Source organism: Alligator mississippiensis, chromosome 4, assembly GCF_030867095.1.
Source record: "Alligator mississippiensis isolate rAllMis1 chromosome 4, rAllMis1, whole genome shotgun sequence".
NCBI classification, from domain to species: Eukaryota; Metazoa; Chordata; order Crocodylia; family Alligatoridae; genus Alligator; species Alligator mississippiensis.
This window is the reverse complement of record NC_081827.1, coordinates 156926984-157071162: the sequence shown is the minus strand read 5'-3', so window position 1 is coordinate 157071162 and position 144179 is coordinate 156926984. Positions and strand designations below refer to the sequence as shown.

At 48.7% G+C, this 144179-nt stretch overlaps 1 protein-coding gene across 1 annotated transcript; it reads right to left on the bottom strand.

Moving 5' to 3' along the window:
• Nucleotides 1-24219: 24219 nt before the first annotated feature.
• Nucleotides 24220-133459, bottom strand: MRC2 (mannose receptor C type 2). Its single transcript, XM_006259206.4, has 30 exons — nt 132788-133459; nt 84732-85139; nt 81396-81569; nt 80318-80482; nt 74589-74702; nt 72864-73007; nt 67175-67363; nt 64410-64564; nt 63747-63854; nt 54743-54858; nt 53919-54067; nt 52925-53142; nt 50898-51040; nt 49350-49452; nt 48564-48702; nt 46010-46045; nt 44748-44908; nt 43934-44001; nt 40812-40912; nt 39803-39948; nt 38865-38979; nt 38471-38634; nt 36867-36975; nt 35602-35840; nt 34976-35144; nt 33427-33576; nt 32765-32884; nt 31537-31716; nt 28738-28764; nt 24220-27578 (listed from the first exon to the last, which is right to left on the bottom strand). The coding sequence occupies exons 1-30, from the start codon at nt 132885-132887 to the stop codon at nt 27358-27360; spliced, it is 4431 nt and encodes a 1476-aa protein (XP_006259268.2). The 5' UTR covers nt 132888-133459; the 3' UTR covers nt 24220-27357.
• Nucleotides 133460-144179: the final 10720 nt, after the last annotated feature.

The window sequence follows — 144179 nt, the reverse complement described above, 5'->3', positions numbered from 1 at the left end:
CCCTTTGGTAAAATTCCTTGACTGCTCTGCCACCATACACAGTTATACTCTTATAAGTTTAAAAAACAATTACATTTCAGTTTGCTAAATTCATTGAATGTGTTTCCTGTCTATGAAGAAAGGTATGTTAAAAAATCTTTTCCCTCCACTTTACAGATTATGACTCTGGGAACAGTGGATAAAAGAATGCTTACCAGATTGTCTCATGGATTTGGAATTCAGCAAAATAGTTCTTTATTGAATACCCTCTACCATGTGTTTTAAAACCTTTATTTTCGCTTGCGTTACACCAAACTAAAATTTGTGTGTACATCACACAGTCTCTTTCAATGGTCCTACTGGAATCTTTTGAAGTGGAAACGCTGATTGATAATCACTTTAAAACAACACAGGTTAAAGTATCTAGTAGTGAAGTAAACATGGTGTTTCTACTAATTATATCCCAAGACTGCTTGGCCTAACTGGAAACAGATGGCTAGTTTGTTCTCTGTTTTAAACTGACCTTCCATAACCTTTAAAATCAGAAGCTACAGAAAGCCATGTGGTTCCTTTATTGTGCAGCTCAGTGCCACATATATTATCATCTCGTGGTTTAGAGGCTTCTCCTCATTAGAGCTTGGGTTTATGCAGCAAAGTTAAACAATTGTACATACAGATTGCAGTGGGATATTCTATGGTGCATTTGTAAATTTATTTACTAGTTAGTGGATAATTTATGTAATGTACATAATGATAAACCTATTAATGTGTCACCTCCAACTTGAATGGGACAAACTTTCAGTAAAAATTTGTCATTATCCATTAACATTCTCATTCTTTAGCCATTGCTTTACTTTAAATAAATGGTTTCTTTCAGGGGGGGATGGAAAATGAAGGAATGAGAAATCCACTTACTTGGATCCTGATTTGAACCACAGGAGAAAACTGATTTACTGAGAATGTATCTTTAGATCAGTGATTCTCAACCAGGATGCCATGGAACCCTGGGATGCTGTGAGATCTTTTTAAGGATGTTGCACGATCCCATGCAATATTAGTACTGTTAGGTGTGCAAACACCTATACATGATTCACAAGATAAAACCAGAGATTTCAAATAAGAATCCATACTGTCAAAGTCATTCTGACCTGGTGTGGTCTTTCTGAGTTTTTTTTCAATAGAGGAAGTACTCTATTATTTTTCCATAGTCAAAAAATTAGTAGAAGTGACAAGCTGGTATTTTCTGTGTAGTACCTTGAATCTTACAAGGTTGAAAACCATGGCCTTAGGTAAAGTGACAAAAAGAAACTAGAAAACCTACCTCCCCATCTGGACTATTGCAATTTGTTGGTATTACATGTCCTTTAGTAGCATTTCTTGAATAGTGGAAGATGAATGGGATGGAGTCTGAGGTTGCAAACAAACATCATCTTTGTGCCACCATAAAAAATGTTATGGTGGTACAATGCCCAAGCAAACAGATGCCCATGTCGAAAATTATGGCCATGAAAATAGCTGGTAAAAAATTGTGTAGCTTTTTGCAGCATAAGTCTGTTTCACAGAATCATAGAAAATTAAGAAAACAACAGGATGCAGTTCAACAAGGAGAAATGCAAAGTGCTGCACCTAGGGAGGAAAAATGTCCAGCACACCTACAGCCTAGGGAATGACCTGCTGGGTGGCACAGAGGTGGAAAGGGATCTTGGAGGCCTAGTGGACTCCAAGATGAACATGAGTCGGCAGTGTGACGAAGCCATCAAAAAAGCCAATGGCACTTTATCGTGCATCAGCAGATGCATGACGAATAGGTCCAAGGAGGTGATACTTCCCCTCTATCGGGCGCTGGTCAGACCGCAGTTGGAGTACTGCATGCAATTCTGGACGCCACACTTCAAGAAGGATGAGGATAACCTGGAGAGGGTCCAGAGAAGGGCCACTCGTATGGTTAAGGGCCTGCAGACCAAGCCCTACGAGGAGAGACTAGAGAAACTGGACCTTTTCAGCCTCCGCAAGAGAAGGTTGAGAGGCGACCTTGTGGCTGCCTTTAAGTTCATCATGGGGGCACAGAAGGGAATTGGTGAGTATTTATTCACCAAGGCGCCCCTGGGGGTTACAAGAAATAATGGCCACAAGCTAGCAGAGAGCAGATTTAGATTGGACATTAGGAAGAACTTCTTCACAGTTCGAGTGGCCAAGGTCTGGAACGGGCTCCCAAGGGAGGTGGTGCTCTCCCCTACCCTGGGGGTCTTCAAGAGGAGGTTAGATGAGTATCTAGCTGGGGTCATCTAGACCCAGCATTCTTTCCTGCTTATGCAGGGGGTCGGACTCGATGATCTATTGAGGTCCCTTCCGACCCTAACATCTATGAATCTATGAATCTATAAGGTTGGAAGGGACCTCAGGAGGTCATCAACCCTCTGCTCAAAGCAAATCCCAGCCAAGGCTTTGTCTAGCTAGGTCTTAAAAACTGCCAAGGATGGAGATTCCACAATTTCTCTGGGTAACCTGTTCCAGTGCTTTACTATCCTTCTCATGAGAAAGTTTTCCTAATATCTAACCTCAACTTCCCTTGCTGCAACTTGAGACCTAGTTCTGTCTAAAGAAGATCAGTGCAGGGGCTTGGGGGAAACTGCACCTCAAGCTGCGGACACGCAAAACTCATGACATGGGTGACACAGTGTATGTTAAGGTGCAGCAGGGTGAAAGCTGCAGGGATGGTAGCCCCTGCTGCAGCCACGAAGCCTGCCAGCTGCCAAAGAGATTGGCGCAGGGGTTCTGAGGCCCTGCACCTCTAGCTGCTGACAGACAAAATTCATGAAATGGGTGCTTGTGCAACTGACTGTCTCTGTTTGGGGCAGTTGATTGTCTGTATTGATTCTTTCCTCTCAGTCTGTGGTTTTGTAGGTGTTAATTGTTCCTAATTATTGTGTAAATATTGCAACTGTGTATTGAGCTGGTCCCTGAGTGAATCATGATTGATTGGTAACTGGTAACACAGTAGCTTAGCAGCTGCTACCAGGCCTGCAGTAGTTCCCCCCCACAACAGACACAGTTGCACAAGCACCCATGTCACGAGTTTTACCTGTCAGCAGCTAGAGGTGCAGGGCCCCAGAAGCCCTGCACCTATCTCTTTGACAGCTGGCAGGCTTCGTGGCCTCCGCAGGGGCTACCACCCTTGCAGTTTTCAGCCCGCTGTGCCTTAACACACACAGGGTCATCTGTGTCACGAGTTTTGCCTGTCAGCAGCTTGAGGTGCAGTTCCCCCCAAACCCCTACACCAATCTTCTTGAAACTTGGCAGACTTTGTGGCCTCACCAGGGGCTACCATCCCTGCAGTTTTCAGCCCCATGTGTTGTAACACACAGACGTGACATGAGTTTTGCTTTCAAGAATTTCAGGTGCAGTTTCTCCCAAACCCCTGCACCTATCACCTTGTAACTTGGCAGGCTTTGTGGCCTCAGCAGCGGCCACCATCCCTGCCATTTTCTCCCTCCTGTGTTGTAACGCATAGATATGACACGAGTTTTCTTTCACGAATTTGGGGTGCAGTTTCCCCCGAACCCCTGCATGAATCTTCTTGAAACCTGGTAGGCGTCATGCTCTCAGCAGGGGCTATCATCCTTGCAAATTTCATGCAAATCAGACAAAAAACAACAAAGTTATAGATATTTCATTGATTCCCCATTATACCCTATGGCCAGATCTCCGAAGCGGCTCCAAAGTGCTTCAGAAGCTCCCAGCCACTTCAGAAAGCCTAACGAAGCCAGGGCTTCAATCTGGACATTCTGCTTCAGATGCCGAAGCATCCGAAGCTTCTCTGGATCCGAAGCATGGTCTGAAGCCTCGCACAGCCCTAATTCATACTAATTCATCCCAGTATGTCATTAGTTTGCTTTGCAACTAAGGGCACACTGTTGGCTCATAATCAGCTTATTATCCACTGTAACCCTTGGGTCCTTTTCTACAGAACTGCTGCTCAGCCAGTTAGTTCTCAGCCTGTACTGGTGCATAGGATTATTCCATCCTAAGTGGAGAACTCTGCATTAGTCCGTATTGAACCTCATGAGATTTCTTTTGGTTCAATCTTCCTATTTGTCTAGGTCTCTCTGAATCCTAGCCCTATTCTCCAGCATATATATTACTCCCCCCAGCTTGGTGTCATCTGAAGTTTGCTGAGGGTGCACTCCATCCCCACTTCCAGGTCATTGTGTTAAACATCATCAGGTTTAGATCCACTCACTTTACAAGCCTGTCCAGGTCAGTCTGTATCCTCAATCTGTCTTCCAGTGTGACTGCACTTCCCCATAACTTGTTGTCATCCATGAACTTTGCCAGTATGCTTTCCACACCCATGTCCAAATCATTGATGAAAATGTTGAAAAGCACTGATCTGAGTACTGAGCCTTGAGGGACACCACTGGTCACCTTTCACCATGTCGACTCAGTTCCATCTATTAACACTAACTGGGTCTGACCTTGGAACCAGTTTCCTAGCCACTGGACCATTTAGTTGTTGTGGCCTCAACTTGCCAATTTTACCATGAGGACATTGTGGGAAACCAAGTCAAAGGCCTTTTTGAAATCCAAGTATATGACGTCAACCTCATCTCCCTTATCCAGATAAGTTATGTGCTCATAGGAGGAGATGAGGTTGGTCAGGCATGACCTGCCCACAACAAAACCATGTTGGCTGTCATTTAGAATACTGCCTTCTGTTAGCCTATCAGTGATGGATTCTTTGATAATTTTTTCCAGGATTTTTCCATGTATTTTGCCATACTTGTAGTCTTCTTGCACATTTGGATGGTTTGTTCCTGTGCCCTCAGTAAGGTTTCTTTAAAATACAACCAGCTCTCCTGGTCTTCTTTCCCCCTCAGACTGGCCTCCCAGGGAATCCTGGCCATCAGTTCCCTCAGTGAGTCAAAATCTGCTTTTCTGAAGTCTAAGGTACTTACTCTGCTGCTCTCCTTCCTTCCTTTCCTCAAGATCCTGAAACCAGTCTTCTTGTGGTTGCTGCTGCCCAAATTCCCATCCACTACTATGTTCTCCACCAATTCTTCCTTGTTTGTGAGTAGCAGATGAAAAAGAGCACAGCTCCTAGTTGGCCTCTCCAACACTTGCACCAGGAAGTTGTCCCTAACACTCTCCAAAAACTTCCTGGATTTCCTGTGCACTGCTGTAATGCTCTCCCAGCAGATGTCAGGGCATGGGCAACTGGTGCCTCCTGAGTTGGGGGGGGGGGGCACCAGATTGCCGATGGAGGAGTGGGGGGTTCCCCAGCAGCCAATCGCCGACTGGGGAAGGGGGGTCCCCAGTGGCCAATCACCGAGCCAGCAGTGAAACCAGAAGTGCACTTCTGATTTTGCCGCTGGTGCTTCCAGAGGGTGCACGGCTGATCTCAAGAGGTCCACATGCACCTCGTGCACCCCTACGTGTCACCAATGTATCAGGGTGATTGAAATCCCCCATGAGAACCAGGACCTGTGATGGGGAAACTTGTGCTAGCTGTTCGAAGGAAGCCTCATCCACTTCATTCTCTTGGTCTGTAGCAGATCCCCACCACCACATCACCCGTATTACTTTCCCCTTGCTTGCTTTATGGCAGGAGAGCACAGGCAGCCAAGAGCTCTGGTCTCCTTGGGCAGGTGCTCCTGAGGCTTCAGAGGCCCAATCCTGTGTGCCTACAGCAGCGGTTTTCAAACTGTGGGATGCACCCCCCTGGGGAGGGCATGAAGGAATGTTGGACTGGGGGAACAGTGCAGGGGGACATGGACAACGAGCTTGCAAGAAGCTGGTGCCACTGCAGCCTTGAGGAGAGAAGTGGGGCAGGGAGCCCCAGGCAGGTTCTGCCAGTGGGCTGCTGCACCTCTGGGATCCTAGTATGGCTGGTGCACAGCCTAGAGCTACAGCAGGGCCAAGGCAGGAGGTGCTGAAGCTGTGGTGAGTGGAGCCCACCCCACCAAGCCAAACTGAGCCACAGCGGCTGCTAGGATGGGAGACACCCTATGCCTGGTTGTGCTGCTCCTCGGGGGGGGGGGGGAATGAAGGGGGGAGCACAAACGAAATTGTAATTTGAAGCGGGGGCTCAGCTCAAAATGTTTGAAAACCACTGCCCTATAGGGTATTGCTTCAGCTTGCATATCACACTACTTTACCCAAACTGAAGGCACATGTCTGCAGGCACTCTCAGGGTTTCAAGGGCACAGTCTGATATCATGAAGCAGAGACCACCCATGAGACTTCCCCACTCCATGGTAACTAACATGTGCCCTGAGAATTCTTCTTGCAGGTACCTGCTCCAGCTTGTGACAATGCAACATTACATGTAGTCCTTGGGAATCCCCTGCAAGGGATTCCTGGGGTGTGCTTTCAAGCTGCTGTGCCCTGGGTCAGGGTGCAGCACCTGGGGCATTGTCCCACAGGGTCAGGTCACTGAAGCCCTGGGAGTGGCAGAGACCCAACCCAGTAGGACAATGACAACTTAGGTTTTTGCTGATCAGTCGGATCAATTGTGCGGGGACACAACCTGGCAGAGTTGGTAACACAACAAAAAATGTCTGTTTTTATCCTGAAGGACTGAAAGTTTCAGACAATTAGATACTATATACTCTTCTTCATACATAGACTCTTTTCTGCACATGGGGAAGAGGCAGAGCCAAGGTGACCAGTGGGACATACATTACTTTTTCCTTCTGTCCCAACCCTACAGAGCTTAACAAAAAAAGAAAACATGATGTATTCTGTTCTTCATGAAGCCCCTCCCACATCTGTGGATCTTGTGGGACACCATTAATTGGACTGGGATCCAGTAAAACTGCACTGCTAGGAACTGGGAGGTAGGGCCAGAGTTAGAACAGAGGCACATTTCTTGAGGATGGCACCTGTTTGGGAGCAGACCCACAGCTGATTTCCTAAGTGAACTGCCCACTCCTCAGAATGAGAAGGGAGGAACTCCACCAGGGAACATTCATGAAAGATGTCCTCCTGTAGACTTATTGCAGGTTTTATTGCAAGAGGGGATAATCTAGGCCTAAGGAATTTCCTGACAACCCTAAAACCATCACCAGAAAAAGAGGGCCAAGCCCATCCCCTGGTCTGTACAGTTCTTCAATGAGCTGTTTTCATTCTTAATCCATTTGGGCATTTTGCCTCTGTCCCCTGTTTCTGGACAAACCAGTATTTTTTCTGGAAATCAAATAAACCAGTAATTACATTAAAATAAAACCTTTTTCTTAAAAATATAAACAACTGTTAAGGTAAAAAATTAATAAAAAGGCCCAATTCTCTGGGTTCTTATGCATCTGACTAATCCCATTAATGAGCTTCTCTTTATGAGAATAAAATTATCCTTATGAAAAAGTTAGCAGGAATCAGGGGTACTGGGCAGTTTCCATAGCTGGTGTAAACTGGCAAAGTTTCATAGGAGTCATATACACTGGGCGTGTTTACACATGCATTTAAGCACGCCTAAATTTAATGTACATTATCTTAATGCACATTAAGTGGGTTTAGGCAGGCACCTACATGTGTATGCATTAAAGCACATTAACACAGTGTGTGGACTGACTTGGGACTAAAGTTAGTCTGAAGTCAGTCCACATATACAGTGTTTATGCACTTTAATGTGTCTACATGTGCGTTAATGCACTTTAACTATTCATGCCTAAATTTAATACCTGCATTTGCAGGTATCAAACTAGGTGTGAATAGCCTAAATTCACCATTTGTAATGTGTATTAAGGGCATGCATGTGTAGATGTACACCTTTAATACACATTAACTTAGGCTAATGAGCATTAAAGCATCACGTGCAGACGTGCCCACACAAGTACTGAGTCATGCACACTTACTCCACTTCACTTCTCTCTGCTTAGAATGTGGTTTCCCCAGTTTAACCAAATTCAGAATCTGAATAAATATGCTGCAATGCAATCCCCTTATACCTTGTCTGATCTATCAGATGGGCTATTGCTGACAGGGGGTGCATATGAATTAGTGCTGAATGTAGTTTGCCTTTTCTTATACTTCTATTAAACCCCTTTTAGGACCTTCAGATGCACCTGCTGACACCCACTAATAATAATGGGTAACTTTATAGACAAGACTTTAGAAGCTCCAGTACTGGATCTTCTAGTGAAAAACCACAAGGCCCAACACTTAAATATAAACTCAAAATACATTAGATGATATAATATGACATCACCCTTACTAGTTAACTTGATAATGAAATCAAATGCTTTTAACTGCATAAGTGAAAACATAATAGTTAGACCATGATCTATGTAATGTTGTCTGACTGATAATTAGTTCAACTGATGAATAATGGGTGTGTCTACATATGCATTTATGCTGGCTTAAGTTTACTGTGCAGTCATTTACTGCACAGTATGTGGGAATAGGCCAGCACCTACACGTGCAGGCATTAAAGCGCATTAAGGCTGTGTGTGGTCTGACTTGGGACTAAAGTTAGTCCCAAGTCAGTCCACGTGCACTGTGTTACTGTGAAGTATGGCATCTACACATGTGTCAAGTCAGCATAAGTCACCATATTTACTGTGCAATACAGGTGTGCATGTGTAAACGTGCACCTGTACTGTGCAATAATTTTGGTTACTGCACAGTAAATGCGCATGTGAAGACAAGGCCACTAAGTATAATTGTCATTAACTACGAGCAATATTACTTTTTAAGCATCTATCATATCCACAGAGCCTGCAAACATTAGTGCCTTCTGAGTCAGACTCATAGCTAGGTTCTAGGAACTGAGATCGGAGATCTTGTGGTTATGTGTTCTGTATGAAGCAGTTCTTTTCAGAGTCATGGTTTTTCACCACTGGATAAAATAAAAACAGATGCCAACTACAGATTTTTTAGCAATGTACAGGACTTAGAACCCATATGCTGTATTGCATTTAAAATACTGTAGAACCAAGTTATCAGTATATTCCTGACAAAAAACAGGAAATATTTTTTTAATGGCCATGGTTTATAACATTCTTTTCACAAGGAAAATTGGTTTTCAGCAGTCAGGCAGCTTGAGACAAACACTTCGTATTGTGCACCCGGAGACTGACTGGATCTAAACATTTTTGTGATGAAATATCTTATTTACATTGTAAGAAGAGGGAAAGGCCTTTTTTCTGATTGTTAAGTTTGGTTATGGTTGTGACATGATATTTTCACTTGGAAGTGTGCATAAAGCAGACTAGTAACACTGCCAAGTGCTGAAAAAAAATCTCTTCTCTTTGGTGTGCTGCTGTTGCAAAAGAAGTGACCTGACCCTTCTCTCTTGGGGCACTGACTTTGCCATAGCATGTTTTAGGGACAAAAATGTAAATAAGTCTTTTTTGTTTAAACTCAGATTGCATTGAAGTGTCACTGTTTTATAACTCCCTCCAAAACTCATCTTTCCCTCCTTCCCCATACACATCCTCATGCCACAGCTAACCATTACCATAGCAGATCTCTTCAAAGGCATTTTGCTCCCAGAGTATCACTGGGGACTCTTCACTCACTGGAGGATAAATCTGCAGCTTTCTCTCTGTCTGCAGGGGAGATTAGATGCCACAGAGACCTTGGGATAGAATGTGAGTCACAGAAACCCTCGCTGTCTCTTTGTTCTATGCATATGTTTCTGGTGTATCACTCTATTCTTGATATAGTTGACAAATTTCAAACATGTCTGCATCTACCTGTTGGATAAAGCTGGAAACAGAAAATTTAGTAGTATAAACCTCTGTCTACTTAGGTTCTAGCCTATCGTAGAGAAGGAGTGCAGGAAGGGACCTCTAGAGGTCATTTAGTCCAACCCCCTGCCTGAGGCAGGATCATCCCTATCCAAGCCATCCCACATTGCCAAGTCTCGCAGTAGAGGATGATTGTCTTCCACGATTGTTTTATCTGAGATGCCTGAAGATGGCTGATGAGGCCTATCCAGGATAGATAGACTGTACTGCAGCTTGGACCTGTGTTTCTGTGTGGGGTGAATGGTGCTGGATTCTTGATTTGGACCATGATATGCTGTTTCTGCCACTCCTTTTTTGCCATCTCCTGTTGTTGTCATGAGGTTTCAAAGTACTTTGTGGTACATGTCCTCCATTTGGGGCGGTCCTGGATGATGGTGTCCCACAAGTTGACGTTTATGTTTTATTTTTTTAAGTTGGCCTTGAGGATGTCCCTGAAGTATTTTCTCTACCCTGCTCTTGAGCACATGCCTTGGCTGAGCTGGGAGAATAACATTTGCTTCAGGAGTCCGGAGTCGAGAGTCGGACATTTGGATGACATGGCCAGCCCAACGAAGTTATTGTTCGATGATCATCACCTCAAGACTCATGGTGTTTGCTTGCAGAGGGATGCTAACATTGGTGCATCTGTTTTCCCACTGGATTCAGAGGAACTTCCACAGGCGGATACCTGGCAGTTGGTACTTCTCCAACAGTTGGGGTTGGTACTTCTCCAACAACTTTAGATGTTTTCTGTACGTTATTCACATCTCAGCTCTGGAGAGGAAGGTGAGGATAAACTATGAGCTTGGTTTTGAAGCTGATGTTGTGATCTTTGAATGCCCATTTCTTCAGGCGTCCAAAGGCTGCACTTGCACATTTGAGGCGATGTTGGATTTCTTTGTAAATGTCAGCCTTCTGCGAGAGATGTCTTCTGAAGTATAGGAAATACTCAGTGTTCTCCACAGTCTCATTGTGGATCTGAATTACTGAAGCTGGGAACTGTTCATTAGGAGCTTGTTGGTGGAGGACCTTGTTTTCTGAATGTTAAGTATCAGTTCCATTTTCTTGTATGCCTTGGTAAAGACCTTGATGATTGCCTGAAGGTCTGCTTCTGAGTGAGCATCATCAGCATACTGAAGCTCAATGATTAAGGTCAGAGTCATCTTAGTTTTGGCTTAGAGTCATCTGAGGTTAAATAGCTTATGATCCATTTGGTAGTTTAGCTCCACTCCAGCTGAAAGCTTGGTGATCAGATATAGCATTGCTACAAGGAATATTGATCCCAATGGATGTGGTTATCCAGTCAGGAAGAAATATAGAATACTGTATTAAACAGGCTATGTTTAGACAGGCTCTGCTCACCCATGTGGGGTGAGCAGAACGGATTCTGAAGAGGGCTGCTCAGTCACAATTACAGCTGCCGAATCACACTCCTGTCTCAACCAAGAGCTAGATGACCTTCTTGTAACTGCTGCCCTTGTGCCAGTTCATGACTAGGAGGTTCCAGACCTCACAATCCTGCTCCCGTTGCCATTAGCTGGTCATCAAAAGGCTTGAGAAATGTGGTGGAAAAGCTGTTTTCATGGAAGATGTCTGTGTGTGACTTTTATCATGGAGAAGCTGCTGCACAAGGGCTTCCACATGGCCCTTGTTGTTGTTAATTGAACAGGACCTTGATTCACTGGCAAGGAGACCAAGGCAACTGGAGATCATGTTCTGCTGCAGCCTTCATCTGCCTTTGCAGTCATTGAGATTCTAACCTCTTCTTCCACCTGCTTCACTGTTGAGGACTTGTAAACCCATGGCTGAGGGCTGGGCAGGCCTATTGTAGTGACTTGTACTTGCCATGCCACAGCACCATCAAAGACTATACATGGCTTTTCAGCAGAGAAGCCATTGTCATCTGCTGTCCTCACCACTTCCTGGGGGTGCTGCTGCTGCTTGGTCCATGACTGCTTATTAGTCAGAGTTACAACTGCGTATTTCATGGCTAGTCTTCCCTGAAGGTCGTTATAGTATCCACCACCTGTGGATGCACTGGGTAGCAGTACAGCTCCGCCCCAAGACTGTCAAATAAACTTTTCAGGATAAGCACCTACCTGACCTGGACTTACTGGCATTGCTGCCCTCATCCTTTTGTATGAGAGTTCAGTGGTTAAAACTCCCACCCAGGATGGGGGACCTGGATTATATGTCTTCCTCAGCCTTAAGAGCTTGAACACCCTCAGCTTTCACTTTCCAGGAGAGTGCCCTAATTACTGGGCTATAGAATATTCTTGTGATGGAGCAGCCTCCACACTTCCTGTTAAATCTAGGCAACAATACAGAAAGAGATACAAGATTCATGAAGCCACACAATAAGCAAAGTGGAGCTTGCCTTTTTTTAAAATAAAACTTGAGCTCCTGGGTAAACTAAACACTTAAAAAAAATTATTATTGATTTTTAATCACAGTACTTCTGAAAATTTTAGTGTTTAGAATTCAGAGGTGGCGGAGAAGTCTATTTGCTGCTAATTTTGGAGTGTCCTAGTTATCAGCCTCAGAGATGTCACCCGCCTTTCTGTCTTATGTCAGTAAGGAATTTAAAGATTACTGTAATGAGGGTATTCAGTATCCTCCAGATCAGCCTTGGCTGGATCAGACTTCATGGTGGCATCTAGCTATTTCCTTAAAGCAGCTCCACCTGGTTCAAGTTTAAAAAATGAGGATACTTACTTCCATCAGGGGAAAAGAGACTTGGGCTACCACAAGAAGCTCAGTAGGTTTCCATTAAAACAACAACACACACTTTTTTTCATTCCAGACTTTATTGTTTAAAATCAGCAGTGCAATTGTTACTGATCTCCCTCCCCAGTATAAGCCACCCACCTGAAATCAGGTCAGGTCACCCAGAAAGCTTTTTGAATTCTAGAGAGATGATGACTCAAATGTCCTTTCCCTCTCTGTAATGTAGCGTCTCACAGAATGATTTTTGCTGCTGTTTGCCATTAAACATCATGGCCTGTTCTGACCTTCCTGCCAACTCATCAACTTCTCTTTCACCTCTCAAAAGAAGTGCATTGAAAAAGAAGCAGCTGCTCCTTTTTCAAACACCCTTCACTTTTCTTCTCTCCAGTTTCTACTCTGTTTCTTAGCAAAGAGAAGAAGAAACAAAAAACCTTCACTTGAACCAAAACTTCATCTGAACCCAACCTTCATTGGTTGTTTGTACACATGACAAAAAAATAGCTAATTTTTGTGGTTTAATTGCACCATGCTGTACACGTGCAGGTGTTTTTTACAATTTAAATGAGTTTGTTAGATTGCAAACTGAACCATATCCGCATGTAGTTTAGTTTGCAATGTAGCTGTTTGTAACGTTGCAGCCTTTTGACAGCTTACTCCTACCCCACTGCGGGAGCAGTAGGCTGAAGGCAGAAGCAGCAAGAGGCCCAATCATTTTTATTTTTTCACGGAGCCTGCCCACATCTCCTGCATTGGAGTGGGGGAGGCAGCTGCCAGCGGGCCTCACGGCCCCTGAGCTGTGGGGGGCCCCAGTCTTTCCCTCTGCTGCAGTGACATCCCCTGGGCCACCCAAGCGGGCTGCTAGCAGGCCAGATGCTGCCCCTGCTCATGCTTGGGGAAGAGTTGGATTGGGCTGGGTGCTACTTTTGAACTGGGGCAGCACCTGCCCATTAACTGCTTGCCTGATCATCCCCAGGGCGTGCTGCTACTCCCATTAGGGGACAGCATGTTGCTCCCTGAACACTTCCAACCTCTGCTGGTGCTGCAAAGCACACTTCTGGGTGTTCTCAGAAGTCAGTTTTGCATCTCTAAATCATTGGGAAATGAGGCTCAATGGTCACAGGATTGTCTAGAACAGGAGTGCTCTATCTCTGTCCCTTGGGCCAAATGTAGTTCACAGAACCATAGGTATCCAGCCCATGGGGCTTCCCATGGATCAGGAAATTTGCTGGCAGGGGGGCAGTAGCAATAACAAGAGTTACCCTCCCCTACTGCCAAATTCCCAAACCACAAGCTCCATGTAGCAGGTTGTGGCCAGGTCACATCCCCTTCCTTTCCCCCTCCCCCTGTAGCTGGATGAAGCCAGGTCATGCCCATCACCCTAGGCTGGATGGGGCTGGTTTATGGCTAGTTCAAGCCCCCTTCTCCCGCCGCCCTCCCCCTGCAGAGTCAGGTCAAACCCCCTTCCCACCATGGGGCTGGTTTGGGTCTGGGCCATGCCGCCTTCCCTTCTGCATGGGGCTGGCCACATCCTCTTCCTCCCTTCCCTGCAGGGTCCGATTGAAGCTGGGATGCTCCCTGCCCCCTGCTACATGGCTGGATGGGGCCCTGCCATGACTGCCCCATGCTAGATTGGGACCAACAGCCAGATCCAGCCTGCAGACAGCCTGGGTGGATACTGCCCATCTGGCCCACCAGCCAAAAAGGTTGAGCACCACTGGTCTAGAAAAAGGAAACTTGCCCTTCAGTAGATCAGCAAACAAGTCAATGTATGTTTCAGGTACAAACTTCTCACATGAGCAATGCTACATGCAGTTGACCCTAGTATGTTGCATGGAGCAAGCCTTGTCTTACCATGGTGCAGCAAATACAGGCATGTAAAACACAGTGCTACAGTATAGTTAAAACCTCAGCATCCCTACTTTTCCCCTTGCTTCCAAGGTTGGAAGAAAATGTTTAAATATTAGCCTGGGTCATGGGTGATGAGAAATGAGGATACAAAGTCCACTGCATGCTACCCCATCCTGCAAACCTAATGAGAACCCTCACTAGGACCTATGGCTTGGCTCTGAGTAGGGAGATAGTCACCCTGCTAGATATTTCCCCCTCCCTAATAGGAACAAGGTAGCACCAACTGGTCATATCTACACAAGATGTTTGCTGCGTAGTTGACTAATTAGCTGCACAGCAAACACTACATAGCTACATGTGCATCCCTATTAGGCTGGAGTAAATTAATTTACTTTTTAGCAGGTTAGTACTTGTAAACATAGGTAAAAAACTCCACAGCAGCACATGTGTAGCCACTGACCCAGCTGGCTGGGGCACAAGGGTGATTCAGCGTGGGGGCGGTCTGCTAGGTAGCCCTGCACTGAAACACCCTTGTGCCCCAGCCAACCACTCCGCAGCACGCTGAGCTGAGGAGAGCAGCCCTGGGCTGGCAGGCTGACTCCCCAGATCTCTTGCCACCTGGGACTATTCCGACCAGGCTCAATGCGCTGCACATGCATAAGATCCAGAGTTTATTCATGCACATTAATTGCATGTGTAGATACACCCGCTGAGTTTTCAGTGACTTACTTTCACTGGTTTCTTTGTCATACTATGGCCAAGCATTAGGCTTGTGCAAAGTGGATAGTATTCACTTCGGATTCGGCCAATTCAGGGGACACTGATTCGATTCGGTGATCCGAATCACTGTCCTGATTCGATTTGGCCAAATCTGATTCAGAGATTCGACAGCAGCCGAATCTCTGAATCAGCCAGGCCAGGCCCATCCCCTGCCCCTCTCCCAGCCCAGGAATGGCCGCCCGCCCACTCCAGCTCCCAGCACTTGGGGAAAAAAAAGCCCCGGCTCAGCAGGTGCTGCCGGGTGGGGGGCGATCCCCACTGCATGGAGGGCTCTGCACGAGCCCCCGAAACCTCCCCCCAGCTCCCCCAGCCCCCTCATGAGCCAGCTCTGGCTCTTTAAGAAAAAAAACCCTAAAGAAACCCCAGGATTCACTGCTGCTGCCGGTGGGGACGATTCCCACTGCTCTGTACCATGTGGGGGTTCTGCAGGAGTCCACAAAGCCCAGAGGCTGCACCAGGAGCCGTGAGTCCTGGAGTTTCCTCCGCTTTTTTTTCTTAAAGGGCCAGAGCAGGTGGGGCAGCTGTGGGTGGGCCAGGGGACTGGTGGGGGGGGGCAAGGGGGCTCATGCAGCCACGGGGAGCTGGGGGAGTGGGCAGGGGTTGGGAGGCTGAGGGAGCAGGGGGGGGATCGGGGGCTGGCAAGGGTCCCCCCCCCATGGTCCCCTCCCCCAGCCTCCCTCCCCCGCCCCTAGTACTTACCAGCTCGGATGGCTGCAGCTCCCTGATGCAGCCACCAGGGACTGTCTGAATCATCAAAGCTCTCTGAATCTTTGCCGAAGATTCGGAGAGCTTTGAATTGATTCAGACCTTTAAACTGGTCCAGAATTCAATTCAGATTTGGAGATTCAGCCACCGAATTGGGCCGAATCTCCTCCAAATCGAATCACCACCCGAAGCTTCACACAGCCCTACCAAGCATCTACTTCACTGTTATTCTATTTTTGGCATGGTCAGAACGTTATGATACATGGAGTAAGCCACACTTTTGGTTTTGAAATCTTCTGGGTGACAGAAGCAGAGACTTTGATCAGCCACTATAGAAAAAGGGAAGAGAGGGTACCTTACATATCCACTGCTCAGAGCAGCCAGTTGATGGGGTACATGAATCATGATCACCCAGGTTTCCTTGGAGAGAGAAAGGCACCACTGCAAAAGGGGATTTAAAAGCAGTGGGTAAAAAATTAAAGCACACTCCACCAAAACCCTCTTACTAATGACTGGGATTTAAAGAAAGAATAGAGCATTAACCTTTCAGTGATCACAGGTAGGGTTTCACAAATTGCAGTGTGAATGGACATTTATGTTGGTTATATGCAACTGCTTACTGGCACTGGAAAACAGATCAGCACAAAAGTTCACACTTGCTGAACTAAAACAATAGCTCATGTGAGAAGACAGTAAAAAATGTCTGCTCCTTACATCCTTGCCTCTGACTAATGAAGGGAGAAGCTTTTACACAGAGAATCTCTGAGTCTTCCCCTGCCCTTACCCTCTCAACTCAGTGACCAAATGGGTTTGAACTGTTCTATTGTTACTAGTGTATCATTTTATGCAATTAACAGAAAGCACCAAATAAGGGTTGTTTGAAGCTGCAGATGCCTTAATTGGCTGAGCTGTTCCTTTTATTTCACCAGTGGGGGACTCCAACAGCAGCTTTGCAAGAGTTGCTATAACACGGTGCCTGAGGATCCAGAAAGCAGATGCTTATCAGTAACTGAAGTTCTTTGAAGTGTGTTGTTGCTTTGGCTCCAGGGAAGAGGGGAAGCAAGGCAGAATGCAAATGCATGTATAGGAAAGGTATCTCAAAGAACTTCCATTAATAGCAAGTATTTTCATTTTCTCTTTCTAGTAATTGTCCCCACACATACAGTCTTGCTTGTGGGTGTGTCTCATGCCCTGCATTTCCAGTGGTGAGTTTTTTGCCTCAGGTCTATCCATAGAATACAGTCTAGCCCTGTTATTCTTCATATCCTTGTACCAAGGGAATAAAGGACAGTGCTCACTTCCTGCTCCTGTTTCCACCATGCAGCAGAGTCCTGTGTTGCTTTCACTTGAAAAACGTCAATTTAAACATTCTGTTTATAGTCAAATAATCCTATTCTGAAAGTATCACCTTAAGCACCAAGCTCTTGATCTCACAAATGTAATGTTGGGAGATCATTTTACTTGGGTGGTTCTGGAGATCATGAAAGTGTAGTGACAACAGGCATGTGCAGTAGTCTATGCTCTACTGCCACAAACTGCATATGTAGAGATCTGGATCCTTCCTGCTACTGATACAGACTTTGTGCAGCCCACTGTCATGAGAAGAACCTCTGAAAAGGACAGGGAAAAGGGGTAGAGGTGGTCAGTGAGCAAAACTGGACATAATATCTATCTGTCACAGATCTAGGAACCCAACAGTCCAAAGTGATACTGGTCTACATGTGCTAGAATTGAGCCAACCAATAGGAACTTAGTATACTGTTATACCCTGTGTTTAGGAGCAGCTGATCTGTGCGCTGAGGTGTACAATGTGACCTGATGCTTCTGCTATGACATCTTTGCCATGTACTTGGCTGCTATGTTGGCTGCATTCAGTCACCCTCTTCTAAGGAGAATGAATATGTTCTGATGCCTCCTCTGGGGAAATGTTCAAAGTGTATATGTCATGGATACATCCAAATGCAAGATTAATTTTGGGATACTGTGTGTTTGTGTGTGTGTGTTATACATAGCATTTTCCAAATTGGCTGTGGAGTTTGATTTCTATTTACAATCAAAGTTAAGCTGTTTTATCATTTTCATGTTCGTATGTACCAAGGTTTTGGGCATGATGTATTTTTATACTTCATAATATGATTTGAAATAGGCAGTGACATGATTGCTAAATGAAGTGTCAGGAACGTCCCAAACCAGACAATAGTTATGCACATATCAGAGAGAAACCAAAGTTGAAAATATACATGTGGAGTATCAATCAGCCAGGAAGGTGGCCATGTGTACTTGAACAGACTTGTCAACCCCAAACAATGTCTGGTTGCATTACACAGGGAAAAGCTCTTAACAAGAAGAATCCATTCTCAAAAGACAGACAGCTAGAAGGAATCTCATACTGAGATTGATATTTTTCACTCCTTAAATAAAATGAGACAATAATTCTTATTCTTCTTTTGTATAGTGTCATATATCAACTTCCAAATTTATAAGCCGCTGTCAGGTATTATTGCTCAATGTGCGGATTCCATCTAGTCCATCTGGGCATTTGTAAAGATTGCAGCTTTTAATTAAGTGTTGTTGTACACCACATTCACGCTGTTTTGAAGAGTCCATATCCAGATCTCAGTCAGTTCAGCTTGACTTATGCTTCTCTGCCAAGGTTGTGCCCAGTGAGGGACTCATTACGTGCTGGTATAAAATGCTGTAAGAATAGGCCTGACCTTTCCCAGAGGTTGGCCCACTCCATTGCTGCCCATAGGTTTGGCTCAGCATCCCAATTACTTCTAGGAACTTATGGGCTTAGTTGAGAAACTATGATTAGACAATAGTTGAGGAAATATGATTAGAAGTTTATCTGTCTGATATGTCTGGAAGGAATCATATGTAAGGATGTAAATGTTTGTGTCTTCCTGAACTTTAATAGTGAATCAGGAATGACACCTGAAATGACAGATAGAGGACTGTCTGAAGGAAGGAAACAATCTGTATAATAGGCTTCCAGAAGCTTGATTAGACAAATAAGGTATTCGAGTGATGGGCAAGGATTTTTTGTAGGTGATAACCTTTGTTGGAAGACTTGTAGATATGGAAGAGACAGAACAGCTTTTGGATGCCACATCTGAGATACAGCACAGCTAAATAACAGATAGAAAAAACACTGTACAAAACCCCACATGAAAATAAAAACAGCGACATTATCAGGTAACTAGCAGACAAAAGAAATTCAATAGAAAGGATAACCTGGTAAGTAGAAGAGAAAGGCTATTCATGAGAGTCATTTTTACCTGTTGAGGGCAGCAAGATTAGTGCAGATCAGGTAGATTATATTCAATGTCTGTTAAATTCCTGGAAGGGGTTTAAAGCTGCCATCCATATGGCCTGTGCCAAATCCATTGGCTATGCCACCTGTTGACACTAAGACTGGTTCAATGCGAGTGACATTAAGATCCAACCCCCCTTGACTGGAAGAGAAGCTTATTCTGCTTGGTAAGATGATACCTCATCTCAGCAGAAGGAGATGTATCAGCTCCTCAAAATCAAAAATCAGTGGTGACAAGATAAAGCCAAAGAGATCTAACTCTATGCTGACAAACATGATATGCATAGGTTTTTTCGGGCAACAGAGGCCATCTATGGCCTAGCATACCATGGTCCTACTTTCCTGAGATCATAGGATGGTTCAATGCGCCTCAAAGACAATGAATCTATCCAAGCTAGATGGAAAGAGCATTTTGAGGCACTTCTGAACTGTGAGTCTACTGTGGCAGACACCACCGCCGACTCCATCACTCAACTCCCTGAAAAGGAATCCTTCACCAGCCCTCCTATCCTAGATGTCTGGCATGCCATCAAGGAAACCAAGAACAACAAGGCCACTGGACCAGGTGGCATCCATGCTGAAATCTACAAGGTTTGTGGCAAGGAACTGGCACTGAGACTTCAAAAATTTACTCTACACATTTGGAACAACGAAGAGAGCCCTGGAAACCTGAGGAGTGAGGACTATCTTCAATAAAAGAGGTAAGTCTGTGTGTGAGAACTATCGAGATATCACTCTCCTTTCCACAGCAGGGAAAGTCCTTGCCCATATCCTCCTGAGTGAACCGTTTCCTACCTCTTGCTGAGGAAGCCCTGCCAGAATCTTAGTATAGTTTCAGACCATCCCATAGGGCAACCGACATGATCGTTGTGGCTCACCAAGTCCAAGAAAAGCACTGGGAATGATACCAGGATTTATAGATAGCCTTCACTGACCACACTATAGCCTTTGATTCCAACAATTACAAAGCCTTTTGGAAAGTACTGGCCAGATTTGGATGTCTAGAAAAGTACATGAAGGCCCCAAGGCTTCTGCATAACTAGAAGACTCTGATTTTTCTACCTAGAGGATGAAAGACATCTGTCATCTGAACTGGGGTCAAGCAGGAATGTGTCATTGCCCCAACTCTGTTCTCCATTTTTCTGACAGTCATCTTGGTTCTCATTAAGGACCACCTTCCTTCTGGAATTGACATTGAATACCGAATGGATGGAGAGCTCTTCAATCTGGACATTTTCAGTCAAAGACCAAAATATTCAAAACAACTATCTCTGACCTTCAGTATGCCAGTGACTGCATCATCCTTATACACACAAAGGGAAATCTCCAGACTGCTGGAACTTTTTGGAGAAGCCTACTGAGACCAAAGATATCAAGATTAATGCGTTCTATCAGCCTGCCCCAGGCCATGAGTGTGACCCCCCCTCCTCCCTGACCTCATCGAGGGAAAGACACTGGAGGTAGTCAAGCACTTCCCCTACCTTGGTAGCCACCTCTCTCAGAGAGTGAACATTGATGAGGAGTTCCAGCACAGGATCTGGCACGCAAATGCCTCTTTTGAGAAATTGTTTCAGCGTATCTTTATTCATTGTGATCTCTAGGAAGATCCAAGATCCAAGTATACAATGCAATCATCATTCCCACTCTCCTCTACAGATGTGAAACATGGGTGACTTACTGTTGTCATCTCAAGAGACTAGACAGGTATCACTGATGATGCCTCCAGAAAAATCCTCCACAGCAAATGAGAAGATCACTGCGCAAATGCCAGCATCCTTGCTAAAGCCAATGTTACAAGCACCGAGTTGATGATCTTCAAGCACCAACTTCACTGGACCAGACAGTGTGCGCCTGACTCTTGACTCCTCAAATAAGTGCTCTTCTCCCATCTTAGTAGTGGCCTGAGATCTTGTGGCAGTCAAAGGAAATGCTATAAGGACACACTGAAGGCATACTTTAAGAAAACAGGTGCCAACGTCAAGACTTGGGAGGAGCTGGCTGCTGACTGATTCCAATGGCACCACAACGTCAACCAAGTGGCTGCCTATTTCAAGGTAAAGCATGTCGCCCTCAAAGCAGAGAATAAAGCAGTGGAAGAAAGGAGAGAAATCCTGGCCTTCTGCCTACCCTCCCCTGTGGAAAGACCTGCACCTTCTGTAGACAGATTTGTGGCTTAAGGATTGGACGCTTAGGTTACCTCAAGACCAATCAATGAACTGTAGCAGAGATCATCTTCCAATTGAAGGATTGCTGCTGCCACCACTGAGTGTCCAGTAAGCTAATGATTTTTTTTTATTTCCAAGCCCATTTTTTGAAGGTGTTTTGTAAATTTAAGTGATGCCTTTTAAGGAGACCATTTGTCTAGGGGCATCTGGGCATAGGGAGTACATCTAGGATCCTAGTTAGGGAAAGATGGGATTATCTGATTGGCTATCCAAGGACATTTTTGAATGAAGCTGCTGGATACAGGTGCTATCTCAGCAGTTGTTTTTAGGTAGGGAAGCAGGGTGACCTATTTATTTCTTGCTTTTGTTTTTCCAATTTCATAGTAATTTTACTTGTATATCTATCTTGTTTCTATAATAATTTGTATTGCTATTTTTATCTACCTTACTGGTTGTCCATGGTAAAGGTGATATTTTTCAGAGCAATTGATAGTTACAGATACTACAGTGTTTTGTAAACTCAAGGGGAACACTCCACGTATTGGCAAAGTGCCTCTGCTGGAGTGGCAATGTATGGCTGAAGGCTGAAAAGACTGAGATTTGCTGGGGTAAGGAGTTATCCAAAGAGCAGAATCTAGTCTGGTCACTGCAGACATGAAGCATAACAGTGGAGAGAAGCTTGAAGCTGAGAAACACCCCAATATAGCATGTATTGTCACAATGTGTACCTCTTTGCATATGTTCTTGAAAGCCTGTTATTGGAGTGCCCGTTGTACTGAGGTTGCACTAGGAGAGGATATATATCTGGATTCTTCTGTCCTCACTATTGATAGTAACAGTTCATAATGATCTAGGGATAAGTGAAAATGCCCTCTAGCAGATATCTCTACGGTTGATGGATGCCCTGAGCTTTGTGGGAGTTGCAACTCTCACAATGAAGTTGGCTAAACTAGCATCTCAGATACCTTGTAGACTATTGTCCCAAGTTGATGTCACTTATTGGCTGCATTATACAGCTCCATTCTCTGGGTCAGTAACTATATTGTGTAGGCACTGGAGGAGAGATCTGAGCAGGCAGTGAGGCAAAGTCCAAGGGCAGCAGCCTGCCCATGAAGCAAGGGAAACAAACTCAACATTTTTCTAGGTTTGGCCAAAGCATTTTCCACAAATTAGCCTAGAAAATGAGATTATTGCAATTATTCTTGAGGCTTAATAAAACCCTTATGAGTGCTCTGTCCATAGCCAGATGGTTGAGAGAAACTGAAGAGAAGAAAGTGCACTTGCCCTTTACTTCTTCAACCCAGAGACACAGGGCTAGAGTGTGCTTTGTGGGTACTGTAGGGGGGCAAAGTCTCCAGTCAAAGCACAAGATGTGAGACAAGCCCATCAGAGAAAATGTGTATAGGGACAAGTATATGAACAACTGCTCTGAGCTCCCTGGATTAAAATCCTTGATCTGCCCATCACAGCCATATACTACTTTCTCTAGGATAACAATTAGAGAGGTATGAACATGGTCTCTCCACAGATAATTGGTCAAATTGTGTCTAAAATTTATTTTGCTCTGGCTGCTGATGCTGACCATGTGCACAGTTATTTGGGATTTAGCTGATTCCTAATATTAGACATCATCCCCTGCTTTTTATGTAGAGCCTCTGTAACAGGACCACTTCACAGTGAACCATGGTTTGGAATATGGGTAGTATCAATACTCCCTCACATACCACATGGTCCCAAATAAGTCACGCACCTTGTTTTGGGAAGACAGAAAAAAGAAGAAAAAAGGTTTATCCCGTCATGGCTGAATCTTGACCACAGAGAATCCTAACCACATGGGTGAATCCTGACCATTACTGCTCAAGCAAAAATTAATTTTAACCCTCTCACAACCACTGCCAAACTAGCAGCAGCTTTTGACTGCTCAGCCAGAAGCTACGGCCAATTTGCCAGCAGCTGTGCAAAAGTTAAAGCTAACTGCAATGCTGAAGACTACACTCTGCCCCACCATTCTTTGAGTGGGAGAGAAGGACAGCCCCAGCAGGCATTACAACATCCCTATGCAACCATTATAGCATCCCTATGCTTCAATTCTGGTGTTGAAATCAGGTGCTCTACTTAAGACACACCTCAATTTTGGAAGGGTGAGTTCTGGGGAAAACGTGGTTATGATATGCAAGGAAATATGGCATTTTATCAGTTACTGCATGTATGACAGCAATGTATCCATCCCTGGACAAAATGAAAGGAGCCTGATCCTGTAAACAAGTTACTCATGGTGTACAAGATTGCATCCGAAGGTGGGAAGGCTGCAGTTTAGGCCAATACTTGTAAGTGCATAACTGTATATACATACCTTACTTAAATCTCATGGACTTAAATATGTGAGCACATTCTTACATGTAAGCGATGTTTCTGTTCTGTACTGGGTAAGGTAGTTTTCCTGAATCAGAGACAGAGAACCAAGTTACAAAATTGGCAAAGTAAACATCTTGGGCTCAACTGGTCAAATCCATCTCTCCTGAATTCCAACCTCTGACTCTTCTAACCCTTATGGAGGAAGATTGGGATTTACTGTTTTTTTCAAGGGAAACTGCTCAGTAAGTTAGCACCAAATGTTATGTATCTCCTTACAATGGTAGGGCTAGAACTCAAGGTATAGCTAGTTCTTCTCCTCCTTTTCTTGTTTTGCTTCTTTTTTTTTTTGGTTTTGCAGTGACTGAGATTTAAAAGAGAATGACAACAGCCACCATATTCTTGGAACATAGCAAAAACTAGTGGGCGAGTCCCTTATCTGTCTGCATAGCAGCAGTTACTAGACAAACACAACTCCATCATCAGTAGGGCAGACTTTAGGAGAAATGGTAGGACATACCCATGCTGAGAGGCAGGTTAAACTTCAGCTCAAACTCGACATGCCCTTTAGGAATTCAAAGAAAGAAAACCTGGTGTTCGCCAAATGAAATAAGGAAAAAACTGGTAAGGAAGGATATTTTATTTCCAAGCTTCTAGAAGGATCTTACAAATGAGTAAAAAAATTGCAAAACTTTTATATATATATATCTATATATAGCAATATATATAGATATATAGATATATATATGTATGTATGTTTGTGTGTGTGTGTATATATATATATATATATATATATATATATATATATATATACACACACACACACACACACACACACACACACACATATTATACACACACACACACACACATACACACCGGGTCCTTTTAAGCATTTCTTCACATTATTCTAATGGTGATAGGAAATATTACTTAACTATACATGCATTTTTCCTGTAATCCTGATCACTGTTACCAGAAGATTTTCATACAACATTTCCCTAGACTGCGGTTTTGTTTGTTATTTTAGCTTGAAAGAAGAAAAAAAGAATGAGATTGCTCAGAACCACAAAAGGGCGTTAAAGAGTGTGAGGATTGCTGTGAGTGAGGGACTAAAAGCCATGCATAAGCCAGACAGAACTATGCAGCCTTCCCCACACCACCCTGTCACTGCGCTTCATTTCTAGGTTATGTGTCTTTCCTCTTCCGAGCCTGGGCTCCCCCACAGTTTGACTGGCTTACAGCCACAATCCTAGCCTTTAGTCTCCCTGCTAGGCCAGCCCTGTTCCCCACATACCACATCTTTACCAGGGCACCTCAATCCTGAATGCTTTGCTAGTCCAGCCTTAGGCCCTCACTCAATTCTTTTGACGAACCCCTGTCCTGAGCTGCTACACGCTTATTATTTGAGGCCTCTTACACAGCCACCAGCTCTGCAAGCATATACCAATCCTGTCTTTCTCACCTATTCCTGAACCTCCTAGCTAAGACACTTCAGTCTTGACCTGCAATACCAACTTTCTTCTCTTTTCTCGCCCCCATCCACCTCCATACAGCTGTGCCAGCGCCCTTCTGTCCCAACCAACCCTTCTTGGACTCTGCATCTGGAGATTCCAGCAGCAGAAGCTGCCAATGCTGCCTAACTGTGTGTGTGATGTAGACAAATGCCTAGTGGGGATTGGGATGAGCTCAGCAACTTCATTTTCATCCTCATCAGGATTTTTCACCCAGATCTTCAGAGCTGAAAGGCTAATGCATTTGTCTACTGAGCCACGCAGGCCCCCTGAGTCTGTGTCTGTAAAGACAAACAGCTCCAAACTATAAAGACCCTCAGGAAATAAATGCAGACAGAGCCAAGGCAAAGAAATGGACCCAGGGCAGCACTATTGTCTCTGAAGTGCCCCTTGCTATGGAATGTTGTGGTGGCTTTTAGACAAAGTCAGAAATCAACAAAACCAATCCCCCTCCCACCTCCCCCACCACATTTTTCAAACACTTAATTTCCAGCTTAAGTGAACTCAACAGATATAAAAATTCACATAGGTGCCATAAAAATTAGAACAACAACAATTAGCTATTTTCCATTGTCTTTAGAACAAAAATTCAAGCCTTTGGAGGCAGAGGGCTAAAAATAAGTGTCTCTTGCAGGGGAGAGGTGGGAGGTCTGCTGTCCTGCTTCTGTGGTCTCGCAGGCCTCCTCTGTGTCCCATTCCTATCAGAGAAAACCCCTGAAGGGCTGAAGGTCTCTCCCTGTCTCCAGTCATCCAGGATCCTGACCCCAGCAGAAGTTGGTTGCTGAAGCCAGATGGTGGAGTGGAAAGGCTGAGCTCCATTCCCAGCTTCTGCCCCAGGAAACCCAGGCTTCTTATTGCACAGCTCAAAAGCAAGGAAGAAGGCTCAGGCATTGCCTTCCTCCTTCACAGCTATACTTTACACATGAAACAGGCACCACAAACACCCCAGCCATCTGTGTGAAAGAAGGTATATAATTCAGCACGCGTTTGATACAGTATAGCGAGAAGCTACCATTCCCTTAAAAAACAAAACTAAACAAATCTGAAACCACCCTCCGTGCTCATATCCTCATTATCACAGACCAAGGGAGGTGACCAGCTGCAAACAGCAAACAAAGTAATGATCCAGCTTGTTCCCCAACCCCAGGCACATGATCATTCTGAAAGTCAGCAGAGTTTAACAGCAGAAGGGCGGGTACGGAAAAGACGGTGCTGGTGGGAGAAACCCTCCACTGAGCATCTTGCTAGTTGGGCACCGGAAGAGGGAACGCAGAAAGCAACTTTTGTGAAGCCTTTTGGGTCTCCCCTGCATCTGAGCATCTATCCTGTCAGAAGTGTGCTGTTGGAAGAGGGTGGCCACTACTTGGATCTGGGGAAGAGGTGCAGTGGGCTGGAGTTGGGCAGCAGAGTCTGCCTGGCACACTCTGGCATAAATGCAATGGTACTATGAAGTGAAACAGAGTCTGAAGGAAGGGCTGGGTGAGAAGCCAGCCCCTTGCAGCAGGCTCTCTGGAATTGGCCCCTATGCTAGAAGAGGAGGGACCACTCACACCTTCACACCTGGGGGACAGCAGAGCCCCTGCTAGGGGTATTTTACCTTCTGATCACCAGAAAGATCTCACTGACTGCTGGAGGAGGTGGTAGGATACCAACTCTAATGCTGTGGTCAGGGCAGGGGAAGGCCTTGTGCGGTGATGGCTTTGATAATGGGGAAGATTCCCCAGGCACAGATATTTGCACGGAGGCCTTGCACTTAGACACGTGTGTGATGGAGAGGGGTTGGGTTTAGAGACATTTCACTCTGGGGAGACTTCTTTTTGGCAACCAGCCCATTTTCTCCTTCAGGGGAACCAGTCCAGGGGGCTGTCTCCAGGCCCTAAATGGCCAGGCTTGTTTGCACCTGAGGGAAACACATTTGGGTTCCTGAAAAGGTCACCAAAAAGCCTGGGGGAAGGCTCTGCTCTTACTTAAAGGCCTCGTCACCTCCTCACTTATGCAGGTGACCTCCTTGTGGATGCAGAAAATCCCTCCTGCCTGAAGGGCAGATGGGGGTATGTGGTGTCTTCCTGGGAATAGGAAGCTGCATTGGGTTTCCTGTGAAAAAAGGCCCTAGTTCCACCCCCAGCCTCCAGTCCCTCTTCCCAGCCCCTGCAGCAGTGCTTCTGCTGTTGCCCTTTGCTGACCCTGCATATCTGATTTTGTTTGGGGGTGGTGTGTATAGTGCTTTCAGCCCCTCCCCCCATCCCCCATTAGTCTTGCTGTTCATTCATCTCCATGTCTGACACCAGGATGTTCTTCTCAGCGGATTCGTTGGGGTTGGAGGTAGTGCGGCTGTAGCGGGCACTCTCGAAGGCCCCCCGCTCTGAGCTCCGCCGGCGCTTGTATAGGTAGATTGTGATGGCTATCAACACGCACAGTGCAAGCGTCGAGAGGATGACCACGGCAATGGCAGTCGTATTCTCTGAGAGAGCTGGGTAGAGGGAGGGAAGCCTGTGAAATCCACCCTGCCTCTCCGTAGCCTGTGGTGCCATCTCCATCGAGAGGAAAGGAGACTGAGCCACAGAGCAGAGAAATGTGCCACAAGGTTACTGGGCACAGAACCTGCACATCCCCACTCCCAGTTCCACGTGTCAGCTGCTAGAAGCTTGACCAGGCAGGTGGATGAAGCTCTCACTCCTCAGAGAGGTCACTATGATAGACAGCTCCCTCTAGCCCACAGGTGAGCTCAGTCCCCAGGCAGGGGAAGCTCACCGGAAAGCCAGGATATGGCCCACCAGGGAATGTCTATCTGGCCTGGTTGCCACTCATCATGTGCAAGAGAGATCCCATCATGACCGCAATGCCCACCATGTCCAGGAGGAAGGGAGCAGAGCAGCCAGACCACATAACCTTCCTCCATACTGCTCAGATGGGGGTCCCTGGGCTTGAGAATTTACAGAGGGAACATTAAATGAGAGAGAGTCCAAAGAAGAACCACCCGTATGATCAGTCTTAAAAGGCAAGCCATACGAGGAAAGGCTGAGGGATCTGGGACTCTTCAGCCTGGGGAAAAGAAGGCTGAGAGGGGACCTGGTAGCAGCTTACCGTTACACTAGGGGAGTACATCAAGGGCTCAGTGAGCAACCGTTCACCAGGGCACCCAAGGGGAAAACTAGGAGTAATGGCCACAAACTCCTGGAAGATGAATTCAGGCCCAACACTAGGGAAAACTTCTTCATAGTCAGGTTGTCCAGACTGAAATAAACTCCCTCCAGAGGTGATGCAATCACCTACCCTGAAAATCTTCCAAGGGGAGACCAGACAGTCTCCTTGCCTGGGTCACCTAACCCCCAGTTGTCTTTCCTGCTTGGTGCATCGGGCTGGACCCGATGATCTTCCAAGGTCCCTTCTGACCTTGCAATCTATGAATCTATGAATAAATCAAATGGCTGGAGAAGGCTCAAGCCATCCTACTATCGATGGTTACTCTTGATGGCATGAATGGCAATTCAGCTGTGTGGGCCCCACCAGCTCTTGCAACAAACCCTTTCAGCACTGGCTCTTGGTCCTGAACAACCCCTGAGAGCAGGGGCTGAAGTGGAACATGACCATGTGCCTATGCTGATCAGTGATTCCTCTGCATCACTCACCTGATCGAGAGAAGCTGCTCTCCTCAACTGCAATGGGAACAAAGAAAGAGACAGATGAGTAGCCAGCCCTGGCACCCTTCATTCCAGCCGCATTCATGCCAGTAGAGAATGGCACCTGCAGGGCCCGCCCTGCACCAACTGAGACCTTGGTGCCCACTGACACTGCCTTGCATGCACAGTGGCCTGAGCACCCACTGTGTCCCCACCTCTATATGTACCAGGGACTGGTGTTCCCTAAAACATCTCCAGTCCCCCAAACCTATCAAGTGCCATGCAGGGGCATGGAAACCAGTGCCACTCGCAAAGGGCATGGTGGAAGAAACTGCATGAAGAGAAGCAGTGACTACCTCAGACCTGTCCTGGGCTCTGCTACCTTCCAGTGATGTCTCTGCCAGGCAGCAAGTTAGCCTCCAGGACCTCCCTGGCTTGGGGGTGATACTACTGCAGGAGGAGATGCTTTCACCTGAAGCCCCACACATTAAAGGCCCTGTGGCCTGACATTGATTATGCCCAGTGAGAAGTGGGCAGGTCCTTCACTGTTCCAGTGAGTGAAACAAACAGCCACTGTCAGATGCTAAGCAGCAGGATTACAGGAACACCCTTGTGGACAGTACCAATTAGCTCATCCCTTGCTGATTAGCCTACTTGCAGTGCCAGGCAAATGTGACCTCTGTCTCCTATGGCCAGTGCTCAAGGCCACTGTTATGGAACTTGGGCGTGCAAATATGGGCAGAAGTACATGTACAGTAAAGCAGGAGGAAGCAGCAGGTGCACAGGTCCTTGCCTGACTCCCTGCCTTGCCAAAAGGTGGTGCAACCACTGGACTCATGCATCTTATACTTCATGTGACTCTCAAGAGCCTGTAGATAGGGACACTCACAGAGAGCTCTATCTTATGAGCCACTTGCTGGAGACATTCAGCCCTCCTAGGGTCTCAGAGCCAAGCTCACAGGAGTCCTGTGTGTTAGAGTTAATGTGGCCATGTTTACTCCAAAGGCTGCCCAGTCTAAAGGGATGGTGTAACAGGCATCGCTTCCGAGCCAAGTCGCGGCCCGCTCACCTGTTCCTGCGGCAACCGCCCGCCTTCTCGCCTGCCATGTCTTGATGTTAATTAATTAATTAGCAGGAGGCTGCCCATTATAATGCCCCGATGCTGGGGGGGGGGCGCTCTGCAGCTCCAACCTCCCCGAATACCGCAGCCCAAGCCTCGCAGATGTAAGTGCTGTCATCTCTCTTCTGCCCCCTTTCAGAGACTCACTATGCTGCCCCCTTTTTGGGGCTCCCTATGCCCACACTTGGGCTCAATCGCCCCTCTCTGGGGCTGGGGTCTATGCCCCTATAAACTACGCCCTCACTGGCGTCTGGCTGTGCCCCACTTGGGCTTACAAAATGGCCCCCGTCCTGGGAGCTCGCCCCGCCCACGCTGGGGCTTCAGAAATGCCCCTCCCTAGGGCTGGGTCTATACACCCCGTATGCTGCGCCCTCCTGGGCGCCGGGGTCCCCGCACACTGCTGCAGGTCCCTATAAGTCCTATGCCCCCACTTGGGCTCAATCGCCCCTCTCTGGGGCTGGGGTCTATGTACCCCGCACGCAATCCAGGGTCTCGGTCCCCCGTCTGCAACCCACCGGTTGCGCCCGCGACCCACTGGCCGCGCTCCTCACCACCAGTCGCTCACGCACTGACGTGCGAGCTGCGCCTTCCCTGGCGCTATTCAAATAATGCGCCCTCTTGGCGCTAGGGCACCCCACACTCTCTGGGGTCCCTGTGATTGAGGCCTCCTCCAACCCCTACAGCCTCACCCAAGCCTCCGGGTGTAATAACAGAGCCAAACAAACACAAGCCTCCTGGCTGTAACACAAACATAAAGCCCCCTGGCTAAACCTTTAGTGCCCAATCCTCTCAGGGCTATCATGAGCTGTACTTGCCCCTCAGACTTCTCCCCATAGCTTGGCTGAGTGAGCTCCTGCCTCTCCGGCTGCTGGCGGAGAACTGCCATCCTGGCCTCAGCCCTGGGCTTTTATAAGGGCCAAGCCCTGCCCCCTTCTGGCCAGCTGACTCCCATTAGTTGCCCCAGCAACCTGCAGCTGTCCCCCTTATGTTCGGCCAGTTTTCACTCCTTAGGAGCCAGGCACTGACGTGCCCTGTGACAGATGGACACAAACTATTTACCAACAGGTAAACTAGGGTGTGAGCTTACAGCGTATCTGCTGTAACTGCCCATGGGCATGAGACATAGCTCATCTTTCTTGCACTGAGGGACAAGCTACCTCACCCTGGTCATGGGATATAATAGTTGATGCATTAAGTGTTCTTCATGGCATCTTGTGTGCTCATATCCAAACACAAGCACCACAGGGCTCTCATTGAAGGCATATGGAGTAGGAGCAGGAGTTGGATCTAGCCAGGCTTTTCCCCAAATGCAGCCTCTGAGGCTGTCTCAGTCTTAGCCCACAGGAACCCCTGCTGTCAGAGGCCCAGGCTCTTCACACACTGCTCCATTCACCCCATCATTCACTGTGACCTGCAGCAACTCCTGCTGTGTCAGTCCTACTCTTTTCCCAAGCAAGGTATGACCACTTTGCTGGGCTGCACTTTGAGGACTAATGACAAGGAGCTAAAAGAAGCTCCTTGTGAAGTGCCCTAAGCTGAAGGTGCCCAGGGGAGAAGACTATTTATTAGTCCTCAACAGAGACTTTGCCCCACAGGCATATACTTTGCACTGGCAAGGAGTCACTCAGTGTCAAGTAACACCAGAGAAACTGAATCAAGAAAGTCAACAGGCTTCTCAGGCTTCTTACCTCGGGGGATTTTACAAATGACCCCCATGGTGACATTTGTGCAGGACCCGAGGCGCCACACCCCATTATTGCTTTGGATCCAGTAGCAGCTGTTTTGGCTCAGCATGTTTGGTCCTGTGTCGTGGTGGCCCCAGTTCGAGTAGTTGACGACCGTGTTGTCATGCCAAACCAAGGTACCCCCTGGAAGAAGAGCGGAGGTGAGCAGGTGACTATGCTGTACCACAAGGGTGCTGCAAGGAGCACTCAATGTTGCCTAGCTGCAATCAGTGGTAATGATGGGTTTTCAGGACACCTACAGGGAACTGAATGAGGTAGGCCGCTGCTGCACTCACTTCCAGCTTATACTACAGCTCCTGCCATACAACGGCCTATTCTGATCCCATGTGGTGTCCACAGAGTCTAGAAGGCTAGTATGATGATGTGATTGGCTTGGCCACAGCACACAGCAGGACTGGTAATATCCAGAGGCCACACCTCCGTCTCACAGGCTGGAACTGTAAAGTGCACCACAGAAATGTGGGCCATGTTTGGCCACAGAAAGCACTTGAACCAACCCTGGCAGGTGGTGCTGAATCCAAACAGCACATCCAGAATGATCCTGGCAGACAGGCTGGCTCAACACGATTCAGGCACACAGAAGAGACAGTTTCAGACTGAATTCTCTGAGAAGCCCAGCAGGGGCTGTAAATCCCCATCTGCCCTTGGCTTCTTTTACTCTTTTCTTTGCCTCCTCAGTTACATTGTATGTATAAATACAACGTACAATACAATCATTTTCACATTTACCCCGCCTCCCACATGCATAAAGTTCAACAGGTCCCTATGTGTAGAAGGTGCAAGGCAGCTGTGTGTACAAGACTGTGCTTGAATATAAAGGCACCAGTCTGTGCACCCCTGCCTGACTTTGACAGGTACACGATTCCTTGGTTTGCTGTGGAATGTACTGATGACAATGGCAGCATCACTAATCTCAACCCTAGCAATTCCCCTCTGTGTGCCACCAGCCCTTCTGCACCAGAGGGTCAATACCATGAATCTCATTTATGCAGTCAGGGAAACGGACTGCTGGAGAAACAAGGTCTGTGGAAGACCTGGAGATGGAACCAGGGCTCTGAAGCCAGGCTGCCTCTGTCAGTGCCCGTGATTTGCAGAAGCACAGCTCCAGCATCTCTCATGGTTAAAGATCTTTAGCAGAATGCTGTCTTCCTTTGCAATAGGTCTATTTTACCTTTGGGGTTAAAGGTCATCCCCAACCAGGCGCCTTTGGACTGGCTTTCATAGGCCTGGAGATGCTCCCAAACAAAGACGTTTTCCGTCTCATCGTGGATGGACAGCACCGTGCCACCAGCTGTGGAGGGAAAGATGCATCAAGCAGAAAGCCTGCAGAATTAATGGAAGGGGGACAATACCTTTCAGTTCCAGTAAGGGGTCTGCTTGCTTTCCTCAGACCTACCAAGGCCAAGGTCCAGGACCAGTCCCAGTCCCAGGCTAGCTAATCAGCACTCTGAGGCATATCATCAGGAGCATGAACTGCCCTAATCCCATGGAGATTAATAGATCTATGACAACTGACACCCTCTGTCCTTGAGAAAGGAAATTACTAACTGGATTAGGCTAATTAAATGCTGATAAAGCAGGACAAAGCTGCCCCAAAACAATCTGTAAGTCTTGCAAGTAAACTCTCAGGATGGAGATGCACTAGAGGACTGTGCTAGGAAATAAGGAGGGGATGCCCACTGGTTGGGACTCCTACTCTCCTGCTTGTGATTACTGAACCTAAAAGAGGCTGTCCAGGGCCCTTGGTTCCTAGGGATTTCAGAGGTTCTGGCCATCTCACGTTCCCAGGGTTGCTGCATTGTGCATCTCCCTACTCTAACATTTTGCTCATACCTTTCTGGCATCTCTTCATGGCATCCTTATGGCCCAGAGAGACTTCCATGTGGAAGGTGTAGCAATGATCCCTGAAGGGAAGCCAGGAGGAATCCTCGACTGATTTGGGGCAGCTCCCACTGAAGCTCCACTTGTGCATCCGAGGGGGCCCTGCAAAGGAGGGGAACACCAGGCAACTTTAGGATATGGCAAGATAATGAGATGGAAGTGGGGAAGACAGACCAGAGCACTGCAGGGGAATACTCCTGTACAGTGGAGGCTTTTACAGAGGCTATAGCTGGCCAAGACACATGCTATGGCATAGATATGCCCTGCATTGCACATGTGGGCATGTGGACGGGAAAGGCAAAAGCTGACTTTTGCCCCTCTGACAAGGAGGTCAGATGAGATCCTATGGCAAGGGCAAGCAAAGTCCAGCATGCAGGCCATGTTGGGCCTGCGGCGGACTCCATTTTCCAGTAGCCCCTGCCTACCTTGCTGCAGCCAGTTTCCATGGAGACTTCATGAGTGGCAGCACTGTGAAAGCATGGGGCCAGGGTTTCCATGGACACTGGCCCAAGCAGCACTGGCAGGGTGTGCAGCTGGGCAGGGAGCTGCTCTGGGGCTAGAGTCGGGGCCCTGGCCCCAGAGCACCTCCCTGCCTGGCTGTGCACCCTGCCAGCACTGCTCAGGCTGGTGTCCATGGAAACCTTGGCCCAGTGCTGTCACAGCTGCTCCACTCCTGGGGTCTCCATGGAAACCGGCTGCAACAAGGCAGGCAGGGGCTGTTGGGAAATGGAGTTTGGCTGCCAGCCAGATCCGCCATTTTGCCCACCCCTGTCCTATGACTTCCTCCTTGTAAATGCCTCAGACAACCAACCACCTTGAATCTGAGGACTGGACCCCAGTGCCCCTGACAGAGCTCTCAAAATGAGAATTGTGTCCCACATCGGGAAAATTGGTCCTGTATCTTTACCAGCCATGCACAATGAACCTCCATTTACTCTAACAGGGGTTCTCAGCTGGTGGTCCTCAGCTACACTGCATGGGTTGCAAGAACAGATCTGGGGTGGAGGAGAGATTAGCTGACCCCCTAATATTCCCAAGGCACCAGCCAGCTAGCACCATGCTGAAAAGACACACTGCTGTGCATGTGCTAATTAGCTGTCTCTCAGCTGATCAAATTGGCCTGCCTGCAGTGGCACTCTGAAGCAGCTGCACCACACTACCATAACTTCCAGAGATACATAGTGGACCTCAGATCTATAGAGTGGCCTGGGTTTTGGTTTCCTAGAGTTGGTTGCCTTATCAGTGAGAGCTGGAAAAGCTCCTCTGCCCCCCACTGAAGGTTTGCAGACCAGCTGTTACAGCAAGCCTTCTCCAGGAGGCACACTTGTCACCTTACTGGTATGGGTCATAGCTTGGAGCCACAACACAACCCTTGAGAACATGCACTGGAACACTTACACTCTGCAGCTGCTCAGCTGAGAAGCCCTGGGGCACCTGACATGCCTTTCCCCAGGCTCTGCCTGTCTCTCCAGCATTTGCAAGATGCTGGAAATGCACTCACCTGTATTGATCTTGCAAACAGCCCCTTGCAATTTGGTGTCACAGCTGGCTGTCCGCCAGGTCCCATCCACATCCATGTAGGAGCAGCCTGTGACCTGCTGGGGCTCACCATCCTGCCAGTTGACATAGTAAAGACTCTCCTCTGTGAACCATGAATAGCTCCGGCCTCCCTGGGAACCAGTGACAAAGGGGAAGGCTCAGAGGCTGCTCAGACCCACAACACTTGTCACCCCCTGTGCTTGTCTGTGGGATGGCCCCTGTGACCCTACCTCTGGGATTGCCAAATGGGGGTATGCTTACCCCCAGGGGTACTTGGGAAGGCCCTAGAGGGGTATGCGTGGGTAAGTGGGGATGGAGTGCTGCCACCCACCACCCCGCACTGCCGCCTCCCAGTAGGGCCAGGAGGTGGGGGGCGAGAGCAGCGGAGTCCCTCTGCAGTCTGCACAGGCGCCGGCCAGTCGGCTGGATGCAGGGGGAGGGGGGAGAATCTTGCGTGTGGCGGCTGCTGCCTCCACCCAGCACCTCACACTGCTGCTGCTCTGTGTCCAGCTGTGCACACCCCCCTCCTCCCACCGTCCAGTTGCCAGGGGTACACTTATTTTAAAAGGTTGAAAACCCCTGTCCTACCTCATCATTGGCCAGGCCAATCCAGAGAGGGGCCTGCAAGCTGCTGATTGCTTGAGTGAGGTAGGCCTGTGTGTAGGGGTCCAGCACGCTGGCTAGGGTGGTGTTGTGGGTCTCGCACAGCAGCAGGGCCTCATGCCACTTCAGAGGTTTCTGCAGGATGCGGTAGGTGCTGTTGAGATAAGAGAGCGTGGAGTTGGGGGAAGGGGGATACGTCGTCCGGGAGGAGCTCAGGGTTGGGTCTGTGGATGGAAAGAAGCAAGGTTAGATCGCTGTCACAAGTCTCCCCTCACACCAGAATAACACTGCTCTACCCTTCTGCATGGCCTTCTCTCTGGGCACAAGCACCCATGAGCAGGCATGAATATGACCATGTGTACAGAAACCCAGGTGGAGTCAATGCTCCCACTCCGCACACACATCTCACTGGGCCCAATACTGCTGGACTGGCAGGAAAGCACCCATGTGCCAGTAGGCAGTGTCCTGCCGCAGGGGATGAAACTGCCATTGGATGCCCTATGAGCATCAAGAGCTGGGCACAGTGTTCATGTGAGCATGGGGGATCCCCAGCCTACTAGCAGAACAGAACTGGTGTAATGGTTTGGATGCTATCTATGCACAGCACAGGGCAAGAAGTGACTCATGGGCTCAGCTTCTCAGTCCCTGGGCAATGGGGCTGGGAGACCTGCAACTGCAGTCTCTGGGGACAGAGTGTATTATACAGTGCTTACAGCGCAGGGAGTAGGTGGGGAGGGACTGCCCAAGAGCAGGTTACTGAGATACAAGTGAGACTTTTCCAGGGGAGCTGTTCAGCACTCTGAGATGGGGTTTAGTTGAGCCTGGCCTAGCATTAGAAATGGGCCCACATGCATGCGTACATATGAATACACACAGGCATGAGCACAGATGTGGACACTGGGACCCCTCCCGGATGGCATCTTGACAATACACTCTCATTCTCTGCTTCCCAGGGGGAACCTGCAGCTGGATTTGGACTGTCAGCACCAGAAACATACGTGATGTTTGCAGGGCAACCAGACTAAGTGGGGACCCTATAGAGACCAGAGATGGCTGAACAGTGAGGGCTGACTTGGAGCACAGCCTCCTGCCTGGCTCATTGTTGGCTGCAGCTGGGCTTTGCTCCAGCCAGCACTAATCTCAGCGGAAGATGGCTACACCAGGTCACAGCTCATTTCTGACCTCAGCACTGTCCTTGTCTTCTCTTGGCAGGTGCCCTCCCTGCCAACCCAATGCCATCTGCTCCATACCTATGCTTCGCTGGCAGATAAACCCATGCTTCTCCTCCAGGCAGTTCCTGTCGTCCCAGCGGCCGGTGAAGTGGGGAGGGGCGCCGTGCCAAACCACAGCACAGTTAGTCTGCAAAACAGCACCCAGCAGGGTCAGGGCTACCTCTGTGAGCCCTGCTCTGTTCACTGGAGGAGGGCAGCCAGCTGGTTGAGCTGGCTCAGAGAGTGCAGCATACTGTTGTATGGTGTGAGCCAGCTCTTGTGCCCACTGGCCTGGACAGGCTTTCCAGAGGCATCTTTTCCAGACACATCTATCACACCCTGTACAGCAGATGGAGCCACTCTGGCTCTGACATTTCCCAATGCAAACAGGGGCAACCAGCCCTAGAGGTGTTTGGCAATTCTTGGGGTCTGAGGAGGAGTGGGGCAGAGGTCTTGATTATTGGGAGTGGAGGCACTCAGAACAGGTTCGTTATATAAGTATTTGTACCTCACTGATTGGAGCTGAAAGGAAGGACAGCAACGCCATGCTCTGCCACGGGGGGAGAGCTGGCTTTGCCACCTAGCTGGGGATCCTCCACCTTCCAAGGATTAATTCCTCTAGTGGCACCAGCTCTGTGGCACCTGCTCTCAGCCCCAGTGCATGGGGCATGACTGGAACAAAGCAAAGCTCTAGCGCTTTGGCTCTCACACGCCTGTTTTGCATCCTGCCAGATCACTTCCAGGAGCAGCACCCCTGGAAACTGCTTTACGCTGAGCTGGAGGCCAAACTAGGATGCTGTCAGTTGTGGGATGGTGGAGGGCAGGTTGGCATAAAGGCCATAAGCCTGACTCCTCCTCAGGTGTGCCAAGCGCTGTTGGGAGCCCCTTCAAGACTGCTCTTTTCTGAACCACCCCTCTCTGTCCTGGTTCAATCTCACTGCCTGGGGACAGCATGTGGGTAGCATGAGAGGAGGCAAAAGTGGAAGAGGCCCTGGGGACAAAGGCCCATTCCTACTGCCAGTGCAGATGCCTAAACTGTATGTTCTGCTGTTCTTCTTTTAAACAAGGGTCTTTCTTATACTGCATGGGTTGTAAGAACAGATCTGGAGTGAAGAGATTAGCTGACACCCTAATATTCCCAAAGCACCAGCCAGCACCATGCTGAAAAGACACACTGCTAGGCATGTGCTAATTAGCTGTCTCTCAGCTGATTTAATTATCCTGTGGAATAGGGTTCCCAACCCCTCTCCTAACAGACTTTTTCACTGCCAGACCACCCTTTCTTAGGTCCCAGTGCTCTTGCGATTCCCCTGAAGTTGGCTCCTTTCCCCACCAGGGCTCATATTCCCCAAGCACCTGCAGATGGTCCCTTCCCCTGTCAGCTACGATTTAGCCAAGTAGCACTGGGGGATGGGGGGCAATGATCCTATTGGTGGGTACCAAGGAGTGGCAGATAACACTGAAGTATGCTTCAGTGCTTAAGCAGATCATTGACTCCTGCAGATTAGAGGGCTTTTGCGGGGAGCAGATTATTCCACTGCAGCTGGTGCTGGGCACTGATAAAGATGGGGTACTAGGCCGGATGGAACCTTGGCCTGATCTAGGCTGAAATGACAGGTCAAGAGGCCATGGGAGTCACTCACTGGTTTCTCACTGGATGTGGAGCTGCCGTATCCAGAGGGCTCCCCAGGGGCCCAGTTGATATATCTGAGCGGCTCGGATTCCACCCACTGGAACTCCTTCTTGGCATCATGGAGGCCAATCCAAAGGTCAAAGGTTATGTTTGGAAGCCGGGACGTTATAAAAGCTGGAAAATGAAAGTATGGAGGTGAGAGAGAAAACCAGCTATTCCAAGGAGGCATGAGTCCCTGCACTTGGCCCCATGGCTTAACCGAACAGCTACTGCACCCAGGACATGCTCTGCTCTCAGGGCCAAAGCATTCTAGGACCAGCTTCCTCCCAGGCAGCAGTTTTGATCCTGCAGTTTTTTTGAAACTGCAGAGCCCTGGCAGCAGCAGAAAAACCCCCTGGCCCTACCTTGCTCGAGGTAGTTGGAGATAGTGGCCAGCACAGCGCCTTGGCTCTCACACGCCTGTTTTGCATCCTGCCAGGTCACCTTCTCTGCCTTGTCGTGGCCATTGAAGCTGAAACACTGGGCAAGGCCAAGGGCAGATGAGTAATGTGTCCCAGAGAGCAATGCACTCAGCAGCTGGCTCTTCCCTCCCCTCCCCTCCTCTCTGCCCCTGGTAAAAAGTCTTAGTATTTAACTCTATTCTCATATACTTCTTACATCTTTATCCCCATCCACAGACACTTCACTCCCAGCTGTGCATCTACACCCCCAACCAAGCACCCTGTATCCCTGTATCCAACCAAGCACCCTGTATCCCCTACCTAGCCACATCCTCACCCCACCTCCCACCCCATGCAACTCCCTGCTTCACCACACAAGTATCCTCCCACACCCTCCCTCAATTCTTTACATACAATTTCTCTCCGTCAACTCCCCCCAGCCCAGCCTTCCCCACCTCCACAGCCTCAGAAAGCATCCTAGATGTTCCCATGGGATCGGACATGGCAGGCAGATCTTGGAACAATCACACGTTCCCACATGCAAACACTGATCCCACATGCGGACACTGATCACTACATTATCCACACTCACACCCACGCTGGACCCCACCTCTCATCTGTTCATGCACGCACACCGTAACGCCCCAGCTCTGCATACACACTCACCCTCCCTGCGTGCCTCTCCTCCCACCTCCAGTGCAGCATTTCCTTTCTAATCCATCCCACAGCTAGGTAGTGCAGACAGCAGCTGCAGCATTGCTGCCCCCAAGGGGCCACAACCCACGCCTGCAGGCTCATGGCCTTGCAAAATGCCTCTCTGCAAATGTAAATACTTGAACATAAACAAGCACACACAAGTGCGACCAGAATCCGATGCTGGGTCTGTAGGCCTCCTGTTGTACCTTGCTGAAGAATGGGATCCAGCCTCTAGCGCAGCCACCAGGAACAGGAGTGGGCAATGGTGGGAGGGTGGGCTTCATGGCAGTGGAGGTACTTCGTTTGCAGATGTATGGCAGAGCAGTCAGACACTTCTGGTCTCCCCAGTCCTCTGCAGAGGAAAGGAATGCATAGGCCTGTTCTACTGCAATCTTGCACCCCAACTGGTAGAGGCAGCACTATGGAAATGAGCATGATGATGACAAAGTGCCAGCTCCCTCAAGCACTGAGCCATCATCTTGGCACATCTGGAACAGGCATGCTCAGGCAAGGCGAGCGCATGGAGGATGGCTGTACCAGATAGTGTGCATCCTCTATCCCTCATAAGTTACACAGGACCTGGCTAGTGCAGAGCAGTGACTTCCAGTCAATAAGCTGTTGGGCAAATGACTTAGGCCAAAGCTTCAACAGTCGTCATTAGCTTTGGGTGTCCCTGCTGAGCGACTCCAAGCCTGACACATGGACCTACTGAAGCTCTCTCTGGCTGCAGCCACAGGCGTCAGGCACCTCTGAAAATCAGGACCAAGGTGTCTCCTGTTGGGCTCCTCAAAATCACATAACACTCACAAAAGTGTTGGTTGCCCCATCTCTGGCCTCAGTCCTCCTGCCAGTAAGTGGAGGTAATGGTACTAAGCCAACTTGTGGGGGCTTGGGGGTAGGACAAGAAATGTTGTTGAATGTGGTTACATATTGTTAGGAGGGCTGTTTCTTTGTCTTGTATCTGCACTGTTGCTAAGGGGATGGCATCACTGGCAGGAACACCTGAGCCAGCTTTAACCTCGGCTATACATGGCTGCTGGAAGCCCTGGGGATGTACCGGAGTAGCTAGCCCACAGTGCAGTCCATGTGGCTGTCTTCCCTGTTGAGGGAGAGCCATATCAAAACAGGCACAGGTATGATTCCCCATCTGGCTGTCAAACAAACAGTTTCCAGACAGTGAAGAAACACCCATACATCCATATGCAAACCTCTCACCTCTGCTGGCCGTCATATACACACACTTCTTGTCCTTGCTGATTGGCCGGGGTTTGCCTGGTGCCCATGAGATGAAATTTAGTAGGGAGCCATCAGACCACCTGTGAAAGGCAATGGTAGGCAACATCATCCTTGCTCTGGGTGCAAAGGGGAAACAGGATCTTGTAACTCCGCAGACCAGGCATGTGGGCTCTGACGCTCTTAAGACATGTCTACAGGGAGTTATTCTGCACCAGCTGTTCCCATTCCACTCCATGTGTGAACCTACTTATTCTGGAGTAAGAGTGCCGTACTTTGAATTAGCCAAGTTCCTGTTGGCCAAAGACACGTAACAGGAGAGGGGAACCTTGAGACATAAGCCAGGAGCAAACCATACTGTGACAGCTGGGCAGAGATGAGCAGGCTAGGCATGAACTCCAGGCATTTACACCTGTGATAGGTTTAGCCAAGGCTAAACCTGCAGCTTTTGGAGCAGGCATAACTGCTTTTAGGGGCTTTCTGATATGGACAGCTTAGCTTGCCATGGCCTAAGTGCCTGGGAAGTCCAAAGTCAGTCAGGCATGGTGCTGGCCACATCACTCCCTTGTGCCATTGGCTATGGACACTAGCCTGCCTTCTCCATGCTAATTCAGTGGGCCATCAGGCTCAGATGGGCCTTTTTGGCATTTTGATTTCAGGATGAAAGGGTGTGTGCTGTGGAGTGAATTAGCAACAGCTAATCCATGTAAGAATTCACACGCTACCTTGCTCCAGATTAACTTCTACCATGTGCAGACAAGCCCTCTGAGAAGGCATCCAATTAGCTGGGACACCAAATGCTTGGGAATACCATGATCTCACGCAGTGGCTGCTCTTGCACGAACTCTACCTGCTTCACAAACTGGCTGGTGCCTACTACTGCTGCTGTCCCTCATGTGGCCTGGACTGTGTCTAATCCAGAGGGACGGTGGGTGAGGGTTACAGAAACCGAGACACCAGCAGGATTGAATAGCTGAGAAGTAATTTTGCACATGCTATTTATCTATGCATGCTATTAATGTGATATAAGCTTCCTGCGCAGTAAAATACTGCACAGTAAGCCTTCCCCGGGAGCATGTCTACATGTGCACCCTGTTGGGAGTAAATCTACTCCCAATGGGAGTAGCCTGATACAGGGCTGCTCCTGCCCTGCTCTGCCCCACTGCAGCAGCCAGGGGGAACTCCAGGTTCCCCTGGGGTGCTAGCCTGGGGGTTGGCATGAGGAATGAGGGCCAGTCCCCATGCGCATGGGGCCAAGAGAGCCCTTCCAGCTGCAGCTGCAGCTGTCTCCCAACCCTGTCCACATCAGGAGGTCTCCTGATGTGCATGGGGCAGGGAGACTGCTGCTGCTACAGCTGGCAGAACTCTCCTGGCCCTATGCACATCAGGACACACAACTGCCAGCAAACCCCATACCCAGTGGGGCTTCCCTGCCCAGCACGGGTTGGCTGGAACCTGTCCTGCTCCCGGGACAGCTGCCAGGAGCAGGACAGGTCCCAGTCAGCCCCCTGGTGGGCAGAGAATCCCTGGCCAGACAGGGGCTTGCTGGCAGCTGCGCTAGGAGTAGGACAGGTCCCAGCCAGCCCCTTGTTGGGTGGGGAATCCCTGCCCAGTGCTGGCAGCTGCCCCGTAAGTGGGACAGCTGCCAGTGATTCCCTGGCTTAGCAGGGAAGCCTAGAGTTTCTCAGTCCTGGCACTGATTGACTCCCAGCTCCTGGGGGGACCCAGGAGCTAAGCAGTGTCAGGACTGGAGATAGAGAACTCTCTCATCCTCTGTGGCCACCTGCTGGTGTGGCTGACTGGGAGTAAATTTGCTCCCAGTCAGCATCTACACAAGTGCTACTGTGCAGTTAATCTAGTACCTGTATTTACAGGGATTAGGTAAATGTGCAATAGACTAATTTACTGTGCAGTAAATGCCATACACGTGTAGACAGTGATGCTTTACTGTGTAGTAGATTAGTCTACTGTGCAGTAAAGTGTCTTGTGTAGATGTGCCCAGGGGCAATTGTAAGGGCACTTTGCCAGCACTGGAAATGGGCCCAGGAACAGCCCTGACATACATGTGTGTCACCACTGCTCCCTGCTAGATGCACTGCCAGGCAGGCTCCAGCACATCACTGGAACCTCAGCCCTGCCAGGCACCCTCAGTACAGGACCTAAGGCCAAGGAGCCCAGAAAGTAGTGTCAGAGGGGATGCATCTGAGAAGTGAACAAAACAGGAATGAAGGGAAGAGGAGGGGGTGGGAAAGGGGCTTCTGCCCAACACTGAACACCATACATATGGGAAATTCAGGCAAGATTAATATCCTATAAAGATTGTGCTTCCCTCTACTCCTACCTGCAGCTCCCCTATGTGACTCCGGTTCCTCCTAGTGGTGTCTGGGCCACAAGATGTCAATGAACCTGATGCAGCACTGGCTAGCAGAGCTGGGACATTCAACTTGGGTAGCAGAGGCTCCAGCTTCAAGACCCCGAGGCTTTGATTCAATCCTTTAGGCTTTTCAGGATGAAAGCCAGTTAAAAGGTGATGAAGCTGGTGCTGTCTGCATGAGATTATGGGTGGAAGATGGGAACCCAATGTACCAAAGGTAAACATGGTGCTAACCCAGCTGGCAGAGGGCAGGCAATGGCTGTAGAGAGAGCATGCATGCTGAATGCAACCAGAGAAGGGGTCTGGCTGTTGGGTTGCTGCTTAGGATGAGTGGAGCTGGACTTCTTATTTGGCTATTAGCCCTCTGAACTCGATATGCTGCATCTCCTTCTCCCTTCACTGCCGGAAAGATGGGGATGCAATGCATGAGGGCAGGTTGAGGATGGAAACGTGTAGGCAGTAAGAAGGCAGACAAGATCCCTTGCCAGCCCTCCGCCAGCCGCAGGTAGCTCTCACTGCAGTGGGTAGGGGAGCCTGGGTTCCCAACCTGGTGTCCTCACCATGATGAGAGTTCCACACAGGGTTTCAAGGGGTTCCAGGTTTTACCTGTGCTAAGACACGATCCTCTCTGGACATGGAGGGAGGAAGGAAGGTGAGGGAGAGTAGAAGGATGTGTGTGTGCATGTTGTGGGGGGATGTGTTGAAGTCAGTCCCCTCTCCACAGACTTACTTGAATCGCCCATTATTTTCATACGTGTGTAGCCCAATCCACCAGTGTTGTTCCTGGCCTCTGGAGAACTGGCAAACATGACACAGGTTAGAGTCACAGGTAGAGAGAGGCACAAGGAGACCAAATGCATTGTGGACACATGCAGGTACAGCCATCCCCATGGGGCTGGCTGAGTCTGGCTGGCAGCCACACTGCCTCCTGTAGCTCCTCCATGACTTCTAAAGGCTAGGAGCCTGGAGAAAGAGCAGAATAGCAGCAGGATGGGTTGTGCACAGCTCCCCTTTTCCTGAAGGGGAGAAGTGACTTCTTCAAGATGGGAAAAGGCTCAGCACTCGCCTGCTTTGCAGCACCTTGGGAGGAGCCTAAGATGTGCCGATAGCAGCACTGGCATCTTCATGCATCAGTCAGTACAAAGTACCCCAGGATGAAGGCCAAGCCAGGAGGCAAGGCTCTACTCCCAGCTATATGGGGGTAAATCCAGCCTAATTCCACTGCCACCAGCCAAGATGCTCCCAGCTTCTGCCACTGTGCCTGAGGGCCCAGGTCATAAAACATGCAGCTGTGTGATAAAGCCAAATCAGGGATGCCAAGGATACGCAGGAGAAAACTGGACAGGAAAAACCCATGAGAGTACATGCTGGTGCTCAACAGGGCCTGTGTCCCTGCTCCAGCCTCACAAACAGAGGAAGCATTACCCTAATAATCAGAGTACACCAAAATGAGAGCACGTGTTCTCCTCAGTGGGGCAGATCTGCCTCTTACTGAATGAATGTGCAGTTGGAAGACAGGCTTGTGATGGCCCACACACTCCTACCTTCTTCAGATTCTGGCCCAAAAAATCCAGCTCTGCTCGGTTGTGAACAGACACCAGCTCTGCTTGGAACCAGGTGCAGATACGCTGGGCCTGCACCCAGCTTGAGTGATGCTCAAAGAATTTGTATTCTTCATCCTGGTATTTAATCCACTCTTTGCTCCCTGCAAACAAGAAGCACAAAACAGGTGAACCTGGTGAACCCAGAATGGCTGGATGGCCTTGATAGTAGGGAAGAGAACCTGCTTTGCATTTGCCCCTCACAGTTCTGCAGATGTCCCTCAGCCCTGACCCACAAGCACCCTCCTGTACCAGTGCCTCCTAGCTCACCCAGGACCCCATAATCCTGACCAGTGGCTGGCCCTGCCGTAAGCCTAGCCCTTCCCTACAGTTCTGCCAAACCCTGTAATCCTTATCTGCTGCACCTTGTGCTGTTCTAGCCTTGCCAATTTTCCTTACCTGACCTACAGATCAGCTTTTGCTGGTCTAGACATGCCCCAGGTACAGCACTGCCAAGGCTCAGTCCTGCCTTGTAGCGTGCCTTGAGATACCAGTCTTGTCTCATTCCTCCTAGCTCTGCTAATTCAGCTCTCTTCCCACTGCCATTGCAGTCCTGGCATTTTCTGAAGCAGTGCTGTAAGTAAGCCATACTGCCTGTAAGTGCTGACAAATGCTCATGCTGGGAGTAGGCTCAGAGCAAGCTCACTGTGTTTGGGAGGCCAGCACTCGCATGGAAGCTGCTAGCACACTGCCCTTTCTTCTCAGACACTCAGTAATGAATGAGTCATAAGGGGTACCTATACATGTGCTTTGACATGTTCTGATTAGAACCTGTGGGAGCAGAATCAATTAATTGAGCCTGCTGGAGTGTTCTTTAGTTATGAGATTTAGTTAAAGTGCCTCCACTACCATTTTGAAATGTGGGATGCTGAATACATGAGACACTACAGGCATTTCAATGCAGGTGTTTTAAGAGCTGCTCTAATTAACCCCCTCCCCACACCCTCTCCCCCTGGATTACATGTAAAAACACCCAAGGTGCCTGGGTAGCTCCCCCACAAGGATCAACACACATCTGTAGCTGACATGTATTTGCTAACCTCATCCTACTTTTGGCTCTCTGTCTTTTTTTAATGCTCTGCCTGGCTGCTGACAATCAGCAGACAGCAGAGCTCTCCTTGTAAAGGCTGAGAAGAACCTAAAGGTGGATGAGCTTGGCTGCTTAGCCCTGTCTGTAAATTGCTGGAGGCAAATTGGTAACACACCCTGCGTGGTGATCTCTGGTTCCTTCACGTCAGCACCTGTTCAAACACAGAAGAGAAGGGAGTGAGTGAGAGGGAGCATAAATCCCTGGGCTGGCTCAGCTTCTGGCCTAAAGACTCCAAGGCTCAGAATCTTGCAGGGTGGGAAATTCTCCCTTCCAGTTCAGAGCTGAGAGAATCACTTCCAACTGGGTTTCAATTAAATCAGAGACCTCCTGAACCTGGCATCCTTCGCTGATGGCAGTTTTCTCTGGCTCTTACAGCTCATCTGCCTTCCAGAGCCTGTTGACATGGGCTAGCTCTGCTCCTCAGTGCGGGGTGGGCCAACCTGCTCTACAGCAGCGTCAGTACTTGGAGAGGTGTCTGCAGTGATGGGTAGGGGAACATTTTTATTTCCCTACAGAAATGTGGTTCTAGGGAAAGGTGTTGACTGAAAGCCCAGAGGAGTAAAGCTCTCCACAGCTCTACAGGATAAGTCTTGCCTGGACAGCTGCAGCAGCAGCAAGTGCTGCCCTACCAGTGTGCCTCTACCTTGCCCTGCAGTGAGGCTGATTAGGATTAAAAACACTGGCATCCAGGGCCAACCTTTTACAAGAGCTCTGCACACTGGTGGGGTGGCACCCATGGGACAAAGCTCTGGGTGCTCCTTTTCTCAGTTTCAGTCTCTCCAGCCACCTTTAGAAAAGGCAATTCTGTTCCTGTTACTGCCCAAAGTGCCTTCAGAAGCCCCCAGATTCTGCTGAAGAACAGAATATGAGAGAGAGAGAGAGAGAGATGCATCCTGGAAGACTGAAGAGATGAAACTACATCGAGAGACTCCCTTTTGCTCTCCAAGGACTTGAGGATGTATATAAATAAACCACTCTCGAGATCCACTCTCATGGCTTATAATGGTAACAGAAACCTTCCATAAAAATACAGCTTAAGAGACTGAAGAAGAAGGGGCTGTGGGTGTGTGTAGAGCTCTGCTAATCAACCCATGTGCTGATGCATTCCAACATGGACAAAGGCTCCAGGAATTATACCTTTGACATATCTCCCACAACTTTTAATCATTTTATCCCCGTAGCAAGGCCAGGCTCCAGCCCTTTGGGGGGTCAAGTCCCTGGTAAGTTTTGGGCTCCAGCTGCTTTTGTAGGAACAATCTCAAAAAGCCTCCAACCTAAATTTCCTCTGCCACAGCTTGAGGCCATTATTCTTGGTCCTGTCTCCTACAGCCATGGAGAAAAGCCCATCTCCATCCACAGCCATGGAGAAAAGCCCATCTCCATCCTCTTTAAAATTGTCCTTCAGATATTTGAAGACTTTTATCAAATCAAATGAAAGTAATTTGTGAGAGCTTGGCTTTGCAAACATGATGCTTCCTCGGTGCAGGTGTGGGGGGTCTGGATTTGAGTGCAATGTATGCGTCAAAAAAAATCAGCCTTTACTTTGTAGCCATATGCTGTTAGTCTAGGAAGGATGCAATATGTGCTTTATGTGAACTGAGGATAAAGGCTTGGTAAAGTTGCATTGCATTTTTTACTTTAAACTGTTGAGGAGCAACCAGCACCTCCAGATTTTAAAGGTGCCTAAAGGATTTGATCCAAAATTCTTTGATGAATTTGAAATTTTCAGCTGCTAAAGACAAATAGATACAGGATTTTCTATTCCTACTCCAAACCCTTGTGTGGGGTCACAATGATTTAAACAGTTACAGTAAGGCACAGCCAGTATTTTAATAAAGGGCTCTCTGTCTGTCTAAACACGTCTCCAGGCCATGCATAGTCAAACAGAGACCAGAAGGAGATAGCTATTTATTTTTCCGTTCAAACAAAACCGCTTTATCATAAAAATAAGCCAAATCGTTTGGCAAACAGACTTTAGTAGATTTGCTGGAATGTTTATACTCCACTCCAGAGGCCTCTGTAAGTATGTTGATACCCTGTTGAGTGTTTGGGGTGCATAATGTGAAGGGTCTGTACCTGTATCTATGTACACATGTAGTGCTTTGAGGCAAGCATTGTGGTGGGCAGGGCTTTCTTCCCCAGAAATTTCTTCACACACCAATTGGGTTCTACTCTGTCCTGGGACAGTTCTTCTTTGTTCACACTGCTACAGGATCTGTACTCCCTCCAGTCATGCACTAAGGGACATGATTCATGTGTCACACATGGGTCATTTCTCAGTGCACTGTCTGTGCAAGGGAAGGTACTGGCAGATGTTTTTTTACCCTGCCTCAGTCTGATGCATTCCAAAGGCAAAACCTTTTCTCCTCAGATATCTGCAAGCCTGGATCAGCCCTGGAAGGGATGACTTAATAAAGACCCAGACGTAGCTCCATGTCTGCTAGAGAATGCAGCCAGAGCTTGCTGGCAGAAGCCAAACAAGGAGCCCTGAGGAGCCTGGTTGCTGTGTTTTGAAGATGCCACCTGATGGGGTGCTGCGAGGCTGAAAGAGACACTGTCTGAAAAGTACACTGAGACCCACTGATGAGATGCTGTATTCTCACCATTAGTTCTCACCACTTCTGATTTACCCACCCTGTCCTCCCTGCAGGGGTTCTTCCCCTTCTTACCTTTGGGTACTTTGCAGATCCAATCTAGCTGTGACTCACACTGCAAAGGCATCCACTGCAAGGATGCCAGGTCCAGCACCACACAGTTACGGATGTCATCATCATCATGGTTACTGCGATCGAAGTTGTGGTAATAAAACTGATGGCCAAGTAAGACAGGGAGAATTAGAGTCTGCTGCTCCATGGGAGCTAGTGGTGTCCATGCAGGTTCTTAGGGTGTTTATACATGTGCTCTGGGATGGGGGGAGGAGGGGGGGTTTTAATTAGAGCAGTTCTGAGAGCCACTCTCATTAAACCACCTGGAGCATCTTGTGTACCCCTGCACTTTAAAATGATGGCAGGGGTGCTTTAACTAAAGCTCATCACACAAGCTTTAGTTAGAGTGTCCCCATCACCATTTTTCAGGGTGGAGACACTGATGCATGAAGTGCTGGAGGCTGCTGGAGTGTGGTAATTACCATGCTCCAGCAGACTTGATTTGTGCTGCCCCCCAGGTGTCCAGGCCACATTCCACATGGATAAGAATCACCTTCTGCCTTCCTAAAACTCCCCCTGCAATTTCAAAGGTTCCTGTTAAGCCCCCCCAAAACTGACCAGTGGTGTGGAACTACTGATGTTTCCCTGACTGGGCTGGATTCATTCACTGGTCTGGGGTGAAGTGGCTCCTGTCTATCTATCCATAATGAGATGTCACATGAGTCTCATTGCAGCATGTGACAGCTCCATGTGCTTAGGAGATCATAGCTGATCTAGCATCCATTGCTGCACATAGCGCAGAGCACTCACCCCAAGGCCATCACTCCATCGCCAGCTCCTGTCACCGGTGGGGTCCCGCCGATTCAAGCCAATCCAGAACCAGTGCTGCTCATGGATTTCTGGTTCTGATTCACTGGGGAAAGCACATGCCATGATAAGAAGGGGAAAAGGGAACAGAGCCTACCTAACTAGCAGCTAAGCCCTGCTAGATCTGTGTTTGTATAAATGCCAAATTTAAAGTACATTAATTAACAATTTTATTTATGCTTGAACCAAGGATCCTGAAGGCAAGAATGCAGGACTACTTTATTGGTTTGCGAATTAAATTGTCTCAGATGTTTTGCAATAACAACGTTGGTCACTGCCCATCTGCCATAGATGGGGGCCCACACAAATGTCCATTCCTAGCCACTAATTAGCCCCCTTTTCACCATACAGACCTAGGCAGTTTTATTCCAGGACTACCTGTGAAGAAAACATACATTTACACACTTACACTTTTTGCTTTCATGCACGCATGCCTTGGTAACATGCAGGCCCATGCACATACCCAGCCAACATGTTGGTACACTGGCAAACATATATCTGTGTGCACACAAGTATAGGAAATATAGAGAATAAGGAATGCCAGATGGGATGGGACCAATGGCCCTGCAAATACAGAACCGTGACTGGTCAACAGCAGAAGAAGGTATGAGGACACTTTGAGGGTATGTCTCTACCACATCCCTGCTGCTTCCAGGACACATGTACCACCCAGCCACCTTGCTGCACCAAGCCCATGGACTTCTGCAGTCACCTCTGAAATGGTCTCCACAGTGATTGACAGCAGCTGCAGGGATGCCTGTGGAGCAGCCTGACTGCTGCATTTCTGGCTTTGGTATGTGCTCAGAAGCATGTGCCCAGGCAAGGGCAGGGGTGCCAAAAAGGGAGCTCTACAGCAGCTCATTAGAAAGGTAGTTTCATTTTCCTATATTTACGTATACATATGCAGCCACCAAGCGACACTCTGAACTTACCCACACACAGACAAGTGGACATATTCGACATTTATAGGCGTGAGGGGGGTTGCTTTAATTAGTCCAGCTCTGAGAGCCATACTAATTAACAGCACCCAGAGTATCACATATATCAATGTCCCCACGCGTAAAAGTGGCAGTGGGGTGATTTGAACAAAAGCTCATCAAATGAGCTTTAGTTTAAAGTGCCTCGCTGCCATTTTTCAGTGCGAGGATGCTGATACACGTCATGTGGGAGTCTGCTGGAGAGCGGTAATTACCACGCTCCAGCAGATTCTATTAATTAAGTCAGCTCTGATGCACTGTAATTACAGCCTCCTTATACACGTATAGGAGCCCATTTTGTCCATACTAAGGTGCATGTAAAGAGACATACATCCTCATGCCCACACACACACACACACACGAGGTGCTGCAAATTCATGCACATGCAATCACAGACACCCAATGCACATGGTCCAAGCCTACACATGCACTCACACACACACACACACACACACACATCAGGGTATAGATGCATGCACACACATACACACACTTCTTGCAACCTAGTCCTCACCCAAAAATCTTGTTGAGTGTGTTGGCTATGAAATGTTCTTCCTCATAGCTGCCCAAGCTGAGCAACTGTGCCCCAAGCTCACGGCAAAACAGCTGAGCCATGATCCAGGTCTTTTTGTCTTGTAGCTTGTCAAAGTGGAACACCTGGAGAGAGAAAGAAGGTGGAGAGGGCTTGCTGCTCTGTTCTACTCCTAATCCTGGGGTGGAGGCAAATACACACAAAGAGGTGCTAAGTCCTTTCCTAGCTTCTCTGAGGAGTTTGGCTTCAGGCATGGGCCAATGCCAGGGATTTTACAGTAACTTTGGAGTCTCAGCAACATGTGCACCCTCTGTAGACCAGAGACCTGAATTTCCATGCAGCACCATATCCCTGAAGCTGCCCCCACTGCTTTTTAAGCTGCCTCAAGTATCTATGGTACCTTGCAAGGAGGAGGAATTGCCTTGCATGTACTAGGAGTCAGCAGAATTCAGCCCAGTTCAGGGCTCTGGCAACAGGCTGGGATGAGAGGGCATAAGAACACAACCCACCCCTACTAGGCTCTGCCCAAGCCTAGATTTGTTCCCCTTCCTCAGTCTGTGGACTCCCCCTTTGCCTTTGATCCACACTGCACCTTTAAGCAACCTGCTCTCCTGGCACTTCTGCAGACATCCCTAAAAAGTTGAATTCTACCCCAAGCTCTGCTCCAAGGAGAGGTTCTGACTGCATTGCTGACAGCTGAAGGTGTCCTGTGAGGTGTCTCCCCCAAAGTGCTGTCTGGTGAGCTACCCCCAGTGTGAATGTGGCCTGAAGCCACTGAGAAGCCCCCCACCCCAGCAGGAATCCTGAGAAAACATCCCCCTTTGGAAGTTGCCCCCGCCACCCCACACCACAGCAGACGTCTGTCCCCTCACCAGTAGTAACAAGGGGTGAGACTGTCCATGGGCAGGGCATTCTTCAGGGGCATGACTACCCCTTTCACATGCAGCGGGTGCAAAGGTCTACAGTGGCTGAGCATCACACCCTCTTTTCACAGGGGCAAAGACACCAAGTGCAGGGCCAGGAAGAAACAGGCTCTGGGTGTCAGCAGTATCCTGAGCTACTAGGAGCATTCCTAGCCTGAAGCAATTCAGGTCATATGGAAACATGCCAAGTTGCAGCAGAATCACACTACATCTATGAGGGTGCAACCAAGGGGCACAGGAGAGACCCAGGGACTGGAAATGTCCCAAGAACTAACAATGCCTTGTCTGTCACTCCAAATACTTTTTGCTGTAAATACTCTCCTGTCCAGCTGTAATACCTCACAGACTGCCACATCGAGTCTTGGATATGGGGCGCAGGCCTGAAGACCTAACCCTGAGTCCACAGGGACCCTTCCTTCCATCCCCCATAATGACAACAGAGACACACATATGGAGATGCAAGTATTCCCTGCCTTTACACCTCTCCTGCAATCAGTACTCTATAGACCCAGGCTGTGGCAGGTGGGACATTTCCCCACTACCTGCTCAGGATCCAGCTACCTTCCTGGAGGAGTCCAGCATCTACAGCAGCACTGGGTTGCCCAAGGCAACCCTCCCTGACCCTCTAACCAGAGAGGAGAGCAGGGCAGGGGATGGGAGGATGCTCATTTTGTAACTGTTTTGAGTGGTGGGAGTTCCATTGCCGGTCTTGTCCACAAGAACCTCTAAGAGCCTTCCCCAGACTGCCATGACTCTGTATCCCTGCCTGTCCAATGCAGAACAGGGGCTCAAAGGCATAGCTCGCCTTGAGCACCTGGGGAGGATGCGCATGTGTGTGACACACTAACCAGGTGGGGTTGCCTGCCCTGTCTTCTTCCATATAACAAAGCCCCCTGATACAAAGTAACTTGTATTCTTTACTGCTTCTTACAATTGCTACTTCTGCTGCTTTGGGTGGCACTCTTGCGTCCTCTACAAACAGCTTGGCTTTCCTGATAGCCCTAAAGAGCCTTTCTGTGTTGGCGACTGACAGCTAGGAGGTGAGGCAGGGCTATGGACACCTTGCTGCCTTCCTCTCTTACCTACCTTGTAGCAGTGTCGGAGTTTGGGGTCTGAACTCCATCCCTGAGGGCAAGAACCAGTGAGGCTGGGTGTGGGGTATGGGGCCGGTAAATCGGGGTTCACTGGGGTGCCCAAGTTCTGCCTGCAGATATACTTGGCCTTGAACGTGCTGCAGTTCTTTACCTCCCACAGCCCCACGGAGCTCCCGGTGGCCAAGGCAACGCAACCGCCTTTGTCATAACCTATAATTTTTTACAGAAGTGGGGAAAAGACATCAGGATTAAGCCATGACAGAAGGACATGATCATCTCCTATCATCAGCCAGGGTCAGATCAATCTCCAGGCCCCTTGCGATCACAACTGATCCCCGAGAGCCCAGAGGGTGTGGGCCTGAATGCAGACAGGACAGAGCCCTTGTCTGAGCATGGAAGGATCTATTGCTGCCCTTGGTTCTCTGGAGGCCCAGGAGGGGAGGCAAGGGCACCAATGCTCTTCTTTGGGGAGGTAAAATGGAACCCCTTCTCCCACCATGAAGCCAGTGAAAGATAGTTCCCTGAAAAGGTCGGTCCACTGTCCAGTGCTCGCTAGCTCCAGAGCTGGGCAACTGTGGAAGATTCCCTCACAGACAAAGAGACTGGACTGTGAGGATGTTCTTTAGTTCTGCTCCAAACCTGGCTCTTAGTTACCCCCATGTGCTGCCATAGTTAGCTCCCCAGATAATTGGGGTCCACACCCATGCAGATGTGGAGCCACCTCAGAGAGAGAGAGAAAGGCAGGCTACCATTATTAGTCTGTTGCCATTATTAGTCTGTTGCACATCTCCCCATTAGTTCCTGGCCATAATACTGTCCCTCTCTCTGCCTTCTGGACAGTGGCAGGCAGCTTAGGCCTGTAGGAGGCAGGAGCACCACTAGTGTGTGGGGGGGTGGAATGTAGTGGGACCCTGGGGTAGGAACTATTGCCTTCTGGGCCTGCTGTACACCCTACCAACCCAGCCAGTTAGCATTTGTGTCCTTACCGGGCTGGTCGCGGTTCCAGTGGGTGTACATGACCTCATCACCACTCAGCCAGCGGAAAGAGCCTGTCTCATTGATGTCCTGCAGCGCTGTCCAGAAATACTCATTTTCCCAGACATAGATGAGGCTGCTGACATATGCCTGCTCAAACCTAACATGGGAGAACACAAGTTATCCTTACTGTTCAATATCCTCCAGGTATGTTACGGCTCAAGCTACAGGAACTCTGACTTTAAGCCCTGGGAGCTCCCAGACCAACCCCGAGTGTCAATTGAGATGGCAGCTGTCACACAAGGTGGATGTCTTAGGGCATGGACAAACAAATGACTGTGTTTATTTGCAAATTAATTTGGGTTAAAAAGAGGTGGGAGCAGCTGACACACTTGACCAATCCATGTGTCTGCTATTACCCTGTGGTAAGTGAAATCTAAACTGGGGCAATTTAGTCCTCAGTGAAACAGGGCTAAGTTACTATATGATTTGACTTCTTCCTCCCCATGGGGTAAGAATGGACACAATGGACAGTTACTGCAGAGCAGCTTTTCTTCTGCTGCAATCTGTTGGTTTGTCCACATCCTTATATACTTCCTGCTATGTCCCCCAACAGCCTTCAATCATGGGTAGAAAGTGTGTTTGTTAGTCTATTCCCTGCATAGCATACAGCAGGGAACTGATTTTTCCCAAGGGTCACTCTCTGTGAACAAGGAGTCCCAGCTCCCTGTCCTTTGCTCAGACAGACAAATGCCAGTAATGGAGCACTCAGAATCTCCCCTTGACTGAACCCAAACTGCTGTGCTAATAAAGCTGATCCCTGGGGCACACACACCTGTTGGTGATGGTGACCAGAGTGGCCCCATAGTCAGAGCACATCTTCCGAGCCTCGCTGTATGTTACGTGGTCTTCTCCCAACCAATAGCAGGATGGGCTGTGCCATTTCCAGCCCTGGGTGGCACAAGGTAGTAATAATAGTTACACATTCTTGAAGGTACCTCCAACTACAGTTTCACCCACACAGATATGCTTCCCTTGGGCCTTTTGCACACAAGCATAAGCGACCAGTTAGACAGACACTTGGTTGGGGTGATTTAGCCAGGGATGATTCTGCCTTGAGCAGGGGTCTGAGTAGATGACCTCATGAGGTCCCTTCTAGTTCTACTTTCCTATGAATCTATGACTCATGGAATGCACTGCTACAAAAATGTTAACAAAACCCAGAACTAAGCAAGATCCACAAAAAACAAACAATCAAAAAAACCCCATCCGCTGGACATTTACATAAATCAGCACTAGCCCTTCAGTTTCACCAGGCAGGATAATGGAACATAAACCTTCCTGCTTCAGGACACAAGAGTCTATTGGCTGCCTAGCCTTAGGAAGAAGTTTCCATCAGAGACACGTCAGGGTGTACCAGATGTGTTATCTCCAGGACAGGTAGGGAAGCATTAGTGCCATTGGACAAGGCATGATGAGATGTCACCTGGTATAGGACTGCACTATTCTGGGCATCCATGCTGAAGACAGATGAATCTGAACTGGAATAGTACCAGCACAAGAAACTCTCTCACAAGAAGAGACCAAGAGAGCTTGGCTTCCTTTGCAAAGGAAAGGCAAGGCTGAGAGGAGATTTGACTGCATCAGAGAGGTAAGCTACTTAAGCTAAAAGGGTATGGGTGACCCAAGAACAAATAGGTCATGAATAAATTTAGGATGGGAACAAGAAGGTCTCTAACCACCAGAGGAGTGGACAACAGTTTGCCCATAGGAGCAGTGAGAACATAAAGTGCAGCTGGTCTTTAGATGGAGCTGGATTAGGCACCATAAAGGAGTCTATGACATGGGACCTGTTATATCAGGGACCCAGGAAATCCTTGTAATCCTATGAAAGACGGCACAAGGGATTTTCTTTCTGGAGCATCTGTTAGTGACCACTGTCAGACAAGGCACCAGAGAGGACTTCTCAGGTCTGATCCAGAGTCACAATCCCTATACCAGTTTACTGGCACTCCTTAGCACATTGGTATTGTTTCTCAGCTTGGGGCCAGCACTGAAGAGCCCACTTCCTCTTGTACTTGGGGTACTCGGCTAAGTCCTGATTCTAAGGGTAGAGCGCCATCTCTGGGATTGTCAGTACCACTTCCTGCCACACCCTGAATTTATCTTGGGAAGTCTCCCATCCACAGGCTAACCTGGCTTGACCCTGTTTAGTTAGTGAGATCTAATGAGATTGCAGCCCTGGAGGATAGGGCTGCAGAAAAAACATCAGGCCAGCTTCAAAGCAGCAGAAAGTTCTCTCTGCTGCCAATGTCCAGCCCCTGATCAGAGGCTCAGAGAGGGGAATACAATCCTCCCCTTATGCAGAAAGGCCAAACGAATAGCAAGTCCCACCGCAGTCCATTTTAATAGCCCTGGTTTGTTGATGTTGGAGGCTTTCTGTAGCTGGAGACACAATAGGGTCCATTCTCTGCCAAAGCAGTACGAACAGGGCGGGCTGACAGGGGGCAGGAGGGGCTGCGCAGAGAGCTCCAGAGACTCGCAGCAAAGGCAGCAGCCACAGCTGCATGGAGGCTACAGGGGGGGCGGCTTGATAGTGGCAGAGAAAGGGAGGAAGAGTGAAAGCAAATGCTCATAACAAAAGCAGTAAAGAGTAAGTTTTCCTAGCAAAGCCTGATAGCAGAGAGGAATAAGGCACTGAGGGCTCAGCTGGAGGGGTTGCCAGGGCTCAGGTGTGAGCTATCCTATCATTGACTGCTCCCCAAGAAAATGCCAAGATGTAGATGTACATAACAGCTATGTCCAGGCTGAAATGCTCATCCACACCGTTCCTTCTCCTGATTTCAGCACCTGGATCCCTTCCTTATGGCTGCTCAGAGTCCCAGCACAACAGTGCTGTCATACTGCAACTCCGACTGTCGCTGGAAGGGACCATTCGTATCAGCCAGATAAATCCGTACCACAAGAGCAAAACAGTAACTCACTGCCCATGATGGGAGGAAGGAGCCAGCTTGCAGGGCACAGCCACTGGAGGGCTACACATTCACACGGCACAAGGTGGGAGAACTGTGCATGCACCAGGCAAATACCAACCAGCCAGTTCTCGCTACCAAAGGTGCAACTGTGTTTAAATACTCTCAGTGGCATGTTTCTCATTCACCACAATGATTTCATCTGTCTCCTCAATCCCATCTGAAGCACGAACAACTTATCACTCAAATTTTCTACTGAGGGAGGGAGAGAGTCCCCCACTCCCCTCCCCCCCCCAACTCACAGGGGGAATCAGCATCACAGCCAGGACACACATTTCCTGACACCCAATGCTTTGCTTAGACCCTCACTTGCCCTTTGAAACTGCTGGGAAAAATTGTCTCTTGCTGTAACACCTGCACCTGTGACAAACCATGAGAGAGACAATGTCTCCAAGCTAGCCCCTTCACTCCTCTCTTGCTGGACTTCTAACTGCTGCCTGGCACAGAGGCAAAATCCAGAGCCAAATATCCTCTGTAACATCCAGAAGATTATGCAGCATCCACAGGCAGGACAATATTTCTTCCACGCCTACAAAATGCAAGATGCCAGACAGGCAAACAGAGTGGGTCTTACCCTGGATGGCCAGTATTTTGAAGAACTTCCATCCACAAGAAGTGGGGATGCTAAGAATGCTCCAGGAGGGCCTGGATGTTTTAGGGATGAGTGCCAGATATCCAAATCTGATGTCAGATATCCAAATCTGATGTGGGGGCAGAGAAGGAACCAGGCAAATGAAGTCTGGAGAGGGTCGCAAGAGACTAGCATGTTTTACATCTCAAGGAACCCAACACATGTTGTGTGCCTGGCTGACAATGTGGAAAGATGCATCCCTTGCCCCAAAAAGGGTGAAAAACAGAGATAAGACCAAAAGAAGGAAGATTAACAATGAGCTGGTACCACTGGCCTGGCACAGGGGATGGGGATTAGGTGCCTTCTCCCATCAAGTGTGCAGCCTGGGATGACCTGCTGGGTTATGGGGATGTTAATCATCACCATTGTTTCACTCCACTAAAATTGGAGATAGGATATAGGCCAGTGGGAAGAGGTGGCTGAAGCAACACCCCTCATTTCTGGAGGAATGAAACCTGGTAATTGAACCCAGCTATGTTGGGCAAGGTCCTCAGAAGAGAAACAATTTGGGAGCAACAGAAACTCTGCACAGGAGAAGGCCTAATGCTAGGGATCAGGGGTCTGCAGCTCAGGACTTGATGGGCCCTGGAGAATCCCAGGGCTGTCACATCAGAGTAGGCCATGGGTCAGGGAAGCGGTGTACCACATGAAGTGGGTGGCAGTCCCTACTAGCAATGAGTGCTGTATAGACCTCATGTTCAAGTGCCATGCTTCTTACCAAACGACTGTCCCTTCCCAGAAGGGATTTGGTGTGGGACTTCATGCCATGATCCTCCAGCCCCCCACTTCCAGCAAGACATAGCAAACCCCTTCCTAGTACTTGTGGTCCCGTCCTGAGTCTCTGTGCCTTGGTATCCCACACTATCTCAGTACCTCCAGGTATCCCTTTCTGGGTGTTTCCATTCCCCATCTTAGATGCCATACCTCTAGCCCCCTGCTCCCTTATGTGGCTGCCCTCTGCCCTGCACACAGTCCTGATCCTTCACTATTCTCCTCCCCTGCTCTTAGGACTGCTACTGCCTACTCCTCTAGTTGATGTAGTGTCTAAGGACCAGATCTACTGCTTTACTAGAAGACTTTACCAAAATAAATCAGCAAGGAGGGGGGGCAGGAGCAGGGAGTGGGATGAGAGAGAGAAAACCCATAAAGAAAAACAGTCCATTATTCAAGCTGGCAGTGAGGTCTGGGAGGAATGCATCCAATAGCTCTAACAGATGGGGTCACTACTTGCCAAAAATACCACAGCACTTTATCAGACAAGACAGTACTACTAGGTCCCCTGCAGGGTTTACTGGGAATAGGCTACTAAGGACCAACCCTGAAGAGCATGCAGGGCCAGGGAGGCCACAGCAGGCAGGATATAGAACAGACTGGAATGGAGAGAGAGAGAGAGAGGGAGGGAGGGAGGGAGGAAGGGAAGGAGAGAGAGAACGAGCCTCCTCCTCCTCTGGCTCAGCTGCTGGAATGGAGGACACGGCCATCTCGGTCTGGTTTATGGAAGAAGCAAGGCGGCTTTCATGGCGAACGCACAAGGCTGGGAGTCAGGATGCCCAGGTTTGGCCAGCAGCTTTGTGTCTGACCCATGCAGGGTGCCTCGGGAGATGGCAATGCTTTCTGTAACTGCCTGTGTGAAACAGAGAGAAGCACCAATCCTGGAAGAGCTAATGAACATCCGCAAAGGGCTGTGCGGTGCTCAGTCAAAGGGCACAACACAACTGGTTTGTGATGTGGGGGGTATCTTGGGTAAATGGATGAGTCCTTGTTGACTCCAATGATACCTGTGGCTAAGCCCACGCTGCATAATGGAAAAATGGGCTCTCAGCAGGCACCACTGTAAAATCCCTACACCTCTGTTCTCCCCTCTCCCTTCTACATCTTTGCTCCCTGCCACCAGAAGAGAAGGCTGCCCCTGTTGTTCAGCTCTGCCAGAGCACAGGACACTTCCTGAGGTGAATCAATACACATTGATGGAGGAACTGAGTGGTATTCAATTGTTGGTTCTCTAGAGAGAACCACTGGGCACACTTTCAGCCAGCCTCTGAGTCACGGAAAAGCAGCTTTTACTGTGAGCTTCTACCAAACCCTGTCCAGCATGTCTGCTGGTATTTCTTTTTCTCCAGGTGTCCCTTTGTCTTGAGTCAGGCTGTGCAGCACCAGCAGCAAGTACCCAGGTGGCACTGGGTACAGATGGGCTTCCCCTTCCTTCTGTGTGGGCAGTGTGTGGGGGAGGGTGGACAATTCTCAGCAATGGATGGAGCCAGGTGACAGCTGTCCACACAACAATGGGGCCAGTCATTAATAAGACAGTTATTCCTTTACTGCAAATGAGGGTCATCCAAAAACGGTGGGGTAGATTATAGAAGGTACCCAGGTCTTGATTATAATGTGCAGCCTTACAATCTTGTTTGATATTCCAGCTAGTGGTTAATTTCTCCAGGATTGCAGGGTTGGATGGAGTGAAGATTGCTAGCAGAGGTGTGGTTTAAATCTGTGGATCCTACAGTGATGCACTCTTAAGCCTTCTGGGCTGTAATGATGCTAACAAGAACTGGCTGGGGTCCTGCTAAAGGTGGCTTTTTCTCATTTCTCAGGTAAGGTTGAACTCAGTGCTCCAGCAAGGGACACTGTCTGGTTGGGGGGGGAGAAGAGGGGCGGGGGCAGCTCTTTTCTCAGATCAGCTGGAAAACCAGGGAGTCTCACAATCATTGACAATCCCATGTCACTTTTTCCCAAGGGGAAGGCCATTAACATTGCTGTCCTGAGCAAATCCCAAGCCAAATAACTATATTTTCCTTTTCCAATTTATTTGGATTGGTTTGGATAGGGAGGCAGGGCAGGGAGTTGGACTAGATGAACTATGGAGGTCCCTTCCAGCCCTGCTTCTCTATAATTCCTATTATTTGGATGCTGTGTTTTTCTTTGCTGCCTTTCTTTTACTGTTGTGCAGTGTTACTGTGGGAATCACTGATCTAAATCCATTTTAGAGGTGGTAGCACTTTAGTGATCTCCAGAGAAATGTGGTCACCAAAGTGCTATGGGATCCTCCAGATGGAAGGTGGTATGATAAATTCAGATTATGGCCCCTACTGCAATTTGCAGAAGGTCCATTATTACTTTATAAGTTTATGAGCAGCAGCAGCCCTATGTCCAGCATGGGACACATGGTGGGAGCTGGTGGCCAGGAAGGTAGGGCTGTGGCAGGGGCCAAGGGTGAAGTGGATGGAGGGTGACCAGGGCTGTGTCAGCTCTCGCTTGCCCTCCTGTTACTGATCACCATTTTGTAGTAGGCCATTCCCCTGGCCATGACAGTAGTGCAGTGAGGCGAATAAATTGGTTCTGTGGGCAAATCCAGCCTGCAGACTGTTTGACACCCCAGAGTACATGAATGCAGCTGAGCAGACAGCAACAGCACCGCAATACCAAACGGCCACCTCCTCACTGCCTTCTGTGTGGGTGAGTGCACACAACTGCTGTCTCCTGGTAAGCCAGCAGCCCGAGTCTTCAAAGCCCAGGCTTGGAGATACTCCCCTTCTGCTGCCTTCTGAATGCCACTGGGAGCCTGTGTGCCCAAGAGCCTTGCTCCTCCCTGGAGGGAAGGCAGCATAGCTGTCCTGCAGGAATTAGTGTCACTCCTGATGTTACACAGATCCCTGGAGTTCCTGCTTTGCTGACCCGCTTGCCAACTCATGTGGGAGGGAGGGGAGAAGCAGGGAGAGGAGTGACCCAGAGCCAAAGGAGGCCTGTAGCTACTAATCACTGAGGATAAATGCTGCCCTTAGCAACTGGCTGCAATCCTCAGTGCAGGATCCATTATGTTAAGCAGCACTTTCTTTTGCTCATGCTCCCTTTCCTCAGCAAACTTAGCATGAACAGATCAGCCACAAATACAGGCAAGCAAGAGGTGGCCAGCAACTGCCAAGACCTGCTGATATCTTTCCTAGAGGATGGCTGGTGGAGCCAACCTGCTCCCCAGTTCCCTACAGTGGAAACTGCATGCTGCAGGCTCAAATGCCCTCAGTACCCACAGGGCAGAAAGTCCAGGTCAAATCGCAGGAAGAGGCCTGTGGGCTACTCAGTAGCTAGGCTCTGCCAGCCCTGAAGTATCCCTCCATGATGACCAAGCAGCTGATGAGGAAGCATGGGAATCACAGCCCTACTGTGCCATACTCAGCCCATCTTCCAGATTAGGGCAGGATGGTCCCCTCTAGCATGTTTGCAAGTCCAGTGTAGCATTAAATGTTGTGTCATAGAGCTTCCATGATTTCGGTAGAGGGATGAGGGTCAGCTCAGTACCCTTATGAATAGGGAGCCAAAGCTTCACATTGCAAAGAGCAATACAGCAATACTCCAGCAGAAGCAAATGTCTGCTTTGCACCAGCCCTTCAGAGCCATTCACTGAGACAGAAACAAAACTTTCATGTGCCAGCACAAGTAAAACCCTGTATAGACAACTTCTGCGCTTCCTACAGGTGCTGAATGGCAGCCAGAGGGGGGAGTGGGGAGCTGCAAACAGGCAGGAAGCTCTGGTGTCCTGAACCACCAGGTAGGTGAAGGGGATTTTTGCAGCAGAGTGTGGCGGGACCCCCTCACCTCTGATGGGCCATCTGTTAATCTCCAGGGAAGGGTGGGACTTCTGGGGCCCCTCAGCCAGAGGCATGGGGGGCCCACTGCACTCTGCCATGAAAATGGCACCCACAAAATCTGAAGGCAGCCTCTGTAAATTAGGTAAGCCCCTATCCATTCACATTACTTTACTGGTGGGGACCTGTCATTTGAATCCCTCGTTCCTTGCTTTCCATCTGACCAGAAGCTGGGATCCTCTCCTTTGGACCCATTCTGGTCTGATTATGCAACTGATTTATGTGGATCTCATTCTGACTACTCTAACGGCCCTGGAGACATCTGACATGCCCTAAGGTAGCACAGAGAGCGTGTTGGTACGACCCACGTAAGACAGAACAAATGGAAGGGAGAAGTTGTTTAGCTAGATGCAGAAGCTACACTCTTCAGTGATGTGAGCTGTCGGGAACACTCAGCTCTCCTTAGTGGGAAATGCAGGTGCTTAACCTTTCACAGGAAGTGCTCAGTACTGCAACAGCCCCTGTTCAGGAAATAATCATGCAACATCATATGTTCTGGTAGGAATAGCAGGCCTAATATTTCACAGTTGCGGTTCCCTGCAGAAAACCACCAACTCCCAGGCCCACCAGCTCCTTTCACTATTGACATAAACAGCTGTTGAGTCCCATCAGCCCCAGGCCAACATGCAGCTGGACCACAGACGCATCTGGATGGTGCACAGCTGAGCCTGATGCAGTGACGGATCCTGTGCCTGTGGACAGCTGCAGCCACAGACAGTACACAGCTGTCACACTCTGTCTTGCTATAGATAGGCCCCTGTTCACTATGGATATAAGGCTTCTGGGGATGAGCACGTTGATTTAACTCTTCACTTCTCAGCCCCTTTTTCACTTTCTATATTCAGTCCCACAAGTTATTCAAGGGCAGAACTTTTGGGCTGATGCTACCATTGCTGGATCTCTCAGGAACAGTACCAAGTCAATGCTAACTGTTATACACCGACAATCAGACAATGAAACCACCTGCTGCAAAGCTTTAGGGGAAACCCATGGCTGGGCAAAAGGAGCTCCAGAGGCAGGTATCTTACCACCTGCTGCAGGCCTCTGGTTGCAAACACCTTGCTCTCTATTGCCTTCTGCCAATTGCCAAAAGGAGCAGCTGGCCCTCAAGGGCTCAGTGGTAGAAGCTGAGAAGCATGGCTTTGCTGCCACATGTACAGTCCATATGGAGTAACAATCTCCTTCACAGAGGGGTGACCAGGGAGGAACTGTTGCCTTATGCTGATGAATCAGGTCACAGGGTAAATTCTCACTTTTCAGTCTCATGGGACCCAAACAGAGATCCAGCATCTCACAGGATTTTTTTTTTTTTTTTACCTAAGTCCCTCTCCAGGCATGGAGAAATATAGAAGCTAGCCTAGCACCCTGACCCCAAAGCCCCAAACCATGACAGCCGGGCGTGTGATGGTCCTCGGGCAAGCAGGGTACTGGATCCTTTTCGAGTCCTTATCAAGATACCAAAGCAAGCAGCATCCCCCCCAGCTTGGTATTTCCAGCATTCTACCCCAGGTAGCATGCTGTTCCACTCCCCCTCACCTTTCTGCAGCCGTGGTCCTCCTCCTCTTTCTCCTGATTCACCCGGCCTGGCTTCTTACAGATGGACGGCAGGGTCTGGTTACATGGGCTGTCATTCCACCTCCCTTCCTGGACATGACATCCAAGAGCAGGTCAGACAGAGGCAAACATGGTGCTCACATTGCCTCAGTAGTATAGTCATGCTCCACATGCAAGCAAGTCCCACCGGCCCTGCACTTCCTCTCCTGCCCTTTCCCTTAACTTGTCTCTTTTTGGCTGGTGGGTCTGATGTTGTAGAGCAAATCCAGTAGGTTCAAAGCCCAAGTGGGCAGCAGCCAAAAGTGGCTGGTGGGTGGCCTGCATGATAGAAATTTGGTAGGACTCAATCCAGCTTCCAGTAGGCAGGTGTCCTGCACACAACCATCCCCATTGTTAACAGCCTCTGCATGTGAAGGCAAGGAATGGGGAGACCAAATTCAGCCCCTTCCAATCAAGGCTTGGGATACTGGTGGGTGGTGGGGAGGAATTGGGGAGCCTTCCCTTGTGCTGTCTGAGGCACAAAGGATGCGAGATGCTGGGGTGCCAGCACAACGTTCACACTCTGGAATGAGATAAATCTCACCTGCCCCTAGCCCTCCCCTGTAAACTGGACAAGAAAGGCCCCGTTTTGTCTATAGCCCTCACCGGTCCCCAGATGGTCACGCAGTCTTCCAGGCTGTCTCGGAAGTTGTTTGGCTCAAACGGGTGCCAGTATGTGAACCTTACTGGCATCCCATCTGACCACTCAAAATTCATCTGCAGCTTGAGATCATTCAGGCCAATCCAAAGCTCCTCAACATCTGCCAAGTAGAGTAAGGAAAACAGATCAGAGCCCTGACAGAGTACTGGACTGAACCTGCTCCTGCTGAGATCTAGAGTACTATGATATAAGGTTTGCCTCCTCTGAGCATTCATGCAGGAAGATCAGCTTTTAGTCACATTCAGCTCTAAAATGGTAGAAAACCACACTGGTTGTAATTTCTCTGGGACAGGAACTGACTTTGCTATCTGCCTGTACAGCAGCTAGTACTATGGGGCCATGAGCACCAACAGGGATTTTTAGGGTTTACGAAGAAGTAGAAAAATTAAAATAATCATGATCAAAAATGTCAGAGGAATCCAATGGAGTTAAGTGCCCCATTCCCAGAAGATTGCCTCCTTTATGCCCCTTTGAGAATCTAAGCAGTGACAGCAAGATGCAAAGAGAATATATGAAAAGAAGTCTCAGGCCACATACAGACATCCAGTTTCTCTTGGGAGAGTCAATGATCTCCCAGGAGAAACCATGGAAGTACAGATGTTTAGGATTCTTTTTCCCAGAGCAAATATGGCTGCTCCAGGAGAAAAATAACCTGGGAACAACCATCCTTAAGTTGCTCCAAGGAGAGTTTCTCTTGGGAGAGCACATGTCTGTACACATTATTTTTTGAGAAGCCAGGGGTGTTGGAAAACTGGACAGTTTTCCAACACCCTAGGATGCCTTGCTCCCCTCTTCCCCCTCAGGGAGACAGTGTGTTACTTAGGATGGAGTCTACTGTTCCAACTGAGCAGGGAACTGAACACACCCACTTCACAAACCCCACACTGTGCTTCAGGGAGACAAAGGCTGACCCTGAGCAGTCTGGATCAGCCAATGAGGGCAGCCCTATGCACCACTACCATGTTCTCCAGGCAGACAGCGGGAGCATGCAGAGTATGCTGAGGTGTGTGTATAAGGGCCCACTGCCTGTGCAGTGTCCACACTGCAAGCTTTCTGCTCTTCAGGGTCTCAGCATTTGAATGTCTGCTCAGGCTTATCTGAATACATTTTTTCTACAAGGAGGACAAACCCAGGAGAATTCTCCCAGATCATTTGAACATGTGTATGCAGCCTGAGTTCCCAAGTCAAATTTTCAAATGGTGGAAAGTGACAGACTGTAGGTGGTATATACAACTTTAATTCAGCCCCCACATTATGCACATTATGGTGCAGTCTGTATATATATGATTACGTAATATTTTTGGCCACCTTCCTTCTTTCATTTATGAGGGCTTAACTCTACAGCCCATGTCCTCTGCACATACATTTCAGTCATGTCATTTGTTAAAAATTTTTAAACACAAATGAGAAAAATAATATAAACTCCATTTGTGGGAATTTCCAGATGGGATTGCCTGGCCACTGACCTGAGTCATTAGCAGAGCTGGCACCTTTATATCCACAGCAAAAACGTTTAGCACTTGAGCTAACCAAGCAGCAGGTAGCATCAGGGTGATTTCCTTTATATGGACCAGGCAACAGAAAAAGGAAAGGCCCACAATTTGCCAGAATTTCACAGCAATGAGCTGTCAGCAGAGAGATTCAGGACTCTAGGATACAATCCCAGATTATGGAAGGTGATTTAGTGATTACAAACCTTCTGCCCCTTTCTGCTTATCACACCTTGGATCTAGCTCCTGTAACCCTCTACTACCCCTGAACTGCTGTCTACATCCTCTTGCTGTTGATCCTGCTTACAGTTTACCAATGTCCCTCATCCTTTGCAAGTGAGTTTGCTTCCTCCTTTCCCTTAGCTGCCTGGATGCCAGCTTCAGAGCATGCAGAGCAGGAGAGAAAGTCTCTCTGCTCATAATTCCGGTGCCACTGAAGCCCTCAGTAGCTGCCACCTTCTTCCTGCCCGCCCACCAGCCGCTCTGCACCATGTGGCTCCCATACCCACAATACCATACACACACACATATCCACACATCCCCAAAAACCCTCATTCCCACCCACCCACCCACAGCTCCCCACAAACCTGACACCCACCCACCCATAACCCCTTAACACCCCTATACATACCACACACACAATATATGAGTACGACTGCATTTTGAGCTATTATGCAATCATTTCTACATATACAGCCCAAACACACACAAATCAAGACAAAAATATATTTTTTAATTACATTAAAATATATTATTATGGGTGTTTGATTTTTAGTATATAATTTGTTTTTTTTCCCCCTAAGATGGCAAAACCTCTTCCCCAACAGAGTACTTCCAGGAGCAAGGGGAGGGATTTCTGGTGGCAAAGGTCAGAGCTTAGGGGCAGGACTTCCGTCCCAAGATGGCAACCAGGGGGCTGGGCATCTGTCAAGGGGCAGGGCTACCCATGCTGCCCTCAACAGCTTGCCAAAACTCAGAAAGCAGCCCTCCACCCAAAGTAATTGCCTGCCCCTGCCCTAACTGCTAGGTGAAGACACTGCTGCAAGAGCTACTATTCAGTTTACTTACTAAAACTTACCAGGTTTTGCAAGAAAAGATCTTTTCTTCTTTATTCTGTCTTACAAAAACAATCTGTATACCTTATTGGGGAAGGGGTGTGTTGAATGCAAAAAATACATAATTTTCCAAAGGAGCACATATGCAGGCCTTTTAACCCTTACCCTGCTTGATCTGCTTGGTGACGAATTCCAGCTCTGAGAGAGTGTGGATGCTCACCAGGTCCCCACCGCTTCTTAGGCAGGTCTTTTTTGCATCTTGCCAGCTCTTCTTCTCACCAATCAGGCGGTAGCAGTTGGACTGGAAGGGCTGCCAGCTGGGCTCACAGTCTACCTTCACCTCTAACCAGGAATCTGGAGAAATACAGAGTATCTTGCAGAGAATTCTTGCCACCACTTCCACCTCTCCTCTCCACTGCTACTCTGGGTTTGCCCCTTGTTAGCTACTGGACGGTATGAAAATTAATGTGGCCTGAGTTATCTAGCCCTGTGGTACTGCTGTTGAATGATGTGGTGGGGGAAAATCACAGAGATCACTGATTCTGAAACGGAAACTTTCCACCCAGTGACATCCAGATTCTACCCCAAGCCAACAAGTTCTCCACAGATCTCTTTTCCTGCTTCTGTAGGCTCCTCTGTCATTCCTCAGATCTCAGGAGTCACCCACTCCTATGTCTGCCTACTGGCATCTCACCAGAACAGCCTCTAGAATAGTGGTTCTCATCCTATTTGCCACAGAGGGTCACACTTGCAGCATCCAATGTGTTATGTGGACCAACCCACACAACTTACTTCCTATGTATCCATTTAAAAAATATTTTAACAGGATATCACATGGGCCGCAGCAGTGTGCTGATTGGGCCGCATGCGGCCCGCAAGCTGTGGGTTGAAAACCACTGCTCTAGAACAATGGACTCTGGAAGATTTTGGGGCAGGGTCTGCCTTTGGTTTCCTGAGAAAGCTAAAGGTCTTCTTTCCAAGACCTCTTTCTCCCACTCCTAGCCCAAGTATGAAAAACAGCCCTTCTGAGTCACAACCATAGCCTCATAGAGGATAAGAGACAGAAAGTCATAGTCCTACAGTAGCTTTTTGCAGACCTATCCATAATGAGTTTGGAGGGTCTCAGTCCAGTTCTCAGTGGATGGACTTTCACAATGCACAAGCCATCACCACTATAAAAGGTCTTGGATGGATCTTAGATTGGATGCTTTGGGGGGCAGGGATCTTTTTCTTCTGCATTTGTACCGTGCCTAGCACAGCGGGAGCCTGGTCTGTGGCCAAAGTTGTTAGGCACTGCCACCGTACACATAAATACAACTCAAAACATATTGTGGACAACCCTCTCAGAGATAACCAGAGAATGGCCAGGTAAGAAAGCAGAACAGAAGATGGAGACTTTTACTGAAACACTCTACTTGAAACATCCTACACAAAAATGAGCAAAACAGAGAAAATAAAGTGTGACAAGAAAATCCAGACACTGAAAGAAACTAAAGCTTATCCATTACATTGTTACCTTGAGGTACAGATTTATAGATTGTTAGGGGCTGGAAGAGACCTTGGAAGATCATTGGGTCGAGCCCCCTGCACCAAGCAGGAAAGACAACTGGGGTCAGGTGACCCCAGCAAGGTGACCGTCCAGTCTCCTCTTGAAAATTTCCAGGGTAGGCGATTGTATCACCTCTGGAGGGAGATTATTCCACAGTCTGGACACTCTAACTGGGAAGAAGTTTTTCCTAATATTAAGTCTGAAACAGTCTTCCAGGAGTTTGTGGTCATTACTCCTGGTTTTCCCCAAGGGTACCCTGGTGAACAGTTGTTCACTGAGCCCTTGATGTACTCCCCTGATGTAGCGGTAAGCTGCTACCAAGTCCCCTCTCAGCCTTCTCTTTTTCAGGCTGAAGATCCCAGATCCCTCAACCTTTCCTTGTATGGCTTGCTGTGCAAGTCTCTGATCATACAGGTGGCCCTTCTCTGAACTCTCTCAAGCTTTACTACGTCCTTGTTGAAGAATGGCACCCAGAACTGGACACAGTACTCCAGCTGCAGTCTCACTAATGCTGAGTAGAGTGGGAGAATCACTTCCTTGCTTTTGCTGGAGATGCACTGATTGATGCACGCCAGAGGATTGTTTGTCCTACTGGCTACAGCATTACAATGCTAGCTCATATTCATACTGTGGTCTATTATTATCCCCAGATCCCTTTCTTTCATGGTGCTGGTCAGTTTGGTGCCACCAAGCCTATAGGTGTGTAGGGGGTTGTTTGTCCCTAGATGGAGAACTTTACATTTCTCAATGTTGAACTTCCTCTGGTTCTGATCCACCCAACTTACTAGCCTGTCTAGATCCACCTGTATCTGTAGCCTATCTTTAAGTGTGACCATGCTTCCCTATAACTTGGTGTCGTCCGCAAACTTAGCCAGTGAGCTCTTTACCCCCACATCCAAATCATTGATAAAGATGTTGAAAAGTACTGGACCAAGCACCGACCCCTGTGGGACACCGCTGCCACTTCTTGCCAGGACACAGATCCGTTCTTTAGGACTCTCTGGGTCCTACCCCGCAGCCAGCTTCCTACCCACCTAACTGTCCCTCAGTTAGGCCTACAATCCTCCAATTTTCTCGCGAGAACATCATGGGATACTAGATCAAAGGCTCTTTGGAAATTGAGGTATATAATGTCAACCTCTTCCCTCTTTTCTAGGTGGCAAGTTCCCTGATTGTAAAAGGAGATGATGTTGGTAAGACAAGACCTGCCAGTGACAAAGCCAGGCTGGCTCTCGTTCAGGATCCTACCTTCTGCAAGCCTATTGCACAGACTCCTTAATTAATTTTTCCAGGATTTTCCCTGGGATAGAAGTTAGGCTAATTGGCCTATAGTTTACCCGAGTCCTACCTCTTCCCCTTCTTGAAGATGGACACAACATTAGCCCTCTTCCACCCCTTAGGGGCCTCTCTGGAGCATCACGAGTTTTGGAATGTTTCGCCAGGGGCTCCACAATGACTTCAGCCAGCTCCTTCAGCACTCTCGGATGGAGTTCATCCAGTCCTGCTGACTTATATATGTCTAATTTCTTTAAGTGATCACACACCACTTCTACAGCAATAGTAGGAAGGGAGTCATTCCTGAGCTGCTCATTTTGTACCTTATCTGGCATGATTTTCCCCTTGGCCCAGTGAAATACTGAAGCAAAGTAGTCATTCAGAAGTTCAGTTTTCTTCTGAGTGTTGGTAACCAGGTGTCCTGAGCTATTGAGCAATGGCCCCACACTCCTATTTGTTTTCCTCCTGTTCCCTACATACCTAAGGAAGAGCTTCTTCTTGTCCTTGATTCCAGTTGCTAATTTAAGTTCAGTTGCTGCCTTAGCCTTTCTAATTTGTTCCCTACAAGTGTGTGCCGCTGTTGTATAGTCTTTTTTGGGGCCTGTCCCAAGCTTCCATTGTTTGCACGTCTCTTTCTTCTTTCTGAGGAGGACTGCAATTTCCCTGTTTAGCCAACAGGGCTTCCCAGCCTTTCTGGTACCTTTCCTTCACATAGGAATGGATTTCTTTTGTGCTTCAAGGATTGTGTCCTTAAGGAATGACTACTCTTCATGCACACCTTTTGCCTTTGGTCCCTGGTCCCGCAGCGCTACCCTACTAGTGACCTGAGTTTACTGAAATTTGCGTTTTTGAAGTATAACTTGAGTTCTCCGCACTAACCCAACCCCCACCCACACACAGAAATCTCTGCCTCTCTGAGTGGTGCTTTAACTGAAACTAGCCAGCTGGCTTGCAGGGTGTGTTTAAGTTTTTGTTCTGCCAATGCCCAAGCTAGTAATTGAGCAGTGACTGTTCAAGTCACAACAGTTCATTACTCTGCTAACCCTCTCACTCTTCTAGTCCCATCCCTTTTTTATGATGTTCTGTACCAGTTTCTCTCCCTTGAATGTGAGCTAAGTAATTCAGGTGTAGTACCTCTGACCTAACTGCTGTGGTGAAGGCAAAGATATGTCTTTAGAAAGGCATGCATTCCCCTCCTGCTGCTCCTGTCAGAAGAGGGCACTGGTATGCCTGTGGGAAGGGCAAAGTTTTGGAAGCTCCTGCTGCTCCATGCAGAGTACTGTCTACTTTGTGAATAAATGCAGGGATCATGGAAGCCAGTCTGAGCCTTTCTACCAAGGCTCTGAATAGTCCACTTAAAAACAGCAGGTTGGGTAAGGCTATAGGGCATAATAGACTGTCAAGAAGGTGGAACCAGGGAAAGGGGACAAGTTGTGCAGGCTCCTGAAGGACATTCCTTTCTTTCAACTTGACAGCATCCCTGTAAGACCACCGCAGCAAGGCATGGGGCAATGGCTAATTTTTCATTCCTGCCAGTTGGCAGGATGTCCCTCAAGCAATTCAGGGGCAACCTTAAGTCCAAATGAGGTTATCTGGGGAGGGATTTAGTTACTTGTTGCAAGATTAAAAAGGGAGCAAGAGACTGAGGAGCAAGCTGAGCTGGTACCTCACCAGGCCCAAGCAGGCAGCAGGCCTGCAGGATGGAGAAGGCTATGCACCAGCAATAATGTGACAAGAAGCTGATGTGCTTTAGTAATGGGGAGACCCAGCTGATGTGGTGCTGAAACAAGAATCACTTTAGCCAAAGCTGTCACCCCCTCTTTGATCTTCCATTTTCTTTCACTGTTCTCCTGGCTTCCATTTCACAGTTGCACTGAGTGTCCCTAGGCAGTGCTGCTCTGGGGGGAATGTTTTCCTTCCATAGTTAGAAGTAAGAGGCTCAGTACACCTGGGATACATGTTCATGGTCTTATACGTACAATTAAGGAGAGATGATAGAGGCCTAGAATGAAGAGGTGAAATGTGCATCATTCCCATGGCATGCTTCAGTGGTGTAACTTCTGAAATGACCTGGACACTGATTTGGGAGGAGAAGGGGGTGAAAAAAGGAAAAAAAACCCCAAAACACTAGTCAGCAGTCACGTGATCATGCCAGCAGCATGGTGGCAACTTGAATATGCTGCTGCCCACGTGTCCTGGACACCCGGCCACGTTGCTACACCACTGGTGTGCTCTGGCATCTCAACTGCTTTCCTCATCATATATTTTATCCCCTAAAAAAAAGAGATGTGCCTGCGAGGCGAGCAGGACTCTAGATTTGCATTCATTATAAAAGGAACATCAGAACCCAAATCTTGGTCAGGACGGGACACACTCAAAAGGGGCCTGATTCTTCACCGCTTTACAACTTGGTGAGTCTCTTACATCTGGGCCTGGTGATGCCAAGTGGGGATAAAATGCATCCCACCAGAACAGCAGTGTTTCAGCGGTTACACACTGCACAAGGGGAAAGGAATTGGGTACCAGCTGCAAAAGTTCACAGAAATTCATCCTCTACAAAATCCCTGGGGACACTTTTTGGCCTACGAGTTTTCTCAGAACAGCTTTTTGCACCACGTCTCTAGATCCCACCTAGAAGTGCAGAGCCTACAGGAGATGTTGGGAACAAATCCAAACCCTTTTGCACTTCAAAGAATCATGTGCTTTGAGTCAGAGACAAAGCTTTCCAATTGCCACTGCAGCAAAAGTTCAGTTTGCTCCTCCCTGGTACAGGCAATAGGAACAGTGATGACAGACCCCACTTCTGTATTTATGACTATTTGAAAACTATTTGGGAAAGGGAGTGGGGTGATACAGCCTAGACCTGGCCAGAGGTACCTACAGGCATGTTCAGTTTGGTTGGGGTTTTTATTTTAAAAAGGAAAAAGAAAGAGAAGGGGAAAAAAAAGAGGGATACTGCTAAAAGACCAGGGTATGAACTCCTTCATACCCTGGTCTTTTAGCTGAAAACTGGCAGCCTTTCCAGCTAACCTGTAGTGAATGGATCTGCAGTGGCATTGGGTTTCTTCTTGCAGGCATAAGGCAGAGCAATGCTACAGTCCCGGTTCTGCCATCCCCCTGACGACTCCGTCCGGATCACCCCGCAGTTCTCCTCGCCAGGGTTGTCAGGCTGATCTATAGGTAGGAGATGAAGGGGACAGGGAGAGGAAAGGTAGGGAAAACACAGGCATGAAACCTTGTCATCTAGACGGATAATATAAGAATTCAAACAAATCAGCACACAGGAGCGTGGTCCATCTAGTGGACAATGCTAGATGCTTCAAAAGGAATGAAATGCTGTAATGCTGCTCTTGGAGTAATATTTAGCAGCAGAGAAAATTTCTTCCCAAATGCTAAAAGGTGATCAATTTTTTTGCCTTGAAACATTAAGGTCTGGAGCCTTTATAATGATACCTGGCTTAGCTGGTGTCAGTGCAGATATTTGCATTCGGACAATTGAGCCCTGTCTAGTCCTGAAACGTACTAGGGCCTGATGTGCGGAGCATGCACAACTACATTAGAAGTCAATGGGGGCAGCAGCGCTGACAGCAGACAGCACTGAAAAACAGATAGCTGACCTCCTTTGTTCAGGACCATTCATTCCCGAAAAAAACTAGGTTAAAACACAACTAAAGTTAAGAGAACACATCAGTCACCTATGAATAAAATAAATCCATAAGCCTGAGAAACCCAAGGAATTCAGAATTAGGATTGCATTTAAAAGACATTCAAGCATGGTGAGATAGGAAAATAAAGCTTTCCAAATAACCTTAACTCTGCCCTGCAGTAACCATATTATTACGATTAAACTTCGTAGTGCCTGTGGTCCCTGCTTGAGTTATACTGACTTTAAAGACATTCATTTCTTCAGAATTGCTCCCACCCCTAATCAGTGCTGGGAAAGGCACTGTGGTGAGATCCAGACACCAGTGAAATCAATGGCAAAATTCCTAGTGAAGACAGCAAAATTCTAATTTCACTCCTGGATTACTGCAGTGTCAGCCTCGCACCAAGTTTCACCAAGCTGGGGCATCCACCACACTGTGGAATCTCACTGCAGTATGTGGCCCTGACTTCCCTGGTATCATATGGTACAGAGTCCCACGCTATCAAGGCTTGTTCAAAGGCAACGCAGTTTCCTGCTGACAATTCCCCTTAGTCCAGGGGCCGGCAATTATTTCAGGTGGAGGGCCGCTTACTGAGTTTTGGCAAGCCATTGAGGGCCGCATGACAGGCAGCCAGGGGCAGCTAAATATTAATTTTCTAAATATTTAGGGGCCCTGCGGGCCAGATAGGATAGCCTGGTGGGCCGCATCTGGCCCGCAGGCTGCATTTTGCCCACCCTGCCATGGCATCAGTGCTTCATTTCTATACAGCACTCCATTCCCAGGCATCATGCAGAGCACAGTGAGTAATGTCATCTCATGTCAAATGAAAGACTGCTGTAATCTGACACTGTCTCCCTTGCTTCATGCTACACAGACACCAGCAAGAGAACCTGCCTGCTGAGTGCTGCCACATCCTGGACCATCTCTTTTCAGTTCTCTGGAGAAGGAGGCTGACACTGGCTCTGAATGAACTTATCACCTCCCCACTGCTATCCACAGTGTTCTCCTGCTTTGAGTTTCCCCAGACCCTGCCCTCTACAGGATCCTCCCCCACGGCATGCAACACTTTAAGTACCCTTAAGTACACTTTAAGCACTTAAGGCCTTACCGTTCTCCCAGTTAAGGTATTTCAGTGGCGAGCTGTCTGACCACTGCCAGCCCCCATTGATATCCAAGTCATTGAGCCCAATCCAAAGGGTAGAACTATATCCTGTCAGCAGTCCTGTGACACAGGGGGTGGGGAAGAGAGAGACAGAGACAGAGACAGAGAAGTCAGCAGCTTTACAGACTTCCTTCTTTGGGAAGATATCACAGGTGTGTAGTGCAGGTCTCATTAGGAGAGCAGGGCCCTCAGCACCTTGACCCTCAGGGAAGAACTGGTCCCTGCAGCCCCTAGTGACTGTGTCACAAACTGCTACATCTGGTACAACCTGACTGCCTCCCTGGCAGTCTCAGAAGAGAAGACAGAAACTAGAGTCAAGGAGGCTGAGCTCCTCCCTCAGCTCCATGGGCGGATGTCCCAGACCAGGAAGAAGAGCTTTCATACGGAGCTTTGTAGGTGAAATGTGCCCACTTCATTGCTTCTGTGGGCAAAGAGAGGCATTCCAATCCTGAGGCTTTCCATCCAAAAGCTTTCACAAATAAATATGTCCCCCCCCACACTCTCAAAATCATAACAATGTCTTTCAGGTAAGAACAGACAGATACCCTCAAGCCTAGGAAATACAATAGCAACCTCATGTTATGCTAGCAGGGTTACTTGGTTGCCTTCTGTCATTTGGAGTATATACGTATCACACCATGCACAATACTGTGGACCTGCAGTTGTGGGTGGAAACCAACCTTGTGGTGGTCAGTGGTTTTGCAGAAGCAATAAATGGAGGATAACAAGATACATTCTTAAATTAGGGCAATAAGCTGTACTTCTCTGTGACTCTATAACTCATCAGGAACCTGCCCTCATTACCTTGGGGTAGTTTTCCAAACACCTGTGTACCACAAGAGACTGCTATCTGCTGGATCCCAATGGCTTGGCAGCCCCTGGGCTCCGGTTTCTGAGTTGCATACACTCCTCTCTGGCAGGGTTGAGGCAACAGACTGTCCCATATTATCCACATGTCCCTGAAGTACAGCGCTCCCTAGAGGCACTTCCTTGCTCTCAGAACACAGTTAATACTGATGTTAGCACACTGTGGACTATACTGTACCAGAGACCAGCATAAACTGCTGGCCAAAGTCTCAATGACTTATTTATGCAGTATCTTCCATTCAAGCCTCCCAAAACAACCCAAATGAGCATACCACCCCATCTGCTCTTACAGATCTATAGAGACCACACATACACACACATGCACAACACAACACATGCATGCAGTGACTATTCTGCCTTTGGGTCAACTAGAATCCCCGTTCAGAGCTATGAGAATTCAGACAAATCTACTGGTCCACGCTGCTGTGTGGTGGCTTTCTTTTCCTTGCTGCTCCATGCACCATTTTGTAGCAAACCATAAACTGTATAATATAGCAATGCCATAGTTGGCATGTTTTGGGACTGTATCAGCACCAGTGCAGAAGCCCTGCTATAGTAGATACTTCAGGGGAAGAGATAATGAACAGGGAGTATCTAGAGGAGGGGTGGGCAATTTGGGGCCATGGGCCACATAGGGAATTTAGATGAGCTGTCATGAGCCAAGTCAGCACTCTCCCCCTTCCCTGCACAACTCACCAAAACTCCCTATGTGGGATGAGGCCACAGGCAAGTAGGGAGAGGTGTTCAGGAGCAGGACACACGGGCAGGGCCAGAATCGCAGGGTGGAGTTACATGGTGGTGATAGCGCAGGGCCAGAGCTGCAGTCTGCTGCCCAGACACCCCTGAGACAGGCACTGATTCTGCAGGCAGGGGCATGTAGGGAGCAAACTGCAGCTCTGCCCCGGGCCTGGTCCCGTGCTGTCACCACTCCAAGATCCTGGCCCTGGCCCTGGCCCTGGCCCTGGCCCTGGCCCTGGCCCTGGCCCTGACTGAAGCTCCCTGCCCACCTGTGAGTCCTGCCTGTGTAGCTCCCAGCCAGTATCCCTGGAGATCACAGAGCAGTGACAGCGTGGGGCCAGGGAAGAGCCATAATCTGCTCCCCACACACCCCTGCCTGCAGAACCCCAGCCCCATACAGTCACCACTCCACAATCCTGGGGTTTCCATGGACCGGCAGGCTGTACAGGAGCTGTACAGGGAGGGCACTCAGCCAGGTGAGTGGGCAGCTGCATCTGGGGCTAGGTCCAGGATCTTAGGGCAGTGACAGTGCAGGGCCAGGGCCAGGGCAGAGCTGCAATCCACTCCCTGCATGCCCCTGCCCCATCACAATGGCATGCAGACAGAAGATCACAACTCTGCCCCAGGCCTCAGCCTCATGCTGTCATGGCCCCAATATCCTAGGGTCTCCCTGGCCCTGCCCACCCATCTCACTCCTGGACACTGCTCCCCACCAGCCCGTGGCCCCAGCCGAGTGCCCTGCCCATAGTGGTCCCACCCACAGTGGTGAGTGCAGGGTGGACAGACCTGGGCTGCCAGGAAATGGAGTCTGGCTGCTGTGCCACCACATACACCACAGCCTGGGCTGCTCCCCAAGCCTGGGCCGGGCGGGGCCAAGGGACCTGCTGTAGCCCAGACAAAATCTCTTGGTAGGCTAGATCTGGCCCACAGGACTTATTTTGTCCACCCCAATCTAAAGTGATCCATCTCCTGTCATACCTTCCTTGGCATCCACCAACATTGGACCCCTGCTAAACCAGATGGGACTGACGCCCAGGAAAAAGTCAACCTACTAAACGGGTACTTTATGTTGGTTTTTCACCAGTCCCATGGGACACCTCTGCCCATCACGGGATAGGGAGGCCCGAGTGAGGGAGATTCCTTGCCCTCCATCAATGCTGACCTCGTGAAGGAACACCTTGAGAGGCTGGACACCTTCAAGTCAGCTGGCCCTGACAAACTGCACCCCAGGGTACTCAAGCAGCTGGCGAGCATCATAGCCCAGCCTCTGGCACAGATCTTCGAGAAATCCTGGTGCTCTGGTGTAGTGCCCAAAGACTGGAAGAAGGCCAACATGGTGCCTATCTTCAAGAAAGGGAAGAAAGTGGATCTGGCAAACTACAGGCCCATCAGCCTGACTTCTATCCTGGGGAAGGTCTTAGAAAAGATTATCAAAGAGGCCATTCTTAACGAATTGGCCGATGGCAACATCCTGAGGGATAGCTAGCATGGGTTTGTTGTGGGTAGGTCTTGCTTGACCAATCTTATTTCCTTTTATGACCAGGTGACTTATCACCTAGACAAGGGAGAAGAGATTGATGTCATAGATTCATAGATGTTAGGGTCGGAAGGGACCTCAATAGATCATCGAGTCCAACCCCCTGCATAAGCAGGAAAGAGTGCTGGGTCTAGATGACCCCAGCTAGATACTCATCTAACCTCCTCTTGAAGACCCCCAGGGTAGGGGAGAGCACCACCTCCCTTGGGAGCCCGTTCCAGACCTTGGCCACTCGAACTGTGAAGAAGTTCTTCCTAATGTCCAATCTAAATCTGCTCTCTGCTAGCTTGTGGCCATTATTTCTTGTAATATATGTCATATATCTTGACTTTAAAAAAGCCTTCGATTTGGTATCCCATGATCACCTCTTGGCAAAACTGGCCAACTGCGGTCTCCTGTCCACCACAATCCACTGGCTGAGGAATTGGCTCCGTGGCTGGACCCAGAGGGTGGTGGTTGACGGAAGTTGATCATCATGGTGCCCTGTGACCAGTGGGGTCCCTCAAGGCTCTGTCCTTGTACCTGTATTGTTCAACATCTTCATTAATGATGTGGACATTGGAGTCAGAAGCAGACTGTCCGAGTTTGCCCATGATACCAAATTTTGGGGTAAAGCATCCACACCTGAGGACAGGGGCGTGATCCAGGCTGACCTCGACAGGCTCAGGAAATGGACGGACGAGAACCTGATGGTGTTGAACACCGGAAAATGCAAGGTTCTCCACCTTGGGAGGAAAAACCTGCAGCATCCTTATAGGCTCGGCAGTGCTATGCTGGCTAGTACTACAGATGAAAGGGACTTGGGGGTCATCATTGACCACGAGATGAACATGAGCCTTCAATATGATGCTGCAGCTAGTAAAGCGAGCAAAATGCTGGCTTGCATCCATAGTGCTTCTCAAGCAAATCCCAGGACGTCATTCTCCTGTTGTACTTAGCCTTGGTGAGGCTGCAGCTGGAGTACTGCGTCCAGTTTTGGACTCCACAATTCAAAAAGGATGTGGAGAAGCTTGAGAGAGCGCAGAGAAGAGCCACACGTATGATCAGAGGTCAGGAAAACAGACCTTATCACGACAGGCTGAGAGCTATGGGACTCTTCAGCCTGGAAATGCACAGGCTCGGGTGCGATCTGATGGCCACCTATAAGTTTAGAAGGGGTGTTCACCAGCATCTGGGGGAACATTTGTTCAGAGTGCCCCAAGGGACAACAAGGTTGAACGGTTATAAACTCCTGCAAGACTGTTTCAGGCTGGACATAAGGAAGAATTTCTTTACTGTCTGAGCCATCAGAGGTGGTTCAAGCACCTACTTTGAATGCCTTCAAGAGAAAATTGGATGCGTATCTTGCTGGGATCCTATGACCCCAGCTGACTTCCTGCCCCTGGGGCAGGGGGCTGGACTCGATGATCTTCCAAGGTCCCTTCCAGCCCTAATGTCTATGAAATCTATGAAATCATTGGTTTAGGGATGTCAGAGGATACATCCCTGGCTGTTGTGTTTAATGGCTATTAATGGATCTATCACCCATGAATTTGTCTAGTCCCTTTTTGAACCTATCTACTTCTACAACCTCCTGTGGCAACGAGTTCTGCAAGTTTACTGCTTAAAACTGTACTTTTTCTTGTTTGTTCTAAACCTGTCTCCTGCTAATTTCAGCGGGTGCCCCCTAGATCTAGTATTCTGAGACTTTGTGAATAATGTCCCCCCTTTCACCCTATTCCCTATCCACAGCCTGCATGATTTTTATAAACTTTTATTGTATTTTCCCTCAGCCTTTTTTCCAAACTGAAGAGTCTGAATGTTTTGAGTCTCTCTTGGTATGGTAGCTGCTCCATCTCTCTGCCTTATACTACATCCTTTCTGAGATGCAGAAACCAGAACTGCAAACAGCAGTCAAGATGTGGACACATCTTGAAATTGTATAAAGGCATTGTTTTCAATTCCTTTCTTAACAATGTAAGATTTTATTGGCTTTTGTAGTTGCTGATGCACATAGGCGACTGGTGCCTCCCAAGTCTGTATCTACAAGGTCTCTTTCCGGAGTCATAACAGCTCATTCATGGGCTAGTTCTGTGCATGTATTTAAGGTTATATTTCCCACATGCATTACCTTGTACTTGTCAACTCTGAAGTTTATCTACCACTTTTATGCCCACTTAGCTTCATGCAATATTTCTGCAGATTCTCACCTTCAACTGGGAATCTGACAACCCAGAATAATTTGGTATTGTTTGAAAAATTTGAGGTTTCCCTGGGTACTCCCTTTTTCAGGTCATTGATGAAAATGTTGAACAAACCTGAGCATGGATCCCCGTGGGACCCCACTATGACATTCCTCCCTGATCTAGAGGGGTAGCTGCTAGAACCTAATGGGCTCTTCTAACATGCCTGGGGCCAAGCAGTAATAGCAAGCAATGCCCTGCACCAAACTAGTGTGCACATTGTATTTGGATATAAGGTTCACCACAGGACAGCAGTGCTGATGCCCCAGAATAGCCCCTGTCCCTGCTTCACTTGTCCCTCCCAGACTCACCGTTGATATAGGTCTGTTCATGGATCTCCGTGATGCTCAGCAGGTTGGCTCCCTGCTGCTCACAGCTGTTCCAGGCCTCCCGCCATGACAGGGTTGACTGGAAGTTAAACTGGTAGCAACTGTTGGTCAGGTGGTCCTTGTCCCAAAAGGTCTCACAGTCATTGCCTATAGGGTGAAGGGACAAAAGGCAGGAAGGAGCAGTGGAGTGACAGGTCAAACCTGCTCCTTAGATAAGGGTATGTAGCCTGCTGTTAGGGCCAGTTGCAGCTGCTTCTAATGGCCCCAGAGCAGTTCCCATTAGCTTTTTATTCCCACCACAAAGACTGCAGCTGCCGTTTAGGTGGGCTTCTGTCTTAAAGTCCCAAAGGCAGGACAAACCCATTGGTGAGCTGGAATGCTCTGACTGGGTGAGCAGCCATGGACACTCCTGGAGCCTGGAAGACTGTATTGGCCATCATTCTCTTCCTGAACCCTCCCTCTCTCTGAACAGCTGACAAATTGCTACATGTTGGGCCTCATAGCAGGATCGTTGTCCTTGTACCAGCTCTAATAAACACTGAGTCTGTGACCTGTGATGCTTTCAGTGTTGGCCAAGGTAAATGGCTACGGAGGAAGTATTAGTAAGATCTGTCAACAGGTCATGACGGGGCAGGAAATAACAGAGGGCACCTAAAGCTGTGGTCCTTGAAAGGAAGGGATGGCAAATACATCAGTGGCGGAGAACCCATCAGTGCTCGGCACCCTAAGGTAAGCTCAAAAATGCATTGATGGGGAGGAAAGCAGCATGGGTGGTTTTATTCCCTTCTTCTTTGCTTCAGGAGAATGGGGTTGGGTTAAAGCCTCCTTCCCAACAAACACACAGTTGAATTTCTGCAAGAAGACATACTGGATTCCCTTGTTTCCAAAGTGGACCCCTCACCAAAGTGCCCAGCTAATATCACTGGCAGCCATAACCTCACCGCAGTACTGAGCTGTAATCACCTATGAAGCTGTCCTGTACACCCCTGGTACCAGGCTCATTATTACCAATCCTGAGTCCACCTGGTGCTAGGCATCCAGACAAGATGTTACCACTTACTCTTAATGGGACAGAAGCCCCATATTTCATCCTTGCCATAATCTTGTGTGGTAGCACACCAGAGATGCCCGTCCTCACGTCCTGTGCTGGTGCATTCATAGAACCACTGATTATCATACTTGAACGGGATGGTGCATGGCTTCCCATGGGAATTGCCTTGAATGGTGTAAATTTCTGTTGAGAAAAAAAAAGAATCCTAAACTAGGTTCAGCCTCCCTTACTGTGGGGGGAGAGAGAAATGCTGGAGGAGGAGGGCAATCTGGAGCAGAGGGATTAGGAATTCAGGAAATGGCCATCATACCTGAAGCTAGAGGGGGGACAGGATTCTGCTGGACTCTCAGGAGCAGCACTAGGCACCTGGCTCCATGCAATTCTCCACACTAGTGCTCTGCTAGACCTCTGTCAGACTTATCTTTATCTTCCCTGCCCTGAACCCAACTCCCATCTTTGTTCATTTTATCCTATCAGATCCTGATGCCCTAACTCTTTACTGCTCTGCCTTTCAGGGGTCACTGCAAGGGGTTACTATAAAGTGGGGGGAAGATACTACCCTGCTGATTCACACCCTTTCTGTCCCAGCTTAAAAGGGTATACCATCAAAAGTGATTAGGGGTCAGGGAAACATGACTGATGAGGAAATTGAAGGGACACTGGATAACAGTCTTCAAATACCTGATGAGTGGTTATATGGAAGACAAAAACAGACTATTCTCTGTGGCCAAAGGGGTCAGGACAAGGAGCGGTGTCTTAAATTATGAAAGGTGGAATTTAGATTGGATATCAGGAAGTGTTTTCTCACTATGAGACTACCCAAAGAAGTTGTGAAATCTCCATCCTTGGAAATTTTTAAGAGCAGATTAAATAAACACTTCGCTAGGATGATTTAGACAGGGAGGATCCTGCCTTGAGCAGGGGACTGGTTTGGATGTCCCCTAAGGGCCCTTCCAGTCGTACTTTTCTATGATTCTGTGATGATACAGGATGAAGGGCAAACAAGAATCAGGCTGGGTTTGGATTACGTGGTTGGATTTGTTTCCAGAATGTGGGGCAGTGCCCTGAGAACCCTTCAGGGGGGTTTAAGTGACATCCTCACTATCATCAACACCAGGGATCTGGGCTTTCCATCTGCCATGGAAAAACGTGGATTTTCTCCTTTAAAAACTGTGGATTTTCCCCTTTAAAGGAGAAAAACACGGGAAACAGCAGGTTTCACCTTGGAGGCTGGCAGAGTTCCAGCACCAAGGGGCTGCTTGGAGCTGGGCAGAGCGAAACACAGGGGGCTCCACATGCATGTACATGCACACACATGCACGTGGCAGCAAGGCAGGGTGGTGAAGAGCAGCTCCTGCAACTCCCTCCAGGTAAGTCTATGGGGGCGGGGTGCAAAAGCGACACGATGGGGAGGGTGGGGGGAGGCAAAGTGATGTAGCGGGAGTGGGGGCATGTGCCCTCTAAGATTTCTGCACACACAGCAAGGGTGCAGGTCTGCAGTCGCACCAGACCAACTCCGGAGGAGCTGTCTCCCCAGCCCAGCAGGTGCAACCTGGTGTGGGAGGGAGTGCTGCACCACCATGGCCACCAAGGTGAGGCACCACGCAGCGCAGAAGCAGTGGGGGGCACAACTCTCTTTGGCGGCTATGGTAGCCCTCCCTCCCATGCCAGGTCCTGCCCACTGGAGCTGGTCCAGTCCAGCTGAAGCCCTATGCCCCATTGTGGGCGCAGAAATCTCAGGAGATATGTGTTCCCACTCTCCCAATGCGTTGCCTGTGCTCTCCCCACCCCCCATGTTGCCTGCACTCACCCCCCGTTCCCCACACACCCACCCCATTCCCCACACACTAGGGGGCTGGAGCCTGAGGGGGGTGGAGGTCTGTGGGTCAGGAGTGAGAGGCAGTGGCAGGGCCAGGGGACTATGGTGTGGGTTGGGAGTGAGGGGCACCAGTAGGGCTGGGGGCGTTGGAGGTAAGGGGCACTGGCAAGGCCAGGGAGCTGTGGGACAGGAGTGAGGGGCACGGGAGGGCTGGGAGGCCTGCGGTTTGGGAGTGAGGGGCAACGGCATGGGTAAGGGTAAGGCACCAACATATTAGGGCTGCTCAGCGCCACAAAGCAGTGCGGGGGGACAGCTACAGCTGGACTCACATCCTGGTGAGCAAAGGGGACAGGGAGAGCTCTTATTTTCCATGATTAAAAAAATCAAATGCCAAAATATATAGGCATTTAGAATCTATTTTATTATAACAACTGAGGTACTGGTAAGCTTCTAAATTGCTTTAAAATTGTAAATATATCAAGAAAACATCCTGTTCAACTGATACCTATGTATATAGTGGCATTTCCTTTTAATCACAGAAAAATGCAGATTTGGTTCTTTTAATCAGAAGGGGGAGGGGGGAGAAGCAGAGTATTTGCGATTTTTAAAAAGAGAAAACCAGGATCCCTGAATCCCCACTGTCACCATCCCACTTCTCTAGTGCTTTGAAATTACAGGAGAAGGTGCAATCATGCACACCACTCTGCTCCCCATGTATCCTCTGTATAGATACTTGCCCCAGAAACAGGTCCCAGAAACAAAGCACATATCTAAGTGTAACGTTCTTCTATAATTACAGGGAGAAGGAAAATAATTAATAATTTTCTACTCCAGGACTGTCCAAGCCACATGGCTTGTGAGTGGTTAAATCATAGGCTGCAGGTCCAAAAATTCTCTGGTAGGGTAAGGGATGGCATCATTAACCCCCACAGCTGCCAAAGCCACTGTATTGGCAGGACCAGCACCCAGGGAATTAACCCCGCCACTGCTCGTTCTGCTACTCTAGTTTAGCTCAATCCCAAAACAGCTTTAATGCAGAAGTCACTGGCAAAGGTGTATAGCTTATGGTACACTGGTGGCCAAACTGGGTATAGCACAATGGAGTCCTGGTCCATAGCTGGGACTCCTTAGAACTGCCATAAGTACAACAAACTGTCATAATCCCTCCTCACCTGAAAATCAAATCAGCCAATGAAAGCATGTCCATTGACATCAGCTGGAAGTGGATCAGGCCCCAGCAAGTACTGCAGGATGCAGGGCTCAGACTGTAAGCTCCTTGGGCTATTTTCCTTAAATCTGGTTAAAAAATAGTAACAACAAAAAGGGCAAAAGCCTCGTATGGAGCCACAGAAATGGGGAGGTGGATGAATTTTTACTGCCTCCAGGATCTCACTGTGTGTTTGTGCAGCATCTAGCATGCCAAAGTAGTGGTCTGGGTGGAAGCCTCAGGCACCACCATAATCCCAGTAACAGATAATTGCAATGGATTGTGAGTGGAAGACAACAGAGTGCTCTGTGGATCTTACCTGAGTACGGTACAGAGCACAGATCTTCATCAGTGCCATAGGTCCTCCACTGTGCTCCGCGTGCCTGATCCCCTCTCTCTGCAAGCACCAGGGAGGAGTTCCCTATCCTCGTGCTCAGATACTGAGACAGCTGCTCCCCCAGGCTCCGGCAGTTCCACCTCATGTTGATGGACTCACGGTCACACTCATACGTGGCTAGTGACTGCATGCTCATGGTGGAGTTGACACCCTGCCAGGAGACTCCCAGGCACTGCATGGCACCAACATTGAAGAGTCGGCTCCGGGAGACCCATTTCCACTGCTGGGCTGGGGTGCTGGTGTTGCAGGCTTTAGAGATCTTCACCAGGGAGTCCTTGGTTTCCAGGCAGCCTGGCAGGCCAGTATTGTAAATCAGGAACACCTTGGAATCTGGAAGGCAAAAAGGGCAAAGCCAGAGAAAAGGGATTAGGGCAGGGTTGAGCAATTAGTTCAGGTGCAGGGCCGCTTAACTTTTGTCTTGTGCTGCTGCTGGGCCAGGGAACCAAGGGACCCACAACAGGCCGGACAAAGACCCCCTGCAGGCTGGATCCAGCCCACGGGCCATATTTTGCCCACCCCTGGATTACGGCCTGATACGAAAGTGAGTGGCTTCTGCTGTGACCCAAGACTGACTCCAATTACAAGATCCAAACCCTGCTTCTGCTGCAAAATGCAAATGGATCTTAAGAGAAACAAGGGACATGTCACATTTCACCAGAGCCATAGGCCATCAAAGTCCAATATCCTGAACCCAGCAGCAGACAAGCCCTCATGCTTTACAAGAAAGGCAACGTTCCATGTGGTCATGTGCACAGATGCTTGATGCTGGGGCAGGGCACTACTGTCCCCTACTGTCTCTCAGGTAATCAGTTCATAGGATTTAATTGCTTTCATCCCAGCCTGTCCAGCTTACTAATGCTATTACTGATCATGACAGGTCACTCTCTGCTCTACATTAGAACACCCACACCACAGTAACTGGGACCTACCCTACAGAAGTGAAGCAAAGCTGTTGCAACATTAACTCTGCTTCATTCAGGGTTACATTTACAGCTATTTAGCTCATTCCAATGGCTGCAAGAGCATGCAGGAGTAACTTACTGAGAAACTGCCTGCAAGCCCTCCTAAGCAATTGCCCCTCCCCTTCTGAAATGGTCTAACCCCCCCTCCCCCTTTGTCCATAGCCAGCAACTGCATGTAAAGTACTTTGTTAACAGGTCAAGGACTTTAAAAAGGTATGGTCTGGAAGTCTTACAAATAACAGGAGAATTCCTCATCAAAAGGAGCCAGGCCCCATTCTAAAGCTGTAAGGGAAGAAAAGAAACTGAGGTGAGGACACAACGTTTGGGTGCAGAGACATGTGGGGGATTGCAGTGTAGTGGTTTAGTGTCCCACTTTTCTGTATTACATAATTAGCTGTGTAACAGAAGCTGGGTTCATGCTTCCCTTGGAAGCATCCTGGATTGGCTGTTGCCATAGACAGGATACTGGATACACAGGCTTAACCATGAGAGTCAGAGTCAGTGCAGTCTAAGGACTGCACTGGTCAGGACTCCTTGGTCAGGAGTCAGGGGACTTGGTTAGTATTCTCAGTCTTGCTGCATGACCATGAGCAATTTGCTTCTCCTTTGTGTGGAATGTGAGATCCCAGGACTGAACCCCTGGGTATGGGGCTGGTATAGCACCTAGCCTGGTATAGGTGCTGATATAGCACCTATATCTTTAGTATGGGGCTGGTATAGCACCTGGCACAACCAGGGCCTGATCTCAGTCCAGGCCTCCAGATGATGCTGTTATAGAAATTACATCACCAAAGTGACTATGGATCTGTTCCAGGATGGAAGTGACTGTAGTGATAACATACTACTGCATTTTCAAGACTCATTCTCATCGCCTTGTAGCGATGGTTGTGCATTCCTTATCTCTCTCTCTCCTAACAGTATAATAACGATGCACATTTTTTCCACTGACTTGCATGGGAGGATCCCAAAGTGTTCGAAAACGAATGATTAGACTTCATAACTGGCTTATGAAGCACAAGTGCAAGACTCGGGTATCAAAATAGGTCTGAAAATTTTGGCAAAAAGGAATCTGTAGCAATGAAATTCAAGTATCAGAAAAACCTGAACTTCCTTTGCCTGTTCCAAGTTCAGTAACTGAAGCTAACAATCCAACGAGCGCATTAAAAGGCTGCTAAGATAGTCTTGTAGCAATGTATTTCACACTAGCTTCGCACCAGGGAAAGAACAGCTCTCCCTATCACTGCCAATACTTTCCAGTCTTCAAAAATATGGCAATTCAGGAAAATAAAACAGTGTTAGTCAGTTTTACGTGCACTCAGGGACCTGTTAAAAATACTGGAACAAACAATACTTGAAGGTCTTACATCATGTAATTCATGGGTCTCTGCCCTCCTGATAGAAAACACTCTTGGAAAAATTAAATAACCCTTACAATATAAGGTGTAGCTTTTTCTTCACTTCTTTGGACCCTGCAGGTACTGCTTGGTGCCTGTCTTCTTATGCCTTCCTTCTGTGGCAGATATTGATTTTTCCTCACAGTTAAATGGTTATCACAGGAAAGTTAGGTGCTCAGTACAATGGCAGTCAAGCACCTAGCTCATAGCTCTGACAATCCCCACATTTTGCACAGCAGGAAATGCTGAAGTAAAGAAAGGGGAACTGATTCCTCATGACCATCCCCATAGCACCAGTAGCAGAGCTGGGAACAGAAAGAATATTAAGCCTGATCTTGCCAGTAGACACCACTGTCTTTTAGCTTAAGTGACACTTTGCATTTAAATGGCACTTTGGCTGCTCTTGTGTTTCCACAGATTGGTCAACTCCACTGTCCCCGAGTCTATTCACTTGGGAAGTTAACCTGCTCTTAAAACCAGACCAGGATGCCATTATAAATCTGTGCAACAGTAAGCCTCCCCTTCTGAACGGTGTCAGAATCAGCTGCTCTCGACTTTACATGTTATGGCAAAGCATGGTAAAATATGGCCTCTGGGCCAGATACAGCCTATGGAGCCATTGGATCTGGCCTGCAGAGCTGGAGGGCTTTGCCTCTACCTACACTGTGCTGGGGACTGTGCAGCAAAGAGTTGCACTAGGGTCAGGCAGCTGGAAGCTGTATCACCGTTGCTTCTCCCTGCCTCCCAATACCTGGCGATAGTGTGGGCACAGCTCCCAACCACTAGAAAGCTGCACTGGGGCTGGGCAGTTTCCAGATGCATTTGTGCTGCAGCCAGGAGGTAGGAAGGGAAGGTGGGAAGAAGCAGCAGCAGCACAGATGCAGCTTGCTGCTGCTTAGCCCCAGCTCAGGTCCTCACTGGCTGGTGGTGCACCTGGGTCATGGTGGGTGCAGGGAGAAGTGGTGGAGTTGCTTGCACAGCTTCCCCTGCCTGAAATCTACACCTGCACCCCAACTAGGGAACTGGGAGAAGCAGTGACAGTGTAGGCACAGCTTCCAGATGCCTGGCTTTGGCCTTGGAGCAGACAAGCTCTCCCCACTCCCAACATGACGCTAAGCCACCTGGCCTACATCAGGGTGGGGCCAGGTTGTTCTGGTCCCCAGCTTATAAATCTTGTCAGCCCCTTTGTTACAATACCACTGTTAAATGGGCAGGTTTAAGTGCACTTTACTTAGTTATAAAGAAAATGGCAAACTGGGAGGCAAACCTTCCCTCTGTATGGATCCTAGAGTATTAATAGACAAATGAGCAGAGAGTAGAGAACAGAAGCATGTCAGATTTCTTGGAAGGGATCCAAACACCTCCCCAAAACAGATAACTTTAGTGGCCCTAGTGCAGCTGCTTGCAACCTCCTTGCCACATGCCACAAGCAGCCCAGATCTGTGGTGGACAGCAGGGGCCTGTCCAGAGTCCAGGCCAGCTGTAGTAGGCAGCCGGGAAGCTGCAGGCAACTGCACCAGGGTCCATGAAGCCCCAGTGCAGCGGATGGCAGGGGATCTGCAAGGGGCCCAATCCTTCTTGTGGCAGCTCGACCCTGGCACGTGTGCACCCACTGCTGGCAACGAACCAGAATGATGCTCTGCAAACCCCAATGTAACCGCTTGCAGCTTCCCGGCTGCCTGCCACAGCCAGCCCAGGCTCTGGGCCAGCCCCTGCCACCCATCATGGAACCCAGGCTGCTCCCAGCAGACCCTGTTGAAGCTGCAAGTACCTGAACTGGGGTCTGTGGAGCCCTGGTCCAGCTCATTGCCGGCAGCAGGTGCATGCATGCCTTGGAGCAGACAGTGGAGAAGGGCCCCGGGCTGCACAGACACAACAAAGTTTGGGCCCCTCATGGCTCTCCTACCATCCACCCCTAGCACGCTAACATCTTCCAAGTACAGGTTGTGGGTGTTTTTGGCACTCCCCCCAAAAATGTTGCCAACCCCTGTACCAACTGCTGGGCTGACCCAACCATCAAATAAGCATTCTGATTCCCAAGATGCTAAATACAGGTGCCTATACACAGATTACAGTGCTGAATTTTTAGAAAGCAAGCTTGAAAGCACTGGCTCCAAGCTCTAGGAATATATACTCAATGCTGTCACGTTGAGATGCTGCTGCATGTTTTTCATACAAGATTGCAGATAAGACCCTGGATGTGTCTGCCTGGGTCCCCAATATAAAGACAACCTCTCACTGCCATGGATGGCATGAGGCCTCTTGGGAATTGCTGTCCTCCCTAAGCTTGTACCTAAAAGCCCCATTTTCATGTCCCTTTCATATAATTTAGCATTCCCCAGGCCCTGACAACAAAGCCCCCACCACCACATGGGAGTTTAATGCAAATGCCAAAATCATGGTCAAACAGAAAAAGAAGAAATTCCAAGCCCTGCCTACAAAGCCTACTGGTACACAGTAGGATGACCACACCAAGCTAGGGTTCACTGGAGTATCACTTCCCACCAGCCTTGCCACTCCACGTGAGACAGAGAGGGACAAAGATCACTAAAGTTCTCCCAGCCAAGCATGTGCCCTTTTCCAGAGAGCAGGAAAAGTGCGTATCACATGGCATCAGAAATGTGAGGTGGAAACTTTTCCAGTGCTTTATTTTTCCGTGGGAGATTTTCCATGTCTAAAAATTCATTGTTTCATAAAATTCATTAGTAACAATGAATGGATGCCAATACAATATTACGCAAGTTAGGCAGTTTCAAAGTTGTAATGAATGTTTTTCAGGTGATTATCCCTAGGAAGTGTGTGAGAGAGTACATACATGTTTTATTGATTTGTCAACAAGAGGGTAAATACTCTCACATAATAATCCAAACCAAAAATCAAGAAATGAATTCACCTAATTGGCTGTGCAGGTCAAATCAAAACCAAAGTTAAAATTCTTATTTAATCTCAGACCACAAGTGAAAGCAAACCCAAAACTGAAACTGCGATTAATTTTTTCTGAACTGGAAGTGAAACAAACACACAGAGCAGTGTCTCAATTTCTTTTCTTGAGTAGGGGAAGCTGGAAGTGATTGCATAAGATCTGTTAGTTTTTTAGTGTGTAGACAAAACAGGAGCCCTAAACTGAAGCAGTGGGGTTTTAAAACAACACCGCTTCAATTTAGGGCTGATTAAGCCCCCGTGTCATGCACATACCCTGCTGACTTCTACCTCTCCGGTGGGGAGGGCGAGCTGCTGACGGGCAGAGCAGTCCCTGAGCTGCGGTGGGGGCTGGTGCTTCCTTTTGCGGCAGCGGCGGCCCCCCCGGCCACACCCACCCGCAGGCACCCAGGTCGGGTGGTCCCAGGGGGCGCTGCAGCTGTGGAAGGAAGCACCAGGCCCCCATGCAGCTTAGGCAGGCAAGGTCCAGGGGTGGGGGGAGATCAAGCTCACTGCTTTTCTTGGGCAGAGCTGCTTTCCCGAGCTGCTGCCAGGCTGCCTGCAGGGCTCCCTGCAGAGCCGTGGAGTTGCACGGAGCCCAGTGCTTTGCTCCATGGCTGTAGTGGCAGCAAACTAAAATTCCTCGAAGGAGTTTTAGTTTGCTGTGCCCCAAGTCATTTAAGGCGCATTACGCTGCCAAATTTCCTATAGCAGCTGGAATGAATGCACAATATACCACCAAGGCATGCAAACACCGACACCATTAAAGTGGTGCAAAAGCATTTAAAGTGTCATTCACACACGCCTCTCGTTTCGTCTACACGTGGCCTTAGTGTTCCTGGTTTGAAGTAGTCATAATATTGCCTAATCAAAAAAAAAAAAAACCTAGTGTGTGGCATCATTATAATGAAGTTCAAGCCACTGAAGGAAGGAAGAAAGTTGGCATATGTAAATATTGTGGGTAGGAGCATGCCAACAATGCAACAAGAATGAACAAACATTTAATAACGTGTAGAAACTGTCCTGAACGAGTACAAGCCATATACAGAAAGCTAATACAACGAAGTGGTGGAACAACATCATCTAAGAAAAGTCTACTTCAGCAATCCTATGCAAGTAAACCAATTAATATGTTAAAAAACACAGTATAGACTAGCATCTATACTGTTTTAAACCATTATAATTTTAAAAGTTGTTAATGCAACTCTAGACTATTATTTATTTATTTAAAATATTTGTATCCTGCTTTTCTGCTTGCATTAAGCACCTGAAGTGGCTTTGGCTTAACAATATATTTTTTTTTAAATTACATAATAGATAAATAGTTAGCTATTTCAACCCAGCAGAGTGAGTTTAGTCCTCTGGTCAGTGGCAGAGGCCAGAATATACTTCCCTTTCGCTCTGCAGTCCCAGGGCAACTGGGCAGCAAGTTGAGCAGCAGAGTCTTCTTTCTAGCAGGGAGGGGGGAAGCAAGCTCCCTGCCAGGCTTCTTCTTCTCCTTCTGATGGATGAGGCCAGACTAGAATAGGCTAAAATAAAAATCTTTTCCCCCTTTTGTTGCAGGAGCTTGGTAGCTCAAGTGAAACAGCAGATTTGCAAAAAAATGGAAAATGAAAATATTGAGCTGCCAGGTCTGGGGGAAGAAGATGCAGGATCCTTGCTTTCAAGATCACTGTCACCAGATGTTTCATAGTTGGTAGGGTCAGAAGGGACCTGAGCAGATAATCAAGTCCGAACCCCTGCCATGGGCAGGAAAGGATGCTGGGGTCAAATGACCCCAGCGAGGTGATTATCTAGCCTCCTTTTGAAGGCCCCCAGGGTAAGAGCAAGCACCACTTCCCTTGGAAGTTGGGTCCAGATCCTAGCCGCCCTGACTGTGAAGTAGTGCCTCCTGATGTCTAGCCTGAATCTACTCTCAGTCAACTTATGGCCATTATTCCTTGTTACTCCCAGTAGTATTTGGGAGAACAGGGACTCTCCCACTGCCTGCTGGTCCCCCTTGGCAAGTTTACAGACAGCCACCAGATCCCCTCTCAGCCTTCTCTTGTGGAGGCTGAAAAGGTTCATGTGATCCACCATGAGTAGCTGTTGAAGACAGTCAAGCGTTTTATAAAGCTTTGCGGACAAAATGTCAAAAGAAGATCAAGAAAAAGCAAATGAGACATTAGCTCGAGCTATATTTGCAAGTAGTACACCTCTTTCCATAACTGAAAATCCATACTGGAAGGAACATTACAAACTAATTTGCCCATCATATAAATTACCATCACATTATCGCTTATCACATTCTTAGATAGAGAGTATGACAGAGTTCAAACAATGGTTATTCAAAGGATTGGTCAAGCAGAATCACTGACCAATCACTCTGATGTCGGATGGATGGACTGATGTACAAGGAGATCCTTTATTGAATATTATGTTAGCAACACCTGAACCAATATTCCTGAAAGCAATCACTATCAAATCTTCTCGTCATACGGGTGAATACATAGTCAAATTACTGAGTGAAGAGATTGAAAGTGAAGGTCCCTCCAGGGTAAAAGCCCTTGTAACTGATAATGAGAGTAACATGAAAGCTGCATGGCAAATATTAAAGGCAAAGTATCCTCATTTAATAGGATCTTTATAAGTGTGGATACAATGAAGACAATATTGGCAAACTTCAAAACAATTGTGAAGGTATTCAATAATCGTGTTGCTAATCAGATTTTGAAGAAATTACAGAAAGAGAAGCAGCGGAAGGAAAGTGCACTTTTATAGCCAGGTAAAACTAGATGGGGCTCTGCTACAAAGTATTTACTTAAGTTTACTGCGCACAAAGAACTGTTTGCAGTGTGCTTCAGTAGACGACACAGTATCCCAGATTATTCCCATGAACATTCGGAAGCAGATTCTTGACAACGTGTTCTGGGTTCAAGTTCAAGGAGCATTCAATTTGCTACTACCCGTTTCAGTGGCTATCAAGAAACTTGAAGGAGATACACCAAGCATTTCAAATATTCCAGAGATATTCAGACAACTGAATGAAAATCTAATTGAGCTTTTGCCTTCTTCACCTCAATCCAAAAAAGAAGTAGTAAAACAGATATTTACTAAGAGATCTGAGTTTTGTTTTCATCCAGTTAAACTGGCAGCAAACCTTTTGGATCCTCAACACAGAGGACAACATTTATCAGAAGATGAATTATCTGCTGCTCTTGATACAACTATGGAAGTAGGTAAGAATGTCCCCAACATCAACAAAATAGCCATGATGCCAGACACTGCCGAGTACTGCACAAAAGGAAAACTTTGGAGCAAAGACGTCATTTGGGGGGCAGTGGAGAATATGTCTCCTCTCACATGGTGGAAGGGAAACTGTAACACTCGCCTGTTGTCCAGGATTGCTCAACGGATCCCAAGCATTCTCCCAACAGCAGCTTCTTGTGAATGGAACTGGAAGGCTTTCAGCAAAATCCAGACAAAAAAGAGGAATAGGCTAACAAATGAATGCACCGCTAAACTGGTTTCTATTTCTCAAAATCTTTTGCTTCTGGAGAATCAGTCAGAAGCACAATTAGTGAAGAAGATGCAGTGGGATGATAAGTTGCCCTTGCCCATAGACTCATTGGTAAAACCATCCTTTAGCTAAAGAGAATGTGGTTCAAGTAGTTCTGAATCAGATTTGCCTCAATCTGATTCTGAAATGGGACTAATAAGTAGTGCAAGCGATTCTACAGATAGTGACAGTGAAACTGGAGGTGCTGCAATGACTTCAGTGGAAGAGACTACGAGTTAAACTCTGTTGAAGTAGATGAGTGGACAACCACGGCATATCACACACAGTTCTTTGAGCATGCTAAAATTAGTGTCAACAGTTTTCAGTGCTTTGGGTTTTTTTCTTAAATTTAAACAAATAATGTAAGGGAAGTACATGCTATTGTGTATCGTCTTTACATTTTCACAAGTATTCCAATAAAAATAATTTCTTTCCACATAAAGTTTTGAATTTGTTTGAATATAACATTTAAACCACATTAAGTGTGCTGTATTTAATTTTTTCCCCAATCAAATATTTCAGTTCAAATACTTGTGGCTATTGGGACATAAAACTAACATGGAGGGTACTTTTTTAGTGTCGTTTACTAAACATAAGTCAAATAAACATGCTAAATCAGATCACGCTCTATTTAGGGCATTGGAAAAATTTCCAATTCAAAATTTTCTGGAAAACCCACATCTCTGCATGGCATGAGTCCCAAAGAACCAGAAGGACCTTGCAAAGGTGTCCAGTGCTGGGCACTGGGATTATTGTTCTTCCATTTTATTTTGTGGTGGGTCAGGAGTTTCAGACTTTTAACAAAATAACGCTTTTAAGAACTTAGTATAGTTTCCATAGTCTTACCTCAGTCCCCTAACAACAACACCAAGTAGTCCTGCAGTATGAGTACCTGATACACAAGCCTATTATGGTACTGAAAGTTCTACATTTGTACTGTGGTACCATTTCAGTAAAAACATTACTACAAGTAGGCCCCAATTAGCAGCACTATATATACCACTCCAGCAGGACTCTTAGTTGTAGGTTGCTGTAACATCACTAAGCTCATGGTAATATACTAGGGGTGCACTGATAAATGAGCAGAAACCAATGGCCAACAATTAACGAGCCATATCAGCTAATACTAATCCGAATGATTGCTGATATGCAGCCCAGCAGCTTGGAGAGCAGTGTCCAGCTGATAAGTCTGCTGGAGGGAAAGGGGCGGGGGAAGGGAAGAGGTGTGGGGGGCGGCAGATGAAGGCCCTCATAGTGAGGGAGGGAGTGGGGCTGAGGCAGGGGCTGAACAGCTGGGGCAGGGCAGGGGACAGAGCTGTGAGTGGCTTGCCTGAGGATGTGTGGGGTGGTGGCTACCACCACTGTGTGCACCCCCAGGGGAGGCATGGGGAGCATGTGCCCTCCTGGCTCCTGCCCCTGCTGCGCCACTCTAGGAGGGAAGGTCCCGCTGGTGTGAAGGTTAGCAGAGCAGCACCAGGAACAGCCCCACTGGAAGCTGCACGTCTTATGTGCGGGGTGAGGGTGGGCTGCTGCTGCAGGCTGGGGCCAGGGGCAGCACCGGGTCTTCCTGGTGGGGGAGTTGGGCTGGGGCTGTGCTCAGGGCAGGCAGTTATAGGATGGGGAGCAACAGAGGGGGCTACTACAAATTTTGGGATGGCTACACCCCCCCACATAGCTCCCCCTCCCAGCACCAGTGTTGCCACCCATCCCAAGCACAGCCCCGGCCCAGCCCCCCTGCTGGGAAAAGCCCAGTGCTGCCCCTGGCCCCAGCCTGCAGAGGCAGCCCAACCTTGTCCCATGTGCAGATCCAGGGGGCACATGCCCCCCATACTTCCCCTGGGGGTGTGCACAGTGATGGGAGCTGCCACCCCCATGACCCCTGGATGAGCTGCTTATGGCTCCGTCCTGGATCCCACCCCACCTCAGCTGAGCAACACCTGCCCCTGCCCTAGCCCCGCTCCCTCCCTCACCATAGGGGTCTTGATCTGCCCCCCCACACACACACACACCCCTTCCCTCCCAAGAGACTTACCAGCTGGATGCTACTCTCCAACCTGCCAGGCTACAGCTGTGCGCGTGCAAACAGTATTTATCAACAACATTATTAGCCACATCAGCCAAAAAAAGTCGACTGCCAGGAATGTTAATTTGCCTTTTATCAGTTCTGATATGATGTGAACCAAATGTATCCGTGCACCTCTATAATATACTATGCATTAGTATTTAAATATAGCACTTTTGTATGGAAAAAGTATTGTGGACCTATCAGTAGAAATAACAGATTTACTGTTAGCATCTCAGTGTCAATAAATGACAAGGTACAGCATAAGGACTCAATTGGCTGCTTATGCTAATACAGTCTTGTAAAACTGTCCCCATAATTTAATAGTCAAGACTACTAGCTTGCCCTGCTAATGCTGAGAAACATTCATGGCAGTCATGCACTACTGACTTGCTTTGTTGGATGGTAAGTAACAAGCTGGCTGCAGGAATCAGAGTATATAGACAGGATGCAGAATCTTAATGGCTGAAGAAGGGAGAAGAGGAGAGTAGGAAAGATGGTGTTGTTGGGGAAGAAAGAATTGCCACTGGGTGACAGAAAGTGAACAAGGGTTTCAGTAGAAGTTTCAGATCTGAAGCTTTAAGATGTAACATGATTCTGGGGCAAGACCCCAAACTAGGACTCAGGGAGACCTCAGTTCTCTTCCTGGCTTTGCCACTAACTTGTTGTATAACCTTATACAACACTCTTCATTTCTGTGCCTCTCTTCCCCCAGCCTTTGTCTGTCCTGCTTTTTTTAACTATTTGGACAGGGGCTGCCTCATACTGGGTGCACATGCAGTGCCTAGAACAATGCACCCTCATTTTGGCTGAGATAACCCAGACCCTACCATATTAATTCTATTATGGAGTAAGGTTTAGACCATTAGGATAAGTACAGATGGTCAAAAAGACTGAGGCTGAATTGATTCAATCTTTGCAGGTTAGTCTTAGCTGCAAAAATTGAATCAATAAGCAAATGAACAGGCATTCACTTTTGATTCAGGAAATGTAGCCACATGCCTGCAGTGGCTCAAGCCAGAAGCCAAGGGGTGCTAGAACACAGCTCTCTGGCATGTAGCCAGCATGGGCTGTATATTTACTTTCTCTTCCTGCTGCTCCCGAGGTCTCTGGGATTTGCAGGTCAGACTCACAGCAGTAGGACTCTGCAGGGTTGCTCATCACTTCCTCTTCCTGCTTCCAGGGGCCTCTGGGATTTGTAGTCTACAGTCGCAGCCAACACTAAGCAACCAGGGCAGGGCAGCTCCGTACTTGGGGTAAGGGAAGTTTAAGCCCCCACCCTGGCCTGTCTTCAGCAGGGGTTTGCCTGGGGTCAGTCAGCCAGCCAGTGAGCCAACCCTCACTGCTCCAGCTAGGGAGCAGACACGAGGGCCAGCCCTGCTCTCTAGAGCAGACAGCACAGCACAGCCCAGGGCTGCTGCAAAATGTTGGGATGCTGGGGGACTCTGGTTTAACTTGAACCAGGAAGGGGTCTGGGACAGAAGTTTCATAAACCAGTTTGACCTAAATCAGTTAAGTCTGAAACTACATTCAACCAGGTTTATCTTAAACCAGTTTCAGCCATTTTGAAACTGGTTTATGAGCACTGAACTTCTGTTCCAGGTTCAAACCAGTTTCTGATCACTTAAGACAGTTTATGTGTAACTTCTGTCCCTAGCCTTAGAGTCAGCATCCAGGTATTTGTTGCTTCATGCAATAAATACTACTGGTATTTTGTAGCCATGTTAATACCACCTCCCATTTCTGGGGCAAGTAAAACTGTTTGGATGCCAAAGCCTTGTCTGGCATGTACAAGAAGTTAAACCTCTTGAAAAGTAACTGCACTTCATATTGCTTAAAATAGCATAAACCCACCTTAACTATACACCTTTACCACAGATGTGACAGCACAGCCCCTACAAGGAACTTCACGGTATTAAAGGACAAAGGAACGTTTAGCTCATGAGTCGATGTGCCTTAGGCTGGACTTCACTTTTTCCAAATGCTGGAGAAGATGATCTCATTTTCCAAAGTACACACCTGCATCTAAATGAACATTCAGTCAGCCCAGCTATTTGCACTTTGGTTAGCTGAAATGAGCATCCAGTCACCCAGATGTCTGTACTTGGGTAGATTTTTGATCAAACATGTGACAATTCAAAAATCATATTTGTTACTGCAGTCTATTCCCTTAAATGGCTGAACCTGGCTTCCTGGGAATATAGTTGCTCCACAACTTATCGCATGTTTTGTTAATAGTTATATTTACCCTTTGCATGGTGCTTTTTCTTCAAAGAACTTTATACACATTTGCCAACACCCCCTCTGGATACGTCAACATTATTGCTCCATTTGACAGACAAGGAAACTGAGGCAGAGGGGTTGTGACGTGTGTTTCCCTCTTCGAGCCCCCTCAGCAAAGTGCTTTGAGCCAAGGACTGGGACTCGGAGACCTGGTTCTATGACCAGCCCTCTAACTAGCCTAATGAGACACCTTGAACAAATCATTTCAACCTCCATTCAGCCCGCAGGCTGGATCCAGTCCACAGCTGCCCCTGTGGCGCTCTGCATGGAGCCGAGCCCCACCAGCTCCTCCTAGGGCAGTCTGCACCAAGCACTGCCCCACACCCACGGCCTGGGCCCCAACCAGTGTGTGCAGCTTCCAGTGGGGCTGTTCCCGGTGCTGCTCTACTAACCTTTACATCAGCGGGACCTTCCCTCCTAGAGTGGCACAGCAGAGGCAGGAGCAAGGGGAGCCACTGCTGGAGGCGAGGGGAACAGAGCAGCACCTGGTCAGCTACAGCTGCCCCAGGAACAGCCCTGATAGTAGCTGTGCACTGGCCAGAGCACAGGCCGGAGAAGCTGTTCGGCTCCCCTCACCTCCAGCTGCGGCTCCTCCTCCTACTTCTTGCTTTGCCGCTCTAATCAGGGGGGGAGCTTCAGCTGGGTGGCTGCTGCCTCAGTGCGTTGGGCTCTGGCTCCAGTTCCCAGCTGTCTTCTACCCACTCTGCCTGCCTGCATGTGACGGCTCACTGTGCTGAGCAGGTGGAGCAGCACCCGGGAGCTGGAGCCGGAGCCTAGCGCGCTGAGGCAGGACCTGCCCTGCTCCAGCAGTTGGGACAGAGGCAGGGGCCATAGCTGGAGGAGAGGGGAGCAGAACAGCCCTGCTGGCCCGGGCCCCAGACAGTGTATGCAGCTTCCAGTGGGACTGGTCCCAGTGCAGGGGCTGCTCATCTCCCCTCACCTCCAGAAGCACCTCCTTTTCCCACTTTTGCCTCTGCTGTTCTACTCCAGGTGGGTGTGGAGGAAGCTTCAGCTGGGCAGTTCCCGTTGGAGGCAACAGAAGTAGAGCAGCACCAGGAACAGCCCCACTAGAAGCTGCATGTTGGCTGAGGCCAGGACTGGGGCCAGCCCGGGCCAGGCCAATGGCTGTGGGCGAGAGCACAGCGGGGGCTGCCCCAGGTGCGGTTCAGTCCCATGCAGAGCATCGCGGGGGCAGCTGCAGACTGCACCGCTGTGGCAAGCTCTGGTGCACACACCCCCACCTCCCTCTCCCTCCCCTCATCCACAGCAGGCTCCTGGGACCAAGAGCCCAGGCAGCACCCCCCCCCCGCAATGTGAATATGCCCCCCACATACACCCCACACACAGCCCCCCCACCCACCAGGGCAGGGCGTGCAGGGAGTGGATCATCACTTGGTAGGGGCCCCAGCCCTGAACTGTCACCACCCCATGACCCGACCCCAGGATCCCGACCTCACCTGCCCCACCCCGCTCCCAAACACTGCTCCTTGCCTGACCAAAGCTCCATAGAGAGTTTTGGCGAATTGTTGCATGGAGGGGGGGATGCTGACCTGGCCCTTGACAGCTGATCAAAACTCCCTTTGTGGCCCTTGGGCCCAAATAAACTGCCCACTCCTGACTTACACCCATGCTCAAATGCTTTGGTGAACTCAGGACTTAATTAATAGGTTGTTTAAAATCAATCTGTTTTTAAGGAAGCTCATTACCCCAATCCAAAGAGCCACTTTCTTTCCAGAGCAAGGGCCTGTGCCTTCATAGGGTTTTGTCTAGAGGTGGACTGATACATCAGTCCATATCTTATCGGCACTGATAAAAGGAAAATTGACATTATCAGCAATCAGCTTTTTTTTTTGCTGATGTGGCTGATAATGTTGCTGATAAATGCAGCATGCACGGGCACAGCCACAGCATGCATGCGGCCATGAGTGCAGCCTGGCAGCTTAGAGAACAACGTCCCACCATTAAGTCTGTAGTGGGGTAAGGAGTAGGTGGGAGGAGGGAAGGAGTGTGGGGGGGCAGATCAAGGCCCCCACCATGGCGCAGGTAGTGGAGCTTTTAGCAGAGGTGGAGCAGAGGCTGCACAGCCGGGGAAGGGCGCAGGACAGAGCCGCGGCTCAGCCAAAGGGCACAGTGGAAGTGGGGGGGCAGCTCCCACTGCTGTCCACACCCCTGAGGGAGGTATGGGGGCCACATGCCCCCCAGATTTGTACAAAGCGGGAAGGCGGGCTGCCCACTGAATGCACAGGGCCAGGGCTGCGCCAGCCTCTTCCCAGCAGGGAGCTAGGCTGGAACTGTGCTTGGGGCGGGTGGTGGCAGTGCTTGGGAGGGGTGGCTGTAGCCCCCCACATAGCCCCGCTTCTAGTGCCACCACCCACTTTGCTGCACCCACCCTAAACACAGCCCTGGCCCAGCCCCCCCGCTGGGAAGAGGCCAGCGCAGCCCCAACCCCAAGTACACAGTAGGCAGCCCACCCTCACCCCGTGACCAGATCCAGGGGGCATGTGCCCCTCCATGCCTCCTCCAGGGGTGTGCACAGTGGCAGGAGGCTTCCCACCCCCTCCCCATACAAGCCGCGGCTCTGTCCTGTACCCCACCCCAGCTGTGCAGTGCCTGCCCCTACCCCACTCCCTCCTTCACCATGGGGGGGTCTTGATCTGCCCCCCACATCCCTTCCCTCCCCACCGCCCCACAGACTTACCAGCTGGACACTGCTCTGTAAGCTGTTGGGCTGCATATCAGCAATCAGACTGTTATTGGCAAATGTGGCTGGCTGATTATTAATCATCGGTATCAGTCAAAAAAATCTTTATCGGTGAACCCCTAAGTTTTATCATACAGGCCTGATGCACTGTTTCTTTTGCAGGAAATGGTTATTACTGCTGCTCTTACCTCAACCAAAGCCAGTCCCCACAGGACAGCATTATATTCTCCAGCTGTACAATGAAATCATCCTCTGCTTTAACCAAGGTGTCTCAGAGTCCCAATGTTGATATTTCAGTGGCGATTTTCCACCGCAGCTAGTAACTGTGGATGCCTAAGTTTGAGACTCCTTAAAGGAGTCTCACTTTCAGACTGCCCTATAGACCTTCCCTTTGAAAATCATGTCTCTTGAAGATGTCTCAAATTGGGCAAACAAACTGCAGCACCTTAACCCTTGGCCTGAAAACCTATGGACCCAAAATCTCCTGGGACCTACATCCTGCTTTAGCAACTGAGATAGGCAGGGCTGAAATAGCTGGCTCTCCCAGAGACAAACACCACAAGAGGTAGAATCTTCCCTATCAAGTGAACTGCTTTTCTGCACTGCAGTTTCTCCCAGATGTTCCAGGGCCAGGCAACAAAGTACAGTAATACCAGGCTCAGGATGGCTTTTTTTCTGCTACTGTTTTATTATGCACAAGGATGGTTGGTCTTATGAATGCATGAAGTGAGGTATTGAGGCTGCGTGCTAGCTGGATACTTACCAAAGGCAAAGATATATAGATGTTGCTCTATTCAGCATTACAGGGCCCAAGTGACTCAAGTGCTTAGGTCCTGTTTTGAGAAATCAGTTGGGCATTTTGAAGTGTAAGTCCCGTTAACTTTCACTGACATCTTGGCTCTGAAATGCTCAAGTCACTTTTGAAATTAAGACTATGCACTTTTGCAAGTTGTACTCTAGATGACCTTTCTATCTGGCAGTGATGCAGCTGGATATCTTAGGAATCTGGGACTTCCCAGGTCTAATATTTTTTATTCATACTATTGTTACATTGAGGCAGTTCTATTGACCAGAGTGTGTAGGCAATGTCTAGTCATGTTGCCGTACATGCAACATTTCCAGTGCCTCCTCTTTACAAACAGCACGCCATAACGCCTTGCATAACTGATGCCCATAACGAGACCACTATAAACTGATCAATCCAGGACACGTTTAATGGAAACACCACTTGGGTGACACCATACATACAGCACCTAACATGATGGAATGCTGACCCATGGCAGGAGCTCCTAGAGGCTACCACAACACAGATAAATAAGACATGGTTGTTAGGTTGAGTTGGACTGACCATTAGGACCTCAGGCAGGATTCTCCAAGCTAACAAGTTACTTATGGATTCATTATAGTGGGGCTCCAGGCTACAAGAACACGACAAAGCACTCCAAATTTATCGTAGTACTCAAGAAATCAAAGGTCTTATAATCAGGGATCCGGGTTTTCTGTTTCCCATAGAAACATAGAGAAAAATGTGGATTTCTCTCTTTACCCAAGGAAAACACAGATTTTCATTTTAACGGAAAAACCCGTGCATTTTGCACTTTTGCAAAGAGCTCTCTGCAGGCTGGCAGAGTTCCAACCCACAAGGGGCTGGGGGGGAGCAGGAGGAGGGCAGTCAGGCAGGGGGCATCATGTATATGCACATGGCCACCAGGCAGCCTGGACAGCAGCTCCCATAGGTAAGTGGGGGTGGGTGGAATTGAGGCCCCCATAGGGAGGGAGGGAGTTGGTCTGGGGCTGCTGCCCAGCCATGGGGTGTGTGGAGCTCGGGGCCCAGGGCCAGAATACATGTCTGCAGGGCCCCAGTGGGGAGCAGGATGGGGCTGCAAGTGGCTTGTCCATGGGGTAGCAGGGCTGGCTCCCCACTGCTGCATGTACTCCCAGGGGGAAAGGGGAGACCCCCAAATCTGTGCAGGGGACAAGGGTGGGCTACCCGCTATGGGCTGGGGCTCCCTGCCCTGCTGCCCTCCCTTGGGGCCTCTGCAGCCCAGTGGGCATGACCCGGCACTGCAGGACAGAGGGGAGCAGCATGGGGAAGTTCCTTGCCACTGCAAGCTCCACGCTGCCCTGGCAAGGCATCCCCTGCCCACAGGGCAACAGCAGGGGCAGCAGTGTGGGGTTGTGCCCCTCACTGCTGCTGTGCAGGCAGGGGGTGCCTGGCCAGAGAAGCGCAGAGCTTGCAGCAGCAAGGAGCTTCCCCGTGCAGCCCACTGCTGCCCTACAGTGCCGGGCTGCACCCGCTGGGCTATGGAGACCCCGTGGGAGGGCAGCAGGGCAGGGACCCTGAGCCCACAGCAGTCAGCTTGCCCCACCCCAGGCCTGCGCACAGATCTGGGAAGCACAGAATGCCCCGTCCACCCAGGCGTGCACACAGCGGCACAGAGCCAGCCCCCTGCCCAAGCCCGCAGCTGGCAGGTGGGGGGGAAGGGAGGGGAAGAAGAGGTGGGGAGCCAGGTTCCGTTCTCTGCTCCACTGAAGCAGCTGTTGCCTCCCATGGGTGGCAGCCGGCACTTGGGCGCTCCTGTGGGGGGCAGGAGGCTGTGGACCCAGGTCCCTGGCTCTGCAGCCCTGGCAGCTGGGGGCCCCCTCCAGCAGAGGGTGGCGGGGCAGGGGGCTGTGGGGGGGGAGGAGTGAGGGGCCTGGACCTGCATTCTGTAAGCTAAGGGGGCAGAGGGAACTCTAATTTTCCATGATAAAAAACCCACAATCAAATACCAAAATGTATAGGTATTTAGAATTTATTTTATTATAGTGATTGAGGCATTGGTAGGCTTCCAAACTGCTTTAAAATTGTAAATATATCAAGAAAACATTGTGTTCAACTGATACGTCCATATATATAGTGGCCTTTCATTTTAATCACGGATTTTGGTGTTTTAAATCAGAGAATTTTCAATTTTTTTATTGGGGAAAACCAGGATCCCTGCTTATAATACTTAAAGGTATCATGTATTACTGGGCAAGTTTTCCTCCTGTAGCACTCTAAATGCATCTCACTCCTGACTTCCAAGACTTGTGCTTTCCCATTCCTGGGTTCCCCATACATAGCTTGGCTGTACCCCTCAGTTGTAACCCATAACTCCCTTGTCTTCCAATCCTGGATTTCCTGCACATACATCACTCTGCCAGTGTCCCTCAACTGTGACCTGCACCAGATTTTCATGTCAGAGGAGTTAAACTGGTACGAAACATCTGTGAGAGAAGAGGTAGCTCTCTTATTCCTTCCCTAGGATTACACCGAATGTTAGACTCTGTTCAGCTGCTAAGTCAGGGGTGGGCAAAATGCGGCCACCAGGCCATTCTATTCGTCCCACAGGGCCCCTATAAAATTTAGAAAATACTTATCTGCCCCTGGCTGCCTGTCATGCGGCCCCTGATGGCTTGCTGAAACTCAGTAATCGGCCCTCCGCCCGAAATAATTGCCCACCCCTGTGCTAAGTGCTGGCTGCTGTTACACTTGGAGCTCTGGCCTGTCCTGGTAAAATTCCTTTGCTTTATCCTCCCACACAGTGCTGTGTGGCTGAGTTTGCCAGCAAGGCAGCTGAAAGAGTGAGGTCACGACAGAGAGAACCTTAACTGTAAACCCACAGAGCTTGGGGGAAAAAGGACAGTGAAGCAGGGCTTCCCCAGAGATCCTAGTGTGAGGAGGATGCCTTTCCCCCTCCATTCCGTTTTATTCAAGTTCTCAAACTGGGTGCATCACTATAGCATCAGGGCACCTGTCATCATGAACACCGCATGCCCCCAGAGGCTGGGAGGGCACAGAAAGTGGCGGCGGCAAGCTCCTGCAGGCAGCCGCAGCACTGCCGGCAGCAGCGGGGGGAGGTGCCAAGCGCTGACTGGTGGTCGGTGACCACCCGCAGATGCTGCTGGCAGCAGTGGCCAGCGGGGACCACGTGCAGACACCACTGGTGGTATCATCGGCGAGGGGGGTGGGGTGGGGGTAGTGAGCGGTGACCACTCACAGGCACCGCTGGCAGTGTTCATGGCACCTTTTTGCAGTGGGTGCACTGCCAAGCTCAGGGGGTACACGTGCACCCACATGCACCACCTACACGTCACCAATGCCTGCCATACATGGTACTTCTCTCCAGTGGGGAAATTGGGCCTGGATTTCTTAATGGATTATTGTTTAGTAAAAAATAATGAAGGCTTCAAGGAAAAGGACCCAAACATCATTCACTCCACAGCAGGATGCAACCTATGAATATTTCCCTCCTAGCTCAATTTGGCCTTGTCACTGTTGTAATGAGTGTATGCACCTCTCAAGATAATACATAGCAGGGGCCTGATTCTGAGATGTGGAAAGTGCCCTCAACTCATACTAGCTCTGAGGGGTGCTGAACACCTTCCCAGGACTAGCTCTATCTCTACCATCCTAAAAAAGACCTGTGCTAAAGAGCTACTCTGCTTTTGTGTTTTGTCTCCTGGTTGAAACATTTGCAGCTATATCAAGCTAGGACACTAAAAATCAATAGGTGTCCAAATCCAATAGGTGTCTTTTCCCAACTCAGCTGTAAGCCTTTAAGCCACAGCCGCATGTCAAGGCTAAAGTAAATTGTCCAACCCAGACAGGGATGCCTGGGACCGGAAAGGCAGAAAATATCATCTTACTCTAAAAAGAGAAAGGCTGGAGCTAGAAAATTACAGCCTGGAGCTTTGGACCCACTGGCTGCAAAGACTCTCCCTGAAAAGAAACAGTGGAAAGTTACCTACAGTCAGTCAATCCCCTTCCTAGCTTGATGGCTCTGGCCCCTGCAACCCTGTGAAAGCACCAGAGATGCTGCCTATACAGCAAAGGACTGGCCAGGCATATCCAACCCAGTGTGGTGACTGACAGCCTCAGAGCTTGAAGGCTTACAGGATACCTGGGAAAGCAAGTGCCTCTCTTTTTGTCTCAGGAAGCTGCCTATCATATAGCAGGGGGACTAGCTTTATGGGAAAGAGCCTTGCTTCCTCATCCCATTTGCACCAGCTGACAGTAAAAGGATGTAGGAGTGCCAGCTCTTTCACAATGTGGTGGCTCTTTCACAAAGTCCGTACTCAAATGGGCAAAAATTGGACCAAGGCCCGAAAATGACTTTGCTGGTATCTGCCGGTGGTCCCCACTCACCATTCGCCCCCACCCCCGGCCACTGACTCCACCACTGGCATCTGCCGGCAGTCCCTCCTTGCCACCGCTGGCTGTGGGTAGTCCTTGCTCAGCGCAGCCGATACCAATGGCTGCGGGCGATCCTCACTTGCCACCATGGTGCCCCCAAGTTTCAGGAGGCACCAGTCATTCACTGGCATGGGGAGAAGCAATAAAAGGACTCAGAAGTTACAAGAAGCAAATAGTCACCAAACACCTGCTCTACCTAGGGAAGGGCTCCAGAGGCTGTTCCCTGCCTAACTAAATCAACCAACAAGCTAAATCTGCCCCTATATGCGCAGCCATCTCAGTAATAACCGTGGTGCAGCTGGTTTCTGAATCACCCAAGCAAGAGGCACAGCCTTGAATAGTGACTCTGTCCTTCAATAAAAGGCCACAGAAGATAAAACTGCCTGTGTCAGGGACATGATTCCAAAAGCCACAGAGCATCCACCATTCTCAATGGAAATGTTCAACAGAAATCAGTACTCAACTGCTCTCTAAAGGGCATAATCAGCAGAATCCAAACCTAGGGTAAATACTCCTCTTCATGTGTTATTGTGGGGAGGGGGTGAGGCACATGAAGGTGAGGGAGAAATGTAAGTGCCTATAGCAGGGCTGCCTTCCCATTTACCATGGTGTGGCCCCTGGTTCTCAGGCTGCTACCATTCATAGTTGCACAGTTCCTATTTAACCTCCCCAAAATGTTAAGGTAATTCTCCTTCTCCATTTTCCCAGCTGTGTGGGATGGAAAGGTGGTGGCGGGCTAGCCATCTTTCAAGAATGCCCAACACTCACCTGCCGAAGAAAATCTTCTGCGGTGAACTATCAAACGGAGTACGCTTTCATGGCACCCCCAAGAAGCGGTACAAGGACACCATAAAGATGTCCCTAAGGAGTTTCGGCATCCACCCAGAGTCATGGGAGCAAATCGCTCATGACCATCCATCCTGGCGGTCACTGGTCCAGAGTGAAGCACTGGCCTTCGAACAGCGGTGCATGGCAGAAGCAGTGAGGAAGCATGCAGCCACAAAAATGAGGACCTCTCGTGTCCAGTCCTTGTCACTCTCCTGCCCCTGCTGCAGCAGATTGTTCAGGGTAAAGATTGGGCTTATAAATCACCTGCGTACCCATGCAACCTGGCCTCCACCCCCTCCTCTCTCTTCTTTCTCCTTTTTCCTCTCTTTCTCCCTTTCTCTTTTCTCCTTACCTTTTTCTTTCCTGCTTCCTTTCTCTTCTCCCTCACCCTCTGCCCGCTGGATGAATTCATCTTCGCTTGCGAAGGACGAACAACAGGGGATGGAAAGAAAAGGGGAACTTCCTCTTCCAAAGTTAAGCTAGTTTCTATTTTCACAAAAAAATAAATTCATTTTTCAGCTATCTATCTATAGATAGATATGGATCTAGGGATAGGTGGGTCTGCTTTCTCAAGTCCCAACAGCTGGAAATGCTAAAGTCTGGAGATGGGCTGGCCACTGGTAACATGTGTGAACATGCCTGTTTGTGAGTTGGTGCCGAAATAAAGAAGGACTATTAGAGTCAGCTGAATTTTTCATTGGTTCCAAAACATGTCAGAAAAAAAAAATATTTTCCCCATTTTTTTTATTTTTATTTTTTTTAATTTCAGTCTTTCTTGTACGTGTACTCAGCACCGACTCACAGACAGGCATGCTCACACACATTACCAGGGGCCAGTCTATCCCCACACTCTAGTGTTTCCAGCTGTTGGGACCTGAGAAAGCTAACCCAGCTATCCCACAATGCCATGCTGCAGGGACCGAACTGCTGATTCATCCCCATGTGGTACCTGGCTGCAACAGTGCAGCTGTTGTTGCTGCGCTCAACCTGGAAAGCACCAATCAGAGGGACCTACGGTACGCACTAAAAGGAACAGGAGCTTCTGTGCAACGGCTGTTAAAAAAGAAGAGGATAGAGAACATGCTGCCCAGACGAGGGTTTTGTCCCCGTTCTTTCATACCCATATTGACACAGACAAAACTCCAGGGTAGGAGAAACACCTTTCTGCTCTATATAACATCCTGGGACAGTCTGCTGCCTCCCAATGCCCCTTCTTCACACAAGCATTTTCTATTTAGACAAGTCTTGTGACTCTTACTTCCCACATTCAGAGAACACTTCTGTCCATCCTACCTCTGACTCTGCCAAACCTCAAAATGCAAACAGTTTCCTCCTTAGGAACTTATCTGACCTCCACAGCCATGATATTGGAGCCTCCAAACCTATAATCTACGTATCCTCACAGCATGCTTCTGAGGCTGTCTATTTCTCTTCCTTCGCCTGGTGGTCACCCTCCTTTCTCTTTGCAACTGACTCTGCTCAGGCCCTTTCTTTTCTGCCTTTCTTTTAATGCCAGCTGTAAACATCAGTAAGCTTTAGGCTGCTTTATAGAAGTAGATTAGGAAAATCTGGGATAAGTAATGTCAAGCAGTTAGGTTAAAGGAAATGGAATTTGAGGAGCTGGTAAGAGGCAAGACAACATCTTAAGCAAGTGAATTGTAGGACCAGGATTAAACTGAGACAGAGAACAAGGACACAGAAGTGAAAGGATTTAAGTTGTCATGAACTGGCTGTATTTAGCCTAACCATCAAATGATGAAACAGATCCGTGGATTTCAAACTTCCTAAAGTCATAGGGCACATCTACACATGCTATTAATTCAACGTAGGCTTAGGGTGTTTGTAGATGACACTTTTTAGCGGTTTTAAAACGGGTTAAATGCCCTTTGCACTGCTTTAATGGCATTGCTGTTTGCACATTCAGCGGCGTATTGCACGTTAATTCCACCTGCTGTAGCACATTCGGCAGCATAAAGCACCTTAAATGACTTTGGGACACAGCAAATTACTTTGGGGCACTCCAAAGTAAAACACCTCTAAGGAATTTTAGTTTCCTACCCTACAGCCATGGAGAGAAGCACCAGGCTCTGTGCAGCTCAGGGGTTGTGCAGGCGGACCGTACAGGCAGCCCGGCAGCAGCCCAAGAAGGCAGGCACCACCAGAAGGAGAAAAAAAAGAAGTGGGGAGCCTGATCCTCCCCTCACCCCCCCTGCCCGGAGCCTGCCTGAGCTGCACAGGGGTCTGATGCTTCCCTCCACAGCTGCTGTGCCCCCCAGGACTGCCCGAGCTGGCTGCTGCCTGGGGGAGGCCGTCACTGCCACAGAGGGAAGCACCAGCCCCCAGCCCCCCCGCAACTCAGGGACTGCTCTGCCCGCCAGCAGCTTGCTATCACCTCCCCGCCAGTGAAGAGGCAGGTAAGGACTGGGCTCTGACACGGGTGTACACAACACAGGGGTTTACTTCGCCCTAAATGAAGCAGTGTTTTTAAAAAAAATACCACTTTAATTTCGGTAGAATTAAACCTCCATGTCATCTACAAATGCTCTTAGAGTGCAGTCCTTTCACATCACTTCTGCTGCAGAACCCCTACCCCTGGCCCTGCAGGTCACGTGAGCTGAAAGAGAGCCAGGCTACTGGCCCAGCAATGGTGGCTCACTGCCTTGCAAAACACTCCTCCATTACCCCTAATCTCTTTGTGGAACCCCTGATGATAACCTATCGGCAGAACCGCAGGGTTTCACAACGTAAACAATTCCTTCCCTTTAGAAAAGGACAATTTTCTTGCCATTTTCCAGTTGGTCTAATAAAAGGTATCATTTTGGAACCAAGAGTTCTAGTTTTTTGTATTCCCTTTAGGAACATATTTCTGAAAACCACTGAAATAGAAGACCCACTTTCAATGTTAGTATTAAAGCCATTTCATATTATCAGCTGGCAAATAAAAGGAACAGATAGATAGTCACGTTAGTCTGAAGTCAGAGAAAGGGCAGAGTAGATTTGCACCTCATAGATTAACTAAATCAGAGATGTATAGCATAAGTTTTTGTAAGCAGCTGGTTTACTTCATTATATACTTCATCAAATAAAAGGACTGCCTGCAAGTGTTTCCTAACCCTTTCTCTTCAAGGACTTAAGTCTTGAAAATTTGGGTGAGATTCCTGCACTATCAGGCTAACCACCTATTAGGGAGCTTCACATTTTAGAGCAAGGGTGTCAAACTGATCTGACCCCTGCAGGGCTTCCCACAGGCTAGATCCATAGAGCAGAGCCATGTCATCTGGCTTTTGGGGCTTTCCACTGTTGGCTGTCTCAAGATTGTTTGATAATCAGACCCAACCTGGGAATGTAACAAGAACTGGTAAATGACCTGGAAGGACTGGGAGGTGTCAAAGTGTTAAGTGGCTCTCAATCAAGATGTAGCCTCCTAAATGCTGTAGAAGTCAGACAGATAGTCAAGGAATGTGAAAGGTGGACTGAAATGTTAATGCACATGTATGTTTTCTGGTGAGCTTTGGATCTGTGTTCCCTGATGTATTTCCCCTTTCAGTCAGGTGGAGTGACCAACTGACAGTGAATAAAGGCTATCTGCTTTCTATTTGGTCTTTTTACTCACTGGTGAACATGCAGCAATGGGAATGGAAGAGGTGCCCCTGGAAGTTGCAACACCCATGGGGCAGAAAATTTGACAGCTATGTGCATGCCAGTAGCATTAGTTGCTGCAGCTCCAGGAACCAGATCTGGCCTGGGGGGGCCATACCTTTGAACAGCACTGTTTTAGAGCTTGGTGTGTTTAGAGATGAAAATGACCTCCTTCTGTTCTGGGGAACTGTAAATTTTCCTTCTGTTTTTGGTTTCTAACCATGTTAACCTTTGCAAATTTTTCAGAGACCCAATGAAGAACACTTTGCATTAGAAAGCTTGTCTAACATCACCCCAACTACATAGTTGGTTCAATAAACGATGCCACCCTACGAAATCCTTCTGTGTTGCATAATTTCTGGAACATCACAACTACATCACTCTTACACTTACATACTAAGAAATGCATAAGCTTTTGTAGGCAACAGCTTATTTGTCTGATGTGATGAAGATCTGATTGCGTCTCTCAGGCCTTCTCCCTGACTTCAGACTAACTACCCCTCTACAAAATAAAAGCTTTCTTCTAATCAACTTTCAGACTACTTGACTTTGTTCAGCCAGGTCTCTTGGACCTACTGTGGTCCCTCAGATCACATCTGGGGGTCAATACAAAGTGGACACTTTTCAGATCCACGCTTGATGTGCCAATCCCACCAGCCTGACACAGATGAAACCCTTTGGAGACTACATCTACCAGCCATCCCTCTCCTCAGTTTGAAGACAGTTCAGTGGGCCTCATTTGGGCCCACTACTCTTAGTCTCCCTCACCCTGCTGGGAGCCTGGACTGCAAAGCAGCATCCCTTAGATGGTCCAAGTCATAAATTGATTCAATCTCCACTCTTTGTATTAAGCTAGAAAGAAAGATCAAGGCCCTAAAACAGTGGTTCTCAAACTTTTTTGTACCAGGACCCATTTGTAAACATCAATGGCCAGTCCTGAGCCAGTGCCCCTTACTCCCAAGCCTCTGCCTCCCATCCCCAGGCCCCAGCCCCCCAGTGTGTGAGGTAGGGGATGGGTGTGTGAGCCGTAGGGGGCCCCAAGCAGCTCCTCACAGGCTGGAACTCTGCCAGCCTGCAAGGGAAAAGCCATGGTTTCCCACGTTTTTCTCCTTTAAAAGAGAATCCCTTTTTTAAAGTTTATTTTTGACCCTTTCATATATTCTCGCAACCCACTTTTGGGTCACAACTCACAGGTTGAGAAACGCTGCCCTGAAAGACAGGTTTACAAAAATACCCCCCAAGGTATTTCAAGCAATGGAAGAGCAGCTTAAAGACAAATGTCATGGCCACCTAGCAGGCAAAGATCACAGTTGCGTGGAAACTAAACAGTTTAGGAGAACAGCTGCTTTTAACAACCATGCCATCGATCCACTGCCAATCTGCTGGGATGTCTTTAGACTAGTAAGACGTAATCAAGAGAGGCAAGAAGACAGGAACATACATACACATGAGAACAGCCAGTTCACTCGAAGTTACAGCATTTGCTACCTGCAGCCTTGCAATACCTACATAGAGCCTCTGTCAGCAGAAACAGGCATCTTAGGTAATAGGGGCAGAAGGAGGCATACTTGTAGGCAAACATATAACCTCAGATATAAGAAGTACTTCTTATATCCCATCTTGTCCAATGATCTCCTGGCAAATGTGGGTTCATTCCCTATAATCCTCCAAAGTGATGTGTCTTCTCCTCTTTCCTTCCAAACGCTATTTCACAGCCTAATAATGCTCACTGACATGACCTTTCTCTGATATTCCCTTTCCTAAATTTTATCCCATTTCTCCTAGTTATAACATGACTTAACCCTATATATTCCCTATCACTGGTATCCTAACTTTTTTAATATATACGAAGTATCATGTTCCCTTTCTCAAATGCAAGCTACTTGTTCAGCTTTCCCTCTAACCCCCACCCACACCCATACATTTGTGTTGCTCTTCTCTGAACTCCTACATGGAATACAATCACACAAACTTAGCTATCACACAGTCACCACCAATGCTACACACAGTAAACGTGGGATTTTCTAAAGCACTCAGACTCGCTTTGGTCCTCCAGGAGTTGACCTCAGTGGGAAAAGCAGTACCCAAAGGCTGACCGCTTTGGAAAACCTCTCAAACCACCAGCAGAAATACTTCAGCTCAGCTGCTTCCTTCTTGCAACATTGTCTCTCATCTAGGAATATACAACTTCAATGCTCTGCACACTCACTGAAAAATTATTCACAGCTTCCTGTAACAAGCCATCTGTAGAGCATGGCAAGTTTTACTTGTCCTTCAAAACTAAGGAGTAGCTATGCCTGTGCTTTATTAAATCATCCTTGACCAATGCTTATCCAACCTCTTCTTGAACACCTCCAATGAACAAGATTCCACAACTTCCCTAGGCAGATTATTACCTCCAGTGAAGACAGGTTTTTTTGCTATCCAATCTACTCTTCTACAACATCAAAACACTGGTCTACATCTTGCTCTCTGCAGGAAGAAAGCAAAAGTGTTTTCCCTCTTCTTTATGGCAGCCCTTCAGATATCTGAAGACTGCTATCGTATTTCCTCTTAAGCATCTTTTCTGCAAGCTGAAAATGCCCATTTCCTTCAGCCCTTCCTTTTATGGCTTACCTTCCAAGCCCTGTATCATTTTGGTAGCCTCCCTCTGGATGCTCTCTAACTTTTTCATGTCCTTTTTTAAAGCATGGAAACTAACACTGCACACAGCACCCTAGAGCTCCTGCCTAGTGCACACTGGTACCTTTTTACATGTCCCTCCAGCACTTCACCAGATAGGGCTGTACTGCAAGCGCTGCAGCTGCGGGACGTGCTGCAGCTGTGGGAGACTTTTTAAGATACATGTCAGTGTCAAGGAGGCTGAGAGGTCAGACATTGCCAGAAACCTGACTCAGCAGAACTGAAGAGAGACGTGGAAGGAACAAATCTACAATGTGACTACATGAAATGCAAATTTTCCAGCAAAGGCCCAGAGCCAGTCAAACACGTAGGCAGGTGATCAAAACCATCCCTGTTGAGCAAAGCACTTAACAGCATCTGCTGAACTCTATGCCCACGATGACATCCACTGATACTGTGCTCCTATCCTTTGTGGAACAGCAATGGGCTTAAACACACACACAAAAGTAAATTTCCATGTTTCAGGGGTGGTGCTTATAGCTGTGTTGGTATTGCCCACTTAAAATTTAAGCACCTTGCTGAGGGCTTTCTGTATGAGCCCGGTTGGCAAAAAAATAAATTTTTAAATCACCTGTTCTCATTTACAGATTTTATGGCCATTATGATCATCTACTCTGTTTTCCTATAGAGCAGAGAATCCACCCTGTGATTCCCACATCCAGCTGATAACTTTTGGGTGAGCTAGAGCATCTCCTTCAGAAATGCTTCAAAAGCATCTACCCTATCCCAAGGTCAGTCACTCAAATGAGTGAACTCACTGCTAAAAGTCTGTACTTTATACTCAGTCTGAATCTTTGAGCTCCAGCAGTTAAGAAAGACACTATTGCCTGATAAATTGAAAAGCCCAGTACCACTAGATATTTCCTCCATGTGTAGGTGCGTACAGTATATGGGTAATGGAAGAGTCTTTGCAACAGCCTTATGAACACTAACATGCTCCCATTTGCAGACCTCCCTAAGGTCTCTCAGTGTGCTCAATCAAACATATGGAGTTTGCTTCAAAACAAGATCTTGACAAGCTGCTGACCTCTCTCTGGCCAGACTACAGTCTCTGGAACAAAACGGAAAACCAAAGCAGCTAAGTTTAAATGTCATCCCACGACTTTCCCTAACCAGAATTCTGGAACGGCCACAGCAGAGAATGCTGCTAGTTCTCCCTACTTTGACCAAATGTATTAACTCAAGGATGCTGGAAATATGGACCACAGGACTGTGAGTCACAGAGGTCTATGGAGCAGTAAACAACAGGAATTAAGCTCAGGATGGAACAAGACCTTCCCCCAAAGAGCCAACTTGTGTAGCTTGGCAGCCTCCCAGAAATTAACATAAGGATTTCAGTACAGAGCCTAATGAGCAGATGTCTCTTGTCACCACAACAGATAAAATTTGCACTGATGCTGAGAATATCAGGCAGAGATGCAATGAGACCTTTTCCCTCTTACCCATAAAGGTCCCCCTATAACTTCCTGGGAAATAATTCCTGCCCTTACCCACCTCCCTAATACAGAAAAAATGAGGAAAACTCATTCCATGGTTACCACTGATTTTTCTGAGCTTCAGTTGCTTTTAAACTTTTCCCATATTACTGAAAACCTATATGCAATCCAAAATATATAATGGCAGGGTTTTTTTTCCCTGTTCTTGTCATCCCTACAGATGAAAACTGAAGCAGATGAACATGATGGTGTTGGAGGGAAGCTGGTCCTCTTCTGTAACTGCTGTGGGAGTAAAGCTTTATCCAGCTTTCTAAGCAATAACCATGTGCTGCTTTTACCAGCCCTTCAGCTATTTATTTATTCTCCATTTTAGAAAAGCCTTGAGCATTATCCCCCAAGAGCCTCAAGATACCACACCATGCAGCAGTAGGTCTGGAAATCTGGAGATTGGTCGAAGGATTATCAGTCTAAGAGAGAAGATGCAGCTGTAACCCACCAATGAATGCATGCCATATGCACCCTTCATGCCCAATCTGCCAAACATATGAGGTGTTACAGCCCCCAGCTAGGGAGCCATGCCTCTTTAGCTGTAGCAGTTCATACTTTTACCTCTGGAGTTCTCTAGCTCAGTCCCCAAATACGAACTGTCCTGGCAGCCATCACACACGTTCTGTCTGGACAGTAATCCCAAGAATACTTGTGCTGTTCACTTATTATTCATGCCTGTATTCCTGAAGAGCTTGTGAGCATACAGTTAAAATCTGCTGCATCTTCTCACACCATATATGCCACCAAGATCTCTTACAATACCTCAGGGCCTCAAAACATAGTAATATTGGGCAGCTCCTCAAGCTCTTAATCCCTGTATTGATCCCGCATCAACACCTCAAACTGGTTTTAAGTACTCGTTATGCAGTTCCAAGTGATGTCACTCCAGGGCAGGATTATCTCTGATCTGTGCTACCCAGATCGTGTTAGGGCCTCGTTACACTTAAACGCTGTGAGCTGCACAAATATTGTTCAGTGTTAGTGCTATCTTGGGAGTTTGGAGCAGTCACACCCTTAGTCCAGAAACCTTCTCTGACTGTTCCCCACCTGCACAGCTGTGACTTACCAGTAAAGGGCCTGGCGAGCAGGGGCAGGACTAGAAGCTATACTTGTGAGCTGCTACAAGAGGGCTGGTGAACCAGGACAGGCTTCTATCCCTGCTCTTGGGGTAAGGGTGCGAGAGAACCTGGGATACCGGATGACTTCAACTTGGCAGCACATCTGTGGGGAGTACTCACCTTAATGGAACAGGAGCTGGGTAGTACAGATCAGAGATAATCCTGCCCTGGAATGGTGTAACTTTGAGCCACATAACAAGTGCTTAATATCACTTTATGGCAGGGGTAGGCAATCCCCAGCACAACAAGGATTGGGCACCCCACGACCCCCTGCTGTCTGCCCCCCGCATGCCAATGTCTTACAAGTCGAGGTTGGGGGTGTTTTTGGTACACTGCTCAAAACCGTTCCTGATCCCTGCTTTAGGGTGTTAATGTGCAGAAAATCCAGGGGTTAAGAGCTCCAGGACCTGCCCAAAAGTACCATGTAACAAGGCCCTCACACTAAGGTGCAGCCACAGGCTACACCTTAGTGTAAACACCCCACCTGCCCCCGCTCCTGTACTGGGCCCACTGCCACCCCCCACCCTTCCCAGCACCCCAGATCCCTGCTCACTACCCCCCACCCCAACCCCTGCTTACTTGTGGCTGCTTACACTGTCTGTTCTGGGGGAGCAGGCAGGGAAGGGTTAACCTGACTGCCCAGCCCTACTTCTGCTGCTCTTTGGGCAAAAGAGCAGCAGCCCTGCAACAGCAGCGGCTGGTCAGGCAAGTTAACCTAGAAGGCAGAGAGGAGCCCCAAGGGAAGGCAAACTGGGGGGAATCCTGCGGGTAGGGGGAGCCCAGAATGGGGTGCAGGGGTTCTCACCTTTCAGTCCTCCAGGTCCCTGCTGGCCTGAATGTGTGACTGCTCCAAACTTGAGCCAGCACTAACACCCACCAACATTTGTGCAGCTCTCAGCATAAGGTGTAACAAGGCCCTTGGCCTGACAAAACATGGGGGCTGTCTGAGCCCAGCTGGTGCAGAACAGGATAGAGAGATTCCTTGACTTGGATTTGTCTTCCTCCTTTTTATCCAGTACAAAGGATCTCCACCAGTGCAGGGGGGACAGGGTGACACTTGAGCTGTGCAGAGAAAGGTCATTCCAATTTCTAAGACAGTTTGATATTTTGAAATCTGGTTTGGTCTCGACTCTGAACAACACACGTTTTGAGAATTTCTGTCAATCCCAGAACATTCTGCCTGGGGGAACCGACATGAGCTGTGGATCATCCAAGACCTTGAAGCCAAGTGGCAGCAAGCTGGGAAGCCTTGTCAGCCCTCCAGGCAGGGGGCCAAGGGACTGAGTAGAAGGGAACCTAGGTAGAAGAAAACCATTTTGTCAAAATCATCACACTTCTGTCAAATGTTGTAATGCTAGTGGCTTGGTACATTCCCACGGAAGAGAGGGCTGTTCCCAGAAGGTTTCCAACCAGCTTTAACAGAGACCTTTCCTTTTTGGGTGCTGGGAGCCGGACAGCCAGACACTGCTTTTCCCAGTAGCACACCTATAAGTCTGCAGAATACAAAGGGCTGAGAGGCCTCAGAGCACTATGCCCCTCTCAGAGCCAGAACAATAAAAGAGGTCCGACTTCAGAAGCTCTGCAGCCACAGTGGTTGGATGCATCTTCTCTAATGAAGGGCACTACATCAGTGGCCTCATTGTTCTCATCCCACCCATTCTTGTAATTGTTACTTTACAATAAATTCAGTGTTCAATCTGACTACCTAAAGACTCAGGCTCCGTAACCACAAACACACACAGAACTGGATCTCTCCCTACCACCCTGCCAAGATGCCTCAGCCGTGACTTGGACAGAGGCTCTAGGAGAGAAAGTAGATTGCAGTTCCCATGGACTGTGCAGCCCTTGGCATCTCTGCATGGACTGCTTGCTCACAAAGGTGCACTCTGCTGCTTAGTGAAGGGAGAACTTCCTTTTTATGATGGAGCCTCCTGAAACTCAAAAGACCAAGCTTCTGTTCCCAGTTCTGCCACTGGCCTGTCAGGTGACCTTGAGCTAGTCTCGTGTCCTCATGCCTCAGTTTCCCCAACTGTGTAAAACAAGGATATTGATAGTGATATATTCTGCAAAATCCTTTGAGATCTATTGGTGAAAGTGTGATGTAAGATCAGGTATGGTTTATAACTTGACATGGACTACCAATTCACCACCAGCTTGGGCAGGACAGGCCCAGTGCCTTGATAAAATGGCCCTTCTTGGCCATGCCTATGCAGTTGTTACGCAAGTATTAAATGGCTGTGCAGTAAACAGAGCTACTGTGCAGTAGTGTCCCTGAATGGCTTTTGGTGATGCTGCCTGCACAGTAGCTCATTACTACTGTGCAGTAGCTTGTTACTATTGCACAGTAACATTAAGTTACGCTTCATGCCATGTGCAGCTACTGTGCAGTAGTAACGAGCTACTGTGTAGTCACTGTCTCAGACACAGCCCTTGTGAACTTTCAAAGGGTTCTAAAAAACAGCAATGAATATGCAGGACCATGTAGAGGGAGCTCAGTGTATAAGACTTATTTATGAGTGTGGAGTCAATCTGTTCTTTCTCAGTGTTCTCTCCCCCACACTGAAAACCTAGCCCTCTCATAAACCAGTCATGAACAAGGCACAGAATACCTGGGGTGAAATTCTGGCCCCATGAAACCCAGTAGGAAAACTCTGTTTACCTTCAATGAAAGCAAGACTGCACTCGGTGTTTCCATGAGGAAAAAAATATACTGTACATCTTCTTTGTGAGGTTCCAAAATTACTTTCCAATACAGAGAAGGTAATTCTTTGCATTAGTTATAGAATCACTGAACCACAGGAAAGTAGGGCCAGAAGAGACCTTGCAAGGTCATCTAGTTCAGCCCCTTGCCCAAGGCAGGATCATTCCTGCAAAATGTAGACCAACAGATAAGAGATATCAGTATTTAATTAATTCTGAGAGGGAGGTAGGGCTCATCACTCTTCTCCAAACAAAGAGACAGGAGGCACAGAGAATGCAAGTGACATGACTGAAACAATGTGGGAAGGCCATGCTAGAGCAAGGAACAGGATCATGGGGACCTAACACTCACTTGCTCCCTCAGGAATGCTTCAAGCACTTGATGCAAACCTTGACCTGACTCCTGTAAAGCAGCAGGTCTTGTTCTTTCCATATGGAACATCAACGAGCCTCATATAAATTCAAGGTTCCAGAAAACACTATCCCATCACCCAGCATTTCAACAGCACCCTTCACTACCCCCCTGCTTGCCACACACTATATTATATGCCAGAAGAACTGCATGGCAGACGGAAACCCCACAGTGGGATTTTGGCTCAGTCAGATGGACTGTCCTGAGCTAAAGTGATAGAGGCATCTCCACTACAAAATGTACTTCAACACATTTCCCAGCCACTCTGTAGCCACTGCAGGGGCATATAGCCCTATATTCACCCCAGCTTCCTCTAGGCAGCTAGCACCCACAAGGAATGCATCCACAACAGGATTTTGGCTTGCGTTTTTAAAAGGACATTTTTAATGGATGCCCTTCTTGTTACATATGTGTAACAGAGGCTAGCCAGAAACTGGCTCCACATCCACATACCAAGGTAATAAGCACTGCAAACATGTAACGAGCCTACCAGACAGAATCAGTGTGGAATACCAACCTCTGCTATTATATCCCAAAGGATAAAAATGCAAAATAAATGTATGTAAACTGTAGGGGTGCACCAATAGAGATTTGGGGGGGGGGGGGGGCGATACTGATAGCCGATACTTAAAGAGGCATATCAGCCTATACCGATCTGATATCTGTTACAGCTGCCTCCAGCTGGTAAGTCCAATGTAGTCGAAGGGGAGGGAGGAGGGAAGGTGAATGGGGGGGGGGAGAGGGGGGGTGCAGATCAATGCGGGGGACAGATCAACGCCCCCCATGGTGAGGGAGGGGGCAGGCGCTGCCCAGGCAGGGCCGGGGGGGGGCAGAGCCATGGCTGGGGGGGGGCTCCCACCACTGCTTGCACCCAATAAGGGTGTGTGTGCCCCCTGGATCTGCGCTGGGCAGGGGAGGGGAGGGGAGGGTGGGTTGCCAATCTAATATTGGATGGATGTATCAGTGCACCTCTAGTAAACTGTAAGCTCTTTGAGGCAGGAACTAGCCTTTTGTTCCATTTTTGCCCAGCACCTAGCACAATGGGCCCCTGGCTCATGATTGGGACTCCTAGTATCCTCCATTCCAAATAATACCAAACTGCATGGACCACTGACTTGGGCAGTCCTACTCTTCTCTGTGAAGGTCATCTCTCAAAGTGTCTGCTGCCTCACACCAAGGAGACCAATGCCTGCTCCTCCTCCTACAGAAAGCTCCTTGAGATCTCCCTCCATCTTTAGGAGCATGTCGAGACCATCCTGGGAGAGATATGAAGCTGGAGGTTCAAAAGACCCAATATTCCTAATGCTGGGACCCTGTCAGCCACCCTTGTCCCTAGTCACTTTTGCTGACAGCTCAACAAGGAGGCTGGGATGTCCCTAGGGCCCTCAAATTTGTCAAGGAACTCCAAAATGGTTACAATCCAAGTCCAGGCAGCCAAATGAAACACTAGCAGAGCTTACTCCAGGGGCAGACAAAATACAGCCTGTGGGCCAGATCCAAACTGCCAAGCCAGTCTATCCAGCCCACAGCCCCTAAAAAAATTCAGAAAATTAATATTTATCTGCTCCTGGCTGCCTGTCAGAGATGACAGGAGCCAAGGGCAGTGGGACCCAGGGGGAGCCAGCAGAAGGCAGCAACAAGGCCAGCCCGACCCCACCCCACTCCCAACCCCCTCCCACCCTCGCCCTCCCAACCGGAAGCCTCTGCTGGCCAGGCTTTCACTGCTTTCCTGCACACCCACCAGCCTCCAGTACCACATGGCCCCGAGCTGCATCGCTGGACCACGGGGGCATGGAACCACATCGGTACCCTGGGACCAGGAGTGGGAGGGTGTGTGTGTGCACACAATGAGGGATGGAGAGAGACAGAGAGAGCAATGAGGGAGAGGGAAAGAAAGAGGGAGAGGGAGTGTGTGAGAGTGCACGCAGTGAGGGAGGGAGAGAGAATGTGTTTGTGTGTTCAGAGGACGAGTCCCATAAACACACACCGCCATACACACAGACCCCCACACCCCTTCAAACACTCCAGCCACCCTCCCCCCCACACACAACCTCCCACAAACCCCATACCCACCCACTCCCCACATATCCACACCCCCCAACAAATCTACACATATACCCACATGCTCCCTACCCCACACTCACACACCAATCCCCCCACAAACCCCCCCCACACACACATACCCTCCCCCACACCCCACATATCCACAGCCCCCCACAAATCTATACCCATGCCCCACAATATACAAGAGTAAGACTTCATTTTAAGCTACTGTGTAATCACCTCTATGTACACTACACAAACACGTGTAAATCAGGACAAAAATATTTTTTGAAATCAAATTAATGAATGTTGTAGATGTTATATTTTTAGAATATAATTTGGTATTTTTCTGATTCTGAGATGGCAAAACCCTTTGCTGAAAGGAGTACTCCCAGTACTCCCACGTGCCGTTCATGATCCAATCTGTCAGTGGGCCAGATCCAGCCCATAAGCCATATTTTGACCACCCCTACTCTACATGGACAGAGACTGCCAGAAGGATCCTGTCCTCAGGACAGGGCTGCTTACCTTTGCTCTCTCCAATACCAGACTGCAACCTCCAACCAAAAACAACAGCCCGCAGGAGGACGCTATTCTAATTCTCTCACCCAGACCCCGTGCCAGCAATAACACACCTGAATACCCAGCTCCCATGCACTGACATGCATTTGAAAAGCTCATGAGTTAGCCCCAGGAAAGCGACTGAGGCTACAGGATTGAATCCAGAGGAAGGTGATAAGAAATTTTAACCTCTGGTGACTGTTCTGTAGTCCCAGTCTGTAGTCCTATCACACTGCCTATCCTGTATCCAACCTGTCAGATGCCAGGAGTGGCAGAGCACAATGCCAGAACAACATTTTGTTCCTCAGATATCAAGCACAAAGAGCTACTGCAAAAAAATTAAAAAAAATCCAGGGTGAGGGAAGAAAACCCTCATAGGATTCTGGTCTCAATCAGAGTGATGAAAGCCTGAATAAGTCCATGACTCCAGCTGCAGTTTTACACCAACGTAACTGAAAACAGTATCTGGCCCATGCACAATTCAGCATGATACTATCTCCATTAATACTGAAAACATCCTCTCCTCAGTAACACACCCTCCACCACAACACCCAGGCATACATACTGGCTTCACTGGGATTGTACGGTAGTCATGACATGGCTCTTACTTTATAAGAGTTCTTTATGGCAGGCGTTAGAGATGCAGTAACACACCTTGTGCTGTCTGGGAGGATTAGACAGGCACATAAATATTTATTCTGAGGTCATTCATTTATTTAATTAAGGAATAATAAAAAGGGATACAGAAATACGTGTTCAGGCCTGTACCCTGGAGGGGCGGCGAGAAAATGTTCTGGAAGGTATGATCTACTTGTGCTAGAAATAGGCACCATTTTTTAAAGAGCCCACACACTCAATAGCAAACAAATCCCTGAAGGCCTGTCTTGTCTCTCCTTTGATATTACATGCAATTACTTTTTAAAGATTGCTTAGGCTCTGGTATACAGGAAGTGCAAGTCATACTTAGGAACCAACACATACCCCCAAGCTGGTAGATGACAAACATCTGAAATCTTCAAAGCATTCTTAAAAGCAGGAAAACACCCCTTGCCACAGGGAGCCAAAAATTTAAGAGCCTGATCTCTCCGTTAGCACGGGGGTAAATCAGAAATAACTCTTCACAATAGAGGTATGCTGACATTAGCTCACAGCCAGACCCCAAGGTCCTGAGGAGAGTGAAGCTGAAAATTAAAGTGTTCTGCCACACTGCTTGGCCTGGGATCCCAGCCCCAACCCTGTGCAGCCCTCCCATTCCTGGGCTCTGCCCTGGCCCCGGCTAGCATGGGGCCGCAGGTGGGCAGGGGGCGGCATCGGGAATGGGACAGGTGCACAGGACCAGGATCCTGGGCTAAGCGGCAGCAGCCTGCAAAACCCAAACAGTAAGGTGTCGAGAGCTGAAGGGCCTCAGAGCGAGAGGAATGCAAAGGGCTTCTGCCACCCCGGCAGTCCCAGCAGGGTCTTGGCGCTTTCTGCAGATGCCCCAACTCCCAGCGCTGCGCAGAGCCAAGCATTAGCCCAGCCAGAATGACAGTGGGTGAGAGCTTTGCAGCGGGTCAAGGCTCAAGCACAGCCATTGCCAAGGTGGGGAGCAGTGGAGGGCCTGGGCCATGAGAGCACAGGCCGGGCAGGGCTGTGCAGGGAATATTGGGCAGCAAGTACCGGGCAGGAGCCACACTCTGGGGGCTGTGATGGACACGCCACGCAGTAGGGCCAATCAGGAGCAGCAGCTCTTCAAACACAACCTGTCACTGCCAGGCTGCTGTCCCAAGATGCCCAGCATGGGGTCCCTCCCTGCAGGCTGTGTTGAGTGCTGATGATCCCTCCAGTCACTGGGGCAGGTGGGTGGGCGTGGCCACTTTGGTGCTGGGGCTCTGGCTTGGAAGCCAGGAGCTGCCTCCTCTATCTTGGCAGGCGTGTCTATTGCCATCGGGCATCCCAGCCAGGGCCGTCCTCTAAACTTGAGCTGGGCTGGACTGAAGGACCTGCACGGGGCGGGCATAATCCCTTGGCAGGCCAGATCCAGCCCATGGGCCGTATTCTGCCCACCCCTACCCTAGATGCTGCTGAAGACTGGTTTTCATGGGTGGATCTCTGATCTGGAAAAGAGCTAAAGAGCTGTGAAGTAAGAGAAGAGACCAGAAGCCCTGGCAGACAGCAAAATTCCCCTAAGAAAAGTTAGTTTCATTAGTAGAGCATCAAGGCTATTAACAAGGATTGATGAGCTTTAACACCTGTGAAATTAAAAACAATTAACTGGTCACTGTACTCAACCGTCATTCGAGTAATACCAGAGCTGCTACACTGTGAACCAGGGATCAAAGCAAGGTGCTTCTATCTCAGATTTTTAAAAAAGCAGCTTCGTCGCTTAATACATGCACCCCAATTTTGGGGGGCTAATTTTGGGTGAAAAGATGTGTGCTGTATGCAAGAAAATATGGTATATAGTAAGAGAAATGGTATCTGTCCCAAGGCCTTACAATCTGAATAGATGTGGGGGGAGGTGATTTAACCAATGAGGCTCAGCTAGGATAAAGACCCCAGAGTCCTAAACATGTCTGTGGCTGAGCACTTCAAGCCTGGATCTTGACTGAGGTCCAAAATTCCAGGAGGAAAGGGAAAATAATAAACGCAGGTGAGGTGTTTCAAGTCAGACCTCTGTGATGGTCAGAGGTGCCCATGCTGAGAAACTTCCTGGGTTATAGCTGTGTTTATTTTCTCCTGCCCCCAACCCTTTTAAAAATACTTGTTAAAAAAGGAAAAGAAATAAATAATTTCTAAGCACAGCTTTGGTTAGTGTTCTGCTTCCCTTCCAGCATCCTCCTCAAACACAGCCTGTCACAGAAGAGACCCAGTCAGGCTTGCCTGGTGCTGGCTGGGGCCTGACTCAGCAGGAAGTGGATCTACACACTCAGGCCAAGAAGTAAAAGAAAAGTAGGGGGTTTTTTGTGAGTTGTTGTTTTTTTTTCTTCTTTTTTTAAATCTTACTAAACCTCAAGAAAAGTAAGCCCATCTCTTGCTCCAGGAAAAAAAGTAAAGCCTCTGATGGGCTGGATTTGCATGTGAAACACCCTGAAGCCTTGTTCTGAGTAATAAAGAGCCAACAAACTCCTTCTGGCCATGGCAATGGCACATAGCAAAGATGTTGTTTATGTGGTGAGAGTTACCAGAATGCCCTGTTATTCAGATCTGATCTTACCTCTGGTGAAATCAACAGCCATTTCTTCTACTAGTTTCAAGGAGCTTTGGATCAGGCCTAGATAGAGCATTTAATCTATAGGTTTTACGATAATTAACAAATGTCTGCAAATTAATCTGGTCATCCTTGCACATTCTGTGTAGGACATAGGGCAGAGTTTCTCAACCTTTTAAACTCAAGGCATCCCTCCATAACTCCCCTGGATTAGGTTACACTCCAATTGAGAACCACTAGAAAATCTCATTTTACCTCCTTTATCTCCAGGTTGCCACCAGCACCAGATGAGACAGCCTTATGCACCTTTATTTCCAGAAGGGATGTAGGGGGCAGATGGGGAAAGAGCTATGGCAAGAGCAGACACCCCTGCTTGAATAAGGGTTTGCTCTCCTCCCCCACTGGTTGGCAGTTTATAAATAAGAACTGCAGGTTTTGCAGACACTGAATGTAGCTATACCCTACCTCAGAGGTTCCCATACTTTTTCTTATTGCATACTCCCTTCCAGATTTACCAGCTAGCCGCATACCCCTATCAACATACGTTTTGTATTTTAACCCCTTAAATGCCAATTATAACAAAAACTAAATCTGCCATTACACAATTTCTCCTGGGTACCCCCCACAGAGATGTTTTGCATACTTCCAGAACCCCTACCCTACATGTAGAGAGTCCCCCTACAGACTGCTGCCTGCATTTCCTATTTACAGCCAAACTATCAGCCAATAAGGGACGGGAGCAAAACCTAATACCAGCAAGGAACATCTGTTCCTGCCATAGCCATTTCCCCATCTGGCCCTACATGCCCTTTCCAGGCACAGAGACTTGCAGAGCAGTTTCACTTGGCTGGGGTGGCAGGAGCAGCAGCACCCCTAAAAGGGTCTTGCAGCACCCAAGGGCACTGTGTGACCCCAGGTGAGAACCACTGACATAGGCTAATTTATGGATAATTATTTTACAGAGAAAGCTTGTGCCTAGAAATGTTATTTGCTCAAGGTCATAGGGGAATCAGTGGCAGAGTCAGGAGCAGAATCCAGGAATCCTGTCTCTTAATATCCTAATCTAAACACACTTGACATCCCTACCACTCTATACAAAACCAGTGCATATGCTCGCGTCTTCCCAGAGCTCCATTTACTTCCATGGATCCAAATACAGAAAGGAGGCCATGATGCAATCCTCCTAATTCCAACACTTAAGCTCTATCCAAGTGTACCATACTCAATAATCTTAAAGAGCAAAATTCTGCCTTTGGATTTGCATGACTTTCATGCCAGTCAGAAAACAGTGCATACAACAAAGGGAAGAGAGAGGATCAGTAACCCAACCAGCTCCAAATAGTCACCATTGGTTTCACCCACCACTTGATTTTTGGTTACCAAAACATGGGCCCACTGTTCACCCTGTCTGTTCAATGCAACTATGATATTAAAGCCATTTTCAAGGGACCAAAGTGTGCCCAAGTAGTAATTGTTATTTATTATTCTGAATTATTTGTATTGTGTTAGCACTTATGGGTGTTTGTAGATGACACTCTAAAGCAGGTTTAAAGTGGGTTAAATGCCTTTTGCACCACTTTAATGGCACTGCTGTTTGTACATTCGGTGGTGTATTGAGCGTTAATTCCAGCCGCTGTAGCACTTTTGGCAGCGCAATGAGCCTTAAATGACTTTGGGGCACAGCAAATGACTTTGGGGATCTGCAAAGTAAAAAAACCTCCGAGGAGTTTTAGTTTCTAAACCCTACAGCCATGGAGAGATGCAGCAGGCCCCGTGCAGCTCAGGCTGTGCAGGCAGCCTGAGAGCAGCCCAGGAAGGCAGGTTCCACAAAAAGAAAGAAAAAAAAAAAAGTGGCGAGCCTGATCTTCCCACCGAGCCTGCCTGCCTGAGCTGCGTGGGGGCCCAGTGCTTCCCTCCACAGCTGTGGTGCCCCCTGGGACTACTCAAGCCAGGTGTCTGCAGGCAGGTGCTGCCGGAGGGGTTGGGGGGAGCCACTGCTGCTGTAGAGGGAAGTACCAGCTTCTCCCCCCACTCCCCCTCAAGCTCAGGGACTGCTACTCTGCCTGCCAGCAGCTCGCTCTTTCCCACGCTCACCACTGGAGAGGCAGGTAAGGAGAGGCTCCGACATTGGTGTACATGACACAGGAGTTTATTTTGCCCTAAATTGAAGCAGTGTTTTTAAAAAAACACTACTTCAATTTAGGGAAAATTAAACCCCCGTGTCGTGTACAACAACCCCCCTCTCCCGGTAGCTTAGTCCCAGGCTAGGACCCCATTGCACTAGACTCTTTTAGAAGCCCAGAACAAAAACTTGGTCCCTGCCCCAAAGCACTTGCAATCTAAGTGACAAACGTGGAAATATTTTATCCACATGCAGAAATGTTGGTCATTGCCAAGAAAGGCTAAAAAGGTGGTAATTTCATGGTGGTAATTTAGTGAAAGGCTAAAAAGGTTGTAATTTAGTGAAATACATGGGCCAGTTATAACCTTTATGTCTCTTTATGTAGCTCTACACATGAAGGCTATATTGGCATATTTGCTGCTAGTACTGGGTACCTCAGTTTTTAAGAGAACAATTTGATCTCAGTTTTCAGTGTTGCTGAGCTGAGCATGTGCAGCTCTTGCAAACTTCATCCCGGAGCATGGGGATCAGAGGTGGAGGGGGCGTGATCACAAACTCTGACAAGTAAGCCAAGTTGGGCACCTAAAAAATCAGGACTATTTTTAAAAAACTCAAGCCAAAGCATTTTACAAACAAATATTGGAGCAGGAAGAATTTTGTGACTTTTGTTGTTGTAAGTAGCAAGGTCACTGAGAAGAGTTTTTCATTTTATTTACCATCCTCCATAATGTGAGCCCAAACACAGCTGCTTAATGCTAAGGCATGAGAAACAGAAAGGGCAACAAAGGTGTTTGGGGTATGGAACAGCTGCTGTCTTCCCAGGAAAGACTGAAAAGTCTGGGACTCTTCAGTTTGTAAAGGACAAGGTTGAGTGGGGATATGATAGAAGTCTAGAAAACCATGCAGTGTGTGAATAAAGTAAATAGAAAACGTATTCACTAAATCCCACAATACAAGAACTAGGGGGCACCCACTGAAATTAGGAGGAGGCAGGTTTAAAAAAAACAACAAGATCAAGTACTTTTTTTACACAGCATGTGGTTAAACTTCTGGAACTTGTTGCCACATGGGGGTTATGGTGGCAGACAGTATAACCAGGTTCAAAAAGGGATTAGGCAAGTTCATGGAGAACAGGTTCACGGGGAACTATTAAACAAAACACTCTGGGATGAATCCTCTGTCATCCCTAAGCCAACGACAGTTCGTGACAGGGAGGGTATGACAGGAGATGGGCCACTATAGATATGCCCCATTCATATACTCTCCCTCTAAAGCTTTTACTACTTGCCACTGTTGGAGATAGGGTACTAGGCTAGATGGACCATTTGCCATAGCCAGTATGGCACTTCTTACATTCCTAAACAATAATCAAGTCTAGATTCAGCTAAGCTGAACAACCACTGCAGCTGAACAAGCAATTGACTCAGAGGTGTGGGCTCTGGCCCAGGAGAGCTGTGTTCTGCTCCTGGCCCTGCCACCCACCTGCTGTGTGACCCTGGGAAAGTCATTTAATCTCTTTTGACCTTTCTTTGCCCTAGATCCTACCTGCAAACATTAACCCTATTGGTACATTTAATACACTTAAAACAGAAGCACCCTCCCTTCATTTGAAGGCAGATATTTATTCCAACATGGGAAGGAGGACAACCTAGCAGGCAGACCAGGCCTTAGACTGTAAACTCTCTCATGGAAGTATAAGGGTAAAAACTGAAATAAATGAGTGTTGAATTGACTGAAATCAATGAGGATTTTGCCACAGCCTTCGACAGGGGTAGGATTTCACCTGGTACCATGAACCTTGGAATAGACTTGTGGGTGCCAACGTACAAGAAATAATTCATACCCCAAATGATCACCCACAACAGGAAACAGTGTAAAGCGAATGGAACAGTGTTCTAACCAAACCTGCTAAGCCAAACTGTGCTCCAGTTAGCTTGGATCTGACAGCAGCTATAACAATGAGGGTAATTAACCATGGGAGCAGCTTGCTGAGGAGTCAGTGATTTTATTGCCAGAAGAGGCCATCTGATCATGTAGCCTGGGTGCTCACATTGCATACACAGCCCAAGAAACTTGGTGGACTCCACCCTCTGGAGTATGTAAAAGGATGCCTTTCTCCTAGACATATTTTAGTTCAGACACAAGTTACAGGGCTTGAAAATGTTCATTTATGTAACAGGAAAGAATAATTCCATCAACTGTAGGAATCCCTGTGTTGTGCAAGAGGTCAGATGAGAAGATCACAATGGTTCCTGCTAGCCTGCAAGCCTTCTCTGTGTGAACTGGGAACAGTGCTGGGAAGCCCCAATATGTGGCATTAACTAGAGTTAGTGAGAAAATAATGACTGCTGCAAAATGTTGACATTGGGACTCTTCAGCGGATCTGACCAAGCTGTGGAGATAACCGAGATAACAACAGCAGCAAGACTATTGCTGGAAGGAACTACAGTCAGAAGGCACAGCAATCCTTAATGCAGATGTCTCCAGACTATACAGACCCAGGTGATGCCTTGCCTCCAGTTCACTCTCTCCCTGGGGGAGATGTATAGCTCTGCAAGGGGAGCCTAGTGATCACTGGCCCCCAGGAGTTTCTCCAGGAGGTAGGTGCTCTGTGTCCCAGGGCCAGCTGCTTAGGATCCAGATTTTACCTGCAGCGTCCCTTTAAGGCAGGGGTGGGCAAAATGCAGCCCAGAGGCCGGATGTGGCCCACTAGGCCATTCTATCCGGCCTGCGGGGCCCCTAAAAAATTTAGAAAATTAATATTTATCTGCCCCTGGCTGCCTGTCATGTGGCCCTTGATGGCTTGCCAAAACTCAGTAAGCAGCCCTCCGCCCAAAATAATTGCCCACCCCTACTTTAAGGCAATGATGTTCAACCAGGGTGCCAATGGGGTACCACAATACGTTTAGCACCATTAGGTAAGCAAACTTGATACATAAGATAGACCCAGAAATTTCAAACAGGAATCAAAAGCGATCAAAACATTTGCCCTGTTGTAGTCTTTCTTTGTTCTTTGCAACAGAAGAATTACTCTATTACTCTGTAGTTGATAAATGAGTGAAAGCCAAGAGCTAGCTTTTTTTTTTTTGGGTTGCCTTGAGACTATGAGGGGTGCCTCCAATTTAAAAAGGTTGAGAACCACTGCTTTAAGAAAAGATAAGGATCAGGCCAGTAACTGTGAAACAGCTTGTTTTTATGACTAATCTGCTCAGATCACAACTCAAAGGGAGAGTCCTTTCCAAACTGCAAGCTCAGCTCAGTGCTGGAGCATCAGCCTGCTCCATACAACCCCAGCCACAATGAACCCTGCTGACAACGCGGCACACTGTGTGCAAAGCGAAGAAGGCAGCCTGCTCAATTCCCTTCCCCATTGGGCTGGCAGCCCCAACTGAAGCACAAACTCTTGTGGTCAGTAAATTAAACAGCCCTGACTCACTAGGGGCAGGAGCAGAGACAGGAAACCCAGTTTTTGCCACAGCAGATCACAGTCATACAAGCAAACTGAAATGCTATGGAGTTAGTGCTCCTTGCATGGCAAGTTTGGGAAGAGAAGGGAGAAGCAGAGAGCAACTGGCAGGGGAGAAAGGAACTGGATAAAAATGGAGCAGAGAAGGAGACCAAGTGGAAAATGAATAGAGAATTGGGAGGAAAGGAGCAAACTGGGGAGGAGAAAATAAACAGAGCCCATGTGCTATTCAGAGGTCACCCACTTTTGCCCAGGGAGCACCAGAGCAACTGAAAGGAGGGCTTTTGAGACCTAATTCTAAGCACAGACATCCCCTTTAGCTGGAAAAGCATGGGTGGAGGTCTTTAAATGTAATTACCCTTGGAATAAAAAGCAGGGGTTTAAGATTACAAGGGATAGGAAGAGTTTCTGAATTCAAAGCAGTTTTGCAAACTCCACAAATAGTTGGAGAGATTCATGCAGCAGGGGTGTGCACCCTCTTGCCCCTGGCCAAAACCCTCCCTAATGAACCTGGCCACTGATACAATACTACACTAAACTCTGCCCCGATACCCACAGCTAGCAGAGGACAACCCAGAGCTCTGCCCTCCCAGTCTTGCCTCAGCATGGAAACAAATGAGAACAGCCAAACACTGGTGCCCCATTTTACACAGGGCCATCCTTGGGGCCCTTTTTTTACAGCATTAACTGGGCCTTACAAGACTTGGGTTCTTTTTCTGGGTCTTCCCCAAAACTCTTGTTTGCAGAACTACCTTAGTCACTGGGGAAATCAAAAGGAGCTAGTGCATGATTACCTTAGAAAATGTGGGCCATAAAAAGAACTACTCTCACTTACAGTAAAGACCCTGAAGCTCTCCATGCCTCACTTTCTCATCTCTAAATCAGCAACATCATTGTTTACTTTCCATTACTTTACTGACACTGCTTTCTAAATTTTGTGGGCAATCTGATGAGTTCCCTCTTTGTGCCTCTGTTTCCCCTCCTAGTCTTAGCTTGGATTGATTATTTCAAATATAGTTCTTTGGGACAGGAGCTGCCTCTTAATAGAGATCAGTACAGCACCCCACACTTGGTTTTTACTGAAATCTCTAAATGCTATTGTGACACAAACAGAAATCATGCAAGTTTTGTGCATTACATCTTTTACAACTCCTCTTTCCATCAGTATTCTTCAGGATGGGTCAGGTCATACATACGCAACCAGTAACCTCAGAGGGTAAAATCTGGACCAGCATATTCTTGTCCCTATTGTTATTTTATACACAGAGGAAGAAAAAACAGCATCCTTCTAATTTGTCAGTCACAAATCTGGTTTAGATTTACAAAGCGTACTATAATAAATTAGGCCAAGGCCTTAAGTTTGTTTTCATTTTGGCAAACGTAGACAATTGTAATTTTTTTCTTTTTTGGATGCTAATGTGGCAAAATTAATTAAAAGAAGTGACAAAAATGGGCACCGATCACTCCTTTCTGGAAACAGACACATTCTGGGTTCTAAAACATTTCTAATGACTATTACATGGGATGTCTTGAAAAGCCACAGGCATCTGGCAAGAGTTTTAAAAAAAACCAACAGCTTTTGTCAGGAAAAATTAAAAATCATAGTTGATAAATTCCCATCTAGGCCCCATTCAGCAAAGCACTTAAGTAGCAGCTTAACTCCTACTGGGACTCAAGCCCATGCTCAGTGTTGGGCTGAATGAGGTGCTCTCTGGCACTGCCACCTGAAAAGATGGAATGGTTACAAACCCACACCAACCCTCCCACTTTAGACAAAAGGCTTCCATATTGCATCTACAGCTTCCAGAGCTGGCAAGCCAGCTCCTGAGCAGTTTGGTTCACATCCAGCCTGACCTAATAAACTCCTGTCCCACAAGACTCGCTCTCGCCCCCGCAGTCCCTCTCTCTGTCGCATTCTTCTCCTCTTATGATACAGCCTCCAATTCCTTGGAAGCCTCCTTCGGGCCGCACTGACTTTCTGTTTGCGCTTACCAGCCCGTGTCTTAAAAATAGCAGGAATTGGATTCAAGAGACACTTCCCCCCCTCTTTTGAGCCCGCCTGTCTGGTACCACCCCCAAGCTGTCCAGACTCTTGGGTGGATGTTTGCCAACTTAGCCAAAAACAAGGAAAGGGAAAAAAAATAATAATACAGCAACACGCAACCAAGCCACACAAGCACTCCTGAGCCTGCCTTGGCACTGAGCAGGGAAAAGTCTCTGGGTCTTTATAGACCTCTGGGGACTGACAAGCAGCGCACAAAGCGACGCGTGCCAGGTGGCTGTCACCTCCAGAGGCCAAGGGGCCCCAGGCCCTGTGCCTTCACATCCACCCCAGTCGTTGGCTGGAGGGGACATGCCGGGTGGATGCATTTGCTAAGGGACAGCACAGGCGGCGGAGTGGACCCATCTGGGCGGGCAGGGGGCACCTTTTGGAGCAGAGGATGGGGGGGGGGGGGTCATTATTTTTGAATGAGCTGTGCAGCCTCATTCCAGCCCAGCCCTGCTCCCGGCAGCCAGTCCTCCACATCTGGTTTCACTCAGCTCCTCCTGGAGCTGGCTCCTTCTCTCCCCCCCTCCACCAGAGAAAGGGGCGAGGGCAAGACCTCCTTGGCTCAGACGCCCCCCTGAGTTGGCACCCCACTTTGCAAGCCCCTACCTGAGCGAGCGGCGCCGAGTCCCGCATCCAGGCTCAAGAAGCACAAAGTGCAGCGCAGCAGCCGTGGCCATGGAGAGCAGGCGGGATTCAAGAGTTTCATGCCCGGGGATGGAGTAGCCGAAGGCGGCTTTTTTGGGGATGGAGGCTGGGTTTTTTTTCTCTGCCCCCCACCTCCCCGTCCCCTCTCCTGTCTCTCTTCCCTCCTGTCCTTGCAGCCTTGGTGGGTGAATTGACAGTTTTCTCCCCTCTTGCTCTCGCTCGGGCCGGGAGGAGGATGCAGGGACTGGGCTGGAGGAGGGAGAGGGGGGAAGGAAGGACAGCTCGAGGAGGAGGAGGAATACCAACCAAAAAAAAAAAAAGTGTCTCTCTCTGTGTCTGTTAATGGTTCAAAGCGAGCCTCAGACACTGCGTCACCGGAGAGCCGGGCAGTCCCTCAGTTGTGGGCCGATCCCAAAAAAGCTGGGAAGGGAGGGAGGCAGGGGAAGAAGAAGAATAAAAAAAAAAGTTTCGGGCTCGCAGCAGACGGCTGCGTGGCTTGGCAGGCGGCGCGGGGCTCGGGGCTGCTCCTTTGTTGGTGCCTCACTTGGCCGCGGTGCGGGGGAGGGGGCGGCCGCGCCTGCCCGGCCCGGGCTCCGCTGTGAGGGAGACCTCACGGCTGCAGCGCTGAGGCGGCGCGGGGCCGCCGGGCGCCCGCCCGCGTCTCGCCCCAGCGCGGGAAGCCCCGCGCCCCGGCCTGCCCGCCGCGCCTCTCCCGGGCAGACGTGGCGCGCATGGGGCCGGGGCGCTACTTGCAACCTGGCCGCCCTTCCTTTCGGGAAAGGTGGCCATGGCAAGTGAGCGGGGAGTGCAGGCGAGGCAACAGCGCCTCCTGACTCCCGCGCCGCTGCTTCTCCCAGGAGAAGGGCTCCGTTTAGGGCAGACCTTTCGCACCTTAGGTCCCACTGCCCATTTTATCAAAACACCCTGGCCCCACCATCACTGGCGAGGCGTGGGGGGCATGAAGGCCACGTGCCCCTGGAGGCTGGTGGGGCACGGCGAGCTCCCGCAGGCGGCCACAGCGCTGGTGACCACCCACAGACGCCACCAGCGGTATTGGCAGTGGCCAGCGGGGATTGCAGACACCGCCAGCAGTGTTGGCAGCGAGGGGGGTGGCAGTGTCAGCAGCACCCTTTCGCGGGGGTGCACCGTCACGCTCAGGGGGTGCACATGCACCCCCTATGCGTTGCCAATGGGAGGGGGTGCACGTGCACCCCTTGAGATCGGCAGTGTGCCCCCTGAAAAAAGTGCTGCCAACACTGCCTGCAGTGCCAACACCACTGGCGGTGTCTGCGGGCAGTTGACAATCCCCACTGGCCACCACCAATGCTCACCACCCTCCCCCTCACTGCTGCCATCTGCAAGCGGTTTCTGATCGCCACTGCCAGCGGTGTCTGCAGGTGGTCCCCTGCTGCCAACACCGCCGCAGCTGCCTGCAGGAGCTCGCTACTGCTGCCTTTGGCCAGTCGCTGTGCACGCCCCCCCCCCCCCCCTTTCCCCAGCCTCCAGGGGCACTCATCATTCATGCCCACCATGATAAAAACAAAACCCCACTTTTGCACTGTTCGAGATATCTGTTGATTTGTTTATTTGACATGCAAACAACTGATTTTTTTTCAAGCAGGCAATGAGTTGAAGTCCCACCTACACGACTGTCAAGTCCCACTGGTTGAGAAAAGCCGAGTTAGGGGACTGTTCTCCCAGAAGCTTCTCCAAAGGACTGGCCTCACCAGAAGATGCAGTTTCTTAGCTTATGTCTTCACAAAAGGATTACCTCAAGCTAATACTAGCTTAGCTGGAATGAGAGCAGCCCCCTGTGCAATGAGAGTCAGGCTGCCCAGCTTGGGTGAGCAGTGCCGAAGTAGTCCTGGTAGCAGCTTGCCTGCTCTGCTATGTCCAGTGGCAGACTTTGCCTCCAGACAGCCTGCTAGGCCTAAATGAAAAGCATTGCTGCACTCCTCAGTGTAAGAGGTTTTGTGCGTGGGTGAAGCTCGACTTAGCACCACCTCCCTTGGAAGTCCATTCCAAATTTTGGCCAGCCTTACTGTGAAAAAGTTTTTCCTGGTATCTAGCCTAAAACTGCTCTCTGTCAGTTTGTGACCATTGTTCCTTGTTACCCCAAGAGGTACCCTGGTGAACAGAGCATCGCCGATCCCTTGCTGCGTCCCCCTAATGAATCTGTAGACAGCCACAAGATCACCTCTCAGCCTTCTCTTGCGGGAGGTCCAGGTCCCTCAGTCTCTCCTCATAGGGTTTGTCCTGTAAGCCCCTAACCATATGAGTGGCCCTCCTCTGGACCCTCTCGAGTCTATCAACATCCTTCTTGAAGTACGGCACCCAAAACTGGGCGCGGTACTCCAACTGCGGTCTGACCAATGCTGCATAGAGGGGAAGTATCACCTCCTTGGATATATTTGTCATGCATCTGCTAATGCACAATAAAGTGCGGTTAGCTTTGCTGATGATTTCATCACATTGACAACTCATGTTCATCTTGGAGTCCACTATGACTCTGAGATCCCTTTCCGCTTCTGTGCTGCTAAGAGGGTCACTTCCCAGCCAGTAGGTATGCTGGATATTTTTTCACCCTAGGTGCAGCACTCTGCACTTACCCTTCTTGTACTTCATCCTATTGTGTACTGCCCACTTTTCTAACCTGTCCAGGTCTGCCTGCAGTCATTCCCTACCCTCTGGAGTGTGCACTTCACCCCACAATTTAGTATCATCCTCAAGCTTGGACAGAGTACACTTCACACCCACATCCAAGTCACTGATGAAGATATTGAAGAGTACAGGTCCAAAGACTGAACCCTGCAGGACCCCACTACCCACATCCTTCCAGGTCGATACTGACCCATCTACTACCACTCTCTGGGTACGACCGCTAAGCCAATCTGCCACCCACCAGACCATATAAACATCTGTCACAGCCTCTTAATTTATTTATGAGAATGGGATGAGATACCATATCAAATGCCTTGCTAAAGTCCAAGAAAATCACATCCACCTTTACTCCTGCGTCTAAGCATTTTGTAACCCTGTCATAAAATGAAACCAGATTGGTCAGGCATGATCTACCTGCTACAAATCCATGCTGGTTTCCCTGCTGCATTATTTTTCCTGCTGGACTCCCACAGATATGATCTTTCATCATCTTTTCAAAGACCTTTCCAAGGATGGAGGCGAGACTAATTGGCCTATAATTACTCAGATCCTCCTTCCTCCTCTTCTTGAAAATAGGGACCACATTGGCCCTTTTCCAGTCCTCCGGGACCTGACCTGAGCACCACGAGTGCTCAAACAGCCGTGCCAGTGGTTCTGCTATGACAACGGCCAATTCCTTCAGTACTCTTGGATGCAGCTCATCCGGGCCTGCTGACCTGAACACATTCAGTCCATCCAAGTGACTGTGCACCAAGTGAGTGTCAACAGTTGGTAGGCTGGTGTCCCTCTGATGCCCATCTAAGAACCCACTAGGAGACATATCATGACCTCTTTTCAAGAACACTGAGGCAAAAAGCACATTGGCTAGCTCAGCCTTGTCCCCCCTATCTGTCACTAATTGCTCCTTCTTGTTTAGTAGGGGTCCTATGCTGCCATGTGCCTTCCTTTTACTACCTACATACCTAAAAAAAAGACTTTTTGTTGTCTTTAATTTGTGTTGCCAGTCTCAGCTCTGTAGTTGCTTTGGCCTTTCTAACGACCTCCCTGCAAGTCCAGGCAAGTGTAGGTTTTGCTCTGACTTCCTTTTTTGCCCAGGCTATATTTATCCAATTTAGTTAACCAACTTCCTGATTCATTTTAAGTTAGGTACAGTATTTTTCCATCTGCTCCTTTCACCAGGTGCATGTCGCAACCACAATTCAAGCTAAGCATGCAGCTTAAGCTAAACACAAAGGTCAAAACCCTCTGGGTCCCAAAAGGGAGGCTAGTAGACCTCACCCTGCCCAACACATCTCTCAAGAGTAGCATCACTCTCCCCAAGAAACAAGTCATCAGGGCAGGGGAATGTTCTCTCTCACCGTCCAGAACCTCTTTCCACCACTCAGAAGCTGCTTACCCTGCTCTTTCTGCCAGGAATGGATTTGCCTCCGTGTCCTCATGCTGTGGGGAAGGGTATTGCTATCCACCCAGGGTCACATGTTTATTAGGAAGATTCCAGTTATGAAAGTTTTGGAAAGGATTATTCAGTATGACAAATGCTAAAAACATGAGTTTGATAAGGAAGCACTGCAGTTGAAATGAATCCACAGCAGCCACCAGCTTCCTGACTCATGGGACCCTGCAACAACCTAGCAATTAATTCACCATTTCATCCAGAGCTTGAGCATGCTTTGTATGGCTGCAGCACCCAGAGGGTGTCATTGCTCAGGGGACTTCCCAAAGCAGAGTGAGAGACAGGTCCTACATGCAGCACAGGCCACTAAAGACACCCCTAAAATGAAGATCAAAATGCAGAGTCAAATGGTCCCTTCTGGTTTTGTAAACAGTTTGGTGTGTGATGTGCAGAACTGCAGGGTTGATTTCCTGCCTGGTGCAAAGGTAGAAGATGTGGTATGACACACTGACTGACTTGCTAGGAGTGCTGGGAAGGAACTAGTAGCGTTTATGGTTCATATTGGCACCAATGGCACTGGAAGGTTCAGAACAAGGTAAATTTAGGCTGTTTGGGAGGAGATTAAAGTCCAGCACCTCCACTGTAGCATTTTTTGAAGTGCTCCAGTACTAAGCACTAGTCCAAGGAGGCAGGCAGAGCTGCAGAATTTCAGTGCATGGAAGAGGAGATGGTGTAGAGCACTGGTCTCCAACCTTTTTAAGCAGAAGATCACTTTTTGAATTCACGTGTAACCCAGCATCTACCTTAGCCACGCCCCCTGCCGGACTGGCAGTGATACACATACAGCGTTGTGCTTCTCCTAGGGCAGCTGCAGCAGGGCTCAGAGACCAGCATGCAGTGGCAGCTGCCTCTGCCCTGTGCATGGATTGGAGGGACACTTTCCCCCTGGGCCTCTGCCAGGGTGCGCACAGTGGCGGGAGTCCCCCGGCACCCCTGGACAATCCACCTGGGCTCCAATTGTCCCAACACCCAGACCAGCTGGGGTCCCACTCACTGCAGCTCCCACCCCTGCCTCTACCCCCCTCCCTCCCTCACTACGGGGGCCTCAATCCTGCCCCTTCCCTCCCCCAGACTGACCTGCTGGGCGGTGTAGGGGGAGCTCATGCATGCATACATGTGCTCAGCACCCACAGACTGAGACTGAGACCAACTGTCAGAGGCTCCACTATCGACTAGTTGATCATGATCTACTGGTTAGTGACTGCTTCTGTAGAGAGAAGGAGTTTAGGTTTATTAGAAATTAGGGATCTCTTGGTGATAGGAGGAGCCTATACAGAAGGGATGCACTCCACCTAAACCAAAATGGGAGTGGGGAGTGCAAACCTAGTGCAGACTCAGCCAAACAGCAGGCTAATTTTTCCCACTTGCTCTTGCAACACCAGGAAAGAAGCTCTTTCCCTTCTACATCAGTGGGGAAGGGAAGGAGTTCCATAAACAGAGGAAGAAGAGGGAGAGAGCATGAGTGGAAAAAGAAAGGAATAGGGAAATTCCACAAAAGAATGGGTAAGAAGGGTTGTGAAGGAGTGATGGAAGTGCCCTGGTGAGAGCAAGGGAAGCAGTCAGTCCTGGGGAGAAAAAATCCTTAAAATGGCAGGAAGGGGGGGTACTGTGGAAGGGGCTGGGGAGGGAGAACAGAGCAGATGGTGAATGGCTGGGTCAGGGAGACAAAGGGCTTGAGATGTCAGGTGATGTAAAAGAGATTACATGAATATTTTTACCACTTGGGGAGGCCCTCAGATGCAGTACACTTCAGTCTGCTAATAGAAGGGGCACTGCTTGGCATCAGCCAAGACTGGGAGATTTACCTCTTCCTGGCAAACTCCTGATCCCAGACTCAAGTGGGGATGGAGGGACTATTAAAGTCCTCACCATGGAACAGGTGTGATCCCTTTTGGACAAGACAGACGGCAGATGGGTGGGCTAGGAGTGACAAAGGATAGGGAAGAACTTACCGAGTCATGCAGCAGGCCAGTGGTATAGCGGAGATGTCCCTCCACTGTGGATGTGACTTGCACCATAGCAGGGCAGACAGGACAGGGTGCAGTGCATGTCCATCTGTAATTCCCTTCAGTCTGAGAGATCCAGCTTCAAACCACTCTGAGGAAACAGGGCAGAAATAATACTTTGGAGTAGCCCTAAGAAAAATTTTCTTTGTTTTCTTGGAGGAAGAGAAGTGTACTACCATGAGCTACACAATGAGAAATAATTTGAAAGACAGTCCTGGGGTCACAGATGTAGCTTCTAAAACCTAAAAACGAATACTGCCCTATTGCTGTACATTACAAAGTATGGGGTCAATTTAGATCAGAATTCAGCTGTATACATGGAATCCACCGCAGACACAGAAATTAAGAAACAGGTAAGCAAAACGACACACTTACATATCTTGGGTATAAAGGGCATGGGTGAGCACTGGGGACTTGCGACTGGCTGATAGACTCTTATCATAGATTCCTAGATGTAGGATTGGAAGGGACCTTGTAGATCATCAAGTCCGACCCCTTGCCCTGGACAGGAGAGAAAACGGGGCTCAAATGACCCCAGCCAGGTAGACGTCAAGGCTCCTCTTAAAGACCTCCAAGGTAGGAGCCATCACCACTTCCCTTGGAAGTTGGTTCCAGATCCTAGCCACCCTGACTGTGAAGTAGTGCCTTCGGATGTCTAGTCTAAACCTACTCTCTAGCAATTTTTGGCTATTATTCCTTGTTACCACAGGGGGAGCTAGGGGGAACAGGGTCTCTCCCAAACCTTGTTGGTCCCCCCTAGTGAGTTAATAGACAGCCACCAGGTCCCCCCTCAGCCTTCTCTTGCAAAAGCTGAACAGATTAAGGTCCCGTAGCCTCTCTTCGTAGGGTCTGCCCTGCTGTCCCCAGATCATGCGGGTGGCCCTCCTCTGGACCCTCTCCATGTTGTCCACATCTCTCCTGAAGTGCGGCACCCAGAACTGGACACAGTACTCCAGCTGCAGCCTGACCAGTGTCACATAGAGGGGGAGGATCACCTCCTTGGCCCTGCTTGAGATGCATCTGTGGATGCATGACAAGGTACGGTTAGCCCTACTGACCGTGACCTCGCATTGTTGGCCCATGTTCAGATTGGAGTCAATAATGACTCCAAGATCTCTTTCTGCCACCATGCTCTCAAGAAGGGTTTCCCAGCTTATAAGTGTGCTGCTGGTTCTTACTGCCCAAGTACAGCACCCTGCACTTGTCCATATTGAAACCCATCCTATTTTCGTTAGCCCACCCCTGTAACCAGGTCCTGCTGTAATCTGTCCTTCCCTACTAGTGTGCCCACCTCACCCCAAATCTTGGTATCATCAGCAAATTTAAACAGGCTACTTTTCACCTCCTCATCCAAGTCACTAATAAAGAAATTGAACAGTGTGGGCCCGAGGACCAAGCCCTGGGGGACTCCGCTGCCCACTTCCCTCCAGGTCAAAAAAGACCCGTCCACCACCACTCTCTGAGTGTAGCCCTTCAGCCAATTTGCAATCTATCTGACTGCGTAAGTATCAATGCCACAGTCACCTATTTTTTTGATGAGAATGGGGTGGGAGACAGTGTCAAAGACCTTGCAGAAGTCCAGAAAGACTACATCCACCGCGACACCTGCATCCAATGCTTTTGTGACCTGATCGTAGAAGGCAATCAGGTTGGTCTGACAGGACCTGCCCCTAATGAAACTGTGCTGGTTGCCCTTGAGCATCATGCCTGCTGCTGGCCCATCACAGATGTGCTCCTTGATGATCTTCTCAAAGAGTTTCCCCAGGATTGAAGTAAGACTAATGGGCCTATAGTTGCCTGGATCCTCCCTCTTCCCTTTTTTGAAGATGGGGACTACGCTGTCTTTCTTCCAGTCATCTGGCACCTGGCCAGAGCACCACGAGTGGTCGTAAAGCCGTGCCAGGGACCCCGCAATAACTCTTGCCAATTCCCTCAACCCCTGCCAATTCCCTCAACATCATCTCTAAGTCACAGGTTCAAATGCCTCATGACCAGGGATCCTAGTTTTCTCCGTTTAAAAATCCCAAATTCTCTGATTAAAACAACCCCTCCCACCAATTCTCTAATTGAAAAATCCCCAAATCCACGTTTTTCTGCAATTAAAATGAAATGCCACTATATATGTAGGTATCAGTTGAACACAATATTTTACTGAACACAATATTTTACTATTTTATTTTTACAATTTTAAAGCAATGTGGAAGCCAACCAGTGCCTCCATCATTATAATAAAATCAATTCTAAATATCTTGTGAGGCGAAAGCAGCAGGGCAAGAGAAAAGCCCTGGGAGACCCATGCAAGGTGCAGCAAGAGGCTTGCAGCACCTATCCCTAATATACTTATAAATTTTAGCATTTGATTTTGGTTTTTTGGGGGGAGTTTATCATGGAAAAAATCGGAGCTCCCCCTGCCCCCTTCACTCACCAGAACATAGGTCCAGCTGCAGCTGTTCTTCCCCCGACTGCTGTGTGGCGCTGAGCAGCCCTGATATGCCAGTGTCCTGCCCGTGCCATTGCCCCTCTCTCCTAACCCGCAGCTCCCCCAGCCCTGCCAGTGCCCCTCACTCCCAACCCACAGCCCCCCAGTCTCTACTGGGTACTCCTCACTTCCAACCCACAAGACCACAGCCCTGCCAGTGCACCATACTCCTGACGCACGGCTCCCTAGCCCTGCTAGTGCCCCTTATTCCTGCCCCACAGCCCCCTGCCCCCTAGTGTGTGTGGTGAAGGGAGTGTGTGTGGGGGGGAAGGCAGGGGGGCACAGGCAACACAGTGGTGGGGGCACATGTCTCTGAAGATTTCTGCACCCACAGTGGGGTGCATGATGTGGGGCTGCAGCAGGACTGGACCAGCTCCAGGCAGGAGCTGCCCAGTGAGCAGGAGGGAGCACTGTACTGCCATGGTGAGGCACGGAAGTAGTAACAGCAGTGGTAGTGGTGTGGAGTTGTGGCCCCCGTTGCTGCTAGGTGGGCAGGGGGGCACCTCACTTTGGTGGCCATGGCAGCACAGAGATCCTTCTCGTGCCAAATCCTGCCCACTGGGCTGCAGAGGCAGCTTCTGCCTAGAGCTGGTCCATCCTAGTTGCAGCCCTGCACCCTGCTGTGGGCACAGAAATCTCAAAGAGTATGTGCTTCATGTACCCCGCCCCCCCCCCCCCCCCCGGTGGCTTGCCCCACCTCTCTCTCTGCATGGCCTGGCCCCTTCCCTCCCACAACACAGGCCTGTGCCATTCCACCGCACATGACCCATGCTCCTTCCCCCCTACCCAACGTGTGGCTTGTGCCCCTTCCCCCTTCACCCCCATAGACTTACCTGGAAGAGCTGAGGGAGCTGCTCTCCACACTGCCTGGCTGCCACGTGTGTGCGTGCACATGCACATGCATGTAGCCCCCCCCTGCCTGATCGCCCTCCTCCTGCTTCCCACAACCCCAAGCAGCCCCTTGCAGGCTGGAACTCTGCCAGTCTGAAAGGGAAAACCCACAGTTTCCCGCGTTTTAAAAGAGAAAATCCATGTTTTTCTCCATTAAAGGAGAAAAGCTGTGTTTTTCTGCAGCAAATGGAAAACCCAGATTCCTGCTTATGATCAAAAGTGCCTATGAAATGAGTTTGGTGGGTCTCTGTCCTGCTGCTAATAGGCAAAGTTTATACTACCAGTAGCGGAGATTAGGCCTCTTAGTTGGCACTCTTAGAGATGCTGAGGTTTAACTGGATCATAGAAAAATCATTAAGAGCTGCTGAAAAGGAAGCCATTTGCAGGGCAGGTTTGTCAAGTCTAGAAGTTCCTAGGCTGTACAATATATTCCTGAGTGTAACAGGGAACCTACAGTTCCTGTTACTGAAAGAGGGAAAATGAAGGCAAACTGCACTCAGGCTGTCAAAAGGAGGGCTAGCTGTACAACGATAGGTGGCCAGAGCCCTTTAAATGAGAAGTGCCTATTGCTATGCTAGGAGCTGTCAGCAGCAAGAGAACTACTGCAGTGACAGCTCAGCTGCTGTAGGCAGACCTGAGCGCTGGTAAGCCAAGCACATTAGGAAGCACTGGCAGACTGCCCAGGGAGTCACATGGCCGGAAGGGAGTAGGGCTCTGGTGGTATATAAGCCCAGGCCAGAGCCAGAGCAAATGATCTGGCCCTGGAAGCTAAAGGAAAAGAAGCTGTGCAGAGAGTTGCATGCTGATGATGGACTGTGAGCATGCTTTGCCTGGAGACAGCAAGTGAAGGGCTGTAGTGAACTAAGGCCCAAGGCTAGGTAGGAATTTTTGGTATACAGCCACGGGACTAAAGGTTCAATTATAGCTTGAGTGTTTATGTTTTTGGTTTGAGTTGTGACTGGTGGTTTGGTTGAGACTAGAAAGGGGTGGTTAGGGGGTCCCATTAGTGCTTGAGGGGCACTAATGTGACTGCTTTGAGGGCAAGACAAGGGCTGGAGCCTGAGAAGCCAGATCTGATGTAGTGGGTCTAGGCCAAAAGGACCAGCCAGAGCAGTGGGGATGGAAGCCAGAAAGGCCAAGCCCCAACAAGGAAGTGGAGGTCTAAGGCAGCCTGGTGGTGTGAGGCAAGGTGCCTACTTAAGTGATGATTGGAAACACTTGTGAGGTGTGGGCATGGCTCCAGGGCAGAGCTTTCCAAACTGTGCGCCGCGACACATTAGTGTGTCAGCGGCAGTGTGTAGGTGTGTCGCGCGAAATGCAGAAAACTTTGCAGAAGGGCACCGCGGAGCTCCCTTACTCGCGTCTGTTTCCCTTGGCCCCTCCCCCGGAACTTCCTAAAGCAGCTAATGTTAAAGCAGCTAAGCCTTAGCTGCTAAGCTAAGCTAAGCTAAGCTAAACTAAGCTGCTTTAACATTAGCTGCTTTAGGATCGTGTGGCGTCTTGACGTAGGACGCACGTGATTGGCGGTGTCGGAGCGGTACGGCGAGGAGTGTGGAGAATTCGGAATTCTCGTTGGAGACTCCTTTAACGGAGCAATTAGTTGTGAGTTACACCACCCCCAACTCTCGGCTGTGCTGAGTGGAGGAGTCCCCCGGAGGTCCTGGACTGGGACTGCACCGAGCGGGCCGTCCGCCATCTTGGCCAATTGGAACGAAGCTCAGTGGAGGCCAGAAGCCTCGGAATCAGCGTGCTCCCAATCACCCGGGCAAGCGCAGCTGCAGGCTATCGCCCAGTCAACCCACCTGCTGCTGGCTGAAGTTAGGCCACCCTCCCAAACCCAATGTGGCAAACAGCAAGCCACTC

Excerpts from the sequence above, each read along its gene's own strand:
- MRC2 (XM_006259206.4), bottom strand. The coding sequence starts at position 132,887 with ATGAAACTCTTGAATCCCGCCTGCTCTCCATGGCCACGGCTGCTGCGC. Across the intron at positions 31,717-32,764 it reads GATGACCTTTAACCCCAAAG|GGGGTACCTTGGTTTGGCAT; the intron begins GTAAAATAGACC and ends CTCTTCTTCCAG. Across the intron at positions 28,765-31,536 it reads CATTTGTAAAATCCCCCGAG|TTGAGGAGAGCAGCTTCTCT; the intron begins GTAAGAAGCCTG and ends TTCCCATTGCAG.